Below are 121,155 nucleotides of genomic sequence, written 5' to 3'. Positions count from 1 at the left end.
TTATACTCTGATGTTTTTTTAAACACTGTTTATAGACTGTCCAACTGATTAATATAAGCCTGTTCAACAATAGGCAAAGGATATTTTTAGTGTAAAACTTTGAATTTCGAAGGTCTATACTTGATTTTTACTATTAAAACTCCAATACTTTATTTACTTAACTGCTTTTATACTTATTGGCGCCTAACCACTATCTCACTTAGCTAAGAAAAAATTAAGAGCAATAAATAAAACAGGTATTTATTTACAATCAATAACGAACTTTGTTCAAAATCGATCCAGCAAAATTTTTTTCTGCTAAAAATCTATCGACAGTTTTAATAACTAATAATTGAGGAGTTGAAAGAGAGTGTCAAAAACAAAATTGATGGGGATACGGAAAAATCGATCGTTGAACAGGTGAGCAGCTACCAGCGCCACCTATGGTGAAACTCCAAAACTAATTGATTTGAGCTTGACAATATTATTCGGCTTCTAATTGTTTTAATGATCTTTCTTTCTTTTTAGAATCCATTTTTAATGGTGACTCCTCAGAGGTTTCTTGAAAAAACATCTTTCTAAAAGCCATGCGGAGGCTGCAAGAATTGAAATGATACCCAAAATATAAAATATGTAAGCATACGATCCTATGCTGTCTCGGAAATAACCTGAAATGAAAAAAAGACTGTTATTTTTCGAATTTATTTAAAAATAGGCACATATCTCATAATAATTTCTCCACTTTGTAATAAAGGAAAAAAATTTATTGAAAAGTGCAACAGCTGTCTTTTGCGTATTTTTTTAAACACAGACTTTTCAGAATAGCGTCGAATTGCGTTCACCAAGTTCTGAAATATCAGACTTGTAAACTGTGAATAAGCAGAATATAAAATAAGACGAGTCAATTTTGGGAGTTATTGATAGATGCGTATTCAGTTAATTCAATGAACATAATCAATGGATATCAAAAAGTAATTAGATGAAATCTGCAGCAACGAGATAGTGTATTCATAAAACTGATACATAACTATCAAAAAAGTCTATATGCGAGGAAATTGTGTCGAATGGTTCGTGTTACGTATTGATTTTCTACAATTTTAGAGATTTGCAGTTATGCGAAATAATATTTTCGCAATAGAGAGAAAGAAACACTTCCTATCGAATGATTTTATGAAAATTTTCACAGACTCTAAAAGATATTTTCTTTATCACATTGGCTCTATATATCATAAAAAGCACAATTATCTAAAACCATTTTCCTGCCCCTGTGCATATTCCTATTGTAAAGAAAAATTACATTATGTGTAAACAAAGAAGACACCGGGGAAAAAGGTATTTACCTTATTTATGATAATCTTTAATATGGATTCATAATTTTTTTCTTAAGTTCTTTCTTAATTTTTCATGTCATACAGTAAAACATTCTGAGCTACAATCCTTTGCGGGCCTATAGGACTAATGTATGCGAATATATTGGGACTAATATTCGGTTACTTTTAGTGCTAATAATCAAATATAGATCAATGAAATATGAGTTATTTTGAAGCCCCAAACGGTATGACGCTAAACACGGTGATTGAAACTTTAAGAAAACTCCCAGAGCACTCATTGTTTCTTCAGAATCAAATGTAGTGTGGGAAAGTTTTTACGGGGAATCGAATTAAAAATTGTATTGAGTAGAATTAAATGGAATGCGAAAATGAACACTACTTTTGAATGGGTGCATTTTATTTCATTCCTTTCTCTTCCTAAAAATGGAGTTAGCAAATTAATTTACATTTGATGCATCGAAACAAATAAAATTAAACAACAAAAAATTTGATAGGAACAGCACTTAAGAAATTATAAAAAATATCTCGAAGACAATTTTTTTGCCGGTAGAATACGCTTTAATAATTTGGCATCATGAAATATTTTTCACAATTGAATATTAGATTTCCTGCTTCAAGATTTTCAGCAGTTTCCAGACTTTTTAATAAATTGAGCATTACTCTTATTTTTTGGATATAAACTTATATAAAGTTTCATTGATAACTAATTTAAGCTCCTGCTGAAGAATAACTCATCAAGGTGAGGTAGGTAATTACAACCAATTTGAAACAGCTGAATATTTTTGTTTCTAACAACAATAGGGCAATGAAAAGCCGCGATTGAAAACTTTGATTCATTTATTTTACACAAGATTTGTAAAAATAATGCTTAAAATATGTTAGTAGTTTAAAGGACCCATTGTATCGAATCTTAGACCTAAATCTTATAAACTGTCAGCCGAACATTCAACAAAAATCAATCTTAGAAATTTAAGGTGTCTCATTGCATTTGTTCATGCTGGTCTACATAATTACTTATTAGTATAAGAAAAAGTTTGAAAACGGTGTAAATATGGACATCTTTTCCCAAAGGGGAATATGCTACAGGACGAAATGTGGCTATTTGTTAAAAGCGGAGAGCAGTTGGTCAGTCAGTTATTGTGGAAATATGTGTTATTTCTGAGCTACACATATATGTAAAACTGTTCATATCCTTAGTTTAAAATAAGGTGATTTTCCGAAGAAGGAGATCGTATTTTAATTTTAGAAGTACGTACTCATGACTTTAGGTCACATGAGGCCACCTTTCTTAGGTGAGGTTAGTTTGGAGCCTTTCTAATCAGGGAATTATAACAGAGATCAGCCCTGAATCACCACTCAAAGCTCAGTAAAACCATGTAGCTTGACAAAATTTGCCAGAAGTGATCTACTGAGTACGACAAAAGTAAGGCGGGATGGGGGGCAAGAGTGCGAAGAATAAAACTAAAAAAATAATACATTGTACTACTGACAAGGTTTCTTTAAACATCCTCTTTGGGGGTCGGGATGGCCTGGTTGGTAGGGCACTGGGCCCATGTCCAAGAAGTCGTGGGTTCGATCCCAGCCGGCCGAACACGCTCCGTGTAGTAAATGGTGACTGATGCCCGTTAAATCTGTCTGGGTCACAAAGTTCTCCAATTTTCCATTACAAATCAATACCTCTGGGAGTATTGATCCCGGAGATCCCTTGTCTTCCGGATTTGGATCAAAATTACAAGGATTCGGAGTTGAACATTGGTAGTCGTAAGCCCAGAAAAAATTGTTCAACGACGGTTTATAAAATATAAAAAAAACCTCTTTTGGACATCGATGACAATATTAACTTATACATCACTATTTGTAATAAACCAGATGCATCCTTTGTGATGAAGAGTTCACTGAACTCATGAAGAAGATGCATCAAGTATCAAATATGGACACTTTTAAGAGATAGTTATGCCTTTTTTTTCTTCAAATAAATAGCTTTCCAATCATTATTGAAAACATGTTCGAAAATATTCTTAATTATTTTTTGTGACTTTTTGGGAGAGAACCCATTTTTTTTCTGGTACTTTTTTAAAAAACTTTTAATAATCTCAATTTTCGTATCGAAATCATTGATATTAATCATTGTTTTGCCTTCTCTCATTCATTAAACTTGCTATAGTTAAAGTTCGAAAAGTTGGAATTTTTACAAAAAAAATAATAACTTTAAGTCATATAAAAGAGAAGTAGGGCTTTTATTTACAGAGCCCTCTCCCTCAATACTAACTGACCCTGGCATAATTTGATACACTTTAAGACAAAAGCTTACCTATGAGCAATGGTCTGGCTATAGACGCAAAACCGTTGAGAAAACACAAACAACCGTAAGCAACAGCATGCACTTCTTGGCCTAAGTAGTCGACTAAAAGAATAGGAAACACTATCATTGTGCATCCCAGTAGCAACCCATATCCAGCACTAGCGAATATCAGAGACCAGTATCCTGTAGCGAAAGGAAAAATAAAAAACACCATTCCAATGGCAGCCATGCAAATCATCACAAATTGAGAACGACTAATGTACTGGCGATCAGTAATCCACCCAAAGCATAATCTTCCGATCAAATCGGCACCGGAAAAAGCAAATATGACATATTTAGTAGAATCCAGAGGGAGGCCACAGTCTAGAGCGAAGTCTACGATAATTACAACATACATATGAAACAAGAAATAAAAGCTGACATTTGTTAGAGCAGTCACATAGAACATTGGGGATGACAAAACCGCTTGGAATGACCGGAAAACGTTTTTTTCTTCAACAGATTCTTCTTGAATGTCTTCCATAGTTGGCACAGAGTTAAGTTTGTCAAAAATTTCTGGTTGCAAGTCCCCAGACGTGTTTTCGAATTTGAGATTCGACTTTTCTAAAGGCCTCAAAACAGATGATTTATTAATTTTCGGGCGCTTACCAGATGAAATACTAAAGCTATGTCTTGCTGGACAGGAGTCAGTCAGCTCAGAAGTCGTGACGTCATCATTATTGTCCAGCTTATTCAACACTTCCTCACTCTGAGATGTTTCTAGAATACTCATCACTGCGCTTTGGAAATCGTTCAACGATTCTTGAAACTCTTTTTGTGCTCTAAGTAGTTCGTTCTGGTATTGTTCATTCTTTTTAATATCTAGTGATGAAGCTGTGCTAAACACACACGGGGGATCTTCAGCATGGTTGTTTCGATTTCGCAATCTTTCAACGAGCTCCACATGAAAGCTGTCCTGAGAATTTGAATGAAGTTGTTCTGAATTATTGTTATCTCTTGGAGCATTGCATTCCTTAATAAGAGGTTTATTAGTACTTGATAACACGTTTAGGGAAGTCTCATTTTCAGTTGTCTGCCAGGATGGTGGGGGTCGTAAGAGAGCCCCTGCAACAGCTACGTTAAGTATAATGCCACCTGTCAAGAGAAAGCACCCTGTTAATCCAAAGTGATCGATGAGAAACTCAAACAACACTGGCAAGATGACAGAACCAAAACACGAGCCAGAATTGGCTATTCCATTTGCAAGGCCTCTTAGATTCAGGAAATAAGCATTCACTATAACTGGCATCAGAGTATTTACCAGACCATATCCAAAGCCTGAAAAAAAAAATTCATTAACCTTTTTTTCCAATTTGTTTTTATTTGTTGTGTGAGAAATTTTTTTTAGCTATCCACAAAAAAAACTGTCTAGAAAATAGATTTGATTGACATGATAGATACAATCGGCTAAGCTGAACCAAACGTATACAGCATTATATTATCTAGGTAAGCTGATCAAAACTTGGAATAATTTAAGTCTGAAATTAAAGAAATGAAGATCATTGGTGCACTTTTAAAAAATGGAATATTTTTAATTCAAATACTTATGTTTAAGCATTACCTTTATAGCAGTCTCGGCATTTAAATCTCAAATCCTCTCAAATTTACGAACGGTTCTGAAACAAAATAATTGCATGCACGCAGTTTTGAAGAATAAATCGAGAAAAATGTTAAGAACATGGGAATTGCTAAAAGTTTCTAACGTTGTAAGTACGTTTAGTTTAGTATGCTTTAAGCGCAAGTACAAATATGTATTCTGTGTTGAAGAAACGGTACTCCTTTAATAACAGTCACGCAGGAACTGCACAAATGGTCAGGAAAAAACATCCCTGAGGATGATCCGACAAAATGACATCACAATTTTGATTATTTGCAAAGAGGAGGAACGACCTGCGCGTGAAGTCGTGCAGGTTACGGTAGAACAGTTTAACGAGGACCAAAATCGCACACCATCGGTTCCCTGATCAAAGTTGTCACCCACCCACTCACTGACCACAAGCAGTGATACTTTATTAGAGGTCAGGAAAACTACAATTTCTTCGTAGTTAACAACAACTACTACTTTATTACAATTTTAGTTAACTACAACTACTTTTTTTAAAATGGAGCGATAACAAACTATTTTCGAAATGTAGTCACTTCTTCGCTACAATTGGAAAACTAATTGAAAATGATTTTGAATAAAAATGAGGAGTTATATATGCTTCTGGGTTAAATATGAGGAGATATTAAAAAGTTTTAATTCATGCACGGTTTAATTCATGCACGGTTAATTCATGCACGGTTGGATATTAAAAAGTTTAATTCATGCACGGTTCTGAAGGGGGAAAAAATACGCAGTTTTACATGAAATAGTTTTTTTATTCTAAAGCACTTTTTACGAATTTGCTCTTTCAAACTATTGCTTTACTCGACAGTGATTTAAGAAATGCTTGGAAATTATCAAATATTTGTGATCTAATTGATCAATGCTTTTTTATATCCTGTAAGAAATAAGTTATTGGCGGTCGAGAGATCATGTTGTATTTGTAGTGCTCTTAATATACGCATGTTAACTAATTCGAAGGAGTATCTTTTCTTGAGTTTATGATCATTATTTTGATTTATTTAGATACGAACCGCCCGGGTTGAAGAACAGGTACCATTGATACCTGTTTCAGTTGAAGATATAAAAGAAATAAGTTATCTTTTTTAACACGCAGATCTTATTAACGCTCGGAGACAGAGCCATTGATATGACGTACGTTGACGGGCCCGCAAAGGATTTGCAACCATCAGATTCGAAAATGTTTTTGCCTTTAAACCTCGTTTCTACATTAAACTAACGATAAAAGTAGTTGCCAGGAATCGCTACAACATCAATTTTTTTTTTTTAAAGAAGCTCACTACACTACAAACTACGGAAAAAAGTAGCGATTGCAGTATTTTCGCTAATTTGCAGCTCTCTACATCCGACCACTGTGCTTGACTTGGGTGATCTACTGGCAATATATGATCATTTCATTGTGTTTTAAGTGTCAAGAATCAAGTAATTTCACGAAAAAAGAAATGCTAGAAATCTGAGAATAAAATTGAGAGACTTCAGACAACCTTCTGTTTTGCTGTTCTAAATTTACTCAAATATGTGACTTCATTAAAAAAATTTGTAAAGGATAAACCAAAGTGTGCGTGAAGGGCTTACAAAACTCACCTGAAAATATGTTAATCAAAAATAAGGCGCAATAAATTAAGTTAAAATATTCAATGGGGGACATTTGTGTAATTAGTTCTGGCAAAATATCATTAATCGATCTTTTATTTATTTGGTATTTTAGAGGAGAGAATAACCTACCAAAGACTCCTCCGAATAGTATGGTGATGACATCGAGAGAGGTGGTCAAAAAACAGGCCGAAACTCCTACACATCCGATTACAGCACCCACAATGACAACAGGTCGGACACCATATTTCTGACCAAGAATTCCTGAAAAGGGACCTGAAAAAACAGATTATTTTCTCTTTTGTTTAATCTATTTATGATTCTGAACTTAATAGGCGTCTTAAACTGTAACACCCTAATCAGGTTAGAAACAATGGATTATTTAAATTAAAAAAGAAAAAAGAAAAAAAAAAAACTTTTTTCGATAATTTTTTAAAAAAAGTTGGAAGAATTTTATTTATAAAATACCTTTACAAATGTAAATGAAGGGGGAAAAAAATACAAAACCATAGTTTTTTTAATCTTTAAATAATCTGTTAATATCATTTATTTTTTTTATGAAATCTGTCGTTTCAAAAACAATAAGACAAATAATAAGATACATTCATGGTAGAACTGGTGGTTATGTCTGGCGATAAATAACTTCCACCATCACCAAGGCGAGATACTTCCCTGATAGCCACCGAGGTAAAGTTGAGATAAAGCTAATGGATAAAAGAGTTAGGATTGGTTACACTGCTTCAAATGTAAACTAAGTTATTTTTACACACTTCTAAAAGATCAAACTGTGTGATAAAAAAAAGTTGGGAGATTCATAAAAAAGTATTTAAAGAAATAAAATCCCCTAAATGATAAAAATTGAAGTAAAAATTTTTGATGTATACTTTTAAAGTGCTGCTATCTAGTAGGATTTTTAGTAACTTATTTAGTTCATTATTCGATATTGACAAAATAAGGTTATTTCATTCCACGAAGAAATATTTTTCTTCATCCTGCATCTGATTAAAAATTCCAATTTTTTTTAAAAAAACCATGTAAGGATGAGCATTTTTTCCTAAAATAATCTCTACTGGAGTTTTTATTTCAGAAGTTACAATCAATAGGGTAAATTCTCCAGCGAACAAAAGGTTTTAGTTTCAAAATTTTTTAAGGAATTTATTCAGTGTATGTACTTTTAATTTAAATGTATTTTTTTATTTGATAAATATCCGAATAAAATATATCTGTTGATACCTGAAATGCCATAATTTCGAAATAGTAATTAAAATGAACTTTTACTTTTTCATATATTTTCAATTCTAGTGCTGCCATCTATGTGTTATTTGAATAATCTATGCTTTCAGTCGCTCAAAATTTTTTCAGGACTATCGTAGACTTCTTAACTTTTAAGCCAAAATTCACAATTTAGGCTCATTAATAGGCACGTAGCCAGAGGGTGGGAGGTACAACCCAAATATTTGCTTTTTTCAGAATAAAACGACACATTTTTTTAATTCATGAAGACGAAAAAGCTTTTATCAAAAATTATATAAATGTTAACGTGAGTTTTGTTTAAACTTGGAACATTTTGAAGTAGAATAATTGCTCCCTCGTATCTAATCAGTAACAAAAACTAGGATTTCCCGATTATCATAAGATAATTATGGCCACATTAAAATAAGGCACTTTTTTCATCATTTAAAATGTTTCTGAAGGTAACTTTCTGTAAGTTTCAGTAATTACTAAAGACTGAGAATTCAAATTATTAGAAGATATAACAGTTAAGGGCCTGAAACTTTTCTAGTAAATGTAAAATTTCATTCACAGGTATTTTAATAAAACGTAAGCCATTTTAAAATGACAGTTTAAGGACAAGAAGAAGTTTTAAGAGAATAATCCTATTATTCATTTTAATTATAAATCTTTAGTATTTAACATACTAATAATAAATATTATTTTAAATAACATTAAAATAATTTAACATTATTTATATGCTTTGAATTCTCTGAAAGTAAAATCCTGACAACTCTAAATTAAATTATCAATTTTAAGTGCTTTTTATCGATTTTGTATTTACCTGACAGACTGAGTGTTAAGCACTTTGTTTCCTCAATAGCGATATCTTTTGTAACAGTCATGGTTGGGTTTAATAACGAGATTCTCCTGAGCGTCTTTTTTAACTGTAATAATTATTCGCAAATCACTCTGTAGCTGAGATTACATTCACGTGAAAATCACAGTTAAAACAAAGTCTACAATGCATTTTTTTCTAATTTTCATATATAGATAAAAGTACTGCGATACTAAAAAAGATTTTTTAAAAAAGTAAAAAGGTGTTTCTTTTTTTTTTTTTTTAAGAAAAGAAAGAAAGAAGCAACTTTAAACTTTGGAAAGCACTTATTCATTTAACTTTCATCTATAACTGAAAATTTAATAAAAGGTTTAATAAAGTTAAAAGGTAAACATTGATAATTGTATCCTTTAAAAGATTTTAAGATGAGGGATAATGAACGAAAATAATTCAACAACATGAAATAAAAGAAGTCTTTCATTTGATAGATAGGATTTAAAAAGATATTTCAAATTATTTGAACAAAAATATAAAATCACTTGAATAAATTTTTGGTCAAATGACAGTATTTAAAAAAATAAAGTCTGAAATTAAATTTAGCGCAGGAAAATGTTTCAGTATTTGAACTATTTTATAGATATTTTTGCGAGTCATCATGATAGGGCATGATAAATAATAAAAAAACATATTTTCTTCTTTGTCATTATCGAAAAAAAAGAAAGAAAGAAAATGACGATGCAATAATGTCGTTTGTAACTTTTAGGTTAAATTAAATTAAATTTTTAAAGCGCCATTTTAATGGATCTTGTTTGCAGAGGGATGGCAAATTAAAAATTCAACAATTGCCAAGATATTTGCGAGAAAAAACAAAAATCAACTGAATGAACTCTTTTCTTTCTTTATTTTAAAAGCAAAGATTATTTTTCCAAATATTATTTTTCAAACCTAATATACTTTAAGAACAATGCGAATAAATAAATTTAACAAAAACCTAAGCAGCATATTGAAAAACTTTAATTTAATTTTGGTAGATATGAATAACTATCCTTTGTATATTTAACGCAGGAATGAAAGATATTTATGACCTGTTAGATTAAGAACAGTGATGCAAATGACCATCGGCCAAGACGCCTCCTCTCGAGTCACTCCAAAAGCATCGATAAAGGCTACGAAAAGAACACCTCCAGTTCGAAAGATTCCGGCTAATACAAGACTGTTGAAACAGGCTGCCAAAGCGATCACCCAACTCCATCCTCTGTCACGACTTACCATAGTTTCACTTATCATCAGTCAGCAATGATCATCCTTGTTCCGTCCTTCTACCAATCAAACAATTCTAGGAATGCAAATGACAGCAATTTTAATATTATAGAATCTATTTCTTCTCATTTATCCATTCTAATTTATTTGGCATAAAAAATAATAATAAATGCTTTAGATGGGACCCAAGCTATAGTCTATATAGCTTGTCATGGGACCCTATTTTTCCCATGGTCAAAAATCCTCAAAAAAATAAATAAAAGATAGGTTTATTAGAGAAAGTGCATTTTTGTGACGAAACTTAAAATAGAGTCTTCAGCTTTTGAAGGTGAAGGCTCTCGATTGAGTACGTGAAAATTCGATCATTAGATCGAAAGATATTCAGTGTGTTCACTTTATTTATTTATATATATTATACATACCGTACATCGAGAAATTGAAATCGTTAGTTACTTGATTTGCCTTAAGATTTAAAAATTTGATTTATAAATACGTCACGTTTTATTTATTTTTAATTTTTTTTTTTTAAAACTGTGTTACAGAACGACACTAAGAAATAGGGATACAAAACACAACACTCTTTTGGTCGAATTTATTTGTACTTAAGTGAGAAATTGGGATATTTAGCGTCATTCTATATACGAGTGCAGTGCTTCATATATAGAGATTTACGCACTTAAAATCTTTAATATATAATTTTAGTAGTCAAAAATAAAATAATTCACTTATTTTATTTTTGACTACTAAAAGTATATATTAAAGTCTAAACTATATATTAAAGTCTAAATTATATATTAATTACTAAATTATATATTAATTACTAAATTATATATTAATTGCTAAATAATAACTAAAATTATGTATTAAAGTTTATATGGAGTCGAAAGGGAATAATAAGAAAGCTTAAAATATTATCAAATTATGACGAATTATCAACAGGGCTGTATTAAAATATTGAAAGCTAGATTGAAATCTAATTAGCCATCAGAAGCTTCAAAGGTCATAAAAGAGGTTGTGGGGAGAGTTAAATTCGACAATGTCATCCGTCATCTATGAAAAGGTACCCCGACATAGAGTCGAGTTAACATGTCTTATATACTAGTGAATTGCAGTTGTAATTTTGTAGTGGTAGATACGCTACAGAGCTCCCCCACTAGAATTATATCTGTGATAGAATTCGATGAACGAATACCACTAGTTGATTCATTGCTGTTTTGTGAGAAGCCGGGAGAGCTGTATTAAAATCACCGTATTTTTTGAGTGCTGAATGTGAGAGGTGTATTAACTTCACGATCGTAGTCGCTCCTCTGTTGCCGTTAGCAGTCGAGTAATCTCAAGTATGCAAGCCGACGTTGTGCGTGATCGAGACGAGACTGAGTAGCAACAGTGCGAGAAGGTGGATAATGTCGCAGTCACAAGTCAATTGTTCAATGTGGATCATCCATCGAAGTAGGCGTTACTGTCTAGGTAGGCGTGTTCATATTGAAGTGGGCGTTACTGCCAAGGTAGGCGTGTTCACATCACGTCCTAAGGTCACCAATGTGGGGAATGAGTTGTTATCGACTATGTCAACCTTCATCTATGAAAAGGTACCCCATCATAGAATCGAGTTAACATGTCTTATATACTAGTGAATTGTAGTTGTAATTTTGTTGTGGTAGATACGCTACAAGGTGATATAGATTACCAGAAACATACTTAAGTATCACCTAACAATCAAACTGATTTCAAATGATTTTAATCTCACTTTCATTGCAATTGATATCGGTAATGATTCGTCGATTTTGATAACGTTTTATAATTATGATCTTACATTAATTTGAGAAAGCTGGAGAGTAGATTTTTTACATCATTTTTGTCGAGGGTTGTAAAACGGAGCACTCAGCTAATGCTAAAAAAAAGTGGTGGTTAAAAGAATGTTCTCGATCGAAGTTAGTAAAAATAACAAAGTTAATAATTTTTATATTTTTACAGTGGCCTTTTCTTTAAAAAAAAAAATTTCGCCAATTTATTTGGAAAATAACTTTGAATAATGTATTCTATCTTAAGAGACGTAAAACAAAGGAACCTGGATTAGTTACGTCATAAATATAAAAATTCATTTCTCGGAAGGAATTTTTTTTTTCTCCAAAGATTATAAGAGTCAAACTAAATTTGTTCTTGGAAAAACCATTCTTGTTTTGCGAGATTATTTTACCATTTTCAACTCTACTCTTAAATAGTCGAATTTAAAAAAGCATAATTTTGAAGCCCAGTATATAAAGACAATTCGACTTAAAAAAAAACTTTTAAAAAGTTAATGTACACTGTAAAAAATTTCGAGCTATGCGGCACCAAATATTGGTATTCATTTGCTGGCTACATAAAGTCGTGCTCAGTTTTACTATATATTGGTGCTTTCACTAGTTCCAAACAACGAGAGAAGGTTGCACCAAAAATCGGAATTTTGAAAGAGCCTAAAAGCGGCGAAAGGTTGCACCAAAAATAAGTGTTTTGAAGGGAACTAAAAAGCGAGGAAGGTTGCACCATTATTAAATATTTTTAAAGCGGCGAAAAGCAGATAAAGTTAGCATCATTAATAAATATTTATTGAAAAAAGAGGATATAATTTAAATCAAATTATAATTAAATTATTTAAATCTATAAAAATTAATAAAACTATTTTTATTTTAGATGTGTTATGTAATATTAATATATATATATATATATATATATATATATATATATATATATATATATATATATATATATATATATATATATATATATATATATATATATATATATATATATATATATATATATATACATCAGTTCATATATATATATATATATATATATATATATATATATATATATATATATATATATATATATATACATCAGTTCATATATATATATATCATCAGTTCATATATATATATATATATATATATATATATATATATATATATATATATATGTATATATATATATATATATATGTATATATATATATATATATACATATATATATATATATGTATATATATATATATATATATATATATATATATGTATATATATATATATATATATATTAAATAATACATCTAAAATAAAAATAGCTTCTTGAATTTTTATATATTTAAATAATTAAATTATAATTTGATTTAAATTATCTTCTCTTTTTTTTATAAATATTTATTAATGATGCTAACTTTATCTGCCTTTTGGCGCTTTAAAAAATATTTTCGTTCATATAAAAACTTTTTCTTTCTTCAAATTGATCTATGTAAAATTTAATCATTTTTTACATTTCATTTAAAGCACGAACCGATGCTATAGAGTTAATACCGCATGTAAATAAAAAGAATTTTAATTTTAGGCTGAATCAAATTCTTATTACTATGTATTTTGAAATTTTATTATTTAAAAATGAAAATATTACTTTCACAAGTAAAAATTTGTATAAAAAAGTAGACGAATGTTGTATTGGTCAAACCCCAATCTCTAATTAAGGAAACATTCCAATATTAATTACATTGGAGTATGGAAATATTAAATTTGAAGTAAATTAAGAAATGTAAAAATAATGAAATAACTTGGAAATATTAGCAAAAAATATACAGATCAATATTTAAACATAATTTATTCTTTTACAATCACTTTGATATTTGTATACATAGACAGAATGTAATAATTTTTAAGCAAAATCTTAAAATTTAAATATATTATACTTTTTATACATATCACAGCATTCATTAAAAAAAAAATACAAAATATTCACTCAGAAATATGATCGATAGTATGTTTTTGTTACTAAGAGAGTGCATTCAATTCAAACTTATTTTAAATTTACAGTAATTTAAAATAAAAATTATGTTATGCCTCAATGTTTAGAGTTTTGAAATTTGGGATCATCTGAAAATAATTTTCTATATTTTAATAAGATACTAAATTTCTTGGCATATTCTGCCTCATCTGAATTAAAATCTACAATATAGCTAAATTACTTTTTTACAAGCATAATTTACTACTTGATAAAAAGAGTAAAATTTCCCACAGCTTGAAAAAAAATACTGTAATTTTTTTTTATAAATTAGTAAATGATGGTGAGTATTTGAGAAAAAACAATATTTTTATTACATATTCATGATTATAGATTTTCTGGTGTTATTACTTTAACTATATCACATTTTTTAGTTGATTGTAAAAAACACAACAAGTTTTAAAAAGATTACACACAAATAAAATTTTGGAGCCTATTTACAAAAGAATAATTGTTTTTCCAAGCACAGGTTCTTCATTCTCAAAACTTGAAACTATACACATTCCTTGTTTGTAAGCTGTTCTTGAAACTAGCACTTTTCAAGTGTGAAAAAACTGTTTATAACCTTCTGGGATTCTGGTGATTTTGGCAGAATCAGTTGGTTCGGCACTGGGTATAACAATATTTTTTCCTGTGTCTCTTTCTCAATTAAAATCATTGATGTTGTTGGTATCTTTATGCTAATGAAAGAAGATTAAAAATAATGTAATTTATGCTAATAAAATGTACAGAAGAAACAAAATTTGAATCCTTACTTTTTTAAAACATAGAAAGATAAATCAAAGAAAGTCATATTTTAATTACTATTTTTAAAATACAATATAAAGAAAATTGAGAAATTGTAGTTCTCGTGTAAAAAAATTTTAAAACATTTCACTACCTTAAAAAACAAAAATTTCGAGACCAACTATTTATACAGGGGGGGGGGGGATTTTTATCTTTAGCCTCCTTTTACCCACAAAGATTCCGGAAAGGAATGAAAGATATTGATATTTTAAAATATTATTATTATTATTTTTGTTAAAATGCGCTAAAACACCAAAATAGAATTTCTCCACTTGAGAAATTGTGAATTGAATTTTATGCAGAGCGGCACAGTAAAAAAATTACTGAAGGAACTGCAAACAGTTAAAATAATAAATGAACAAATTGATCATCACTTGTATAGATAAAAGAGTTCGTGTTGAGTCTAAGAGGGTGGAATCTGGCTGACGATTAACACACAAGCAGTAATCATGTGGATAGTATTAAAACTCCACATGTATACTGTTTGTGAGGGTTGCCTTTTTAACTAAAGGTCTTTTGTTTCATAGAAGCACATATATTTCAGAATAAAAAAATTTCACTTTTGTAATTAAAATGAAACTTTTCAAAAAAAATTTTTTTAAAAAAACAAAAACTGTAAATATTATAAAGAATACGTATGACATTTTTGAGGATCAATGAAAACGTTCAATTTCATGGTTATATTATCCTTCCCCTCACCCGCAAAACACAAATGTGGGCTAAATTAATATATTTAAAGCTACAAAAAATAAAATAAATAAGTAAAAATTAAAAAAACATCGAAAAATAAGTATCTAAAGCAGAGTATCTATGAGTATCAAAGTATTTTTTTATATGTATTTAATAAAAAAGATATATTTATTATCTTTTTAAATACAATACTTTGTTTCATTGAAAAAATTTTTTCTCTTAGTTAAAAAATATTAATAATAAAATATATTTTAAGAAAAAATTCTAATAAGAAATCAGTTAATTTCTAAATGTTCTAAAACAAATCTTATTCTTGTCGGTGTTTTGTTTTAAATTTCAGTAAGGTATTATTGGCGAATTAAAAAAAAATATCGCTTTGTTTTCTTTAGCGCCAATATTACCCACTAAGTTTTTCTCCTACCTCGTGCTCTCAGAGAACGTAAAGAGAAATCTAGTTTCCATGACAACGGTTAGTATTAATTTGAGGTGAATAATTCGCATTGAAAATTTTACAACCGAAGCACTTTAGAATGTATAGACCAAAATTCGTGTAATTATGTGACATTACAAACGAAAAAGAGCAAAATAGAACATGAAAATCAAAACAAAAGCAGAGATATTGATAAAAAGTTTTAATCCTAACAGAAAGCACATACGAATTTTTTTGATCGGTGGAATGAAATAAAAACACGAACCTAGAAAATTTTCACCGGCAGTGAATTTGGCGGAAAACTATGCTCCTTTAGCCAAATAAACTGTAAATGCACTTTCTGTGCACATAAAATCGTTATATCTCCTTATTTACAGAAAAAGAGCTAATATAGATTTTAAAATATTTAATTATTCATACATCGAAACAGTTTCCTATAAGAAATTTGAAGCTAACACTTTCGGAACAGACAACAAAATTTTTAAAGTTGATATTAAAGAAATGAACTGTAATTAATGCAAATAATTAAGAAAAGTTTACTTACCTTCAAAAGAAATGGACAATTTCAAAGACAACTTGCATGAGATGATATCAAGATTCAACAACAAAGTCGTCCATCTTGTCAACAACTACGTAATAAGTCATCGGTCACGTGCCTGTCATAGTACGAAAGTTTGGTGCAATCGATTGCGCCATAAACGCATTTCTTGATCATATTTTCCAATTTATGGTGCAACCTAGATAAAATAATTTTTGATTTATCCTATTTATGGTGCAATTAGCAAACTTTGCACCAAGTATTGGATAAACATTAACCGAGATTTTTTACAGTGTATGCGTTGTTTTATGTCGAAATCAAAAGTTTGAGAATTGGATTGTAAAACTTGAAAATATTCGATCGAAACGTTGCTCGATCTCACCAATCTAAAATTTACTTCGAAATTTTAGATTTGGGCATAAAAACTACGCTGACTTTTGCATCTTAATCCACTCATTTAATCACATCAGTTATAATAAATTTAACATTTTTAATTTAGTTCCTCGTATGAATCAGCTAATTTTACATTTCTCTTATTATCTCAAACAGCAAAAATGATCCAACCAAGCTCAAACTCAAAAGTGTTCCAGATTTTCGATCTACCTCAATTAAACTAGCTGATTTATCTGAATTGAAGGAAAAGTATTGCTTCTCATTCTTCTATAAAAAATCTGAAACACGGCAGTAGTTTTTATTCTTCAAAAAAATTTAGAGTGACCAAGATCTTTTTTTTTTTTACATTTTTGTATTGAAGCATTAAAATTAGTTTCACACATTTTTCAAAGTGAATTTCTCCAAATGATATGAGTTTTTATTAAAACCTATTTAAAAATTAGGAAGGGAGGAATTTTTGACATTTTAACAAGATGTTAACAAAATGACTCTTTAAAACACTAATCATGCTAAAAAGTTCCTCCGTCAGAAAATTTTATCAAAATAAAGTGTGAAATATCGAAACTTTTTTTAGTTTTTCTATAATTTTTTATTTACGCATCATTTTTTTTAAATCCAATTTCGCAAAATTTGAAAGCTAAGTTTTAAATCTAGAAGAAAAGGAAATGAATTCGTGATAGAAATTTGCGCTTTCTTTAACATAGGGACTAAAAATCTTATTAGCATTGTATCTATTTCATAGAAAATTACAGAAAAAAACCAACGTATTCCACCACTGATAAGCAGCATCGTTCATCAATTAATCTTTTGCGATGGCGACTGTTCTACGTTTGCAATCAAACATAATTCCAGAAGGGAAATATTTTAGATACTTTATCACACGACTTGGAACTGATAAACACGTAGATAAAGTATGATACGTCACATTTTGAGACTGTTGTTTCCAAATTTACGCTAAATTGAATTTTTCTCAATTACTACTCCTTCAAGTGGTTTTCAATGTTTATTATGAAAAAGGAAATTATTTTTACGTAGGAAAACGATCAAGGAATGCCAAGAACCTACACAGCATACTATTGGAATAGCTTTTGATTTCAAAAATAATATGGCATGTTTCAGGTAAAAAAATATTCTCTAGCAATGGATTGCAAGAAATTGAATGGCTAATTTGAACACAGTTTAATGTTAGATAAAAATTTGGAGGGGGGGGGGTTAAAGTAGTCTTTATTGAATGAACTGATTTTCAGCACATCATTTAGAGCAAAAAGTATCATTAAATTTTTTAATTTTTCTCAAGGTAAATAGAAAATATTAAAATGAGCATCTTAAAATTTCAAACACGCTCTAAGCTTGCTTAGAAAATTTATTATTTAAAGTTTGTTTTCGAAATGCAATAAACTGATATAAATAAAATCTAAAAATAATTTATATATTTTTTAGAAATAAGTAAACAAATTTTTTTGAACTACTTGAACAAAATTGATTACGTGTTTTCTGTATTTAATTGCCATATTAAGTTGAAATTCACATTTTTCTTAAATTCATCATTCAGTATATTCACATTTTTCAGATATTATGCCCGGAAGCATAAAAAAAAGAAGCAATTTTTAGAAAAATCAATTAAAATATATGTTTCAAAAAATTACATATTGAAAATTTTAAAATCTTCTTTTTCACGTAAAACTAAGTCTTTTTAATCTGTGAAAAGTTATAACGGACTGATATCATGAATCTGAAAACAGATTTTTAGTTTAAACGCTTACAACCCTAAAGAAAAACTGACTGGTCACTTGGCTGAGTTTTTTGCAATCATGCTAGCTTCTATTTTAAAATTCGGAATTTTCGGTGAGTTCTCAATTCAATAATAATGGAGTAAATGCTTTGAGTCACAAAAATAATACTAAGAAATTTATTGTTTTCTATAAAACTTTGAGTTTATAATGTATATGCATATTTGCCTTTGTCAAAATTTTCAATCTATAAATAAACCAAAAATGTGTCTTAAGTGTAATAATAATGCAAAAACTATTAAATAAAAGCCTGTCAATAAAAATACTGCATGCATAAGAATATCTGACACAAAAAATTTTGTTAAACTATTTTAAACTTAAAAAAGATGAAGAAAAAAAAGTTTTTTCTTCTTCCTTTTTCATAAATCTTAGAGAGATTCTCTCAGACGATTAACCGTCTTTAAATAAACCTATAATTTCGCTGTATATTTCTTTTTTCTTCATCGAATAACAATTTCTTCATTTTGAAAGCATTATTACCAATTTTTAAAAGCCAGAATGAATGAAGCACTTCTTCATGTCCTTATACCAGTCAAATTTCAACACATCTATCCATTATTGACTTAGTAGGCTGTTCAAGAATCTGTCACTCACCAGATGTTATGCTCTATTAAACCATCCATTGAATGACCGAGGAAACTTTTTATTTTCCAAATGAAGTCCAATCAGGAGTTCTCTGATGTTAAACAACAAAAATGATGATGGTCACCCTAAATAAAACTATTCACACATTGATCCTCATTTAAAGTAGAATGAAAGCTTCAGTGAGTGCAACATGATGAGCCATGACTGGTAGAGGAGATTTTAAAATGAAACATGTAGCAGAGAATTCGACATGAATAAGGTGTTCAACCGATGAAATAAAATGTCATAAAATCACAGACAATGCTTTTTTTTCGTTTAAATAATATAAGTAGAATATTTTAAGCATTTTTCTTAAATTTCTTATAGATTGTTAAAAAATGTTAACAAAAATGAGTACAAAAAATATTGATTGGATAAAGAATGATCCGATCCAATCATTTGTTTTAAGAAATATTTAAAACTAGACTAAACACGCAAATAATGGTAAAGGATAAGGGATATTTTCTTTTCGTTTTAGAATACGAACAATGTCAAACATTGAGATCTTTGTTTATTTGTTTTAAAAGTAAAATTTCAAAAAAGACAGTCAATTGTAACTGTATTTCCACTTATTTTCAATGCATTTGGTCTTCAAGATTATTCCTATTCATTTTTATGATTTGAGGTACCCTTATGAGTAACATATCTCAATTTTAAGAAATATCGATCTTCGAAAAGTTGAAAAACTTCTAGCAATAGCTCAAATGAACAGAATGCTTCTCCTTAATTGGGTATTTTATAACGGCTCATTAAAGAGAAGAAGATAAATATTTCTATTAAACATTTTCATAGTTTTTACGACTTATTAAAAGTTTGGAATTAAATAAAAATAAGTCGACGTAATTGTTTTTGAAAACAGTAATAGTGACTACTAAAAATATTCTGTTAAGACGTATTTTAATTATATATTAAAATCTGATAGTGTTTTACGGATGGCAAAAATCAAAACATACAAACGTAACAACATTTTGATTATAATATTAAGAATATCCGGAATATTCGCGTGCTTGTGAAATAAGCGATCGTGCTATAAATTATTTTCGTCTTTGCTTTACTTTACTATTTGTTTTATATGAAGATGTAAACGAGTATAAATTGTTAAGTAATTAATATTCAAAATCTCATATTAGAGTTTTACACTTTGAACTGTAACATTTTAACTATTCACTACATTACACGACAAAAAAAAAAAGGATTTTACTTTCTAACATTTTTATTTTTTAATTTTATTTTAAAATAGTTGTTTACCAACAATCATGTTTTAATAATTGAGAAAATAGCATTTGTAGCCATTATCAAACATACTTTATGATTATTAATCACACCGAACGATGTAAATAATTTCTAAATATAAAGCAGATCAAAATGAAAAAAAAAAAAGTATTAACTTACTGGACATTGCGATGACCATCCGGTGATAAAGAGAATCTTATCTCTAAATGAGCTCGTGGAAAAAAAAAAAAAATTCCGGAAGAGAGGATCGAGACAGATTCCATTTGAACAGGAAGTGACGTCGTTTCAATGTTTACTCTCACAATTGGGGAAAACGGTGCCAATAAAATTGTATATATAAATTTATGCAAAGTTTCAGAAGCTATACTATTATTTTTTTTCTTTCTTTGAAACTGAATGTTTGTTTGCAATTTGATTTGAATATTTTGTCATCAACATTTAGAACATTTTTCCACTTTCTACAGAGAACATTTAGAATTAGAACATTTCCCACTTTCCAGAGTTGCAAGAGGGATGGGAGCTAAGAGCACTGAATCAACGAAATCAAACGCCACTAAAACCTTCATTTCTATTTAATATATTATGACATAAGAAAACAATGTTTTTTTTTCTTTTCTTTTTAATGGTGGGCACTTGAAACTATTGTCCATTGGCCTCAGAAAGTGTCAGAACTGCTACCCTCTTCTCGTTACCCAAACCTATGGCGAAGCCACGCTGGTGGAGTCACACAACCACAAACCAGTTTATAGGGCTGGTCACACTCACACTAACACACAAAGGAAAAAGGACATAGAACACAAAGAGAGAGAAAGAAACATCCATGCCCAGAGCGGGATTCGAACCCGCAGCCATTGGCTAAGCAGTCAGACAAGCTAACCGCTCGGCCACCTGGCCGGCAGACAGGGCAATTTTGTTGACCTTTGTTTCAGGGGCACCATATTAGGTGGGCCAACATCGCTCCCACAGTGAGGACAGATAGTACAGAGAAAGAAGGAATATCCATGTCTTGCCCGGGATTCGAACCCAGAACCTTTCTGATGCAAGGACAGTTCCCTGCCCCCTACACAGGCCGGTCGGCAGAAAATAATGTGATTTCTAAACAAATTTAGTAATAAAATTTTAGGGTGTTGCTGGAAATAATTAATTTTCTACTATTGAAATAATTTTCGTTCATAAATATAATAAAATTTAAAATGTGGTTTTTATTTTTTATAATGTATATCCCCCCCTTTTTTTATAGTTAAATGCGAATTTTTGCCACCTTTAGCATTTGCATTCCTAAGTGCATCTAATAGAGAAGTTTGTCCCAGGCACACATATTTTTTTCATTTTCTCTCTCACAACCATGTCGTCATTTTTAATTATGAAGTTGGCTAATAAAACTATCAATTCGCAATGATTCGGATAAGTCAAGTAATAAGATCATGTCGTCGACAGTTGGCGTCGATAATTGGATTGGATCGATAAATGGCATCGCTTTCGTTCAATTTTTGAGAGGGACTAAATTAAAATAGACAGTCACACTAGTTCTCTAAATTTCACACACACGCACTATATATATATATATATATATATATATATATATATATATATATATATATATATATATATATATATATATATATATATATATATATATATATATATATATATATATATATATATTACTTAGTTTGCTAAACATCTGCAAAAAGATTAATCTCTTTCTTGATGTTAAAACAGATGATAATTCGTGAAAGTTTTCTTTATTTGTCTGAAATAGTGAGGACTTTTAAGAGATTTCCAATTAATAAAGGGAACATGAACCTACCACCACCGTCGACGCCCATGGATAAGACTTATACTTTATTATTACCATGCATATAACTATTAATAGTTTCAATAAAATGGAGTCTTCTTAGTGTGATCAGTAGAGCACGGCTATTTTTTTAAACCTTGAACCATACTGTATAATTATGCATTAAAAGGCAGAACTTTTTCAAGCAATTATAGTTTACTTAAACGTAATTCTTGACCTAAACAAATGCGTTAACTATATTTTTTAGTAACAGTGTATTTTCATTTACCTTTTTTCATAAATCACATGATCCTTTCTAAGCCGTTTTAAACTAATTCGCCAAACTGCCATTTTTTTTTCATGCTCTTCCACCCATTTAATGCAAATGCAATTTTTGTTTGCAAAGTTGAGTGAATATTTTTTTGTTAAATAATAGCACAAAAAAGATGATTTTAATGTCATTTTGTGGTTCCATTAAAGCACTACTAACTCGATCGCATGATTTATGATTACGAACATATTTTATATTATATGGTAATTACGTAATGTATGCCTTTTATTGATTCGCTATGTTCGCACACTTTCTGCCAGACAAGAGTCAACTGTGTCGGAGAGTATCGAATGGAAAGGAATTGAGGCCAAACAGAGAGTGGCAAGAATTAGATTTCGTCTGCATGAGGTCAAAGACACATCATTCCTTAAGAGATTTACTAATGCTATGTCATTTTGATGAAGTCCATAACTTTTATGCTTGATATAAAAATGGTCGTAGGCCGGGACAACCTGGTGGGTAGGACGTTGGGATCCTGTTCGTGAGAGTCGGCCGAAGACTCCCAGCGTAGTGACTGGTGCACGTTAAATCTGTTGGGTCCACAAAGTACTCCATATTCCCATTACAAATCATATCTCTGGAGGTACTGAATTTGAGACGGATCGTTTTTTGGTTCAGGTAAAAATTACGATTTGTGGATGAATGAATGGGTCCGACCTATAAACGGGCTGTGACTTGTGTGTGGCTGAAGTAGTATTCTTATCCATAGATGGCACTACTGTATAACAAGAAACACATCCTCTGCCTTAAATACGCTTGGTTTCACCAAACAGCTTTCAGGATTGGCAAGTAGCAGTAGAAGCAACAACAAGAAAATTGTCGATATTGTCTTAGTAGTAAGGAAATTTACTGCATGTTCCAAACACACGAGAAGTCAAAATCTACTTCAGTATCAAATACTACCTGTTTTACTGATTAAGAAATAGTAAAGTTTACTTGAAAACCACTTGGACATCTGCTTCTTCGAATTGAAAAACTTGGCTAATGGTCATTCTTTCCTTTATTAAGGAGATTTGCTTAATTATTATTTTTTGTAAGTCAATTTTAAGATAATTTGAGAAAAATCAGCTTTAGAGAATACCTGAAAATAGGAGGAAACTGCTTACAAAGCATCTTTAAACATCACCTTATTTAAAAACTTGTCAGGATGTATCCATAATTCAAACTTGCAACTAATTTATTAAATCTGGAAAATTAAACCGTTTTAAATATATCTGGGCACGTTGTCACATTTACACTTAATGTAATGTGACAATTTAATTTCTAATTTTACCTAAGCCTTTAATTTTTCTTTAAACGTTATTCCTTTTCTTCAATTTAGCAATTTTAACTTTCTTGTTGACCTTTCTCATGGTCATCGCACTTCCTGTGGGGAAAGTCAACCAACCCCTCTATTCACGCCTTTCTTTTTCTTCTTTTAATTTTAGGGGGGCTAACTAACCAATCTCTTTCCTTTAAGTTTCAAACTCTCCGCCTCTTTAAACTTAATTGGCCGTAATTTTTCTGGTCTACCCCAGTTAAGGAATTTTTTTAAGTCACTTTCTTAAGACATTCTCTTTTTCTCGAGCCTTCGGGCAGGTTATCCTTTTTTAAATTCTCCGCGATGTGGACTTCGGTGCGTATCGAGGGATTTCTTTTTACATTTTTTCTTAACCTTTATTTTAAATTAAATCCATAGCTGCAATCAATTTCTGTAAATTTAAAATCTACATTTTATACCTTTAATTTTCTTTAACATTAAAAAAAAAACCTTCTCGAATTTAAGCTTTCTTTCCATATTTATTTTGACCTTTAAATTACTCGTTCCTTTATAATTTACTTTTATCTATGACGCCTTCTGTGTTTTAATTTCTTTTGTCACCCATTTTTATTAAAGGTGTTCCTAATGGTAAAAATTGTTTTAAAGGCGTCTTTCCACTAGTTATGTTGTTAGATATTGTTCTTAAATAAATCTTAAACGCAAGTTAAAAATGTGTGTTTCTTTTGATGGTTGTCTTTTAAAATGTCCTGTGTGTACACGGTGAGTACCTTTCAATTATTGTTATGGGCATGCATAAATGTGAATTTATTAGTTTTTCTTATTGGAAACATCAGCTTACTGTATTAAATCATATATATTGTTTGGATATAGCATGACTTTATCGTTTTTATCTTTCATCTTAAATTTATTTTTAGTTTCGCCCCTTTTCACAAATTTGGTGATACCAAATTATCCAATTTGTTCAAACCTCACACTTTGTGACCCTTTGAACCTATTGGGTTATTATTGTTATCCCACATTAGCATTGTGCAGCCACTTTCCTTGATCGCATCCCAATTAATTTAATTTAATTATCTTTTATATATTTCGGCCTTAATTTGTTTTATCACGGCATTTCAATAATTTAACTTTTTTTTATCATGACTATATCCAAATACAAGTACTTTACCAATGATTTCAACCCATCTATCAATTTTATTACATAAATAACTTTATCTTATACGCACCAAAATATATTTTTTTATTAAACCCTTACACACGTTCTCCTTAATCATGATGATGTCTACTTGTTTGAGGTTTTATTAGCTATTTTGTTTAGAGTTATCATTTTAATTTTCACAAGCAACATTTACGACTAGTTTGCAAGCATTTAAACACAGAGTGGAACAAAGCTATTGGAAAAGTTAGTAAACTTACTCCAACTCCAGGGCTTGAAGGATGAGTTTGGTTACCACTATTCCATAGATATATTTAAAATAGTTCACATTTTTGATCCAATGCAAGCTATTTGATATCTATACTTTTTGAACGTTTGAAAATTCAGTTTGCATTTACTAAAATAGGAAAATTGTTAAAGTGAATTCATTTATTTTAAATTTACAGAACATGAAAAAATAAATATTTATTTTCACTTAAGAAAATGGCGATAAGAAATGTTTATAGATTTTCTTTTTTCACAAATAAGCTCTCGAGTATCCAGAGAAGAGATGCCGCACTTGATATTCCACCAAGGACGTAAAACATGCTGGAATAGGAGCCCACGTGATCTCGAAAATAACCTAAATAGAAAACATTTATGTAACACATATTTAGGCTATAAAAAGCGAAAATTATTTGAAATAAAAAATAATAATCGTAAGCAAATTTCCATTTACATGGTCTCTCTCTCTCTCGACTGCATACAAAACTGATTTCGTTACCTTCTCGCTGGTGCCCTTCCTTCCTCATAAAGATATTTTGAAAATATAACTGGTAAGGAGACTGTCACATTAAAATAGAACTTGACAAATCAAAGGAAAACTTGCTGACAATTTATTTACATGTGTTATGAAATATTACTTACGGTCTTTTTTGTCACCTCATCGTTTCAACCCTTTGTGGAAAGTGTACTTACCACTAAGCTATTTCTCACCCTTTGAGCACATTTGTGCTATAACAGCGATACAAATCGCACATACAAATAGTGCTATATTTAGTACTTTCTGTGCATCCATTTGCTAATAATTTCAGAAAATAAAAAATACCAATAAAACGCTTTGTTTACATAAGTAGGGGTTAAGGGATCAAGAGGAGTGTACTTAGAATTTACAAATTTGGTATTTTATAAGCAAAAAAGTACAAGTTTAAGGTCTATTCTTTACAGTAAATAAAATTTTGAAAATCTCCTCTCCTACCTACGAAAAAAAATTGTTTTAAAGATCGAATTAATTTTAGGTAAAAAAAAAACTGATTTAATTTTTTTTCAAAATTAATCTCAATGCGATTAATCTCTTAGAATAACATCACTAGGAAAAATAAAACACTGGAAAATGACTAGTATAACTCGTTGACAAGTTTAAAAAAGAAAAATTAATTTCTAATCCAAAATTTAAAAAGTTTATTTTTAATTTTTGTAAAGAAAACTGAAATAGATGAGTTTTTAAAAGAACTTACGACGTAAAATAGAAGAAGAAAGGCAAGGATAAGATATTTTTAAAATACAAGTAATCGAGAATCAGAAATGTAAGAGTTCACGTAATTTGCTCCCTCCCCCTCCCAAAGAAAAGTCTTCTAAGAGTTTTATCTTCTAAAAACGAAACACACTATAATTACGCTCTTATATTATCATAATCAAAACGAATACATAACATTCATTTAAATCAAATAATTATGGTTTACTTAACGATTCTTTAAAAAACAGTGCGAGAGTCAATAATAGTGCAAAGTGAGAGAAAATGAGTTATTCATTGCACACAATCTTCCCATCATCTATACTTCACCATAAAGATCTGATGTGGGAGGTGTGATTTTTGAGCCGGGTCCATTTTCGTGAGCACGCATTACGAGCTGTGTCCATTTCGCATTTCGAGTTGTTTTCATTCTCTTAAACGCATATTTTGAAGTGTGTCCAATTTTGTAAACATGTATTTTGAGCTGTGTCCTTAAAAACGAATTTTGAGCTGTTCCCATTTTGCGCACTTGGAGTTGTATCCAGAATGAAATCTCATCAATTTATTATTTTACAAATGCCAGTCTATAGGGTATCTGAGTAAGAGCTCTCCAATACAGTACATATCAAGTCCCTCAAAGCAGTCATGTTTTTTTTAAATTTTATTTTATGACCGTCGTTGAACAGCTGACCCAATTTGTTTACGACTGCCAATGTTTAACTTAGTAGCCTTGTCATTTGAACTCAATCCAGAAGACAAGGGAACTCCTGGATCATGTATTGGGAGAAATTTGCCTTCTTTGAGAACTTTTCGATGGAACTAACCCGGATTTGCGTTGCATGGAGAGGAAGACTACGAGAACCTCTCGCTATTAGCCTGACGGCAAGGGTACTCTAACCCATGATCCGTCTACCATAGAGGATATTTCACGTCAGCACTGTGAAAGCAGTATAACATAAAATGCCAGTCGACCCTGTTAAAACGATGCAAACAGATGAGAAGACAGTCGGTCAAAAGTCTGAAATTCACCACCCCACAGAAGATCTTTTCACAGAGAAGGCTCTCCCCCTCATTCTCTTTGTCTTTAATTTGGCGGTCTTATTTTCTTACCCCTTTTAGCAAGAAAATATTCGTTTCCTTGTAGCCCACTGGAAAACAACCCTCCTTAAAAGATCTCAGCAAAGCTCTTATTGGTTTGTAGAAAGGGCCTGTAAGGCAGAGGTGGAGAACGAGTCGATGATCATAGCAATATATTTGTTTTTCTCTCATTTCTTACAAAGAAGATTTTATTGGGAATCAAGTGGTTACTATTTCAAGTCACCTAACAGAGAATACTTCGCATTTTGTTATTTAGTGTAAACCAAGTGGTAAAAAAAAACTGGCCTACTTATGGACTACTAACGATCGGCTCGATCGGGAAGAAATTTCAGATATAGTTTATTAAGATTCTGGAAACGGCAGAAAAGTGGTTAGAGGAACAGAAACTAGAAATTTTCGAATGATAACATCCATTTTTTTTTTCGTCACAAATTATTCAGCGCATGCAAAAATCCTAAACAGCGTAAACGCCGTGTATAGTTTTATGTGTATCTTATCTTACTGTAATCAGAAATTTTAGTGTTACAAAAAATGGGCGGTGGCTACTTTACACCAAGTAATGTGAAAGAGCATTCTGGGTGGAACACTACACCACTTTGGTGTAAAGTATTTGAAAATATTTATTAGTTTACCTATGAGGTAGGGTCTTCCAAAAGAGGCGAATCCGTTCATGAAGCACATACAACCATAAGAAACAGCGTGCAGTTCGATGCCTAAAAAATCAACAAGCAATATGGGAAAGATGACCATGGTGCATCCTAAGAGAAGGCCATAAGCGCAACTGGAGGCTATCAAAGTCCAGTAGCTTTCGGAAAATGGGAAGAGGAAGAAAACTATACCAATGAGTACCATGCATATCATAACAAATTTTGGACGAGAGACGAATTTTTTGTCTGTGATCCAACCAAAGCAAAGTCTTCCAAATAAATCGGCTATCGAAAAAGCAAAAAGCATGTCTTTGGCATTTTGTGCCGGCACACTCCTATCGAGGGCAAAATCAACAATAATCACCACATACATGTGGTACAAGAAATAAAAGCTCACATTTGTTATTGCAGTAATGTAGAATAATGGGCACATCAGGACAATAACGAAATTATGCATTATGTCTTTAACAGATTGGCTTTCACTTTTGGCTGCCTCGTTCAGAAATGTGTTTGACGAAGTTTTTACATCTTTCTCAGTAAAATATCTCTCCTTGACACCATGAGCTTTTTTCGATACATTCTCAAAAGAACTGGTTGGCAAAATGGTGCTCTGATAAGTTTTAGAACTGGGATCTTGTGGGTCATCTTCAGAAGATATCGTTGATTGTAACATGCTATCTTTTTCGGTTTCACACAGCACTCGTTCATGTTTTTGAATTTCAATCATGTTTTGATCAGGAAATTGGATTGATTTCCCTTTGGAAACCAGTCTTTCAGTTTCCTGATATTTCAGGCTATGACTTGCTGTAGATTTAAGCCAAGGGGGTGGTCTCATGAGCGCACCAAGTATTGCGATATGCAGGACTATTCCACCAGTCAGCAGGAAGCAACCAGCAAGGCCATAAAATTCAATGAAATATTCAAAGGTTATTGGAAGGATGAGAGATCCAAAGCATGAACCAGAGTTAGCTATGCCATTCGCTGTAGCTCGAAGATTCAGGAAATATGCATTCAAAACTCCTGGCATTAACGTGTTCATAAAACCCCAGCCTACACCTGTAAGTACAATAATTAATTAGTTTTTTTTTTTTGGGAGAATGAATTGCCTCTTTGTCAAAAAGAGAAGAAAACTAACCGAATACTCCGCCAAATAGAAGAGTAATTGCATACAACGAAGTTGTGAAGAAACAGGAAGAAATTCCAACAGTGGCCACTATTGCACCTGTGATAATGATGGGTCTAGCTCCAAACTTTTGTCCCAATATACCAGAAAACGGTCCTGAAACAAATCATTTTATAGATGTCTGATTACATTCTACTAACCTATATTTCATTAATTCAATGGTGCTAGTGTTATTTATTTCTCGGTATGAAAAAAAGCATTATTCAGTATTACCCCTACTTACTTTCTCTGGCACGATCGACTTTTATCAAATAACATCATAATATTATCATAACCATACATCATAATATTATGATAATGTCATATATAATATTATCATAAACAGTAACAAAGGATTCAAAAATTTATTTGAAAAAGCTAGCTTTGAAACTTGGTGACAGTAATAAACCTGGGTTTCCAAGTAGAATGCAGGAAGCTGCCCACGTAGTTTTTATAAGCACATGAAATTTTTTTCTCATCGAATCCTTCACGACACCCCCTTAAACGAAGTCATTTGATATGAAACTAATATTTGGAAAGTTTCAGCTCAACAAAATATTAGACACCACCTCCGATCGTCAAAGTTGTTTTTTATTTTTATTTTTTTAAAGACACGATTTTTAAAAATTTTTTTTTTTTACATTTCTTGCCATAAAATCCGAACAGTGAGTGGTAGAAACATAAATCTATATTCAGCTTATGGATGATGCTTTTAGCCTCATATTTTATAAATGAAATCTGTTCATAAAACGGTCAGACAAAAGAGATGTGGTTTGCTAATCCTCGCAAGAAAATGGGTACTTTAAAGAGGGTTGAAAAAAATTTGCATATTTTGTTAATCACCTTGAAATAATGTACGTTGTAATAGCTAATGAAAAATAGATTTCAAAGATTTTGTTACTCTATCGGTAAAAAAAGTTTCATAGATTGAGAAAAATAAATGAATAAAATCAGATTAAATTGACTTTTCTAATCTGTATCTCTTTTGTAAATGAATCTCTTAGAAACCCAAGACATAGACTTAATATGATGAAGAATGATAAACAAATAATATCAAAAATAGTAAAAGTTTGAATTTATCATTAAATGATCAGCCAAAAGCATAAAAATAGAACTTTAAAAATTTTTCTTGATTGTTTATTAGTGTTAGAGGTATTGTTTAATAGTGCATTCTTTATTAGTAAGGTATTAGAGTTCGATTTTTTTTCTAAATCGAAAATAGAGAAGTTTAGAATGGTACAATATTTCTTTTAGTCATCATTTCTATTTACATTCAATTAGTTTTATTGAGTAAAAGAAGAGTTTAAAAATATGTGGGAAAATACCGCAAGATAAACTCAAATAGTATATTGCTATAAAATCTTTAAATTCAATTACTTTTCTATTTTATTCTATTTTATTAAACACAATGACAACAATGTTTAAACAGTTTTTGTATAAAAAAATTGCTAACTTTTTCAAGATCGATAAATTTTTTTGCTTTATACAAAAAAAAATCTCTTTTTATATAAAAAAAATAAATAAAGTATACGTACTTTAAAGAAATGCAATTTTTAGCAAAAAATTAGTAAAGTGTAATTCAAAAACAGAACAGTAACCTAAATATATATATACATATATATATACACTCTATAACAAAAAAATCGACGCACCAAGAAGGAGTTGTCCGATTGAAACGAAAATTGATGGATAGGAAGACAATGTACAGAATAGTAAATGATTAAAATTTCAGAACAATTGAATAATTTATTGCAGAGTTACAGTAACAAGTTCAATAAGGTGTTGACCCGCCTCTAGCCTAGATACAAGCTGCCACACGGCGTGGCATAGACCGATAAAGCTCCCGGATGGTCTCTTGCTGTATTTTCTGCCAAATTCGATCCAATCGTAGAACGAGGTCATCAACATTCCGTGCCAGATGCAATCGTCTTCCCATCATGTCCCAGACATGCTCGATGGGAGAGAGATCTGGTGATCTGGCAGGCCAAGGAAGAGTTTGGCAAGCTTGCAGACAGTTCATAGCAACACGTGTCGTATGTGGTCTGGCATTGTCCTGATGAAAAACCAGCCCAGGGCGCTGCAAAAGGAACGGTAGCAAAATAGGTTTTAGGATGTCGTCGACGTACCGCTGTGCAGTAAGTGTACCTCTAATGATGACTAAAGGGGTCCGGCTGTCAAAGGAAATGGCATCCCAGACCATAATGCCTTGCTGAGGGCCGGTGTGGCGTGCAATAGTGAAGGCAGGATCACCCCTCTGCCCTGTGCGTCTCCAAACACGGCTTCGATGATCGTCAGGACACAGTTGGAAGCGGGATTCGTCGCTAAAGACTATACGCCCCCAGTCGGCATTATTCTAGCCTGATCGAGCCATGCACCACTGTAACCGAACTAAGAAGCAATCGGAGGATTGCTTCTTGGTGCGTCGATTTTTTTGTTATAGAGTATATATATATATATATATATATATATATATATATATATATATATATATATATATATATATATATATATATATATATATATATATATATATATATATATATATATATATATATAAATAATTTTTGATTTCTTTTGTGAAAAACAAAGATAGCAGGTGCAAATCTCTATGAAAAATTGCCTCCAATCTTTACTAGTGGAGGAATATTCAAAGCATTTAAGGAAGATTCATACATGGGAGTTAATATTCAGTTGGGAAGTACGAAATTGGAGACAGAAAACTAATAAGTAATGCAAATACTGCTTCTTCAGTGCTGACTTGATTTTTGTTAGAGCAATTGTTTAAAAAAAAGATTTATACCCAACGACACATTGAAGATAAATTGTTGATTTAAAAATAGTATCAAGCTTTAAATTTATTTTCTAAGATTTAAGGTAACGTCGCATAAAAAAAAATTAAAAAAAGGAATCAATAAAATCAAACAAACTGAGATTATTGATCTTTAGTGGACAGCATGCAACTATTTCCAGGCAATTGCAAAACTCAAAATATGTGATCCTGGAGGAGATTATAAAGAATTCTCTGTAATTGTTATTATTTGTTACACTAAACAAAGTATGCTTCAGAGACAAAACATCTTTCCATACATTAAGCTAAGTGGATGGTCCCCTTTTTACTTTCAGGAATTAGCTTTCCTCATCAAGAAATAAAATTAGTTAACAAAGACGTTTTAGTTATAAAAGTTTCAGATGAAAGCATTATCTACAAAATATTTGCCGATAATGCTTTATTTGTGTTTCTATCCTTTTCGATTTTACATCGGAAAATGCCTCATTTTTTCAGAAAAATGACGATTTTTCTCACACTCGGAGGCAGTGTCGAAATAGGCTCTTGGAGGCCGTAGTCTTCTGAGTTGAAAATACAGTGAAACCTCTCTGGAGCTCTCTGCTCCACAGTAAAATGATCTTAGGGGTGACTTCAAAATATTATTGAAGGTAACGATCTTAATTTTAGTCATTTTCTGAGGGTAGAAATGTGTTGGAATCATGAAAACCGGAACTATAAAAATGACCCCTCATTATGAGTAAAATCAAATTTACCCATTATGAATGATAGAACAAACAAATAAACAATTATGTTTTTACTTAAGTTTTCATTGCAGTTTTCGTCAGAAAAACAGCTTTCATAAAGTTTGGTCAAAATGCTTCGTTTTTGTCTAATTTAACTTTAAAAATGGACAACATAGTTTTTAGTGCCCTCTGACATGTCTCAAAATAGCATTCTCATATAAGAATCTTGAATACATTTAAATCTTCTTATTTGTTTTATAAATTCCATCCAAGAAATTCGTTTCTTATCTATCATTGATTTTGACGCTTTTGGACTTTTCAATTGAATTCAATTCATCTTCGGGATAATGGGTTCAAGAGTACACTAGACATTTCTATTAGACTGTTCAATCCGCTCATCAACGCATTGACAGTCCATTCTTCTTTACGATTGAACCGTTGCGTGTTGAGGACAAATTTGGAACCTCCCGTGAGTGAGTGAAGGTAATCTCTGTCAGAATCAGCTTTCGTGGACTGTTTACCCCCTTCTCAAAAAGTTATTTTTTTCTAAAACGATAAAAAAAAACACTATTCTATTTAAGAATGTATATTTTTTTTTACTACGAACTAATAGTCGAACTGATTTTTCGATAATAACTAATTTTTCGGACTAACCGAATTTCGAACTAATTACTGTAATTTATTTGTTCCATTGATTTCCTTGTATACACACTTTTCAAATCTCAGCAATGTAACAGCGGCTCTTATATAAGAGATAAATAAATAGTATATATTTACCCGTAAGATTGAGCACTGATATACAGAGCACCATAGGCCACGATGCCTCCTCTCTTGTCACACCAAAAGAATGGATGAATGCAACGAACAGCACACCGGATGTTCTAGAATTAGAAAAACACAAATAAAGTTTCGTTTTTCAAAATTGGATTCCACGAAATGATTTGATTTTTGAAAATTTTAAGCACAACATCAACAAATTTTAACTTTATTAATTTGCATTTTCGCTTCAAAGAAGAAAAAAAGAGCAAGTACCTATAATACGGCGGTAGCGACACCTGCAATGAGTATAAAAGAAGAGATTTGACAGTTAAGTTTCTCATACAGAAATTGAATTTGAGCGTTATTCTTGGGTAAAAACGTTTTTGTTATGCCTCATGTAAGAAGGAGAAATGCCTACCAATATGTGTCTGAGTTTGATCGAGGGCTAATTGTGGCCTACCGGGATTGCTGTATTATCATTCCGAAGTATTGCTGCTCGCGTTGGTCGAGATCCCATGACTGCTACCAGAATATGGAATCGATGGGTTCATGACGGTCATATGGAAAGCCGTGCAGGATCTCTGCTGCCCCCCTCACGAACAGCCGAGAAGACAGACATGTAATCCATATGGCTTTAAGGGATCGTATAGCTACGTCACGAACCTTGAGTCAACAAATGGGGTTATTTGCACGAGGTCAAGTATCTGCACGAACAGTTCGACGATGTTTGCAGCAGCATGGACTGTCAACACGGCGACCATGGCTTAGGCTACACTTGACGCTGTATCACAGACAGGAGCGCTTCCAATGATGTGATCAACGATGAACTTGGACGCAGGAATGGCATGATGTAGTCTTTTCAGACGAATCCAGGTTCTGTATACAGCATCATGATGGCCGCATCAGTGTGACATCGTGGAGAACGCCCATTGGCAGCTTGCATCGTCATACTGGCCCATCACCTGGAATAATGGTATGGGGTGCCATTGGATACACGTCTCGATCACCTCTTGTTCGCATTGCCGGCACTTTGAACCGCAGCCGTCACATTTCTGATGTGTTAGGGCCAGTTGCTCTGCCTTATCTTAGAGGCCTCCATAAAGCTATGTTTCAGAAGGACAATGCACGTCCGCATGTTGCCCGCACTGTTTTGACCTTCTTTGACACAGAACATGTCGCTTGTTGCCCTGGCATGAACATGTCGAAAGTTCTCCTGATCTCTCACCAATTGGAAACGTCTGGTCAATGGTTGCAGAGTGACTGGCACGCCACCACTCGTCAGTCACTACGGCCTATGAATTGTGGCATAATGTTGAAGCTGCATGGAATGCTGTACCCGTCCATGCTATCCAATCTCTGTTCGACTCAATGCCCAGGAGGATCACTGCAGTTATTGTTGCCAGGGGAGGCTGCTCTGAGTACTGATACCTCAGGGTCTATTCATCCAAATATCCTGAAAATTTAATCACTTGTTCTTCCAACTATAGCGTATGTGCCCAATAAATATCACTCTGTTATTTACCTTCCTTCCTGGTGTAGCAATTTTAATGGCCATTAATATATATATATATATATATATATATATATATATATATATATATATATATATATATATATATATATATATATATATATATCAGGTATTTATGCCGAGTTACTTCAAACTACACCATAATGCGATGATGTTGGTTATCATCAACTAATTCAATCAACCATATGATCAATAACAATAACAATAATATTTATTCTTCAATAATAACATGAGTCACATAAATTCTAACCACTTAGGTTCGAACCACACAGGTTTCCAGTTTCACATAGAAACATACTTTTATTAACAAAAACAGATTCACTCAGAATCTTAACCACTAAGGTTACCAGTTTCACTTAGAAAAAATATCAACTAACTCTCTTCATTTACATCGAGAAAGCTCTATGCATTACGTTCAGACGAGCGACATCTGGCGGGATAACATAGAGGCTATTGTCTCGCTTATTATATATATATATATATATATATATATATATATATATATATATATATATATATATATATATATATATATATATATATATATATATATATATATACAGGGTGTCCCGAAACGACCGCATAAACTCTGCACAGCTAGATTCCTCGTTGGGAGTACATAAAAACTGCCCAAAGAAGCGTTCCTGTACGATCCATAGTTTACGAGAAAAATACGAAAAACAAAGTATGACGTTACTGTCGGTGCAAGAAAAAAACACTTTATTGGACATATCCACGGCGTGCTCAAGCCTGCCTCGACATGCACGGCGGACACTTTGTGCATAGTATACTGCTGTTGATATGTTCACAGGCTTTCAATTAAATCCTGTGTCTGTTTTCCTGCTCGGTCCGACTGCATCATTTTACAAGCCGAGCAGGATTATAAGAACTGATGAAACGGGAGCAGGATATTTTTGCAGTTGGTTTAGCACTTTTTTCCCCCATTGGTTCCATTTTGAAAATGCTCTTTTCAAATATATAAAAATAAATAAATAAAAAGAAAAGAAAAAGTAACCGGAGAGCACTGATCACTTAGCTGGGGAATGGAGCTGTTATAGAAAGAATAAAAAAAGAAAAAGATGTTTCGTTTGCTCTGCTGTTCCAGACTGATTATTGAAACAATATTAATCGACAGCCGAAACTTTCAATGTTCCGGTTCCAGGGAGTGCTTTGAATAGATTTTCGGGACTTTTCTCTTTCAAGTGTCCATTGATGGAGTTGTGTAACTGAATTTTAACAGTGCCTGACGTCTTCGCGTCCGTCATCGTGTCTCTACCATTGCCTCTATCGTTGCCTCTACCGTTGTTGCTGTGGGAATTACCGCTGGAGATTGGATTTCGTCGTTCAGTTTCGCCCACCTTGCCGGAATCAACTCAGTGATAAGTCTCTTTGCGGGTTTACAACTAGTGCCAGTGCGGAGTCAATGGAAATCCTTCCTAATTGTAATCAACTTGTTTTGATTACCAATAGTTTTCAGAGATACATCAAAAAAGTGAATTATTTAAAATAATTAATTCATGGTGAACAATTTTTCCCCATGTCTCTATGGCAATTGAAAGCTAAAAAGTTAATGATTTGAATATAATTCACGGTGAACAATTTCACATAAAATAGTAATTGGTGTTTAAATGATTATAACTTTAGAATTTTTTTTTTTTCATTCTTGATATTTCATTTAAAATGATTAATTTTTATTCATTGATCTTATTTTCATTTTTTATTTTTGCATTTTCAAAAACTTATTTACTGTTATTGAAATGTACTTTTTCTGTGAGAAATTTTACTTTAACAAATTGATTTCATTTGACTAGCATATAGATGTTATAGGATTTATAGTTTCGTTTTAATTATATTATGTGTTATAATATATGATCAATTGAATATTTTTGTAAAATTTAAATTTCGTTTTAGTATTTATCGTAAGGTAATGACAAGTGAGCAACTATGAGATTTAAATTACTTATAAATGTAATATTTAATTATTAAAATTTATTTTAGTCATTTGAATGCCCTGACGGAGCGGCAAAAATTACGAATTTAATATGGATTTAATATGGCGTTTGATTTGAATAAACTGGGACAGGCATCAGCCGGTGTGCCTTGCTTGCGGGGTGTCCAGTTTTTTGTTTGAGCACATGTGAAATAGTGTGGTACTTCTGAGTAGAGTAATGTCCGTGCAAAGGCACCAAAAGCATCCGTACGATTACACAATTCAAAAAAATTCGGTGAGAGTAGTTTTTGGTGGATTTATAGCTCGGTCAATCGCTGTCTCGTTCTTCAAATATACGTTCTGACCGTTTTCAAGATGGAAGGCTAAATGACTAACGGTTGGATCCCGTTCATGAATTGGGAATCCAAAGATACGCCAAACGGCTTCATTGGTGCTGATGTACCGGTCAATTTGGTACAGCGTTATTTCGTCGTTGTTATTCACTGGAAGAGCAGTCACATTGGTGTTTTCAACTCGAAATACTGCCATACCACTGCCTTTATTCACATACTTGCAAATATATTTGATGCTCTTCTTTTAAGGGTGTTTAGAGTTTAATATGACTTGTCGCAACGGGAGTGAATATTGTTTTCGATTTATTATGTTTCTATGTCTAGTTTGGATCCGAATACGATTAAATAAAGATATATTTAAAATATACGTTAAATCTGTCCAAAAAAATGAAAAAAAATTAGTTATAAACTTATTCTCAGACCTACTGAATATACATATTAAATTCCATCAAAATCGGTCAAGCCGTTTCGGAGGAGTTTAAACACTAAAACTGTGACAAGAGATTTATATATATATATATATATATATATATATATATATATATATATATATATATATATATATATATATATATATATATATATATATATATATATATATATATATATATATATATATATATATATATATATATATATATATATATATATATATATATATATATATATATATATATATATGGGTTTAATAATTTATTAAATATTTTTATGAAAAATGGTTTATTAATTATTTATTTCTTTAATCATTAGTTGAAAACTTATCTTTCCTCTTTTTATTCGGCAGTGCGTAATAGCAGACGAATGAAAATTGTTCCAAGGAATTTACTTTTTAGCATTCATCGGAACACAAAACCAACTTAGCACGCTTACTGTAGAAAAACAGAATTGAATTCCTTTAATTTAGTGGGTGGCTCCAGATTGGGGTTTTGCAACAGGCACTAACTTTCCAGAATTGAAAGAAAACAGCGAAAATTACTTGCTCACTTTTCACATTTGCTTCACAAAGTTTTAACAAAAAGTACGTTTTGCTGGTTTTTTTACGAAAATTCATTTTCCTCCTTTTTATTTAGAAAACACAAATGAAATCATTACACCTTTTTATTATAAGTTTTCTTTAAAGTATTACACCTTTTTGTTATAAAACTTTTTTTCATGAAAAAAAAAGTATTAATATGTATCGTTTCAGGTATTCATTTCTCAATTCTTATCTTTCTCAACGAATCTAATTCCTTCACTGCCCATTGAAAAGCCATGTGTCTCAATTACGCGTCATGGAATTCAGAAAACAATGTTGAACATCAGAATTGATCTAATACGCCAATAAGCTCGGTTTCAAAACCTGCTGGCCCACTTTAATTAAAAAGAAAAAATCGAAAAATCTAACAATGAATGGGTAAATACAGTTTGTAGAAATTTAGCTTCGCCTATACTTCGAAATAAATACTGTTTCGCCTAAATAAATACAGTTTGAATACAGTCCTCGAAATAAATACAGTTTGGGTAAATACAGTTTCGCCTATGCTTCGATCAAATTCGGAGTTTTATTCGGCAAAATGTGAATTTTTCCCCTTCCAAAAATATGAGGCTGTGTAGAAAGATGATTCTATTTCGTGCACAACAATAACGTAACTCACCTCCAATTCTCAACTGTTTTTCTTATTTTGACGAAGTTTTCTATTTCGCGACTCAGACAATAGAAGCTTTGAAAATGAGTTAAACATCATTTCAAGTTCAAAAGATTAAAATAAAATTATTAATTTCAAATTAATATTATTTAAATTAATAAAAAAAGCAATTTTTTTGCTTTTCCGAACATTGCCAGATATATCAAGTTGTATTTTAACATATATAAATTGAATAGCAACCTTTAACTCAATACCTGACATTTATAACTTTTGCAGAAAATAATCTTTTAAAACTGTTTCTCTTAAAATTCCGTACTTTGAGTTGAAGAGCACTCTTATGAAATGAAACATTTGAATAACAGGTACATTCTTTGATTTAAAACAACAAGTTATCCGCGCACTTTATTCTTTGTAAACTTAGGGTTATAACTGTATGGAATGATTTTTTAAATCTTTCTTTTTTCTCAGCTTTAGATGTACTGGAAAACACTGACGGATTGCAGATTGACCTAACAACATTCATAAATTATATCACCTTTTTTTTCCTCACGTATCTGTATGTACTATGCGGATCTATTTATAGACCGATATCGTTCAATATTTGAAATATTATGTTTTAATGGATTATTAAATTTAAATTGCAAGGAAGATGATTCATTTGGTATGGGATACCCTAAAAATTGTTTCACGCATGAATTCGTTGGTCATTTTCATTAAATGAACACCATAAATAAAAGAAGGGCAGTAAAAAAGTTTTTTCTTGCAAGCAAAGTATACAGTGATAGAAATAAGTTTTAGACAGATTTATTTATGAATGCGTTTTAAGAGGTCACACGAAAATAATTATATTTCGTATCGAATGAAAGGTCAAAACTTCTTCTGCACTCACCTGAATATTCCAGCTAACACAAGGCTAGAAAAAAAACAAGCTGCAGCGATGACCCAGCTCCACCCTTTATCAGGACCTTCCATTTTCTCTTTTATTTATCAGGTCTTTCTACATCTCGTCCTTGTTTAATAATAGACGATTTCCTAGAAGGAAAAACTTTATTGACTGATAAAACAACTCAAGACATTTTAAACGTTATATTATTTCATGAAGGGGAAGAAATTTCTTGACTTTTTTTATTGCATATTTCGATACTTTATTTTATGGAATACGTATATGTGGGTGGAATCGTTGTGCCCCATAATTTTTTGATGCAGTTGAAAAACGTGATCATCGAACCTGCCGCGTCATCGAGAAAGTTACAGGAAGCAATCCATACGAAGACTTGTCAAACGACAGTCAAAACCAGAACACATCACTAAATTCGCTCATTCTTTTATATTTTGTATCCGTCGTTGAACAGCCGACCCAATTTTAGGTTTACGACTATTCATGTTCAACTCCGTAGCCTTGTTATTTTGAACCTACTCCAGAAGACAAGGAAACTCCTGGATCAGAACCCCCAAAGGTATTGATTTGTTAGGGGAACCTGGAGGACTGTGTGACTCGACAGATTTCACGTGCGTCAGTCACCATTTACTACACGGGGAGTCTTCTGGCTGTCTGGGATCGAACTCACGAACTCTTGGGCATGGATCCAATGCCTAACAAACAGGCTCTCCCGGCCCAAATTCGCTCATTTGAGCATTTTCTCTGAAACACATGTGGTTCAATGACTTGACTTCCAAGGAAAGTATCGTGGGGAAGGATGGATGTCATGGTTATTCGAATTGTGCAAAAGACGCAAAGAGCACCACGCATTTACTTCGCGCACACCAACAAAATATATGAGTTGGAGGTAGGCGATTTGTAGGGTCTAAGCATAAGTCTCAGAAAACCGAACGTTATTCAAAACACAATTTAAATTTTTTTTATGAGCGTTTGGATTGCTTTATTGAAATAACATACATTTGCTGGCTTGTGTGCTTAATTTAGGCTAATAAACCTTTGTCAAGTAGAAAAAGAGATGGAACAATTCAGAGAAGGATACATCCAGGATGACGACGGGATTCTAACCCGGGCGATACCTCTCACCCCAAGTAGAGGCTACTTTGGATCGTAACTGGATCGATTTTGACGTTACTTTGGAAATTTATAGGGAATTGATGTGGTTATGGTTAAAGCCGACAGAAATCGAAAATTTTTCAAAACGTTGTTTTTTCTTCTTTTTTTTGTACATTTAAATGCCAAAAAAAAAAGAGGATCCATATTTGTTAACTTTTTTTTTCCAAATGGACACTCTTTTGTGAAAAAATGACATTTTCTCCTTATTTTTTGGTTTTAACTATCGCTACACTCATATATAATCCTTCATTTTCGGTCTTCTTACTATACCATATGGAGATTGAGCAACCATCAGTGCACTTCACCATCATTTTTATATAGTTAAATTATAATTATTCCTGGTTCGAAAAAATTTAAAATGTAGTTGAAATGTGACGAAATAAAAACCATAAAATCATTTTGTAACACATTTCAGGGGAAAAAATGTTAAAATTGAGACTTAAATCGGATCAGAAAAACAACCTTTAGAGTGCGTTTTGAAATTCGCTGAAATGTTGGAGTTTAGTCCTCCTAACTCTCACAGCTTGTGTTGCGTGAATATACATGCACTGAAAATTTCCTAATAATAATGTTTAAAACTTTAATATTTAACAAACAGTTATCCATGGGAGCTTTTTTCAGAACTTTTGCGCATCTGTATTGATAAGAATGAGAATAAAACTTTTACACCTATTATACAAAAAAACTGCAAATAAATTTTTTATTTGAATGGTGCACAGTGCGGAAAAAAAACACTGAATAATTGATCTAATAACTGGAACTCTACGAACTAAGACTCAATCTTTATGGGTATGAGGGCATCAATTTAAATATGTCAATCAATTAGTACAGATGATGTTTTAAGTTATGAAAGCAGACATAAAAGCGTTCGTTTTCTGAATAAACATAATTTTTTGTTGCTGTTGATGGATCCAGATTTCTGAATCTCAAAGCATAGAAAGAGATCTATTTAAGAATTATATCGTATAGATAGTTTGGGCTGGAGTTTGGAACTCTCAAGTTTAATTTGACTATTTGCGTATCTTAAAATCTTTAGAACTTTTTAAGCGAATTGAAAAATTTCTGAACACAATTGTAAAATTCATTTTACACATTAAGGTAAAATATAAGCGATATCTTAACTGCACAAATTCAGTTAAATCATAAATTTAATTTGAATGGAAAACAAAATATTATCTACAAAATGGAAAACAAAATATTATCTACAAAATGAAAGAAAAGTCAGTTTTTATATATGTTTTGATGCAATTTTGAGCATTTTATTTTCTAATAATTATCTTTTTTTAATTAACTTTAAGCAGTGTCTTAAGCATCAACACAATAAATAGGCAAAAAAGAAAGGCAATTAAGAAAAAAAAACAAGTTTTAAAGTAAGAATCATTAACTGCGCATAAGCTGCAAGTACATGGAACCCATAAAATACAAAGAAAACAAGGAAAAATATATTTTAAAAAAGAAAAATTAAATTTTTTTTTTCAAATTAAATTTTTTTAATACTTAAAAAAATATTTTTAATTATTTTTCTTCTTCTCTTTCAAAAACTATTTTTCCTTGTTTTCTTTGTGTTATTATGAAGGCTGATTTGCTAAAAAACGACACCAATTTCTCAGCAGCAATTGGAAAGATTTACTTCTAGTTTTATTGTTATAAATTGTTATTTAATACCTAACTTTGCGTTTGCCTAAATCAGTTCTGTTTACCCGTCGAAGTAGAGCCATCTCTATGAAAGCTTTCTCAGTTTCTTGGGATTATTCATTTCATACTACAAATAGCAAACTGGAGACTACAAATTCTTTTTTGAGCGGTGAATTGTTATGAATATCAAGAAACGGAAGAAAATTGTAAAAACTTACAGCAGTCTTTTCTTTTTAAAAAATAACAGAGTCACAAACAAGTAACCATAGTTTTGGAATATAAAACCATTTATAAATACTCTGTAAAAAAATCATATTGTTCAGAATTTATCATAAGGAATTTTTTTTCGTAGTAAAATTGTTATATCTTGCTACCCTATAGTTTATGCACAGTATCTTGAGTTTTGATTTTAAATTTTGACTGCATAGTGTGACACTACTATATAATTTATTGGTAGGACTTACGCTTAAACAAATACAATAAAATGATAATGAAAATGTGTATGTGATTATGATACTATGATCATAAATATTTATGTGATATATGTTACTTTGATAATAACACTGTTTATGTATTGTTGTTTATGTTACGTCATTATGCTATTTTATGCCACTACAGAACATTGCTGGGAGCTGGGAAGGAAACGACTAAGGTTGAACCAGTTGCCGACACGACAACACTGAAAGTCTGCATTCAGAATAGAAAGGTAACGACTGATTACGAGTATCTGTACAAATTGTCGGCAGAACAGTTTTGGGAGCCGATCTGCTAAGCGGGTTTGAGGCTTTTCATGGCGTATTACTACATCCACAGCACATCCGGAGATCCGAAGGACCCAAGCCCTCGGACACGGAAACCTCACAGCCGTCACCCAGAAGACACGGGTGCGGTCCCGCGCACCTAGTGCCCAATCTTTCAACTCAATAGACTCACAAAAGCTCGTCTGTCTGAGCTTGTTGGAAGGGAAAAGTTAGTACAGGAAGAAAAAATTATATTGAAAATAAAATTTGAAACGAATAAAAATAATTAAATTAATCCTAGGTATTTTATAGCATAACTGTCGTTGAACAGCCGACCCAATATTTTTTGGGTTTACGATAACTCATGTTCAACTCAGCAGTCATGTCATTTTGAACCTAACCCAGAAGACAAGGGAACTCTTGGCACAGGTAGTGGGGAAAATATGCCTTCGTGGAGGACTTTTGAGTGAAAATAACTCGTATTTGAGTCACATGGAGAGGAAAACTACGAAAACCTCCCACGGTGAGTCTCATTGTAAGGGGACTCTAACCCATCATCCGTCTAACACCGAGGATATTTTACGTCAGCACTGTGGTCGATGCAAGCCGGATGCGGAATTCGTATCAATCAGCCATCGCTGGTATTCGAACCAGGTGCACCTCATTGGGGGGCCTCCCTGGCAGAGCGGTATCACCCGCCAAACGCTCTGTTAAGCGTGGAGGTGGCGACCATTTCGCTGTGTTTTGCTTCATTTAAACACGTGATGTGCTTATTATAATCCTATTGCCTAATATAAAACATAGGACGATATAAAAGTCATGGAGTTTCAGCAACAAATAATAATATAAATAATTCAATCATTTTAATTTCTTTTCAAGTGTGTCCTATTGTTTCGTGCATGATTGAGTGGAGTTAATGAATGCTGATAAATTAGTTTTTAAACTTTTGCGCGAAGAACGGGTCTAGTTTTTGTTATCTTGTTCGTTTTGCCATAATGTCAATAAATTATGAATGCTTTTCAATAAAAGAAAACTTGCTAATGCGTTTTTAAAAATCTAATCTTTACAATGTTAAAATTGAGCATGCACATTCGTCTTATTTAGAACATATTCTTTGAAGCATAGAAGAAAAGCATGTCGATTTTCACTTTGAATGGATTTCAAGAATATGCCTCTTATTAAATTACTGTTGTGAAAGAGTTAAAACAATTGAAATCAGAATAAAATAATTTGATAAAAGATGAAAACTTAAAAGTATTTCGGCTATAATTTGAAGCAATTCAAGACAATCAAAATAGTGAATATTTTTTGCTCTTTATATTTATACTCTAAATAAGTCACTGAACTGAGCTGGGATCGTTCCATTGTAAAACATAATTTCCTTAAACTTTTTTTTATTATAAACAAATAAAATGAGAGTGAAAATAAATAAAATGATATACCCTGAATAACTTTTGATCTAATGATCAGATTTTCAAGTACAATGACTCTCACTGTTCACAGGTGTGACTTCAAATAGGTTAATGAATTAGTGCAAACTATAATTTAATTTACGAAATCAGACACTAAAACGCATATTCCCTGAATAAATATATTTTTTTCGGACGGATTTCCTACCTTCAAAATATAAGGGGAAGCTGCATCACACTAATTGATTAAAAAAAAAAAAAAAAAGCGGCCCGATCCCTTAACATTAATTTTACTTTTTGCATATTTCACTATAGCTCGAGAATTTTTTAAGCGAATAAAAAAATTATTTTAAAATTCCTTTATCAGAAAGTAATTCTATGAAAAAGAATTTTATTAATTTTAAATATTTTGAATGATATAAGGTGTAAAAGTTTTTACATCAGCCTAAAAAAACAATTTTTTTTTACGGAAAAATACGAAGTGTGAGCGTAATCTGTCCAGTTGAATTCTGAGAAATCGAATTTTAAATATACGACTTTTTTAAAATTCGACCTCTCAGGAATTGCATTATTTTAAATGATGTCAACAATTGTACACTTTACAATGCGAAATTCTTTTCGTCTATCATATAATAAAAAAATTATTAGAAATTATTTTTGCATTGAATCATTTTTAGATAAACGAATTTTATAATTGCGTGCAAATATTTTTCAATTCGATAAAAAAGTTTTCGAACTATAACGAAATACGCAAAAAGTAGAGTCCAAACTTTGAACCACACTTTTGATCAGACTATTGGTACTATATTTCCTATGCTAAGACTACCTCTTATATTTTGAGGGTCAGAAATTCCAAATGCGACGAGGAAAAAAAAAAAAAAACAAGTTTATTCAGAGAAAGCAAGTTTCTGAGTCTGATTTTGTAATATCGTCTGCACTAGTTAATATATCCCGTGAAGTGTGAGTCCGTGAACGAAAGTTATTCACACTGTGATTCGTTTTTAGCGCACATTTATTTAAAACTACTCATCGTTGGCATCAAGATTCAAGAGTTTGATAAATAATGTTTTTTTTTTCTTCAGGGAAATTATAAAAGAAACTTTTTCCTATGTTCATAAAAAAAATTTTAATAAGTGTGTGTTACTTAAGATAACTGATAAGTTAATTGAATAAAGTTTTTCATTAAATTGCAATAAGCAAATATTTCAGTAAGAATAATTTTTCTTGAATCTGCCATACATTTAGATGTTGATAGTTCTTTGACACTTTGTACTGCTTTCTAAACGTTAACTAGCTTTCTCTGCCTTTGTCGACTTTTAACAAAACATTTTTCCAATTATTTTTAGTTGATGTCACGATATTTAAATTTATGTGTGAAATATTATTGAAATACTATGAATTAGGCGTTCATAGAAGTTATAAAAATAATAGGGGTGCATAATAATCTCACATCATTGAGCTTTAATTCTAAGAAGGTAAAAGTACAAATTTAGGTGTAGTATGCGCAGGAAAATAGTAATCGAGATGTTCGACGGAAAAGAAACACATATATACATAGGATGACTCTAAAAAGATGGGCAAAATTTTAGGAAGTGATAGTACACACCCAAGCAAACAATTTTTATCAAAGAATGCATGGTTGAAAACGAAAAGCAAAGGTGCTGGCGCATTTGGAAAGTTGTTTGATGCAAACGTGAAAGCTCCATTCCTGTTGCGAGTTACTGCGCTGCGTTACTTGTCGCCAAGCTTTCGGCCGCTGCAGGGAAAGTTCGTGATATGCCTGGTGTAATTTAGAATGTTCGCCTTTCTTTTCTTCTCCGTTGTACTGCGTGCATAGCCGCTGCCGGCCACAGTTTTGAACACTTATTGTAATCACATGCCATTAAATTTGCTTTTATAACTTAACTTCATCGTTCTTTGTGTGTTTTTACCTCATATAAGAACATAAACTTTGACGCCCTCTAGCGGTTTTGCGTTTTGTTTTCGACCATGCATTCTTTGATAAAAATTGTTTGCTTGGGTGTGTACTACCACCAGGGCCGGCTTATGCGTGTCGTGGCCCCTAGGCAATGCTCGTCTCGCCCCCCCCCCCTACCGTGTTCTAACTTCCTAATATATTTTTTCGCTAACACAACACTTTATTTATAATTACACTGTTTTTTACTAATTTAGAGCTAAGCTAGCTCTAAATTCGTAAGTTTTGAAACACAAACTGTAAAACTCGCAAACAAATTGCACGAAGTGAAAATTCAACGATTACATTAAAAGTGTTTCAAAAATGTTGTCTATGACACAATACAACGTATGTATTTAGCGGATCGGGGAATTCCCCAGTCATGCGACGAAAGAACCAGTACTGCCAACCTTATTTTTGCATACTCTTTGGTAGCTTGGCCATAGAATATACATACCTATGGTCAGGGCCGGATTTAAGCTTGGTGGGGCCCTAAGCTACTGAAAATGATGGGGCCCTTATGAGTTCAATTCCATTTCTATACACCTAAAGTAAACGGTCATTATTTTTTATTGTTGAGTATTAACATTATATTACTAAAAAATTTGATAATATCCCTTTATTGTTAAATATATTAATTGTGACGAGACTATTATGTAGAACTTTTCTTTTATTGCACATATTTTTTGAACGAGGGAAAAAAGTTACAAAAGAAACACATTTTAAGCACAGAGTAAAAATTTGGCGTGCTGAGCCACTATATATTTAACAGAGTTTTTCTTTTTAGATTCATTTTGAATATATTTTATTTGCAATTTTTAATGATTTTTTCGCGAATTTTTTTCTCAATTATTTTTTTTTTTACGTTGCAAAATCTATAAGACTTAGAAACATGAAATTTTGAAAGTTCGTAGAAAATATGCAAAGAGTTAAAAAGAAAACAAGAAAATGCATTTTGATTATTAGTTTTATTTTTTTTTTATAACCGCCGTTGAACAACCGATCCAATTTCGAGTTACGACTACTAATATTCAACACCGTGGCCTTGTAATTTTGAACCCAATCCAGAAGACATGGGAACTGCTGGATTAGTACCCAGAGGTATTTATTTGTTGTGAGAACTTGGAGGAATTTGAGACCCCGACAGATTTAACATGCACAAGTCAACATTTTATACATGGGTATTCTTCTGCCGGCTGGATTCAAACTCCCATTCTCACGAACACGAGTCCAACGCCCTATCAACCAGGCTATCCCGGCAAAATTTATTAGTTTATTTTATAACAGTCATTGCGCAGCCGACTAAATTTCGAGTTCACGACTACTAATATTCAACTCCGTTGCCTTGTAATTTTGAACCCAATCCAGAAGACATGGGAACTGCTGGATTAGTACCCAGAGGTATTTATTTGTTGTGAGAACTTGGAGGACTTTGTGACCTCGACAGATTTAAATGCACCAGTCCCCATTTTATACATGGGTATTCCTTTGCCGGCTGGATTCAAACTCCCATTCTCACGAACACGAGTCCAACGCCCTATCAACCAGGCTATCCCGGCCAAATTTATTAGTGTATTTTATAACCGTCGTTGAACAGTCGACCCAATTTCGAGTTCACGACTACTAATATTCAGCTCCGTAGCCTTGTCATTTTGAACCCAAGTCAGCAGTCCCTGGAGCTGGTGAGGGCCGTTATATTAATATTGTTTGTAAAAATAAAAAGACCATTTCGTAAGCTGATATTATTTAATTGATGTTTATATTGAAAATATTTCTTCATTATTTTTGCTTTCTTTTTAATTATTTTAAGTACATTTGTTAAATTTTTGTGCTAGAAAAAAAATTTCATTATTTATGTAAATTTTTGGCTTATATTTTTAAGGATTTATTAAAGGGTCTATTAAATATCAGAGAGAATAAATGTCATACGAGTTGAAAGTATCAGCTCTGCTCTTGATGGTGTATAGTGGCTAGGATGTGAAAGAGCAACAGTCCCGGGCATCCAGCCAAAACGAGCATTCAACATATCAATGGAACACACTAAAGCTTTATATCAATTAGCAATTAGTTTTAGATAATTACAATTGTAAAATAATTATCTTACTATAGAATGAAATGTTTTAAAAGACAAATATCTGTTAATTTTTAACATTTAATCAACGAAAAAACAACCAATATTGAAATCTAACGAATTTATTATTTTTAATTACTGATAAAGTTTGTGACAGAAAAAAAATTAAAGCCTGATAGATTTCAGAATTTTAGAAACACCTTCTAGTTATACTATTACAATAAAATAGGTTTCGATGTCTTTCATCTCGGTCTCATTAGTGATTCAGCATATTTCGATATCATTTTTGTTACGTTCTTACTTAATATTAATTTGTTTGCAACAGTTAATTTGTATACCTCTTTTACTTCATTTTCGAGGAGTTTAAAAATATAATATTGAGGATTTTAACTTTTTTGTATGCCTCTTTTATTACGTCATCTTCACACCCACACGCAACTGTCTACTCTAAATAATGCTATATAGAATGAGATAGCAAAACAAACGTGTGTAGTTATTTAAATTCTTATTCAAAAGTATTAGTTAATTTTTTTCTGAGCTAACAATTTCTGCCCTTTTTTAGATATTTTAAAGTGCTATTTAAAACTGCCGCATATCACATGAAAGCATTAAATATATCATTTGTACAATTTTGAAGTAAAATAAAAGGGAATTCTGATCTTTAGAAACAGATATTAAATAGTCTGATGATCGAATGATGGGGCAAAAAAAAACTTTTTTACTTTTAAACTAAAAAATTGTTTATTTATAATTAATTTATTAATACTCAAATCGCTTGAAGGATGATATGTTCCCTACTAGTGACAACGAAGGTTTTTGTTTTATTCAGTCATTTATTTATATTTATTATATCCGACAATGTAAAAAAGAAGAAAAAAAATACATTTTGGGCTTCTGAGGGCCCTAGCTCCGAATAAAACTTTAAAAAAAGCAGGGGGAAAGTAGGATCTGGGGGCCCTTGTCATCTCGGGGCCCCAAGCTACAGCTTATTTAGCTTATACGTAAATCCGGCCCTGCCTATGGTAGGTACCAGAACAGTAAGTGTGCATTCACAACGTAGAATTTTGCGCGTTTTTCAAGCGTGTTGTGTTAAAAAAGCTGCTCTTGTTGTATAGTCATCTGATTAGTCGGCGTTAAAATTGTTTGCGATTATATTACTGCGTTATATATGAACTAACTACCATAATATTAATATCTAATTTGGAATGCGTTCAGAAATGTACTAAAATAGCGTCGATGTAATGTACAGAGCAAGACAATCGTCATTGAAATTTCGAACTAAATTTTTACTGTTTAAGAAACATTGTCAATTTTTTTTCTCTGTAGCACAGGGCCCCTGAACGTGGCGGGGCCCCTAGGCAGTTGCCTACAGTGCCTAATGGATAAAATGGCCCTGACTACCACTTCCTAAAATTTTGCCCATCTCTTTAGAATCACCCTGTATATATTGCAGTGATAACTTACGGCAAATAAAGTGATTGGATGAAAAGGATTTTCTGTCAGTTCTTTTTTACTTTCATGATTATATTTTAAAACATTTTTCAACTAAGATTAACTTCGTGATTTCTTCCACGAAGTCACAAGTATATAAATGACTTAAATTTTTCTTGGGTTTCTTTTTGCCATATGTTTAAATAATATTTACTAATACTGTTATTTTAATAGTTAATATAAGATTTCAGTTTTTTCGCATAAACTAGCTACGCTACTTAAAATTGCATACATAGTTCAATGAAGCACGCAATTCTTTGAAACAATAGTTTCAATTGTTTAATAAAATTAATTCATGGTTTACATTTTACCATCTATTCAATCCGAACAGAATTATGACTTTAGTGAACAGTTGAACGAAATAAAACTTTTAACACCATGATGGTTTGGAGCTACGAAGCTGCTTCACAAGGCGTTTTTTCTTTTCTTTCTTTAATATCAATGGCAGCTTTTGTGAAGACGAAAAAAACAAATGTCAGATTCAACTGGCTTCCTGTAACGTAGCCAAAAGTAGCAATGCTTTACGTAACGCGAGCGAAAATATTTAAATTCATATTTCCATTAATGATTATAATTACTTAATATTCAAAGACTTACGTTTCAGTTCATGACAACGTTCTTTTTTCAAAGGAGCATCTTCGTCTAATATTTAGAATGAGCAAGCAAGAGTTAAAAAAACAAACAGCCAACCATCTTCGCCCACCTCCTCCTCACGTTGGCATGTTTTCTTGAAGAGATTTTACACGTCTATTATAAGACTGAAATAAATCAGAGCTTTCAGAAGAAAAATAAAAGCAGTCCAGCGGAATGTCTAAAAAAAATTATATGTTTAATTGAGAAGGTAGTTATCAGCTGCTTACGAGTGACTAGAATTACAGATGAATTATCGTTTTTGTTTGTTCAGAGTTTCTTTTTTCTATTACTCATATATGACGGGGCGTTTCTAGAAATAGCGTCATTTCGGCGCCACTGCTTTATAAAAGATAGCTAAAATATGTATTCCTGTAAATAAATATATCACTATAAATTCTTAATATTTGTAATATAATGTTCTAAAACCACTTGAAATCACATAGAAGAGAATGATTTTCTCTTTTCACTTTTTGTTTTCAACTGCTTTATTTCGTTCTAAGTTATAAATAGGTTTCAATTTTTTTTCTTTTACAAAAATGCAGTGATTCGATTTCAGATAAGTCTTCATTTTTTAGAAAATTGTTATTATTTTTAAATAAAAGGCGGATTTTATTATTTTAATATTTGAAGAAATGTTTTAGTTGGGATGCAAACTGTATAATTTTTCTGGCTTTTTTTTAATTAAAAGAAAAGTCAGAACGCATTAAATTTATCTATTTGAGCGAATGAGTAGTAGTATTTATTAATAAATGAAAGCTTTGCAGCACTTTCGTTGCTTGATCTGCTCAGCAGAAAACTACAGCAACAATTAAATGCGTTTTTAGTAACACATGTTTAATATCTAAACATAAAATAAATTATGCTAATTTTCAGTGTTTACACATTTAAAAAAAAAGTAAGCATTGGATCCCAAACCTTATGATTACTTTAAAACTGCCTTTACCAGGATTGATTGTGAGCCAAAGTCAAAATTCCGAAAAATTTCTTAAGTTAAAAAAAAACAAAAACAGTTTAAATTGAAATAAATTTAAACAATGTTTTTTTCTTTTTTCTCAACATTTCTTAGTTTACTTAAAATATATTTAAAATTTTACACATACCTATGATGACCTGGGGAAGTAATTAAAATTTACAAATATGTCTTTCTTTCTTGAGTTAATGACTATAATAACTATTTACTGATAAAAAATGAATATTAATCATGAATATAAGCTTATTAAGTATCTCACTGGATCTTCCTTACAAACAAATAAAATAAACTGTGTTTTTAAGTTCCACCTTTGAAAATTTGATTTCCGGAAACTTCTGTGATCAATAATTTTTTTGAAACGTCTGGACCTTTGATCTCCGGAAACTTCCGGATCACTGTTAGCAAAAAATCCGGATTTTTTAAAGAGCACAATCAGCCCTGCTTTACTTTTCGCTGTGAAATTGAAACTTTATTGAAATATATACCCAGTTTAAAATTATATAGTTATTGAAATTTATGGACAGTTTCTTGCAACACATTGACATTATAGTCCCTTCATCTTTTAATTAATTAATAATTGTTTAATTTTAAATTTAAACAATTTGAGAATTTTTATCAAGTTGATATTTCACCCTTCACTTATATTTTTACTTCATACTCCTTAAAAATTAGTGGCTGAGGGAGATTGGTGGCAACAGGACATAATAAATATTTAAAATATGTTGCAAAAAAAAAAAAAGAACATAGAATACATTCAAAAACTTGGCAAACCTTTTAAGAATATATAATTTACTATATACCCAAGCAGGAAGATTTTTAAAAATTAAATATTACCACAACAACATGTAAAATTTTAATTCAGATTTGATTACTGAATAAAAATAAATGCAACCAAATTTAAAGCTGTATATTCAGTTAGGCGAAATGTATGATAATTATTAAATGAAGATGCAATTAATTTATAAGAAATGCTTTATAAATCCTAAATATAAGAACAAAGTGATAGATGTTAAATAAATAGTACAAGCAAACCAATCAAGAATTTTACATTTGTAAAGTGATGAACGTAATGCGAGCTAAATAATTAATGTTTTCGAAGTGAAAATATCGTTATAAAGCTAAAAGAAATTAGTAACACATTAGTAATAATTTAGTGTCTTAGATAACAGGATTATAAAAAGTGTTAATTTAATTTTATAAACTTAGTAAGCATTATTTCGTAACAATATCTATGTTTTTATTTTTAAGTAGTTCAATTTAGTTTAGTATTCTTTAATATGTAAAGTAATTTTTTAGCTGTGGGCAGCTCCAATTGCTTGTTTATGTTTATACCTGCTTATTAGTCAAAAGAAAATAATTGTAAGAGCACCTAACTTGATTATAATTTATAATGAAAAAAAAAATTGCCAGTTACTTCACTAAAAACCAGATATATTTCATACGAAAAAAAGTGTGAAATATTTCAATTTTCAGATAGAGCAACACAATCAGTAATCAAATTACAAGTTTAATAAAAAACTTTTTCTTTTCAGAAAATTTAACAAATTATTATAACTTTTCATTTATTTATGTACACAAGAATAAAAGATAAAAACTGGTAATAGATATAGTATTAGTTTACTAAAATAAATAAATAACATCAACATATTTTTATATACAATGCTTTTTTCCCCCAATTGGAAAAATGTTACATTCATAAAAAAAAAATGCACAGCATTTAACAAATAAATTATTTTGGTTCGTATCGTAAAACAAATTAAATTGAGCATAAGGAAGTATTTTCTATGTCATCATATAAATCTTCAAAGGTCCATTCTGGGACATTATCTTCTGAATGAAAAGTTTCCTTCGTCTCAGAAAACTGACTTTTCATTTGCTTCACAGAATATGGGTCGTAAAAATCAAATCCCTCTCCAAATATCATGTTTTCCATTAAGTTGAAATCCATTTCATTTTCTAAACACAGAGACTCTTTTTCAGGTAACTGAAAATAACAAAACTTGGTCAAAAATCGTATTACAGTCTTTGGTCATAAAACCAATTGCATTAATAAATGAAAAATTAAATTAAATAATAAAAAAACAAAACAGAATCTTTATGCACAGTTAGGTCAAATAATTACAATAATTTTGTGCAAAAAGATGAAAATTTAATTTGTGAAATGTAGATTACATTACTTTACATTATAAATTTTTAAACATTTTTTAAATTATTTTCTTAATCAATAGAGACATGTGAAGGAACCAACAATGGAAGAGTTCTTTCAGTTAATATTCCTTTGTACTGCACTGACTACATTTTTTCAATTTCTACTTGTTTAATACATATTATATTCATTAGAATTTCGTGAATTTTAAAAAGAACTTGATTTTACAAATAAGTTTGAAGTTTCAATGTCATAGTTTCATTTTACATGGCTTACATCAGTAAAAACATATCTGAATTTAACACTCTAATTCCAAGTAGTGATTTCAATACAAATTCAGTAGATAATATTTTAAAGAGCACTAGCAAATATAAAGTTCAGCTGTACATTTTGAAGGGAAGAAATGTTAAAGAAATATCCATATAAAAATAGAGTTTAAAAAAAAAAAACATTTTAAATTTAAAACAAATCAAATCACTATTTGTTATAATTAAGAGTTTTTTAATCTTTATAACAAAATCTTTAATTTTTAATCTTTATAACAAAATTTTTTTTAAACATTATAACAAAAAAAAAAAATATTAATAGGTTACAGCAAATGTTTGAGGATCTATGATTCAAAATGAATAAAATTTTAGAAATTATTAATGCTAATACATCATAATTTGACAATCTGTGGGGGAATTATTAAGTTAAATACTAAATTATCCTTATATTAAATCCGTATTTATTATTAAATATTTCTAGGTTACAGCAAAAGTTGGATGCTTTATGACTCAGAGAGATAATTTATCAAAAATTATTATGGTATATATACACAGAGTGATTTGACTATCTACAGAAGTAATATTTTAAAATAATTATTTTGTGTTGAATTTAAATCCTTATTCAAAATTAAAAATAAATTCTCCATCATTATTAAAGTAAAGAATGCTAAATGAACAAAAATGCCCATAAGCTTTCTTCATTTTTTAAAGATGTTTTTTCAAAAATGAGCAATTTTCATAATTGCTGAATTTTACTTCGAACATCCTGAACTTCGTACACATAATACTGAAAGAATATATTTTATAAGAAATACCTGAAGATATGTTTTTCCTTTAACACAGAAAGATTACTTTGTAGATACACAGTAAATGTATATCATATGCATTCCAATTAAAATTATATACATAGAAAACGTTGCAGATGAATCCTCCAGAACGTTTTGGCTACTTTAGGACAAAAGTAAGATTTTATAAAATAATTTAAAATCTGTTATTGTTGTAGGAAATCCTGTTTGAATAGCAACTCTCACTTTTGATAAAAGAAAAGAATTGCATGAGTGAAAAGTCCATTCAAAGTTCTCAAATGACTCTTTAATTGCAATGAGATAAAATTGATTCTAAACATATTAGAATAAAATTATTTCTAAATATATACTTTTCTTCCATATTAGATGAGTCAACGGACAGCAAGGAGAAATAGTATGAAAGAACATCAATGCCTTGTTCAGGATTCAAACCCCTAGAACTTCTCTAATGTTAAACTAAATAATAGTAATCGCTTTAAGTTCGCCATAACTTAACAGTCCTTTACCAAAAGCTAAAGTTTCATTGGTGATGGAGAGAAACGGTGCATGATAAATTTTTAAAGCAAGTGTAAAGAAAGTCTTTGGTTATCATACTGTGGTCACTAAAAAGATCCATTTGCCCAATATCTGACTGCAAGGAAGTGACTAAAGTCAAATTCCTGGGAGTCTTGAGCAAAGTTTCTTTTCTTAAAGATGGATGGGTTTTCAATGTGGGTGGTGTAACAGACATCCTATTCAAAATTATAGAAAAAAATGTCTCCCTAGAAACAAAAGAAGGTGAAAAATTCATAAGAGGAAGGAAAATGAACACAGGATCCAGCAACATATTTCATTTCATCTGTAACAAAATTGTTTATTTGTTGGATTTTTTAACCTAAAAACTTTTTTCTAAAAAAAAAAATTGATTTTTTTTTTTACCATTTAAAGGATAAAAATTAAAATCTTTTGGCTATTTTAAGACAAATTTCGGGGCAGAATTGAAATATTTTCAGAGCAATGCATAAATGAATGATAATTATTTTTCCATATAATGAGCAGGGACCTTTGAAAACCGTCATATAAATGTGCATAAAAGAGGTGGTGCATAAGTAAGAGGTCATTGTATTGTAGAAACAGCAGTACAAGTTACAGTAAAAGCATTCTGTACAATCCACAAGTTTAAAAAAAAAAACTACCATACACATATATATAAATATACATACAGGCAAATTTTTTTATTAGCAAGGACTATTTTTATGGACTAGTTATGGAATAGCAAGGACTAGTAATGCAATAGAAAATAATACAACTTTGTTTAATTTTACTGAAATATTGGGCACTAGCATCAATTTTTTTTGGTACTAAAGATGAACAGAATTTGTGCACCTTGTCAAACTCATTAATAGCTAGATTATATAGACCAAGATACATTAAATCCTGGAACTCGTTAAAACTAAGCCAAAATTATGTGTAGAGATGAACTGGAAAGAAAAAAAAAATTCCGCCTGACTGTTCATTTTGTGAAAACTGACAACTTTTGCTTTAAAACAAGCTAATCAATTTTTGAACTCACAATCTTAGAATAGCTACAAAAACCCTGTACAGTATTCTTTGTTTTAAATTTTACAAAGCACCCATCAGTCAATACTGTCTTGTTCTGTTTTTAAAAGCTTTTTATACCTCTTCTTTTCCCCGCTTTTGAAGATTTTTGACAACATAAAAGTTTCTGAAAAATAAAACCAAAACTTTTATAGATTTATATTATAGAAGACTTGCTCTTAGCTCTTAGTCTTGCATAAAAGGAATGTGCATGCATAGAAAAGAACAGGGTGGCCACTCAAAACAGATTTCAAATTTCCCTAATTTTCCCAGGTTTTTCAGGTAAAAATCTTAAAATTTCCAGGTTTGCGTTTTTTTCCTTTTTTCTTATAAAGTGTAGGATGTGTACAAGAAAAGTGTCTGCATTATAAAATATCTTATTCAAAATGTCATTTTTTTAAACATATCTTGAAAAAAAATTTATTTTTTTTAAAATTATTTTTTAATGTTCTGGTACAACATTAATTTTTAAAAAATTAAGACATGGAGAAAATAATATGTTCAGCTTGCAGAATATATTGTTTTTATTGAATAATTTTAATTGTTTTTATTGAATTTAATGTGTCACTTTAAGTACTAGTATTTGCTCAAAGTGTACCTACAAAATGACAAAATCAGAATAAACAATAAAACCTTGGATAAGTATTGTTTAATATATTTTCATTAAGGAAAAGAAAACCGTTTCAGGTGATTATTCATCAATAATTTTTAATAATTACAGTGGCTCCAAAAAGTGCTCACTCACTTATAACTTATATTGAAGTAAGAAATAAAAATTCAATAATTAAAATGAATATTTCACAATGGGTATTTCATAATAAGATGTATAATCTATTCTTAGCAAAGCTGCACGGAATATTTTAAAAACAAAGCAAAAGTTAATTTTTTAATCAAATAGTAACAAAAATGTTACCCACGAAAGTCATCGCACATTTAAATGTTTTGGATCTCAGAATTAAAATTATCGTCAATTGCTTTTTTTATTTAATTATTTTTCATTTAATTTTTTATTTCTTTATTAGCAATTTAGTATCAAACCTATAATAGCAAAATTATATTTTAATTTTTGCTTGCTAACTCCGTAGTCCACAAATCGTTAGTTGCAGCACTTCTCAATTTCTTTAGCAAAACTTCCTTTTTGAGGAAGTTGTTAATTTCTATTTTGGTAAATCGAGGCTAAAAATATTTAATATTTGAATTTGTAGTTCATGATTCAAATGTGGATTAACAGCATGTTTTCTGGCATTGATTACCAATAAGTGAAATATCAAGGTCTTTGATTTACGTACACAGTTAGGTAACCTCGTCAATTTTTATACACAGTTAGCGTACTTTTAGCAAGCAAAGGTAGTAGTTAATTGTGGCAACAGTTTTACAAACATTGTAAACAAGGAGAAATCACTTTAATTTGAAACGGAAAATAATGCACAGAATTTGGTAGCCAAGAGAAATAAAATTTATAGAACTGAAAGACATGTGGGGTCATTACATGACACAAGTAACTGATAAAATGTCTATTGGGGGAGGAAAAATGCAAGAAATCCCTTTAATTATTAACAAAAGAGAGATAAGGATGGAAAATTAATAAAAAGGGATGAACAGGTGTCTAGTTTTTTAAAAATCAGAACTTGGGATCGTAAAACGACCCACTCACGTCTTCCCAGTAGGACAGGGCTATAAATCGATGTATAGTGACATATCGATTTAACACATATATCAGCAAGCCAATACAGCAACTTTCGTTTCAGGCGATGCATCAGAAATCTGATGCATCGGATTTTTGATGGATCAGAAATCTGATTTAAGCCGTAGACTAAAGACAACTAGCGCAAAACGGTATCGATATAAGATGCGAAAGGATCTTCTTGCAACTGATACCGACTCGCGTTGTGGAAGACAATGTTCGTTTCGTTATGTTGAAATGGCCCTGATTGATGATTGGTAGAATCTCGACCATAATTTTGAGAATATATATCACGATCTTGCATGTTTGTTTTCACGCCTCATCGTTTATTTCTTTTTCTTTGTCGTGACTTGATATCGTTTCTTGTAAATTATTTTCAGTGGGACTGACTTTGTGATCGCCGTCATTACCTAGTTATGAATGTAATCTATTATTGAAAAGAATATATAGAGAAGTGTTTCTTAATTAGGTAAATTTTTTTTTAAAACAAAACTTTTTTTTATATTTTTAAATGTGAAAATTAATTTTGATATTATATGTTTAAGTAATTTTTTTACATTATTGAATTTATTACAATCGGAAATCTAGTTTAAGGTGCCCATAAAGAATTAAATTACAAAGTAATTAAATTTGTTAGGCTATTTTTTACTTTATTTTAAATTATGAAAAACTTTTTGGATAAAACTTCTAATAATTTAATGCGTTTTTATTACTGATTTTAAATTTATAAATCTTTAGTTGTTTTTATTTTTATAAATAAAATTATAACAAAACATATTTTTCCTCTTTTGGATTTGGACATAAGTCAATCAACTTTGTTTATTCCAAAAAATTAGTAAGGTTTGAGACTTCTTTCTTTTAATAATTTAGCACTTCATTTTATTAAAGAGTATAATCGTGTTTTTTAATTTTCTTTCAATATTGTCAGTTTAATATACTATTGAATATCATAATTCTTTTGTTTTTATTTTTATTATTACTTTGTTTTTTCATTCAGAATTCGATAATTATTCAATTTAACTTAATTATTTATGTGAAATAATAATGATAAAAAATAGTGTTGTTTTAAAAGCGTTTTTTTTTTTTTTTTTAAATTTATCTAGCACTTTGATTTAAGCATACAAATAATTTTTAACAAACTTATTTTTTAAATTTTCTTTCTATATTGTTAGGTAAATATATTGATAAATTTCTATTTTATTTATTTTCTTATCATTTATTTTTAAACTAAGAAATCTTTCATTATTTGTGTGATCATTTTTAGAAAATATAACATTAATATCTTTCTTAAGCAAAACATATATATCTTCAAATTCATAAATTGATTTGAATCAATCTGAGTATGAAGTTTTGATAGAAATCCAACTTTCTGTGCCTTACCAGTAAATGAAATTTAAAAAAAACTATCGCGATACATCGCCATATCGCGATGCAAAACTGACGATGCATCACAATATAAAATTTCTTATATCGCCCAGTCCTACTTCCCAGCATAATTAGATGGCGAAGATATTAATATTCTATAGACTCATGAAAAATACTATAATTCTTACTTTTACAGCTACCTCAGGGAAGCAATAGGAGTAGTGATTTGTCTGCTGCTTTTCATTACAATGTGTTGAATTTTCAACATCAATAAGCTGAGGAAATTTGGAATCCGCAAACTAAAAGAAAAATGCAACTTTTAAATTCTGAAAATTTGTATTAAACACAAATTTTTAAACATTGTTGAAAACTGAAATCAAACATGTTTCAAAAATTAAAGATTCAGTGTCACAATATATGAAAACATTATTTAACACATTATACTATGTAGCTTAAACTAACAAATTTAGTATTATTAAAGAACTAGAAAAACTCTTAGCAAAATACAATGCTTTTGTTATTTTTACTTATTTTTTTCAATAATTTTAAATTAATTTATGTAATTGCATTTATGTAACTTCTAAAACAATTCACTTTTTTTTTTCTTCTATAGATCCTGATATTATGTATTAATACTGACTTACTCTTTTGCTCTACAGTCCATGAAGGATCTTGGTCTCCTTTATCACAAAGTTTTACTTTTTCTTATCCTTTATCTTTGAATTTTTGATTTGCATCTTTTCCTCTTCATCTCTAGATTTTCTTTGCAGTTCTTTCATCACTCCAAATGTTTAAGATATTCCATTCTTTTTATCATATTCACCATATCTTTTCTTTATAGAGTTTACTGAACTCTCCAAAAGTTTTCCTCTTTGATTGGTTAGTATATTTTCTTAGGAATGTCTCTCTCAAAAGTAATAAGTATTGATTTCTCATTTTGAACGGTAGTACAACTTTCTTGCTGCATGACAATGGGTCTAATTATTGTTATAAATAATTTTAGTTTTAACTTTCTTGAGAGTAAAAAAGGATTCAAACAATTTAAGCATTAAAAACCTATTACCAGCAGTCAGTCTAGTCTTTATCTCTGGGTTTAAATCATTTTTTTAGCGATAATTGAATCCTTCTACCACCTTTTCAAAACTAAGTTCAGTATTTATTGAACTTCGGCTTTCTCTGATCATGACAATATATTTAGTTTTTTCCCTTTGCCTTCTTTTCTAAATTCTTATAGCTTTCAACTAGATATTTTTCCGTTCTACACATCAAGTCTACATCATTTGCAAATTTTGCAAGGATCGGTTTATTGCACCCTCTCTTTTAGAAATAAATTTTTCTTATTATGTGTTCAAAATAAAAGTTAAAAAGTGTTGTAGACAATACGTCAACCAGTATTGTACTTTAGCTTAGGTGGTTAACAAAGTTATTTTAACAAGTCTTATTATTTTTTTCGTATTTCAAAATCATTCAAGATACGGCACAGTTTCTCTCTATACAATTATACGTTTGCTTAAAATCTATAAAAAGTTGGAATAGTTTGATGTTTTGTTCAAAAAGTTTTTCTAGAGCATTCCTAATACAAAAAATCAGATCAGCGGTACGTCCCCCAGTTCAAAAACCACAGTTGCCTTTGTTTTTTCATCACTACAGATTCGGTATAATTTGAGATTGCACAAAGATTTTTTTTTTCTTTTCTTAAAAAAAAGGGAAAAAAATAAAGAAGCACATTAAGTGGTTTGAAGTACCACTTTAGAGTGAATATTTTTCTGTCCCCCATTTTTTCATTTTTTTAATAAGTTTCATTAAGAAAAAAAACATGAAAATATGTACATATAAACAAGCATAAAATCATTTTTAAAAAAAAATGAAAAACAATGCATATGATAAATTTAATAAACATAAGTAATTCATTTAATAGTTAAATAATTCATTAAAATGCTTATCTTATGCATTAGAAAAGATTTTTTACAAGCGGGTTTATTTTACCTCATCAAATATAAGAAAAATATTCGGCTATAATGTTGATTCTATATAGACATAACCTATTTTACATTTTTGACACATCAGCAGAAACAGGTTTATCCTTTTTTTATTTCTTGAAATTTCAAACTACATCATTTCCCAAGTGAAAAGTTTGACATATTTGTCAGCAAATGATTGAACAATTTACTCTAATCCCTAACAAATTAATAGAAGTCATTTTTTATAAGAAAGCATATAATCTCTAGAAAGTTACCAACTGTGACTATAAAGATTCTTATAAAGTATAAAATGAACAGGTTAAATAAAATTTCATGAAGAATTGAATAGAAATATCATATTTTTACACCAGTAAGTGTAGCAGTTAATTAAAAGAAATATGCTTAAAAAATTGAAATTTCAGATTTAAAATACCTGTTCATAAACTCTCCCAAAAGAGCGATGAGGACGGACAGAACCCACTTCTTCTTCAGAGAAGTGTTAACAAACAAAGCATGATTGAGGGCCTCTTCCATTCCTCCTATCAACATTCTTTCTTTGAGAATGGCATTCTCCTCTTCTAGTTTCGATTGTCGCACCTCCAATTCGTTATTAAGCAAACGAATTTTCATTTGCTAACAGAAATAAAATCATCTTCATGTAAGCCAATTATTTTCATAATTAAAGAGAAAAACAAACCTAATTTACTAAAAGGCAGAGGATTAAACAAAATAGGAAAATCTCAGTAACTCTGAGTTATTTAAAATTCAATCCTAATTGAAAATTCAATAAAATATGTTATTCTAAATGAAAATAGGTACAAATAATTATTGTACATTTCTTTCTTCCAAAATTTTTGTGAGAATGCTTAGATAAGTAATAAATTCAGCAGTGATAGCTTTCTTCGTCCTTTTACCGAAAATAGATATTTTAACTTCAAAAACCTCTGTTTTATAAAAGGTCCTAACAAAAGACAAGCAAACAGCTATGAAGTTTGAGTAAAAACAAGAAACCTTTAAGAATATAAAACTAAGAAGATACAATTGTACACATTCAAAAAAATTTTTCATAGCAATTAGCTTTGCTGAGGATCAAAAATTATCAAAGTTAATCTTGTTATAGAAGTTTGAATAAAGGATGTTTGACTACATTTGAAAACAACACATTTAAACTGACTGTCTTTATTCTTAAATCATTATTAATTTATCAATCATTAAAAAATTTAAAACCTGAAAGGAGAAATAATTTATTTAATATAAATTAAAATATTTTATCAAATGAAAATTTATTAAAAATTAAAAGTGCAGAAACAATACTTCACAAAAATTGAAGAATATGAGTTAGACATCATATTACAAGAGATGGCAATTCAACCTTCACTTAAGTAGCCAGAGTGAAAATATCACTTTCATAAAACATAACCTTTGGTAAAAAGGAGTTTGTCAAGAAATACCAATCCGAATGATATACAGTATATAGATCTTTGACAGAAGCAATGACTGCACCTGTGACATTTCTTAGTTAACAAAAATAATAATTTCAATAATGGAGAATATGATGACCTACATTACAACTTATGCAACACGCATTCTTAATAAAAACTGCTCTTGTCTAAATGCATATATCCTTCGATTATATCCAAATGCATCATACAATGATAATATTCAAATTTATAATACAATTACATTGACTTTTTTAAAATTCAATTGCTCGAGAACTATTCGGCCGATTACGTTTCAATTTTGTATTTTGATATCGACAATTACATTCTTTAGAATGTTTAAATTTGTATCGTGTTACATAAATATTTGTAGTGTATTAAATAAATGTAAAGTAAAAAATTGCTAAAATCTTTTTTTTCAATGGAATTACCTATGAATTTCATAATAGTGCCCTGTTTTTTTTTTTTTTTATTTGCATGAAAAGTTCTCAAGGTATGGCGAAATATGTAAAAAGTTTGGCTAACATTAAGGGGTTTCTGTGTCTGGGTTTGTTACTTAAAATATCGTCTGCACTAAGGAATCAGGTTGGGCCATCCATTAAGATTGAGTCTTAGTAGCTAAAGAAGAGCAAAAATTATTCAGGGTGCTTCCTTTTTTTGTGTGTAGAATATATAACATTATAATGCAATGAGGCTAAATTTAAAGCTAGTTACATTATCTAAGGAAAATAAATAGCATTAAGGAATGTTATAAAAATGCAGTGAATATTTCAAAAGCTAGACATTTTTACCTCGATTTGCAATTCTAGTAGTTGCTTCTCTAATAAATCCTTTTTAATTTTAGCTTTCTCTCTAGAGACTTGTGATGATATTCTATTTTTCAGAACTCTGTTGCGTTTTTTCCTGTAATTAAATTTATAAATAATTGTAAATATTTTGACAGAAAAGATATGCTTAAAATAGAAAGCATCAACCTACCAACTATTATCCATGTCATTCTTCCCATTTTGTTTTGAATTCACAACTATTCGTTTTAAGTTCGAGTGGTTCGTATCAGAATCTTTGAAACTTGTAGTCGTATTATTACTAGAGTATGGATTGAAACTAGATTGTAGACGAGCTAAACTAAACGGCACTGCCGTCACTACAAGCAGTCTTGGTACAGACATGATTTATGAATAACTTTCTTCATCAAATAAATAATACACTGGAATTATTTATTCATAAGTAGAATAAAAGAGTTGTAACAACTCTTCACAAACTGAGACTTTCTAAAAGTTGACCTTTAATGTAAACAACAATGTTTAACATGCAGTTCGTAAAACGTTTCATTTATTGCAAGAAAGCCGTTTATCCAAACCGATTCGTTCGTATAGTAACCAACATCTCATACTGAATCTTTTGTTTTAGAGGAAAGAACTCACAAGTTTTTTTCAACTCTGGCTGCCTCTGCTCCTTCTGGGATGATGAAATCAGGTGTATTGTTTGGCGTCATTTTCTTGTGACGTCAGAGTGTGTTCACGCAATTTACAACTGATGCAACATATTTTGGAATTACATATTCAGACAGCTGTTTTTTCCTTTGAACTACTCTTTGTAAATATTTCTCTTTCCACTTTTTTTCTGTAATCAGTTTTCATTGCTAATTTACTTATACAATCAATATTTTAAGGAATCAAAAAATCTCAGAAAAGAATCGGGTAGAAGAAATGAAAACATGCGTTAAGAAAGGATAAGACTGTATAAATTTCATCATTCAGATCCGTAAAGAGGAGGGAGCATTTTAACATGTTGCTTGTAGACTTATTTTTTTAAAAGTACAAATGAAATTAAACTTATTCTATCAAAAATTAGCTGTTAAAAATTTTGAAATCCAAATACTCCATAAAAGAGGCACAAGATCCTTCCAGTACGTACTGGAAGGATCTTGTTACGACGACGATATACATTTCAGTGAGCACACCGTTAATTTTGATAGTGTTTTTAATTTACATAGTGGAAAACATAAGCCGATAGATTTTAACAGGCTTTATTTACTGGAGCATGGTGAAAACAGAAGTCTCACCCTCTCTCCCAGCTAGAGGGGGGTGGCAGAGAGATACGCGAAAACAATCGCTCCCGCATTATATACAAAAAGGTGAAAAGGCTCAAATCGTACATACTTTGTAACTCTTCGCATCATCGATAATCATTTAATGCTTCCTAATATGGAAGTGAAAGAGGGACCCTTACAAAAATTTAAGGTATATTTAAGGTTGATTTGAGGTATTTTTGAGGTATCAAGGTTGATTTGAGGTACATTTAAGGTTGCTGAGAAAACAGCAATAAAAATTATACCTCGTAAAAGTTGTAATTAAGATGTACGAGGTTGTTTTATATATACTTTAGCTTATTTTGAGGTTGTTTAAAAACAAATTCAAATCATCCAGGCAGATTTGTGATTTTCAAAATGTACCAGGTTGATTTTCTGACACTTGTAACAAAAGAGGTATTTTTGAGGTATAAAATTTTTTACGTTATTTCAACTAAAGAGAGTCAGATATTTATGGAGGTATATGAAGTTATTTTATTTATACCTAAGCTTATTTTGAGGTTGTTTTAAATTCACTTCAAATCAACCAGACTGATAAGGTGATTTTTAAGGTATACGAGGTTGCTTTTCTTACACTTGTAACGAAAGAGATATTTATGAGGTATAAAAAATCAACCTTATTTCAACAAACGAGAATGAGGTATTTACGAGGTATAAAAAACTATTCCTTATTTCAACTAAAGAGAGTGAAGTATTTATTGAGGTGTATGAAGTCATTTTATTTGTACCTAAGCTTGAGTTAAGATTGTTTAAAGTACACTTCATATTAACTAGCTCACTTCCCAGAGTTCCATGCGAGCTGGCAAATGGCGTGTGTCAAGCACGTAGGTATAGTTTTTTCATGGGGGGTGTTTGGTGATTGAGGAATTTATTAACTGGATATAATTTAATTAAACCAGTTACATACATACCAGTAAACTCATTTTGGTTTTGATAAAATAATCTAATACAGAAATTTTCACTATAAGCTTCATTTAAAACTAAGAATCACAACTAGTGATCTAAATGAGATCAAAATAAAGGCAAGACATAAACGTCGTTGATCGCTTCCCTTCGATTGGGTGATAAGCGAAATTCAAATAAAAAGAACATTAAAGCAGAATCACCGTTATTGTCAAAAATTCACGTATAAAATATCAATAAAAATTCATCTGTTCACCGCAATTTATAATGCGTTTAAGCAGCAAAAATAATATATAAAATATGAATTCTTTACGAAGTAGAATATGTGGGTAATTTTCAGAAAATACGACACATAGGAATTATTTTAAAAATTTCTTAACCTTTTGGATTGGAATACTATATTTTTTTTTTTTTAAAAAAATACTAGTTTATTAAGGTGACTCTAATTAATACCTTATAGGGAGCAATGTACAATAGTTAACAAGCATTTAGCAGTTTGCAATTATTCCTTGGCATTCAAGTGCCAGAAAAATTACAATTTGTAATTTTATAGCTTTTACTTCCATGTTCCATTTCTTTTTAGTTAGTCTTTGTGCTATTCAGTGCCGTTCCTGGCGGGTATGCAGCGAATGCCCCGCACGCAGGAACCCAATTTAAGGGGCGCCAAATTCAACTATTCGAAAAAAATCAAATTATAGCAAATTATTAAAAATCAAATTTTAGCAAAGCTGTAAACCTTGATTACAGGAAGAAACAGTAAACTAATATAAGAAGTCGATCGCAATGAAATGAGCCATGAGCTTGCATCTGCAAAAGCAAGACGTGTTATGTTCTAAAACTACCTTGTCATTTGATAATTAGGTACTTAGGTATTAGACAGATCTTGCACATTTTCAAGTTAACGGATTTGTTTGCGTTGAGCACCGTTTGAGAGTTTTAACTCAATTCACTCAGTTGAGTGATTTGAGTTATATTAGATTTTTTGTTAATTTCCGAATGGACGTGTTTTATTTATGATCTATATTGTACGTTAATAGTCTATTTTATTTGATGCCGAAAATAAATTTTTTGTCATATTTTTTCGTTCTTTTATTTTATTACGCCCATTTTCATAATCAAACACTTGCACTAAAGTGACTTTAGTCTATAAGGAAACTATTCAGTTTAAACCTCAAACTAAAAATGATTATGAAAATTGGCCTTATCATCAAAATTTAAGCATAGTATATAGGGGCGCACAAAATTATTCTTGCATGCAGGCGTTCGCCACCCCAGGAACGGCACTGGTGCTTGGCGAACAAAGAACACGGGGCGCGCTCAAAAGAGCAGAAAATCAGGGTCATGAATCGTGGTTGCCGGGAGAAAAGTGTTGCACCAAGCAGACTCCTCAATTCTGCTTTTAACATGTAAAGTCTATGGCGGGCTTGTCATACTTTGAATCGATTTTTCTTGTTCAAGAATCGGAGTGATCAATTAAAAAAAAATACTAATAATTTTTTCAATCTTTCCTATCCACGAAAATGTAGGTTAATTTTTTTTATCTTTATTACTTTTTGTAATATTGCCTTTGAAACACAAGTCACTTTCTACCTTTGAGTAAGGGAGGAAGGCAACTTCCACCCCCAAGTTCACTAATCTTCTCGGTGGGAGGTCTTGCCCCCTTTTGAAAATCTTTTTCTCTCTCTCTGTCCTTCTGAAGAACTGATATGGGGAACGCTTTAAAAACCGATAGCTTTCTCTTTAGTTATAAGCTTGTAATTTATTATGAAAATTATATTTGCTGATAATTCGTTCATTCTATATACATTTTATTTATTTAGTAGTAATAATTTTCTTGTTTTTATTCATTTTGAGAATGGAATTTATTTTTTAAATACATTATTCCCCTTTTTTTAAACTTTGTTTCTTGTTTTTTAAAGATGTTTCAGAATTAAAAAAATTAGCTGCTGAATAAAGTGAGATTAATTAAAATCGAATAAATGACATAAAGATCTTCCAATATGCTATAAAGCATCACAAAACCGCCGTTTTCCTTTTCTTTAAAAAAATATATCGTACACTCATTTGTAGGTTTAAAAAAACATTTACATTAAAAAAATTTAAAAGGTTCCAATTTTTTTATTCCGTAAATAGTTTTAATTACTCCAATAGCTGGGATAGTATGTTTTTTCACGGTAAGGAAAAAAAAAAAGCTAGTACACAAGACCACGCATCATCCATACATGAACAAGCACTTAACCCTGTTTTTAGGGCTTTAATGTAAATACACAAGAACACTAAAGTATTATGAAATTTTCATTTTAATCAGCAAATGAAGAAAAATATGAAAATACACGCATGTATTTTAAAATTCTTTAAAAAAAAAAAAGGGAAGTAAAAGAACATTAGTGGTCATAATTAATATTCACGAGAGAAAAATACAAACGGTATCAAAATATAATGAATCGATGCTTAGGAACGCAACATTGAAAATATTGAAACCAGTTTGATTGCCAGATGAAATAAAAAGAATGAGAAATGTGATTATTATAAACACCACGAAATTTCATTACGATAAATTAAAAAATAAAAATAAGCTGTAATACTTAGAGTTAAGTTACTCTTTGTTACTTCAGACAGTCAAACTGGTTTTGATGTTTTCAGACCTGATTCCTTAGTTGATTCCCTAATCGGTAATTCCTAATTAATACACTTTTTAAAACTTTTTTTCGCAATATTCTAAAAATATATATTAAGAGTAGTAATTATGCAATATCTTATGTATTTAATAATGAGAAATTTTTCGAATTCATATTAAAAGTGTATAATGTAACTTTTAGTCATAATTTTTTGCTAGAACAAAGTATGTAATCAATGTGTTATTTTAATTTCTCTTCCCTGACCCTCTTTTGCCATTCATGGAGAAGAGTTTTAGTAGAAATTTCTATACTGCAAACTTTAATTAGTGTAATTATAGTTAATTAAAATATAAGAAAACTAACCGTCATTAGCATTACATAAAGAGGAAAAACACGAAAACTTCCCAGGGTTAGCCAGCATGCCATCTATATGAATATATCTCCCAGATAACCATAATTTTCTGTATTTTTGTATTTAATAAAATTTTGTAAAGTAAACTTGTCTCAATCTGTCTTTATGTTGCAAGTTTTAATGAAAACCAATAAATGCCTTTTCTTTCAAAAATTTCGTTATCGTACTTTTTTATAAATTAATTTCGATTATTTTGATAAATCTTTATATTAATTACAGTGAGCAGTCTCACAAATCTATGTACTAAAATGTAAAATAACATAGAATTGTTTTATTTTGTTGTTTTTAATGATCCATCGAAATGATCTATTAGAAAAATAAATTTAAACTGTCACTTCAGCTTATTAGCCGAAAATGTTATAATTTATTTTTACGACAGAAATGATGGTATTTTTTATGAATCCTCAAAACTGAAATGAAAGAGTTACATCAATTTTCTTATAATATTACTTCTACGTTTAGAAAATTATAAAGCTTATCAAAGATAGTTTTTAAGGAATTTCTTAGAAATAAGTTATACTTTTGTAAGTTATTTATTTGTCCTTTTATTTACGACATTTACAAATAAAATGCGTTCATTACCCCCTTTTACCATCATTCTTTGTTATTAGGGTTATAATAATTTTAAGTTAAAGGCCTAAAATTAAAAATGAAGTTCCTTTATTAAAGTAATCACAAGATATTACTTGATAAAATATAAATACCTTTTAACAAGCAAAAGCTGATCAATAAAATATTTTCGCTTTTTAATAAGTTATGTTTTCCTTTATTCCTTTAAAATAAACTTCATATAAAACTGCGCTTTCAAAATGTGCAGTTTAATAAATTTATACTAAATAACTGCTTTAGATCAATAAGGAATTTCTTTTGTATTATTGTTAAATAATATCTTTGGCGATAAGTTTTTAAAGTAACTATAACTGAGTAGAAATAATGTAAGTAAAAATGATGAATATGAGTTTGTGGGTGAAGTTTTAAATGTATCCGAGCTAAATTATTTGAATAAGTTAAGTGATATAATCGGAATTTAGATCTATCTTAATATGATTTAAAATTTTGTGATAATTAAATCGAATAATTTTCAATTTTGATGTTTCAATTTGTTTGTGACAAATAACAAATAACCCCGGTGTTTATTTGTTAAGAATCAAATCAAAATAATAAACAATTCAAGATATAATTAGAAAAAGTGCATGTTAAATAAAATGATAAAACTATTTTGAAAATAAATAAAGTCGTTTTAGAGTTAAAAAAAATATTTTTTAAGTTTATCTTAGAAAGAGAAAAAGCATAATATAAGATGAAGAGTGAGTTTCTTCTGATATCTTTTGAAAGCTAGTTGACCCCCGCAGGTTGCAATTCCCCTTCTGTGACAGTGATTTGTTTCGGGTTACTTAACACAAGCACCCCCACAAAAAATGTAGGGGAGACAGTGAAACGGGTTTTGGAGGTGCAATATATTTCGTCCCTTTTCGAACCTATCCTTACTGAAGGTAGGAATTGAAATGAAAAGGCCTCCTCAGGTATTCTTTGGCCAAGCACTGGTGATATTAATCACAAGACTTTATTAAACAGCTCAGATTGAATAATATAGTTTATATTAATAATTTTGAGAACGCAGGAAAATGACAATGTGTAAAATCATTCCAAAAATCTAATAATAATGGTGTTAAATGAACTTTAAAAAAAATTGTCATTTTTTTCTATGATATCAGATTTCAATGGCAGTTACATTAAATTGTCGCATTTAACTCGTAGATATATGGTATATTCGCAGAAGTCGGTAAATGAATATATCTTCGCACAAATTTTTCTTTTTGTTTATTTCAATAATATCCTGTTAAACTACGTTATTAAATAGAAGGTGTAAAACTTTAACAATGTAGCAAAAAATTATTAATAAATACAAAAGATATACAGCACAGGAAAAAAAAAATTAGATACAAAGCCTCAAAATATTTCGTAAATAAATTGAATGAAAAAATCCGTGTTACGTAAGGTCGCGGACTATAAAATTTGGATTTTGATGGAGTGGCCGCGGGCATTTCAACATTTAAAGAATTACTTATCAAACTAAATTAAATTTAAATGTCAGAGAAACAATTAATTCTTTTAAGTTTGTTACTTAATCAGTATAATGCATTATGTGTTTAAATGTTTTATACGTGCACACACACATAATATATATATATTATAGTTAAGCAGGGTTGAAATATATATATATTTCAACTCCTGTCTAAGCTTCACCATAGAATGGAATATAATTAATATTCTTACCATTCTGATCTTAAATTTTTGTATCATGTACGACAATAATGACTTGATGATATTTTTTAAAGCAATTTCTACTTAAATTTTATTTTTAAAGAGAAATAGATGTTACCCCTTACATTTTTATTAATCTTAAAACATTTTGCTAAACAAAGATTTTTTTTCATTAGTTTGTGTTGACGATAAATCATAATTAAGGCGTTGGATACTTCAAGTCAAAGCATAAAATATCTTCAAACTCTTAGAATTAAAGTATTATTTTTAAGGTAGTTTACTCTTTTATTTAACTTGATTTCCTTTTTTATTCAGTGTCAGACTTAGTTTAGTGCAGCGTAATTATTGTTAATTTTATTTGCTTACACTGTTTACACAAGATTATGGTTAACAAATAAAAATTTTGAGATCATTTATGAAAAATTGAATGCAGTTGCAATATAAAATTTTTCATATCTGTTTTGTGATTCGTTTTTAAGTGATCTGAATTCCAATAAAATTTTCCTAAGTTAAACATAAAATTATTCATTTAAAATTAAAAAAAACCAGCATTCATTATAAAGAATTACTAAACAATAACATACTCATGAAATATATATATATATATATATATATATATATATATATATATATATATATATATATATATATATATATATATATATATATATATATATATATATATATATATATATATATATATATATATATATATATATATATATATATATATACATATAAAAAAAATTAGTTAAGAAATTTGATTCGCAAGGGTTTTATTTCAAATATTTTATTGAATTAGATTTGTAGGTTTTTTCTTGTTATAAATAAATTTTTTTAATAAAATTTATTCATTTATAAATTTTTTTTTATTTTCTATATTTTTTAAAAATAAAATATCATTTTGATATATCTGCAACCTCCTTTCGTGTTTGAGGGATTTGCGGTTGACACATTTTTGCTTAAGCTTGTAAGTAATTTGTTTTTATTTGTAGTTTATTCGTGTTAACGTATGTTTTTCGCCGCTCCTTACGGAAGTTTAAAAACATCAAGATTTTAATTGGATAAAAGAAATTTTTACTGCTGCCATCTATCAGGAAAATTAAATCCCAAGGCATGGAATAAAAGATATAACATGTTTTTAATTTTTTTAAATGGTTTTTCTATTTTACTTTTTTTCCCAACCGTTTTGAGCAACAAGTATTTCGCTTGAAGTTGTTTTTTCCACTTTTTGTTTATACTTCAGAGGTGTGATTTTAATTGTTCAAATCAGTTATCGTTTTGACTTTTTATAAATAGTGACAGCGGAATCTGACACGGGGTTTGTTACTTCTTCACGCATAGAAAACTTGAATTTACAATGCAATTGTTAGCAAATAATAACAATTACAAAATATATTAATTTTTAAATACCATTCAATATTGTTTTAATAAGTTAATGCTTACTTTTGAAATTATGAATTAATTTTTGAGTCATATAAATATATTATTAATTATATATTAATTTATTGACTAAAGTAATAAGCCTGCAATTAATAGCAGTTTTTAGAAGTTAAGAATAATTATCTCGCGCTTAATTTTACTATATTTTAAATTTTATTTTGTCAAAATTGTAAATATTTATGCATTTTTTTTTAAAAACTAAAACTAAATGTTTAATGGAAATGAACTGTATGAGCAAGCATTAGATCTATTTTTCAAAACTAAAACTCCAAATTAGACCGCATAAAAAAAAACAAAGCACCGAATTATCGGTATTAATATTTCCCTTATGATAGTGCTGCCATCTATAAAATTGCTTAAGAAAGAAAGGAAAGAAAAATTGGACAGTAGTTTGAATTTTAACGACTTATTTGTGACAATATGTATGCGAAAATTCATATTTTCAGATAATTTAAAAGAATAACAAAGTTTGATCAAAAACATAATCGTCGATTTTTTTTAAAACACTCCAATTTTTTTTCCCGCACAAAATGTTTCTTAGGACCAAATCCAATTTGACATTTAATCATGTTTTTTTTTTATTTTTTATTTTATTTTTTTTTTTTTCTAGAACATGACAGTTATCAAAATATTCAACTTAGTGACTTATATTTGAACACCCTTGTGATGAAGGTCTAAATTGTGTTCTGCTCTCAACCGCTGATTGTTATGAATTTTTTGAGTTTGAATCCCCCTCCCATTGGACTAATCCATCTATAGGAAACTTTCATCATTTTATTTCTCTAACACCAGAGTGAATACTTTTTTTCTTTCATGTATAATGTCTTCTACGAATACCATTTTTATCTCTATCAAGGGCGCCGGCAGAATAATATAAAAGGGTGCAACCCTCTAACAAACTACCCCCCCCCCCCGAAAAAAAATATTCTGCTATTACATTTTGTTTTGTCTTCTACTTTCTACTTTCATTGTCTTTCTACTTTCATCTGTTAATTTTTTCAAGATACATTTCTTCATTGTTAGCAAGATATTTAAAAAAAAGTACGAATTTCTTGTACTTGCAAATTTTGCCCAGAGAAACTGTATGGATGGCGCTGGCATAGCTACTGACTTTGAAACACAAATACTAACAACAAACAGTAGTTTCGTATACTAACGTGTTTGTGCAGGCTTAATATTGGTATTTATTGTGTTGATGAAGTTAAAGGTGTAATACACCTTTGCTAAACTAAAATAACTAATAGAAAATGCAATATTATTTATATTTTATTAAATGAAATTTAAAAATATAGCTTAGATTTCTGCCAAGTTTGTGCATACTCAGTGTGCATAAGAAAAGAATCAAAGATGACTCAGAATTCAGTGAAAAAGTTATAAGCAGATTTGGACAGCAAACAAGACGATTACAATTCTTGTTTGATTAAACAATTTTTTAATTGTTATGTATCAATAATTAATTATTTGTTTTTCAATAAAAATATGCTTAATAAAAAAATTTTATAACAAAATTTTTCTGTATCTCTTTAATTGTTTTAAAAAAAAGCCAGGGGGGGGGGTGGAAAATAATATTTCTGACGATGCCTTGCCTTCGCCTTCCACTGTATGTTAAAAATGTAATGAAAGTCAACTTGCAATCATAAAAAGTTTGGTAAAAGGATGGTGTTAAAAACAGAAAACATCAATTAATAAAAATATTAATCTAATTCAGAATTTGATGCAAATAAAGTTTCTTTTTATGTTTATTAATATTTTTAGTTTATGAATGCAAAATGGAAGTAAAAGGTGGAGCTAAAAAAATAAGTAAGTAAAGAAAAAATTGTAATAAATATTATAGCTGTAAATATCTGTGTTTACAGGCAATCCTTTTTTGTTATTATTACTCACATCACTTATTGTGTTTTGAATAGTTCAAATATAACCGATAAGTAAATATATAAAGTAAGCATTCTTTTTCATATTATATCTTTTCTTAAATTAATAAATCCATTTTAAAGAATACATTACAGGCGGCAAATTAAATTGTACTTGTTAGGAAATTTTCTAATTATAAAGGTGAGATTTTTACACAAATGGTACACAATTCCTTTCATCTAAATAATGGAGAATTATAGAAGAATATAATGCATAAATAAAAAAAAAGGTGCAGAACTTAGGTTTCATTAACGGTAAATATACTGCATGGCTTTATAAATAAGATTACGGATAAATGAATAACTATACTTATGATATTTCTATTCAAACTTCAGTACTTGCTTATTGTGGCTTTTGAAATTGCTATTTTCCCCCAAATTTATTTTGGAATTAATATTTGAAAATGATTTGTGTTTTGGTGTCTATCCTATAGTTTTGAATGATATTTTGATATAATTATTTTCATCGTCGAAAAATTTGTCCATAAATGTATATTGATTCTAACCTACAATAATATCTGACAGCCAAGTTGCGTAAATAAATTTAGAAAGTTGCTCGTGGATACAAACTCAATGTTATGTTTGAATCACTTGCCGTTGACATAAGCTCTTTATATTTGCTTTTCAGAAAAATGTGTCGATCATTTTGATTTGAACTTCAGACAGGAAAAAAAAATTGCTTGGCTGAGAAATTAAAAGAAATTTGTGAATTGACCATTCTTTTCTTTCCTTCTTTTTTTTTCTCCAATTATTTAATAAATTATCAATTATAGTAATGAATGAATCCTGCAAAATGGATATTTAAATTTTAAACCTTTCGTACTTTGGAGCATTATTGGTTCTGAGAAAATGCAAATTATGTTAATCTCCTCTATTCTAAAATTCGAGATAAAGAAGGAGCAAAATTTGTTCACTAAAGAAGATATATGACTCATTGGGCTAAAAAAAAAAAGGGGGTACAACTTTCCGATTAGGAAAACTAAATCCCACTATTCACTTTCATTCTTCATTTATTCAAATTTTTTCGTTTGCCATTGCTAAAACATTGTTGGACACTGGTTGACTATCCATGAGCTAACTGAAATCATTACAGGCTTTTTAAACTTTTTTTTTCTTCTTAATTTGTGATGATACTTTATTCCATCAATTGTATAAACGTCTCTATAAACTATTTTTTCTTAATATAGGTTTATATCATAAATTTGAGAAAGCTGTTCATTCATTTTTTGCAGGCAGAAGATTTCACAAAAACCTGAAAAATTTTTGTAAGCATTTTCACAAATGAATTACTATTTCTCGCCTTTGAAATATAATTTATTGAGTTTAATAAATGCACGAATATTTAAAACAGTTTTATTAGTTTTATTCTGGAGATTTTGTTTGGGTCATATTCATTTATTAGTTTATGAAATGATTGTAAAACTTTGGGTATGAATCATGCAAGCCACTATAAAAATATTTTACTCATCGAATCGCTTAAAAATTTTAATAATGATTATAAATAAAAAAAAAAATTAAAAAATAGGAGAAAAAATAAAGTTATGGTTTACTAACTGCGATGCATGTTAAAGATATTTATCCGCATTTAAACTTCATTTCATTTTCATTTTATTAATTCTTGATGAAATCATCTAAAATTCTGAAGGACTTACTAAAAATAATTTTGACGTATTTCAACTCGATGACTCGTTTATTTAAAGAAAGGAAGAAAAAAAAAAGAAAGAAAAAACAGCATCCAAAATAAAAATGGAATTCCTTAATAACTTTTGATCTAATTATTATCTGATTGTAGCATATTAGAACTGAATCATAATGATTGGAAGGGTTAACTGAAATATGCCTTTTTTTTCCTTCGATGGATTTAGATTATTGATCCTCAATTTAAGTAACGTATCTCACCAATGTAAGGCACGCTTTCTTTTACAAAGGCTGCGTAGAAGAGATTTATAGATGCGTCATCCAAAATATAGTATGCGAAAATGTATTAAAAATATTTTAGGAGCTACCAAGATCCCCTCTTCCTAGATTTTTAGATTCGGGTCAGTATTCAGATCGATTTATGGTTTTAATGGCTGAAGATAGTCATTGTTCCGAATACACTTAATTTATTTACATTAGATGTTAAAATATCACACGATTAAAATTTTTAATGCAAACAAGAAAAGAAAAGTTTTGCTTTGCTAAACTGTAAAATGTTAAAAGATTCTATTTATATCATGAAAACTTTTCTTTTCTCACATGTTTTTAAAAAATATAAATTAAAGGAAGTGTCATTTCATATAAACTATACACAAACTCTATTTTCTATTTTTCAGTTCATTTAGTTCCATTAGATGTGTAGTTTGAAATTTCGGATGAGCTTTAAAATTATGGTCCTTTTTAAACCAGACACAAGCACGGAAACATGGTTCATTTTAACAATCAATTGCGGCTTATTTTTTTTTTTTTTATTTTTTAAAATTATTTTTTCCTTATTTTAGATTAAGGAAGCGGTTTTAGAGGAACCGCTTTTTCTCAGAGTGCCCCCTTTAATCCTGTAAAAAATCCCGAAAAAGTAATGGCACTTAAGATATCGATTCTTTTAACCGTAAAATCTATTTTTACCGTTAAATTTTTGCGGACCAAAAAATATGATATACAGTATTTTTTGAAGCAATATTTACTGTAAAAACTTTGAATCACTGTCATTAAGTAAATAGTAACGTAAAAACTACGGTGTAAAAGTTTATGGTAAAAATGATTTTACGGTAAAATGGATGTGGCGTAATTTGATCCGGAAGATTTTACAGTGTACTAATTAGTTCGAAATAGTTTTTTTTTATTGTTGAGGGTATCCCTTATCATTCCATCGCCTGCTTATATTAATTAAGTTTCAGCTATAATCAGAAATCACCTGATATAAAGAATAACAATTGCGATTTATTAAATGTAACACGTGTCCATCCACAAATTCTTTTTCCTCACCGTTTAATCGATCTTCTGAAATGATGTTTCTTCTGTGACAGATAACTATTATATCACCATTTCCATTACTCATAACTCTGTAATAAATTAATGAAATGACGTTCCCATGACCTCCATATTTACGGACCATGACCATTCTATTGATAAATAAAGAAAATCTGAGGGGATTTACAAGGAATACATTGTATTATGTCATTACAGCATAATGAAAAAAAAGAAGAAATTATTAAAATAAAATAACATAATTTAAATAAATATATAAATAAATAAAAATTTTTTCAATGAAAATCTGGGGAAAAAAGTTAAATACGATATAATGTCTTCATCAGCTCGCACGATATTATATCCACAATGAAGAGTGCTTTCTAATATTGTATCAATATAGCCAGAGAAAAATATATCAATACAATAGCGTGAAAAGCACTCAAATTTTTATATATATATATATATATATATATATATATATATATATATATATATATATATATATATATATATATATATATATATATATATATATATATATATATATATATATTATTTTTGTTGGCAATTTCATGATTGCACTGGATATACACAATCATATTAAATTGTAAGATTTTTTTTTAAATCGAAATTTAAGCTTTTTGAAATTTTTATTTAAAAATAAAAATGTTTTATTGATAAATTCTGCTTCTGCTCTTGCAGATTTTGGAAAGAGACTGCATTTTTAGCTCGAGATTAAATTACTGTAACTCTTTATTTGCAGTATAGTAGGCAATATAAAAAGTATAGCTTTTGAATAACTTTTTAACTAGCAATCGAATTTTTGTGTTCTGAGACCAAAACTAAATGCTTCGTGAGCCTAAGCATAAATGTGCTAATTGATTAGTTCGGATATTTTATTTATTATTATTATTTTGTTTTTGTTTCTGTGATTTAAGTTAGTACCTTCGAAACACGGTGGGTGTAGTCAGAAAATAGGGTCCCAAATGTGTAGACCCTAAAGCGTTTGGGACCATCGTTAACTTCTCTTTTTTCATATTTCGCTCAATAACTAAAACTTTACTCACAGATATAAAATTCGTGTATGTAAATTTATAATTTGTAAGAATATTTATTATTTTTAATTCTTCAATTTAATTGTGGTTGTAATATTTTTGACTTGCAAAATCTACAAATTTGTACAGAATCTTAAACTATGTAACTCTACTTGACAAAGCTTAAACTTTTAACGGAAATGTTTCAATCTTTCTAAGAAACGAAACTTGAAAAAGAGTGGTATTTTTAAGTTGGTTTCATTTTTAAATAGAAAAAATGTAAAAGTTTTTTGTGAGATCTTTTTTGTCTTTGGCCGTTTGATTTCGCTTTTCATTTTGCGTATTGTGCTTTATATATGGACCAATAATTTCAAGAAAAATTCCTGATTTGATAGACCTTCAATTCTTTCAAGGCAATGATTTGCTTTGGAACAACGGAATTGAAAAAAAAGCAAAAAAAGTTTGTTGGCACAGAGACTTCTTTTTGTCAACCCCATTGAACATGTTTATTGGATTATTTTAATAATTTTTAAGGGATGTAAATTTAATCAAGTGTCATTTATAGGTATGGATACAGGGTAAGCAAGGTGGAAACTACTGTGTTTCGTTGTAAAGTTCCCTTAATTTAAAATTCACAAAATTTATAAAGACATGAATTAAAAATGAATCGATTCATCAACATTTTTATCATTTGAATTCTATCTCATTTTCTCTTTTTTTTTGTTGATTGAATTACTGATTCGTTCATTTACCTTTTGGAATTTCTACGTTAAAAATTTGGTAAGAAATAAAAGTTAGACAAGTCAAGAGATACAACGTCCATTTCCTGTACAGTTTCATGTCAGGTCGTCTCAAACTTAAAATCGTTTTCTAGAATTTTTCCTGAGTTTTTCAATTTTAATTGAAATAAAGTAAGAGTTTTTAAAATCAATCAATTGCTCTTTATTTCATCGTGCAATTGTTTATTTATTTTAAAGAAAAATTGGTTATTTGATTTAAATGAATGGTGAGGAAACAGTCTATAACAGTTAAACTCTAAATCTGGATTTGCAAAGATGGGTCCAACCCAGAAAAACTCAGTGGTTTTTTTTTAGATTGGGCCCACTTGAAAAAACCCATATTTAAACCCATCAAGTGTGTGGGGGGAAGGATTTCACGTTTACCTGGAATGAACGAATGAATTTTCAAAATTTTTTTTTTGCTGTTATCAAACTGAATTGTTTTTTGAAATTATCTGCTTAATGTTTTATAAATTTAACTTTGTAACTTTTTATACAAAATTATATGAAAGACGAAATAATATGAAGTAAAACATAATTCATTTATCTGATTTAATATAACTGAACTGAATACGTAAAAAAATGTACATAATGAAAAATTTTGCTGAATACATAACTTATCTGTGAAACAAATTATGTATAATCTGCTATTGTATATAATTTATTTGGATTCAAGGATGCTAAGTATGTCTAAATTGCCCGAAGGAAATTTTTGTTCTAGTTAAATAAAAAAATTTAAAAAAATATTTTAATTTTAAAAAATTGCGTCGTTTTATGAATTTTAATTATAAAATATTACTATTTCAATGTACTATTATTTTAACACATAGGCAAATTAATTCAAGACTTTTTCAAAGCTAATTAAATACATATATATAGTTTTTTGAAGAGAAACGTTCATAAAATACTGACTTCTCTTTCTGAAAATATTTTGAAAAGGTCACTGCAAAAAAAAGAAAAAAAGAAAAAAAAAAAAAAATCAGGATTTGTTAAAATACATCAACGATAATATATTACATTATTACATATATCCGACACATAAAAATGAATATATTTTTTGACAAAGAATGCAGAAATAAATTTTTCAGCGAACGAAAATTGTCTTTAATGATTATTTCGAAACAATAGATTAAAATATCTTCATTTTATTTAGAGACTGTACCTTTTGAAAGAAAAAGAAAAAATCCATATTTAAAAATTAAAGTTTAGGATATTGAATTCATAATTTAGAATACCAGTTGAAAGTCAAAATATCTCCTTGCACACTGCTTCTCTTATGACTAAAAGGAATATTTTCTCCTTCTAAAGTTCAGTTTAAACTGTGTGTTAATGACTGAAAAGCTTCTCTTATATTTCAGTGAAAAGAAATAAAGACAGACTTCCCTGAAATTTTAAATTTAATTAAATTGTCACTTGATATTAAGTTTCTACTTTACATTTTAATGAGACCCAAAAATGTGTTTTAATTAGTTCTTGCTTGTTATTTTGTAAGGAATTTCTTGTTGCCGTAAGGCCATTGAAGCACTAAGGGTACGATTGTTCTTCTTTTCCAGTGGCGCCATCTATGTCAAGAATTCGACTTCTTCCACATCCATACGTCACACCCGTTAATAGGGCCGACCCTTTCATACATTCATTCATCCACAGATCGTTATTTTGACCTGAACCAGAGAATGATCAATTTCTGATCCAGTACCCCCAGATATTGGTATAATTTGTTATGCGAACATGGATGACTTTGTGACCCGACATATTTAACGTGCACCAGTCACCATTTACTATCATCAGTTTACATTCGGCCGGCAGGATTCGAACTCCGATTCTGAAGAACGCGAGTCCAGTGAGCTATCGATCAGGCCTTTTTAATACAAAATATAGTTTGACGGAATGAATAACGGAATGTGAGTGCATATTTTAGATATCGGTTGTTCATGTTTTCGTATATAATTATTAATTAAAGTATTTCTACACGTTTTATTAAAATCTCAAATTATATTCTTGGAATAAACAGCCAATGCTTAAAAACAAAGTAAACAAGCGTTTAAAATTTATAATATTTTTTCCTTTATTTCAAAGGTAAAAAGATTATAAAGTTGATAATTTTGTGTACATGCTAAGACATATAAAGAACTCATACACTGAAATATAGAAGTATACTTACCACATTTTATAAAAGATTTGTGTATTTCATTTCGCTAATGTATACAATGTTTCTAGAAATTACATTCATTAACTTAAAAATAAATTATGCGCTTATTTTAAATTAAATCAAATCACACAATTTATTTTATTTTTCAAAGAATCATCTTAGTAACTAGATCGTTATACAATTAGAAGGCATAAAAATAACTGAAATAGTTTACCATTTCTCTTATTAATCTTTTTGGTAATAATCAAGCGATATTTTTTCATCATGTAATATGTTTATATTTAGTATATATATAAGTATACATGTAGTATATAATTTAAAAAACCATCTTATCTATGAGTGATCAAATGAAAAGGTACGAAACGACGTAAAAACGTAACAGTTAAATATTTGCATATTCCGCCATGGGAGAACGTAGCGAGACTTCTCGGGATGCGATTGGAGTCTCTGACTGGGATCGGAGCATGCTCAGGCGCCCGCATGCGCAGGAGAGAGCAGAGGCTCTTATCAAAAGCGGCTTCCTAATCATGCAGCAGTCCGTATGAGGACAGGATGGCGTTCGCGTTCAACGATTGAGGAACAGCGAGGTGTTATCCGATATCTGACAGCGGAACACTCCGACGCCTACGCTGGTCCATGAAAAACAAAAGACCGAGGCTGCTCACGGAGGGTGTGGTTCTGCTCCATGATAACGCACGTCCACACGTCTCCAGAGTCACACACATGGAACTGGCCAAGTTCAAGTGGGAGACATTGGACCATCCGCCCTACAGTCCGGACATGTCACCCTGCGTTTTCCATGTGTTTAGTTCTCTGAAGAAGCACATGAAAGGGAAGCGCTTCAACTCGGACGACGTACTCAACGAACGCTGTGAAGGACTGGGTCACGTCACGGCCACAGGAATCCAGCGGCTTGTTCATCAGTGGGATCGTTGTGCTCAGGCCTATGGTGTATATTTTGAATAAAGCCTATATTTGTACCCACCATGTCGTTTCGTACCTTTTCATTTGATCACCCCTTGCATATATATATATATATATATATATATATATATATATATATATATATATATATATATATATATATATATATATATATATATATATATATATATATATATATATATATATATACGAGACGTGTTCTTTAAGTAACAACCGTTTTGAAATTGAAAAAAGACGTGCATAAAAGATATCACAATAATTTTATTTCTACATGAAAGCCTGTACCTTAATCTACTTTTCTACATAGTTTCCTTCAACATTGAGGCACTTGCCATGACGTTGTATCAGTTTTTGAATACCCTCCTCATAGAAGTCTGCCGCCTGACTTCTTAACCACTGCATCACAACTGTTTTGACTTTGTCATCGTCTTGAAGACGCTGACCGCCCAGGTGTTTCTTCAAGTGCATGAACAGATGGTAGTCACTGGAAGACAGATCAGGGCTGTACGGAGGATGATCTAGAGTTTCCCATTGAAAAGATGTGATGATATCTTTGGTCTGGTTAGCCACATGCGGACGGGCTATTGTAATGTAGCAAAACGATGCCCTTTCTCAACTTGCCACGTCTTTTGCGGCCTTCTTTAAATGCTCTCACCCACTTTCTTACCATCCTATCACTCATAATGTTTTGTCCATAAACTGCTCAGATCTCACGATGAATATTGATCGGTTTTAGGCCCTTAGCACTAAGAAATCTTATAACAGCCCGTACTTCACAGTCGGCGGGACTCACGATTATCGGAGGTATCTTAAACACTCAGTAAACAAGGAAGAATCAGACTGCAATGGCGTCAATGAGCAGGCAAGAGATGTAGGTACTCAGTGTGCATGCGCAGAACGCCGACCGCAGCTCTGCGGCAGCGGTGTGACAAAACGGTACTTATTTAAAAAACACGCCTAGTATATATATATATATATATATATATATATATATATATATATATATATATATATATATATATATATATATATATATATATATATATATATATATATATATATATATATATATATATATATATATATATATATATATAAACTGCTGTTTGTAGAAAATGCAACACCATGAAAGAATCATCAGAATCAAATGAAATTTAATGCAGTAACGACTTGTACTGATACAAATAAATGATGAAATTTTCAAAACAAAAGAAACAAATTAAGCGTCCGAAATCAGTATTTGGTGCAGCCACCACGCGCTGCAATAAGTGCTGCTATACGACGTGGCATGGAGTCAAACAGATGTTGAATATCTGCTTGAGGAAGAGAATTCCATATCGCTTGTATGCGCAACCAAAGTTCGTCTTTGGAAACTGCAGGACGCGGATCACGAGTGAGACGCCGACCAACCATATCCCACACGTGCTCAATAGGCGACATATCCGGCGAATAAGCAGGCCAAGGAAGAAGTTGCATGCGTTGTGCTGAACAGAAGTCTCTAACAGTCCGCGCAACATGTGGGCGTGCATTATCCTGCTGAAAGATAGCTCCAGGGATGCCTTGAAGGAAAGGAACGACTTCGGGCTGTAGCACTTCACGGACGTATCTGTTGCTATTGAGATTACCCTCAATTCGTATCAAATTGGATCGTCCATGATACGAAATCGCACCCCAGACCATAACTCCGGGTGTTCGACCACTATGTCGTTCAATAATACACTCAGGAAGGCAGCGTTGACCGGCATAACGTCTAACACGAACACGGCCATCATGGGTCCACAAATTGAAGCGTGATTCATCTGAAAAGACAACTTGGTGCCAATCAGCTCGCCAGTCTCTGTGCTCAAGAGCCCACTGCCGACGCAGCCGTCGATGATCCGCCGTGAGGGGAATCCTGTATAATGGCACCCTTGCACGCAATCCACGGCGCAGTAGACGACGACGAATTGACGAAGCCGACAATTGTACACCTGTAGCAGTAGACCAATGTGCTGCCAGCTGCCTGGAGGAAGCTGTGCGATCATTCACCGCCATGCGGAGCAGGTGTCGATCATCGCGCTCTGACGTCACCTTCTGTCGTCCAGTGCCTGTTTTTCGAGTTGTTCGGTGCTCGTCGGTCCACTGCTTCCAAACTCGCATCACTGTGGAACTGTTCCGCTGCATACGAGCTGCTATTGCGCGATAGGAAAATCCTCCTTCTCGAAGGCCGATTATCCTCCCTCGTTCAAACTCCGTAAGTTGCTTGAATTTCTTATTCTTCCGTCGTGGAGGCATACTCAGGTCTCACTAAACGTTTGCCACTAACAAATAATCATAGACTATTTTCAACGTCCCGCTACAGCACTTTATTTATACGCTTTCAGCATCAATTCAGAGGGCGCTGCGCGCGCCACGCACGCGCGATGGCTCTGAAACTTTATTAATTTGCATAATATCCTATAATTGACATTTGCTGCGAATTTCATTTGATTCTGATGATTCCTTCATGGTGTTGCATTTTCTACAAACAGCAGTTTATATATATATATATATATATATATATATATATATATATATATATATATATATATATATATATATATATACACACACGCAACACACACATTGGTCATTTCTTGCAACGTGTCTAATGCTTCTAATGATGTTTTCTTTAACGAAGAATCAGATACTATCGCTAGTTTTTAATGTTTAGATAAATTACCTAAATGCATGTTTGATATCAATGGTTACGATTTAAATAACGCTAGTGAAAGAGTTTTCTGTATTTTAGATGCTGATATAAATGTTGGGAAAAAACTACTTCCATAAAAATTAAAAATGAATGATTATAAGAATGGCTTTTTTGCAGGATCAATCTTCATATTAAACATCACAAATTTTAGAACCAAAATAGTATGTATTAACGATATTAATAGCATTACAGCACTTGAAATCTCGATGTACAATCTACACCTTTTTTTTTTATTTTTAGAGCAAGTAGGGAAAAAATCTTTACGTTGCGTTTAGGGTCGCATCTTTCCACTTTGTTCAATTTTATTTTCTTCAGTGATGGGAAAATTAGAACAAGGAAACAAATTTTTTTAATTTAGCTAAAAAGAAAAACAAAATATTGGTTATCACATTGTTTCTGCTTCACTAATTTTCTCATAATTCATTCAAGTTAAACTAAAATTGTTAATTTTTTTTAATGGATTGTGTTGAATTGTTTTATTTTAACAGAAATTTATATCTTATATCCGCAAAATCTTGCATAAAAATTCCTATTGATGTCCATCGGAAATAAATGAAGTTATCATAAATATATTTAAAGAAAAGTGAAAATGATGAAGAAGTAATTTCTTACCATTACTCATCACAATGTCAGATAACTGAAAAAATTAAACACTTTTATCTTCATATCTTTTATTTCTCTTTTTTTTTTTCTTTTTTCAACAGTCCATAGACTAACAGGACATCTAAGGAAAATTTTAATACTTAGCTGCTTGCATATTTCTAAGATAAAACGACATTCGTATTCACTACCATAGATTGCCAATTTAATCACACATTTCCATTTAAATTCACAGTGCTATGTCAAAAATGCTATTTCTTTCCTTTTTCTTAATTAAGATTGTTGCTTATGGAATTTATAATTAGTTTAAACGTAGAAATCGATAGTAATTTTCGTTTTTAAACGCACATCAATAAAATTTATTTTGTGCATAAAATAAATAATTCTTACGTAAAATTGCAGCTTTTATATTTGTTGCCAGAATACTTAAAGCAAATGTCTACAGACGAAATAATTTAGAAACCTATTTAGTTTCCTTTAAAGCTCAAATTTTTTTGTGTATTTATAATTTAAATAGAACTTAACGAAAAAATTTCAAATTTTTATATAAAAACGTGCTAATTTAAAATGAGTTTTATTTAAAACCAAAAGAATCAGCTATCAAAAAGTTTTATTTAAAAAAAATATCTGAAGTATCGTAGAGTTTTGATTTGTGGAAAGATATCCATTTTAATATTTTAATCTAAAATAAGTTGCATTTAAAAAATATCAAACTCATTTGAAAAATATAAAACTATTTCAGAAACAGAAAGGGAAAATAGTTGTTTTTTAAATTTTTTTTTTTAAATCTGAGAATGGCATAAAATAAAACAAATTAACACCATATGAATACCATAATAATACCGTAAAGAAAAGCTTTCACTTTTGAAAATTTTCCCTTTCATCCTGGTTAACTTAAATGTATACAAAAAATTAAAAAAAAATGGGTTTCGGATATTTTAATATATAAAATGAATTCATAGTAATGTTTCAATTTCAGATTACTTATTATTTATTTCGATAAATAAAACATTGTCTTATGACTCAGAGATAAACTGAGTTCATTCAGCAGTATGTAAATGTACGTCTCCAGTATTTCCTTCAAATCATTTTATTGCTTTGGAATGCACAGTTTCTAAACAGAAGAAGTTGTTCACTGAATCAATAGCCAAGCAACATATCAAAGGGTTTCTTTAGCATACTCAGTAATTGAAAAATTGTGCGCTGATTTCCAAATTTCGAAAAGCGTTAAGGCATAAGCATAGATAATTAGATAGTTAATATTTTTTATCCTTAATTTAAATACCAAAATATGCTAAGGAATGCATTATTAAATGTTTATTTTCGATTTAAATTATTCTCTCAAATTTTTAAAATGGTTTTCAAAGTTAATTTTTAATTATAAAAAATAGATAATTAAGAATTCTCAGGGAAAATTTTCAAAATTAATTAAAAAAAAATTTAGAAACACTTCACATCCTTATTTGTCAGGTGTATTAGGGCAATAACTCAAAACTATTGTTACATTTCAGACAAAAGCCTCTCATTTGATAAGGAGATAACTTAGGATATAATAATAATAGTAGTCCTTTGAAATATTCTAAAACTTTTATGCGCAACACTGAAATGGTTGACAAAACATCATGTTTAACACAACTTGTAAAATATTAACTTAAATACTAAGCAAACACCTTTATTGCATTTTATATAATCTATTCATATTACTTAAAATGCCATAAAATAATATAGCTAATTCATTTATAACAGTTACAAGTGCAAACGTAACACTAGCAAGAGGTTTTTTTTTCTCTTTAGTTTAGATAGTTTTCAGGTGTCAATTTTAACCCTGTAATTACTCTAACAACATTTGGGCTCAAAATCGACACATTATGGATCCTATAAGAACATGGGACTAATATTGGGGTGTCTGGATTTTTTAATATTGGTCCTATAATAGCTTTCAATATTGGAAGAAGATTCATTTCTATCTAGGACCGATATTACAAAATATAAGCATCCCACTATTTGCCCAACATTATAAGCCTATAAAGAGATCTAGATCGAAATGAATCGTGCTCCATCATTGAAAGCCATTCTAGGAACAATATCGATAAATATAGACATTCCAATGTTTACTTAATATTATAAGTCTATAAGGGTCCTACATAGAAAATAATATCGGTCCATTATTGAAGGCTTATATTCATTCATGTCTTATATTCATTATGTCATTCTTGGACCAATATTACAAAATATATACACCCCAATAGTGGCCCTATATTATAAACCTATAAGAGGCCTATATAGAAATAAATATTTTAACAGAATGTAAAGCCGTTCTAGGACCAATATTACAAAACGTCTACACCTCAATCTCGGTCTAGTAACGAAAGTCAATAAACGTTCAATAAAATGACCACTATATAGAAATATCACTATATGAAAGTCACTATACCACTTTCCAATGACCAATCACCAATGACCACTATATAGAAAGTCAATAAAATGACCTCTATATAGAAATATGTAGGATCATTACAGGCTTACAATAAAGGATCAGTGCTGTAATCGATTAAACCTAGAAAGACTTAAATTATTTTAAAAATATCCATTTCCCTATAAGTGATTTACAATGCAAGCAAACCTACATATATCAGATTTTTTCTTTTCTGCTCATATGACATTTCCGTACATTTCACGTTAGTCCAAGTACGATATAAACATTTCTCCTTTGAAAAGAAATGTTGTTTTCCTATTAAATTTCAAATAGTTCATATGAAACTTTGGTAAAATTACACAAGATTATTTATTTTGAAGTCATTCACAAAAACAATTTTACATGCAAGATTAGTACATTTATTGAAAATAGATGCATTTGCATTCGCTCTAATTAAAACTAATTTACACATTTAAGTAGGATTAATAGAATTAATGAAAATATCTCCTAATATCTTCATAATGAAGCATCGAATTATTATTTTATATCAAGTTTTTAATACAAATTTAATTGAGAAAGATTTATTACCTGACCAGGATTTATTAACTTTTCTTAATTTTGAGAAAAACTTCCTATCCTTATTCAGAGTATGTTTTATTTGTTTGTTCTACTTTGAAGTCTTAAGGCAACATTAGTTTGTCAAGGCTAAAAAATTCACATTTCAAACAAGGGTTGAACTGTTTAGTGAAACAATAAAAATTCTCAAACATTATTTACATTATTAAATCGCATGGAAAATTTCAAGAGAAAAAAATTCTATTTATTTTAAGCAAATTCTAAATGTTTGACCAGCAAATAACGACCCTTTGCACAACACAAGCAAGTTGTAAACACACCCATTATTTTTGTTCATAACATAATTGCTGCTCCTGTTATTTATAAATCAAATATCCAGTTTATACACTGGTTATCATAAATTAAGGAAAAATTACAAAAATAACTCAAAAATAAGCTAATTCAGATGAAATTTGAATAAAATGTCAAACAAAAGTTTCTTGGTAGAATTGCAATATGTAAATGAGTGGCGTTGCAATGAATATAAAATTATATGTTTGGTTACAATCCTGCGTGCTTCTGATGATCTGCAGCCAGGAAGAATTGCTGTGGATAAAACTAGACAAAGTCAGATAAAAATGGCTAAATGTGAGTTTTTCTGCGGTTCTTTGGCAACCATTTTTAAACACAGCATCCTGAAATTTCAGTCAAAAACGGTCAAGTGCTACGAGGAGCGATCATTTTGTGCACGAAGAGATAGAACTCCTCTCTCAGTGCAGCAGGAAGATTGCTGTGTTTGACCGTTTGTCATTCAGCCATTTGCTCGCCACTCTCATCACACCCTAAGAGAAAATGTTTGAGGGAGAGCAACATCAGTTTTAGCCTTCACAGCGATAGTGTTTGATTTGGAGAGATATCATCCCTCCAACCAAGGAGGCAGTGTCTGGGGTGGCATGTTCTCTTTAGTTGGACGCACAGACCTTCACGTGGACCTACTGATAACATCCTTGATGTTAATGTGCGCCCTTATGCTGGTGCAATAGCTGCAGGACGATGACTCAACCCCGCACGTGGATGCCTATCTTTAGTTGCAAACATTTCAGCGCATGAAGTAGCCCGCGTGAATCCTATCAAATATGTTCGTTAAGAAGACATGCAGGGGCTCTTCTACAGACCCCTTCAAGAAACTCGCACTTCCAATGGAACTGGTAGACCACATAATTGAAAGCATCATCGCTGTATGATCCACACTGAAGGGTACTATCTCTGTTCCAAACTGATTTATTTATTTCATATATAATGTTCTGTAGCATCATAATAAATACTTTTTATGTTATTTTATTCATTGTTATGTTCGTTAAATTCTATGCGTAGCTTTTTGAGTAATGATTATTTTTTTTTTAATTTTTCTTAATTTCTGACAACCATCAGTCTATTACAATAAGAAAGGTATAGTCTTGCATCATTTTATTATAATTGCAACTCTATCATTCTTAGAAAAAATAATACCTTGTCATAACACATCTTATTATTTACGCAATTGTTGGCAATAAAAATTAAAATTTATTGCAGTTTTCTTATTAATATTCATTTAAATTCTTGTTTCTATTTTGTATTTTCTTAAATAATAATAAATACTGATATTGAGCTTTATTAAAATAATGAGTCTTATTTTGACTGATTTTGTCTAGTGGATCAATCCTGATTATTATTTAGTGACCTACGATTATTCTCTTCTACGTTCATTTCTCTTATTGAGGCAAAATTAATCTTTTTTATTTAAGAGGAAAAATTATAATATGCAGCGCATGTTTTGATCATTTTTATTATAAAAAGTAATATAGTGAAAATATATATTCTAGAACCATATATATACTCATGAACCAAAAAATTAGCTCACCAAGAAGGAGTCGTCAAAATGAAACGAAATTTTACATACGTACTACTTTGATATAAGTAAATTATTAGAAAATAAAAAAAAAAAAACGATAATCTTTGATTTTCTAATCATTTACTTATATCAAAGTATTCATTACGTATGTAAAATTTTGTTTCCTTTTGACGACTCCTTCTTGGCGCGCTAATTTTTTGGTCCATGAGTGTGTATATATAAGTATAACATAACAAAGACAAAAAGGATATACAAAAAAAAAGAGCGGAAAAAATTAGGAAAAATAATATTTATTTACTGCGCATAAGCTGCAAAATCATAAAATAAGTTAAAATAGAGAGAAAACAAGGAAGAAGATTTGCAAAGGAGGAGAAAAAAAATTATTATAGTTTTTAAAAAATATTCGTAAATTAAATTTTTTAAAAAATTTTCTTAGAAAAAGTGGAAAAAATTAGGATTGATTCCCTTCATCTTCTATTCACGGTTTGATTTTCATGTTTTGTAATCAGGTAAACTTATTACGAAAGCATTTTAAATCATTTTTGAAAAATCCTAGTAAGTATACTTGAATTCGCTACTCGCTTTATATATTACAATTTGAGTTTATTTTCCATTTTTGTTTGATTTTTTGTCTTGTATTTTTTATTTTACATTTTTTGTTGAACGGGTTCTGTTTTCGTTTCAATTTTTTGGGTGCTTTTTTCATATATAATCGTTTGAGCTGATGACGAGATTATGTCCAAATTTTATTTTATTTCCCGATTTCTTTCAATTTCAAAAGCAATTTTTAATAATTTTTTTATCTTATCCTTCCGAAAATCTTATATATTTTCCTTGTTTTCTCTGATCTGATGAAAAATTGATTATAGCAGTTACTCATAATTTAAATGCTCGAAATATTTACTTATATTAGATTATGATAGCTCAGTTAGACACATGTGCAAAACCATTTTCAGTTAATTTTGCTTATTAGAATAAAGCAATATTTTGGAAATTCATTGATTAAATTGCTATTAACATAAAGAGTGAAGGACACAAGAAAAATCGCGTATATGTAAATCTTCTGTGACTTAATAGTTCTATGTTGAAAAAAAGTCTGATCGCAATATGTAAATATTAGTTAAGAATCAAATTAGGATAACTAAACCCTTATAAAAATATCCAAAAAAAGGTTGAAAAATATGTGTTATTTCGAAATTTATCGAAGAATTAAAATATCATTAAGAAATAATTTAAACTTTTTAAAAAAAAAAACTTTTAAAGCAGTTAATTATATGCAAAAAAACTACTAAAAAAACAAATCATAACTTGTTACCATTTTGGTATACCCCTCGATTTTTTCTTACATATTTGGTGTTAATGGATCATTTGGAAGAAAGGATGGTTTTTACCTTGACCAAATGATTGGGGAAGCAGAGCTGCTCATCCGTGCTATGGGAGACAGATTGGATGTCAGAAAAGTATTAGGAGGGGTGAGGCGGCCCCATGTTTTTTTTTGGTATCACGTGATTTACGTCACAGCCTCTGTCTAGTAGGGATTGTCTCCGTTTCTAGTTCAATCAGAAGGGCCTTTCAAACATCCGCCCCGGCACAATTCCTTCCCTCATTTCTGAAGATGGACACATTTCAAGCAAGTAAGCTCCAAAAAATATATATATATTTTTTTGCTTTTAAACTAGCCTACAAGTAGTTAAGTCTACATTAACATTTAATATAAAAGATTTTTTCGCAAATGAACTGTTAGTTTTAAAATTTTTAAGTATACCGAGAAAAAAAATATTTATTAGCATCTTGTTATAAGATTTTTATTTTGTTTAAGAATTTTAAAATGTATATTATATTTACTTTTTATAATCCTTCTCGAATTGTAATATATATTAAAATAACTGAAAAGAAAGACTATTAATTTTGAATAAAGATACTTTTTGTGATGAATAGAAAAGGATTAACAAAATACATAAAAAAAAACAATAAAAAATTCCTTAAATTCTGAAGAGATATATCTTAGCTTATGAAGTTTAAATTCACGAAACAATTTTTTTGCTTACGTTTTTAATGTCTTCCATACAGTAAATTTTATTTATAAATAACGTCAAAGAGAATTTTTTTTAACGTTTTCGATTATATTGTTAAATTCAAATTTTAAATATTTTTTTTTCATTTATTGTCAAAAAAGTAATAACGATAAACATACTTTTATAGTGTGTTACGTCTTAAATTTAATCTTATTTATAATAATTTAACGCTACTACTGATTTGATATTATTTATCTGCATTCATTGAAAAATTGTGCAACTAAACTATACTATTAAAATATGATGTATTTCTAAAAATTTTGTTAAAAGAGAATGCATATTTGATCTGCTTCCACTAGGATGAAGGTTAATTACTACTAATGTGTTAATCAAGGTTTAGGTCTTAAGCACTCTCTACTATTCTTTCGTAATTACAACTTTAGTCCTGTTTTTATTAGTCAGCATATCACTCACTATTACATGAATTTTTCAGTTGAAAAAATAAATGAAAATTCATTCTGTTTTTGAAAGCCTTATTTGACTATAGTGGTATAACATTAGTTTATTTTTTAAAAAAATAGATCTAGCCCCATTTTTTTATATTCATGCAAATTATTTCTTAAAACACCTCCAGTTAATTTCTGCGGTTAATCTGAGATAAATACAAAGATTGTGTTTTCAATGGAATTCATTAACATTTAAGGTCTTCATTTAATTTCGTTTAAAAATAATTTTTACTTTTGGATGATTCAGCAATGGAGAAAAACATTTAAGTTTCAGATTTCGATCGAACAGCTACTGAAACACATAATTATTTATTGAACAATGAAAATTAATATTCAGAAATATCCGGAGGAAATATGCTTCAAATGACTTTTATGAACATGAATGTGAAGCCATTTTTTAATTCAGTGGAGTTGGACCACTTTTCAAATAAGGCTTTATAGTTAACAACACATGGTTGATTTACAAACTGTTACGTATGACTAAGATTTGTGATAAAAACGAGCGTTTCGTGTTAACTTTTGATCCTATCTAAGTTTATGATATTTCTTACCTTTAAATATAACTATCTAGACAAGTGAAGCATCCTATTCATTTATTTTTTCGTTTAAATTCTATAAATCAAATTTAAATGGATAGGCATAATAATTTCAAAGTTATAAAGGTTTAAAGCGTAAAAAAGTTTATGTAAAAAATTATAATTTTCATACATGAAATCCTTAAAGCTATTCATTGTAAAGACTTGGTTTTGGCTTCATTCAGTTCAGTATGAAATATTAAGCAAATAATATGTTACATGCAGAGATAGCATTTGCTAAACAGTTTTTGGATTTCTCCCTAATGACTGACATTTTCTAGTACCGCGAATGATGCTCAAATGATGATACATAAAAATTAAAAATCAACTTTTTAGTGGATGACATTCATATAAATAAAATGAATGCAACGAAAATACCTCCTTGAACGAATCTCCACTTTGATATCGAAATGCAAGATTTGTTTTTAGTCTTTATTTTATGCCAATCGATTGATTTTCGAGAATCGCGTGACAATACAGTGGATTTTTCTCTTTGTCAACCAAAAGGATTTTTGCAAAAATGCTTTCTTATATAAGATCCTTCCATCTGCATGGAAGCTTCCGACCATCTCTTACTTTATTATTCTGTAATCGTTTTTTACACGAATTGGATGATGAATCTTCTCTGAGGGAACAGTTTCATATAAATGGCTGTCGTAACTTAAAATTTTTTTTTTTAAAGGAAAAAAAATTTTTTTTTTTGATAACTGAAATTCACACAAATTAAATAAAAATCTCAAATTTTAAATATTTGAGTGATTTAGAAAAAACAACTACATAAATTTTGAAACCTGCGGAAACAACTGTCCAAAGCAAATAGGATGCAATTCATTATGTATTTTATAATCGTAGAACACCCGACCCAGAGTAGGGTTTACGACTACTAATGTTCAAATCCGTAGCCTTGCAATTTTGAGTCCAATCCAGAAGACAGGAGAACTCCTGGATGAAGTTTGGGAGAAATGTTGCTTTCGTGGAGGACTTTTTGATGGAACTAACCCACATTTGCATTACATGGAGAGGAAAACCAGAAAGACCTCTCACGGTTAGTCCGACGACAAAGGGACTCTAACCCATGATTCGTCTACCACTAAGGGTATTTTGTGTCAACACTGTGGTCATTGTGAGCATTGTGCGGAATTCGTATCGACCAGCTATCTCTGGGATTCGAACCCGGTTTACCTCATTGGAAGGCGAACGTTCTATCCCATGAGCCACCACGGCTCAATATGGATACATTAATGTTTGTAATACAGTAATGTTAATAACAAAGAAAACAATATGTTTTCTTTGTAATAAATTAGAAATATTCCTCATTTAACTAATGTTATTACTGATAAAAATCTTTCAGAATTACGGTAAAAAAGCAGCTTTTTTAATTTTCACGACTGAAAAATATCAATACTGTTGTATTGGTTAGTTTGAAAAGTTAGGGCTGATATTGAGAAACAAATAAGAAATTTACAAGAAAAAAGATAAAGATTCTGATAAAACTACTGTACTGAGATAACATTTCTATGAAGAAAAAAAATTTAATTTTGGTTAATATAACCTAAATACTCGGTATTTAAACCATTCATTCGGAATTTTGGTAACGGTTTTAAGGAAATTTTGGTTTTGAAAACTAAAGTACTTAACTATCACAAATTTAACAAAAAAATACGAAACTGAAAAAGGATTTTATGTCATGCTTTAAAGTATCTTGATAAAATTACCTGATTTTACCAAATTTTCCAAACTTTATTAATTATTACAAAACCATAGTTTATAGATAATTTTAGTAAAAGATATATGTAATCAAAGCTTTTCGGTAAAAATTATCGAACGTTTTTGTGTTACTATAGAGTTAGAAACATGATACATTTTACCAGAAATTCTGGTAGTTTTGACTTTACTTATTTTTCTCAGTCTACCAGTAAAACTTTAAGCACTGTTTCCATGAAATTTGGTGAAGTCATCATACGCTCTTAAACAACACTCAGAATAAAGCGCTCATTTCAGAGAAATAAGATTTTTATTTCAGATAGTGCATGACGTTACAATGCATTCTTGTAAAACCATTTGAAAGATAAATTACTAATCAAAGATGACGTCACCGCATTCATTTTTAACTAAATATTGTTATTATAAAATCTATTTAATAAATGATTGAGAACATATCAAAAATCAGGGAAAAGGATGAATGTTGTTATAAAGTGACTCTAAGCAAGCATTTAGATCGAATTTACTATGGAAAGAATTATAAAGAAAATAAGTGTATATTCACAAGTAAGGAAAGCAAACTTTTTAAATTGAAACAAAAGAACATTATTTAACTGTTTATTTCTTCGTGTTATTCGTTATTTCGTGATAAATGAATAGTGATGCATATACTATACTGTAAAATTAATTGTATATATTTAGTTAAAGAAACTGAACTGCAAAATGTTTCGTTTCAAAAATGCTTAAGAGGTTCTTTTCAAGCATTGTGTATAGAAATATGTTGAATAGTAAACGTTAGCTTTATTTTCTTTACGTAGATTGAAAAAAAAAATGCAAGGAATTTTAAGTCCTAGACTTACAAATTCACTTTTTTTTTAAAAGAAAAAAATACTAAGTGATTAAATATTTTCAAATAATGACGTCTTTTTTAATGCATTCAAATACCAATAGAGTTCTTTTTCTTCCTAACCTTCATAAAAAAAAAAAAAAAAAAAAAAAAAAAAAAAAAAAACTAAAAATGCAGGTATTCAGTGAGTCGGGGTTAAAAACCGCGTCTGCGAGGTAGGATTAAAAGACCCGTCTGGTGGCAAGAAAACAGCGGGATTCACTCAATGACGTTTGAACTTTGGACAAGATATTTGCAGACCAAACAAAGTCTACCTCTCAAACTATCATCTTTTTTTTAAAAAAAGGAAGAAGAAAAAATGAGGCATTCAAATGAAGTATTAGATTTTCTAGATACCTTGACAACATTCAATACAAGAAATGAAAACGTTTTACCTTTTTTATAAAAGCAATGAATACTTTCCTTGCTTATAATAATGATAAGGGCAAGAACGATTAAAAGCTAAATACTTTTAAGCAAACTAAATGGATGTAATAAGCTGTTCGAAGTTTATAAATAAAATAAAAAAACAAATTGAAAATATATTTCATTCATTTAATCTATAAATTATGACAGAAATTCACGGCTATAGAGTTACTAAAATGAATTAACGAAAATTGCTAATATTATTTTAAGAGTTTTTTTAAAATACATTAAAAATCAGTAAAAATTTTTTTTAAGAAGTTTAAATTTTACTAAGTGTCTCTTGAAATATTTTTGGTACACTTATCATCAAAATAAATAAATAAATAAATAAATATATATATATATATATATATATATATATATATATATATATATATATATATATATATATATATATATATATAGCTCAAAATGAAGATAAAACAAAGGAAAATTACAGACATAAGAAAAAAAGGGGGAAAAGAAAAATAATAATAGGAATAAAAATAACAAAAAACTGCAGAAAAAAAATTTATTATAATGAAAATCCGAAAAAAAAGAATAATTTTTTTAAAATTATTTTTCCCTTTAAAAATCCGGAAAATAAAAGATATAATCTTCTCATCAGCCCACACGATTATATCCGCAGAAAAGAGTGCTTTCTAATATTGTATCAATATAGCCAAAGCAAAATATATCAATACAATAGTGTGAGGAGCACTCAAAATATTTTTACAAAAATTACAACAAATAAATAAAATAGAACACAATAAGTAAAAATAACACGTAAAAACAGAAAACATGAAACTTATATTGTATTTCTTAATTTTCTTCTTGTTTTTTGTATTTATTTATTTTGCTTTATATATATATATATATATATATATATATATATATATATATATATATATATATATATATATATATATATATATATATATATATATATACAATCGAACCTCTATTTAACGAAGTTGCTAAATCCCGATAATGAATTCGTTATATGGAAAATTCGTTAAACAGAAAATCATCTTTTGATATACTTAAACAACACAAAACAGGCTTTAAAATCAAAAAAACTAAGTTAAAATGAATATAGCAATTGATATACCTTTATCTTGTAAACTAGTATCTACTATACATTTTATAAATCTTTGCCATAAAAGAAATCTGCATAAGAATAGAACAAAATGCATTATCCAGAGCATTATCCAGAGTTACACTATCATGCTACATACTTTTTCAACTAAAAAAAGCTTATTTTATGTATACAATTATAACTGTATTTATTTGCTGTATAGAATTATAACTGCAAAGTAATTTTAAACTTACATTACAACATGCGTTCTTAAGTTTAATTGCTACTGATAAAATCCGTTAATTTTGTCGGAGCTTCTCATTTGAAATGCAAACAAAAAGGGAAAGGGACTTTACTGCTTTCTCTAAAAGTTAAGTGGCTTCGAAAATCAATTCAAGGTCATTTCCACCATAAAATGCGTTTTGGTGGAAGTTTGAAATGTTCTGAAATATTTTGGGAAGTAGGGAAAGTGGATCTCAAAGAAAATATCGTTGAATAGAAAATTCACTTCGCTATTTGGAAGTACGAAGAAATTTCCAAAATGTTATATATATATATATATATATATATATATATATATATATATATATATATATATATATATATATATATATATATATATATATATATATATATATATATATATATATATATATATATATATATATATATATATATATATATATATATATATATATATATATATATATATATATACCTGCGCTGAGAGACCTGCGCTGAGGATTCAAATTATTTGCCTTTAAATTAGCCAGATATCAAAAGTATTTTTCCCATAGAAAACTATTTTACGGTTGTTTGCTTCCGGCTTTTGGACCTAATTCTAATTGGTTATGTGGAGCATCTACCGAAAAGTACTGCAATCAAATAAAAAAAATACTGATTTGTTTAGAAAAATTCATTTTGACGTAATTTTGAGGAATCATTTTTTGGAATTATTCACAAAAACGCAATCATTATTCGCCAAATTTACGATTTTATTGCATTTGCCGTGATGGCTCACATTCAAGGCTGCCGATAATTCTACTAGGCGGACGAAATTCATCCACACGCGTTTTCTGTGTCATAGTTATTCTATTATGGCAGTGATTTGATTTGATTTGCTCATGTACTTCGCACTAGAGCTGCACAGTGGGCTATTGGCGACGGTCTTGGAAACATCCCTGAGGATGATCCGAAGACATGCTGTCACAATTTTGATCCTCCGCAGAGGGGATGGCACCTCCGCTTCGGTAGCCCGACGACCTGCACGCGAAGTCGAGCACTTTACGGTAGAACAGTTTAACGAGGACCCATACCGCACACCCTCGGTCCCTACGCAGACTGATCGAAGTGGTCACTCACCCGCACACTGACCGCAGCCAGAGATGTTTGACTTCGGTGATCTGCTGTGAACCGTGTCTTAACGATCAGTCCACTGCGAGACTTATTATGGCAGTGAGTGACTTACAGAACACTTGTGAATAATTTTACTTCTATAGCTGTACACTATAGACTTCTCGGCTTGCTCGCACCAAGCACCATTTACCGATTCTTGGATTTCAGTTAAACCTATAATAAAAAATCATAAAAATAATGGCATGTACTATTGAGAAAAGTTGGAGAGAGAAAATAACTGGTTAAAGTTCTTTTGGCTTTTGTGTTACTTAAAGTGCTTGGACAGTAAGTATTCAAAGGTAAAAAAAAAGGCTGTAATCGGGCTGTATTTAGTGTTGTCCACCAGATATTCTATATAGAATAACTGGTTAAAGTTCGATACTGTGCAGGTTTTAGCATCACTGTAGAAACTAGTACTATTCAGTTATGTAACAAGTTGCGTCTTCTATATTGAAGTCTTTATGTGAAATTTGCTACGAATTGTTCTAGGAGACTTCAATCATCTTTCTGCTGGCTTTCAGTCCATTGATAGTGTATTTTTTATGTTTTCACTGAGAATAAGTGCTGCGCCTGATAATTAGATGATTCTCTTACTAGCCAGGTCAAGTCGAATTTAGAATAGCTTTTAAGGCAAAAAAATGCTCCTTTAGCTTTTTATGTCATCCCGCTAATGTGCTTGCTCCAACAAAGATTTTTTTAAATGATTACGCCACGGTATTTGACATCGTTGGCAGGTTTAACGCCTACATCAAAAAATTTGATATTTGGAATATTTGAGCTAAATTTTTATTAATGTGTACGATTAATTGGCTCTTGTACGGGTGGAGTTTCGTTTTCCAATTTCTACACCAAATTTCGATTTCTATTATTTTGCTCACAGTTTGTTTCGAGATCTTAGATTTGGTCAGCACGTAGTGCGACTAATACGTTCAAACTTTCATTGCTTACTGGGAAGCTGCCTGCATGTAATGTGTATAATAGTGTGGCCAAGAATGAGCCTGGCGCTACACCTACATTAATTGACCTAAATTCTGAAAAGGTTATAGTTATTTTCACTCTAAATATCCTTCTCATTGGGCATGAGCTTTGAATTTTTAAAACATCATTTGGTGTATTCATGTAGTGCAATTTTACTATAAGACCGTTTTGTCATACTCGTTCGAACGCTTTCAGGACGTCGAGTAGGATACGGACCATATTTTCCGTTCTGTACTTATCAATGACTGATAAATTCGAGCAAATTTATGAGTTATTTGGCAGCAATTTAGGTTGAAAACCGTATTTTTTACTTAGGAATATTGTTATTAGGAATATATTATTATAATTAAATAATTTATTGTTTATAATTTTTTCAAAAGTTTCAGACCTGGTGGATGGCAAGATTTTTTTTTTGCCTGTAGTTATTGGTATCCGTGGCAATTTTATCTGGTTTTAGAAAAAGAACAATATCTGACTTTTTCCAAGTGTCTTGAGGAAGTAGGAGTGTTTAAGGCATGCGTTGAAGATGTACCTAAGAACAGGAATAGTATTAAAAGGCTTGTCTTTGATAATTTCGTTGGCGATGCTATGGGTCCTTTTTCTTTTTAAGATTTTTTTTTACATATAATTCTTATGATTTTATCATTATTGGTCTTATCCATGATGCTATCTTCATCAAAAATGTCCTTGAGATATTTTTTACTGACTGGACGGTTAATGTTCAGTGTTCAAAGAGAATTGCTTTTCTATGGTGTTTTCGAATAGGGTCGTTTTGCGTATTTCTGTATATGCTGTATGGTAAGAGTCAGATAATGGCAGATTATTTTGCTGTGCCATTTTAAGGTTATTTTCTTCAGTTAATCTCTATTTAAACTAGAAATGTTTTCATTCCACTGTTCTATAGCTAGGATGGTAACAGATGTGTTAATCTTCATAATTTATTTTGTTTGTTTCGTCATTTACCATCACAGAGAAGATGTATATCTGGCTTTGCTCAAATTCAGTTTTCTGAGTAGCGATGGCTCAGGGGATAGAGCGTTCGAATTCCAATGAGGTGAACCGGGTTCGAATCCCTGTCGAAACGAATTCCGCATCCAGTTTGCACTGACCACAGTGCTGACGTGAAATATCCTCAGTGGTAGACGAATCATGGGTTAGTGTCCCCTTGCCGCTAGGCCAACCGTGGGAGGTTCTCGTGGTCTTCATCGGCATGTAACGCAAATGCAGGTTAGTTCCATCAAATAGTACTCCACGAAGGCAAATGTCTCCAAATACTTGATACAGGAGTTCCCTTGTCTTCTGGATTGTGTTCAAAATTACAAGGTTACGGAGTTGAACCTTAGTAGTCGTGAACCCAAAAATTGGGTCGGCTGTTTAAAGACGGTTATGTAAAAAGAAAAAAAAATCTAGTTTTCAGGTAAAGAAAAAGAGAGAGACAGCTAAATTCGTTATTTAACAGGTCTCACTGCGGAAGGGAACACTTTTTCCTACAACGCATACGCAAGGCCGGTAGCTAGTGCATTTTTTTTAAAATCGAGACTTACAAAGTGGCAACAGACCAATTGATTCATAAATTACACGTTACAATTAATAAGTTACAATTGTTAAAAATCACAAGGTCGAAGAAAATTTAAAACAATTAAAAATGAACAATAAAGGGCAGTTAAACCATTAATATTTAACATTCAGTTAATCAGTCTCAATAGAATGGATTTATAATGGGTAGTTTTTACCAGTCATCCGTTTTACAGCGGGCAAATAAACTGTATTCTCTTCCTCGATGCCTTTTTCTCCTGAGTGTGTTTTAATCTAATTTATATTTTTGTAGTGTTGTTGAAATGTGATTTAATCTTTTCAACCTGTTGATTCAGGGTTTTATAATGATTGGAAAGACAAATCAGTAAATATAGTGGATAATCCACCCATTTGTGGTTTTAATTGCCAGCCGGAAAGATGCTCACTCAAAACAACAATTGCAAACATCTTCACAACTTTGATGATAATTCTTTCTTCTGCAGCCCACCCGTATATAATTCAAGTCCAATTAAGTCTCTAGTTTATACTTTTATAATCAGGTATATTCATAACTATAGCAAAATCTAGATATTTATTTATTAATTCTTTATCCAACAGATTTTCAGTTTTTTGTCCCCTTGACAAAAACTTCCAATATTTATTTTAAGATCAATTGGTTTTATACTTGCAATACGAGTCGTTCAGTAATATTTAGTTTATAAAGTAGATTCTCTGAATAGACTGAAGCTTAATATTCATTTTAACTCTGTTATTATACTACCGTAAATAATAATTCTTTCCATCGAATATGGAAAAATTCTTTTCAGAATACTTGGTGCCAAGTTCTTGGTTGCTCCTGACTATTTTCTAATGCATTCATTGAACCTAGTAATTCTGTTTTTAACTTGTTCTATGTGTAGAATCCAGGTAAGCTGAGGATCTAGAAATACATTTTAATACTTTAGTGTTCTTAAAATTTTTTAGTTCCGTTATCTTAATGCTTGGGAATCTCTTCAACATTTTATTATCTTTAGGGAAAGAAATAATCTGCGATTTATCCTCACTGAAATTTAAGTGCTGAAAATCTGTCCAATCAATTAATATTTGTCAAAAGACAGTCTAGGATAATGGAATACAAACGTCATCGACAAACTCTCAGAAAATCAAGGCAAATCAAAAATATAAAAAATTGAATTAATCAGGGGAATCCAAAGCAACGTATATTGAAATGCTGTTGATATCTACCATTCTCGAAGTCTTTATTTTCAAGGAAGATAACTTTCTTCAGCTTTTCTGTGTCGTTCTTTCGAAGTACGTATCGAATGCAATACCCATCGCGTGTTTACCAACATCAGCAAAATCCTCTTTTCTTTTAATCTGGATCTAGATTGATTTTCGTTCAGTATCTTTCTGTCTTAATCTTCAACTGAGGATCCTATCTGAAACCTCACCCCAAGCAGAGAAATTGATCTTCCCCCTTTTGGAAGAAGATGGAAAATTTTAGCTAGTTTCCAAATTTTCGGGAAATATTAATGCGATATACATTTATTGAGAATGTCTTTAAACTAGCACTTATTTTCATTCCCTATTAGGTTCCGGCGTTATGTATAGTGTTTAATATGTCTGAAAACGGTTTCAATTTCTTGTATGGGGATTTCCGGTTCGTTGGTCCGGTTCAGTTTGTTTCCTTCTCAGAAATTGGTCTTATGTCTTCATTTTTGATAATTGGGAAAAAAATGAAGTATATTTGCAATTAATTCGTAATTGCTTGTCGTTTTAGTCACATCTTTTTTAACAGTATCAGATTGTCTTCTTACCTTTACAAATTTTGTAAATATTACCAAAAGGTGAGATGTGTGTTGAGTATTTTGGTCTTTGATGGTGGAGCTTCTTATATTCATTTTCAGTTTCTCCTCTTTTTGCAATCTCCCTGTAAGGATCCTGGTCTTAATCCTCATGTTTAGCTCACCTTAAGAAAATTTTGTCTTTAGGCATTTCTCTGTGTTTATCTCTTTCACTATTTTTAATTACATTGCTCTTAATATCATCAAGTTCATCAATATCTTCAATCGATTGAGTTACTTCACGTCAGCTCACCACCCCCTTCTTCACCATTGGATAATTTCATTGGTATTCATCTAAATAGTTTTAGTACTAACGCGTCTTAAATATAAATCCTTTTACCCTCTATTTCCGCATTAATTTTTTATTTTGTAGTCTGGCAACTTAGGCACTATAATATTTCTAAATCATCTTTGCAAGTTATTTGTAAGTATATGACATCTTTCTCCCTTTTATGTTCCTATTTGTGTTTTCTTTTCGTTTCTTTTGTGATATTTGTGAACCTGATTAAATTATGTTTACGAATCAGTAATTTCTTGGTACTCCGAATATTATATTTTGACATATTTTGCTTTGATATGTGATTTATAGTAATACAACATTATAAAGTAATTTTTTTTACGGATATAATGAGCTGATGACGAGAGCTAAATTTTCTAATTTTTTTTTTTTTTAATTTTTCATGATTTTTAAATTTAATAATCTTTTCTTCTTTTATTTTAAATCTTTTATTTCTATTTCTTGTTGCTTTTCTATATATATATATATATATATATATATATATATATATATATATATATATATATATATATATATATATATATATATATATATATATATATATATATATATATATATATATAAATTATATATATTATTAAATAAATAAAAAAGGTGCTAATATTAAGTTATTATTTTCTCAGCTATATTAAAAACTACTAAGATTAATTTTTAAGGTTTCCAAATTTTAAGTTTTCTTAAATATCTTTTGCAGCAGTTGCAAACATTTCTAGTATGAAATAGTGTAGTAGCACAGAAAGTTTAAAAAAAATATTTCAAGTTTAAATAGCTAGTTTTAAGAAAGTTTCACAAAATAGGTTTAAAAACATATCTTGGCTTCATATTAATCCCTAAACTGGAAAAAAATTTTGTGTACCTTAACAATAAAAATGGTGGATACTACTTTAGACCAAAATTCTTATGTATTAAAAAAGCAAAGTTCATAGAGAAAAAGTATTTAATCGTTAGGAGGATTGGTCGAAAATCATCATACGCAGACGACGCCTGAATAATTTTGGTAATACAGGTATTAAGATAATAAATACAGTGTTAATAAATATTCTACTACAAATGTTCCGTAATTTCAAAAAATATTTTTCAAGTGTTAGCAAAGTTAGTGTATTAATACGTACCTTAATGAATTATAATTAAAAGAACGTTTTTCCTATACTGGTTATTCTCTTAAATCTTTATTAATGTCTTATCAGAAATGTATTTGTTTTAAAAATCTGACGTCTGTTTGCTACCATTGATACAAGTATTACATCGATGTATTTGGTAATTATTAAAACTGCACCCAAAGTCAGCAGATTTAATACCGATAATGTGGAAATAAAGTGTCTTATGAAAGCGATAGGTACCAGAGAAAATTACATGATCGTGATAAATTTTCACTATCATGACTTGGCCACGAGCAACAGTGATGTTGCGAATAGTCTATCTTTATTCTGATGAGACGAACTACAAAAAATGTGTTTTGCTTCTTCTAATAACGTAAAGCAACCGGAAGGGCAATGAACGATCATAAAAAACAAAATGATTTGAACTTATTTTAGCTTCACTAATTGTTCAGGCCTTTCAGTTTTGTGCATTATTTCAAAGTGTTGTTCAGTAGTTGTAGATTAACTTTTTTCTTTCTTTTTTTTCATACACTCCGTTCGAAGAACGGATATTCAGCTTGTGTGTTCTAAAATTATTTAAGTTAGTTCACAGAGACTTAAAAATAAAAAAATATCCCTATTGCGCAACTAAAAGTATTTTATAAGGGCAAACGTTTGTTTCCGTATACTTATAGCAGCGTAAAAAAGGGATCAACAATATAACTCCTAGTCGTGATCAATTGTAAACATTCTAGTGTTCCTCGGCCAATATTGGTGTTTTCGGAAGTAAACACACCTAAGGTATGATGTGAAGGAGCGTGGGACTTGTTGTAAATATTTTCCACTATAACTGTTTTAAATTCAGCTATAAACTCTTTAAATTGTATATGAAGGCTCGATTTGGTATTAATTTGAAGAAAAAAAAGTGTACTTCAATACAGCTTATTGGGTTGTTCAACATCAATTCTTAGAAATAGTGCATCACAGATTATAGTTGCTACAGCTATCCTAAACCTAAGTTCTAAGTGTTAAGAATTTTACAAATAAAAGTAAAAAATATTTTCGTTATATGTATCAAATAATAAAACAGCGCAAAATTTTTTTTAAATTTAAAATTCTAATTGTAATAAACAGGTATAGAAATGTGTCCCAGTCGGCTATAAATAGTTCGAACTGTTGTTATCTACCTTAATACTGATAATAAAGAGGAAAACAAATTTCCATATAGCAGTTCAATTGATGAGATAAAAACTTTTCTCTCACAAAACTATAATACTAGGGAAGAAGAATTTTCTAACCTAAAGTTAAAAGTTATGTGCAAAAATGCTAATGTAATTATAGAAAATGTGTTAAAAAAAACAGAGATATTTAAAGGTAACGGTTCGAAATTTTCGAATATTTCATTTCAACAAACAATCGAACAATTTTTATTGGTTTTGCATTTTAAATTTCATTAGTATCCTGTTTCATTTTAGTGCAAACAATGGCTCATAATCTGTTTTCAAGTTTAGGAAATGATATTATAAAATTTATAAAAGCTCTCCAATGTCAGGGTTTCCAAAAATGTATGACCTTCTCATCTACTTTCGTGGGAAAATTTAATATAGAAGTCTGTGACCTTTGAGTGAATCCGATTTAAAACAAAATGTATTATTTAATGTTTGAATTACGAAGATACCGACAAACAAAATCAATTATTGAAAATAAAAGAGCCACATTTAGTTTTCATTTATTTAATCAAATGTTGGACTATTTTAATCAATTTATACCTTTTCGGGTACTTCAAGGAAAGATTATATGCGGAACTGTCTTTCTCTCAGTAGGAACTCTCTTCTAGGTTCATTAACAGGAAGTTATTTTTGTGTTCGTTTACTCACTTCTGGACTAACGGAAAGGTCATGCTTCTCGGAGTATTTGATCCTTTTGAAATTTTATGTTAGTAATTAAATAATTCTACAAAAAAATTCGATCATGTGTATGGGTTTAAAAGGACAATGAAGGAAGTCGAATGTTTTTGTATCATTTGAGTTTGAGATAGGACATTGCACCCACTTCTTATTTCAGGACTCTAAAAATGATTAATTTGTGGGGGAAAAGTCATTTTATACAGTAAGGTTGTGTGATAGCTCAAAATAGGCACGGACAATACATGGTCTTTATTTTTGTATGATGATCTTGGTTTTCAGTAATATAAATTGATGGTAAGCCGATCATGGCTTAGAATACAACAGCCATCTTAATAACCAGATCACGAAAATTCACCCAGAATTTCATTGTTATAATCTAAACATTAGTTGAATCAATGAGTTCGAAAATTTACACATTTTTTTTTCTTTCAAAATTGAGATTCTTGCATTTTTAAGTTTATTGACGAATATAAATATTTAGGATATAAAAAATACATGTCCTCCTATAGAATATTTTGTGCTGTTAAATCTCAATTTAGTTTGAAAACGTGGCATCCTGGAGATGATCTGTTCTCGGAATAAACTGGAAATATACCGCTGGGTTGCTGCCATTGTTGCTTGTGAAATTTTTCTCATAACCTTACAAATAAGTATTTAGTCAGGGCTTGTTATTTAGTTTATGCTTTTCATCACACAATGAGTGATTCTTTAAATGAGTGAGTATAGTTCTTTAGTATATGCACGAAAATAAAAATTAATAAAAGTAACTGCAAAGGAAGTGACTACAAATAATTTGATACTTGATTTCAAAAGCTACACTGTAAAAAATTTCCAGCTATATTGCTCCAAACATTGGTATTTGTTTGCTGGCTGCATAAATTGGTGTTCAGTTTTGCTATATATTGCTGCTTTCACTAGCTCTAAACAACGAGAGCACCAAAAATGGGATTTTGAAAGAACCTAAAAGCAGCGAAATGTTGCACCAAAAATCAGTGTTTTGAAAGAAACTGAAAGCGGAGGAAGGTTGCATCATGATTTGGTATTTTTGAAGTGCTAAAAAGCAGGTTAAGGTTGCACCATTATTTAAGTATTTTTAAAGGGGCAAAAAGCGGAGAAAGTTAGCAGCATCAATATTAAATATTTATTTTAAAAAAAAAAAAAAGATAATTTAAATCAAATTATAATTTAACTATTTAAATCTATAAAAATTAACAAAAACTATTTTTATTTTAGATGTGTTATGTAATATATATATATATATATATATATATATATATATATATATATATATATATATATATATATATATATATATATATATATATATATATATATATATATATATATATATATACAGGGTGATTCTAAAAAGATGGGCAATATTTTAGGAAGTGATAGTACCCACCCAAGCAAACAATTTTTATCAAAGAATGCATGGTCGAAAACAAAACGCAAAACCGCTAGAGTGCGTCAAAGTTTATGTTCTTATATGAGGCAAAAACACACAAAGAACGATGAAGTTAAGTTATAAATGCAAATTTAATGGCATGTGATTACAATAAGTGTTCAAAACAGTCGCCGGCAGCGGCTATGCTGCTCTGCACGCAGTACAACGGCGAAGAAAAGATAAGGCATATCACGAACTTTCCCTGCAGCAGCCGAAAGCTGACGCAGCGCAGTAACTCGCAACAGGAATGGAGCTTTCACGTTTGCATCAAACAACTTTCCAAATGCGCCAGCACCTTAGCACTTTGTTTTCGACCATGCATTCTTTGATAAAAATTGGTTGCTTGGGCTTGGGTGTGTACCATCACTTCCTAATATTTTGCCCACATTTATATATATATATATATATATATATATATATATATATATATATATATATATATATATATATACATAGCAAAATCTAAAATAAAAATAGTTTAATTTTTATAGATTTAAATACTTAAGTTAAAATTTGATTTATATGAATTTGACTTAAATTATCTTCTCTTTTTATAAATAAATATTTAATAATGATGCTAACTTTCTCTGCTTTTTGGCGCTTTAAAAATATTTTCATTCATATAAACAAAAATGTCTTTCTTCAAGTTTTTTTTCTTTTTCCAATTCCCACATCTGTTAACATCCGTCGATTCAGGGACGATACAGGGCGATTTTGTTGGCCTCTCTTCCAGGGTCAACATATCAGGTGGGCCAACGTCGCTCCCACAGTGAGGACAGATAGTACAGAGAAGGAAATACCTTGCACGGGATTCGAGCCCAGAACCTTTCTGAGGCAAGGACAGTTCCCTGCCCCCTACACATGCCGGTCGGCTCTTTCTTCAAGTTGATATATGTAAAATTAGATTTTTTTTCCCATTTCATTCGTTAAGGAACCAACCGATGCTATAGAGTTAGTACCACTAATGTTTTAAAGAGAAAATAAAGGAGAATTTTAATTTTAGGCTGAAGCAAATTCTTATTACTATGTATTTTGAAATTATTTTATTATTTAAAAATGTAAATATTACTTTCACAAATAAAAATTTATATAAAAGAGTAGGCAAATATTGGATTGGTCAACCCCTAATCCCCAATTAAGGAAATATTCCAATATTAATTACATTGGCGTATGGAAATATTAAATTTGAAGTAAATTAAGAAATGTAAAAATAAGGACATAACGTGGAAATATGAACAATAAATATACAAATGCAGATCGATATTCAAACAAAATTTATTCATTTACAATCACTTTGACGTTTGTATACATCGACAGAATATAATAATTTTTATGAAAAATGTTAAAATTTTAATATATTATACTTTTTATACTTATCACAGCATTCATTAAAAAAATACAAAATATTCTCTCAAAAATATGACAGATAGTATGTTTTTGTTACTAAGAGAGTGCATTCAATTCAAACTTATTTTTAATTTACAGTAATTTAAAACAAAAATTATGTTAGCATGTGCCTCAATGTTTACAGTTTTGAAATTTGGGATCATCCAAAAATAATTTTTAATATCTTAATAAGATACTAAATTTCTTGATATACTCTGCCTCATCGGAATTAAAATTTACAATATAACTAAATTACTTTTTTGCAAACATAATGTATTACTTGATAAAAAGATTAAAATTTAACTCAGTTTGGAAAAAATTACTGCTATTTTTTTACAAATTAGTATTTGAGAAAAAACAATATATTTTATTACATATTCATTATTATATTCATTATTATATTCATTATTATATATTCATTATTATATATTCATTATTATATATTCATTATTATATATTCATTATTATATATTCATTATTATATATTCATTACTATATATTTTTCTGGTGCTTTTACTTTAAGTACATCACATCTTTCACTTGATTGTGAAAAATACTACGAAATTTAAAAAGATTACACACAAATAAAACTTTGGAGCCTTTTCACAAAATAATAATTGTTTTTCCAAACACAGATTCTTCATTCTCAAAACTTGAAACTATACACATTCCTTGTTTGTAAGCTGTTCTTAAAACTAGTACTTTCGAAATTTGAAAAAAACTGTTTATAACCTTCTAGAATTCTGGTATTTTCGACAGATTAAATATTTTTATGTATAGGCTTTGCACTGGTTATAACAATATTCTTTCCTAAGCTTCTTTCTTGATTAAAAGCATTGAAGTTGTTGGTGCCTTTGTGCTAATAAAAGAAGATTAAAAATATTGTAATTTATGGTAATAAAATGTATAGGAATTGATATAATCTTACAGAAGAAACAAAATTTGAACCCTTACATTTTTAAAGCATAAAAAAATCAATCAAAGTAAGTCATATTTTAACTACTATTTTTAAAATACAATATGAAAAAAAAATGAGAAATTGGCGCTCTTATGTGGAAAAATGTTTCAACATTTAACTATCTGAAGCATTTTTTCGAGACCAACTATTTATAGGGGACTATTATATTTTTTTTCTTAAGACTCCCTTCACCCACAAAGATCCTGGAAAGGAAAGTTTTGATATTTTAAAATATTAATTTTTTTTTGTTGTTGTTAAAATGCGCCAAAGCACCCAAGTGGAATTTCTCCTCGTGATAAATTTTGAATTGAATTTCATACAGGACGACCCCTCAAAAAATTTGCAGAAGGTACTGTCAACTGTTAAAATAATAAATGAACAATATGATCATCACTTGGATAGATCAAAGAGTTCGTGTTGAGTCTATGAGGGCGGGATATGGCTGCGGATAAACACACAAGCAGCATTCACGTGGATGGTATTAAAACTCCACATGTATACTGTTTGTGAGGATTGTCTTTTTAACTAAAGTTTTTTTGTTTCATAGAAGAAGATATATTTCAGAATATAAAAAAATTACTTTTATAATTAAAATAAACTTCTTCAAAAAATTATTTAAAAAGAAAATTACTGTAAATATTATAAAGAACACATACGACCTTTTTTATGATCAATTATAACGTTCGATTTTATTCTTATGTTGTCTTTTCCCTCCCTCACAAAACGCAAATGTGGGTAAATTACAAAAAAAAAAAAAAAAAAAAAAAAAAAAATGAAATAATAATAATAATTCATGGAAAACTAATAATCTAAAGCAAAGTATCTATGAGCATCTAAGTATTTTTTTTATTTATATTTGATGAAAAATATATGTATTAACTTTTTAAATACGATATTATGTTCAATTTAAAATTTGTTTCGCTTAGTGAAGAAATGTTAATAAGAAAATCTATTTTTTAAAAAAAATCATAATATGAAATCAGCTTATTTCGAAGTGCTCTAAAACAAATCTTATTCTGGTCGGTATTTTGCTCAAATTTAAGTAAGATTCTTGGTTAATAAAAAAATATTTAGCGCTTTGTTTTCTTTAACGCCAATATGTTTCTTTGTTTTTTTTCCTACCTCGTGAGCCAAGAGAAACCCAGTTTCCATGACAACGGTTGATTTTCTCTCTAGTGCGAATTTGAGTATAATTCGCTTTGAGAATTTTGGAACAAAGACATTTAAGAATGCATAGACAAAAATTCGTGTAATTATGTGACATTACAAACGAAAATGAGCAATATAGAACATAAAAGTCAAAACAGAAGCATAGATATTGATAAGAAGTTTTCAGTGGCGTACGCAGAATTTTTTCAAGGGGGGTGTTCATAATTTTCTGAAGCTACTAAAAGAAATTCGAGTATGTAATAAAGCACTATTATTTCCCTAATTTAGACAGCTAGAGAGTTTTGACTTTTTATTTAGACAGCATTGTTTAGTTAAATTTTGATTTGATTTTTTAAGTTTAAGAACATAGTTTAATATCTTCTCGCATGTAATATCTTCTGAAAAAAGTCCAATGTCATATGGGTGGGAAGTAACATTTTGAGGGCCACTTTCACATTCATCAGATTTTGTTATGCTAGAAACGTTTTCTTCAACGGAAACGTTTTCTTCAACTTACATTGTACTCCGTTCCCCTTTTTGTATAATTTTTCAACGCATCTCCAAAATTCTCAAATTGTCTCAAAGACGACAGAGCGTCTAAGATTCCAGAATCATCGCATAAAGACCTCGCGAATGACAGCCAGTCTCGAAAACTATCGAGACTGGCAGAACAGAAAGGAATCAGTCCATAACAGTATCACGTGAATTTGGTTTCAAAAGTACAACCCTATTATAGTAAATGTTTTTTTCAGTATTCTGAGAAATACCGTGAGATAAAAAGGTAGGCATAAGGCAAATAAAAATATTTCGTCTTAAAAAATAATACCCGTATAATTTCTACTAAAATGTTTATTTTTGCCATTTTGTCTGAGCTCAAGGGGGGGTGTTCAAACCCCTAAACCCCTCCCTTGCGTACGCCACTGGAAGTTTTAATCCTTACAGAAAGTACATACGATTTTTTTGTTCGATAGAATGCAATTAAAACACGGAACTAGAGCATTCTCACCAGCCGTATGCTGGTAGAAAGCTATGCTGCTTAGGATTGCCGTATTTACCGTTTATTTGTCACTGGTATTGCACTTTCTGTGCGCATAAAATGGATGTATCTCCTTATTTATTGAAGAAGAGCTAATATAGATTTTACAATATCTAATTATTCATACAACGAATATAGTTTCCTTGAAGAAATTTGAATCTAACTCTTTCAGAACACACAACAAAATTTTTAAAGATGACATGGAAGAAATGAACTGTAATTATTGCAAATAAATAAGAAAAGTTTACTCACTTGCAGAAGAAATAGACTATTTCAAAGACAACTTCCATGAGATGATAGCAAGGTTCGACAACAAAATCGTTCATTAGTCAACAGTTACAAAATTAGTTATCGGTCACAGTTAAAGCTTGTGTCTCTCATAGTACGAAAGTTTGCTGCAATCGATTGCGCCATGAATGTATTTCTCAATCATATTTAACTATTTATGGTGCAACCTAAATAAAACAATTTTTCATTTAACCAATTTATGGTGCAAGTAGAAACTTTGCACCAAGTATTGGTTAAACATTTACCCAGATTTTTTACACTGTAGTGGCCATAACAAAAATTTGTTGTCAAATTATTCATCCTATGGAAAAGCAAGAATGGAGAAACAACAGGTATCACATTATAGCAATTTAACGTATAAAAGAACTAAACCTGGTGAAATTGAACTATTTAACTTCATTGGTGGTTTATGCACATTAATATTTACTCTGTACAAAAAAGGACCCTAAAAGCGGCACCATAACCAGTCAAGGAAACATTTTTTGGAAATGTTGTCATGAAGCACAAAGAAAATTTCAGACATCAGAAAAGTTTTTACGATATAAACTAAATGAGTTTTTGTCTTTCTATGAAGAAATTAGTAAGTGGCGCAGCAGAGATAGTCATTATCCCAATGACTTCTGAATCTACACAGATATCCATGAATATGTAGTCTAAGACTTAAAGTCTTTATTTCATTTCCAAATGACAATTTATTAATACTTTCGCTTGATAAAAATGATGTATAATATTTGTTTAAAGGTTTTGTTCTAATTATTTTTATATTAAAAATTTAAGTGATGTTATCGCTCAATTGCAATAGAATATTTTGTAACCAGCCATATTATAAAATTGAAAAAAAAAAGCTCTTTATATGAAGCTGATACCTAACTATTCAGTTTTTCGTCTTTCCTATAAAATTACACTGGAGATATACTATAAAATTACTTCCTATGAAATTACTTCCTATAAAATTACATTATAAAATTACCTATAATACTTCCTATAAAATTACACATTATTTGGAGAAAACCAGTTCTCGAACTCATTGATTCAATTTAAGTAATGGATGCTTAGTAATTTTCTCTTTTTCTTAAAAAAAAAAAAAAGAAGCTATATACTAAAATGCAAAATTTATGAAATAAAAGTGCTTTAGGAAAACTGTAAAGACTATCAAACTATTACTTACACAAATGATGTTTAATGAATGTTGGTAATATGTTTTAATTAATTAACCTAATTCAAAGCAAACAGACCCAATTCTGAGTTTACGACTATCAGTCAGCTGCGTTACCTTGTAATCTTAAACCCAGCCCAGAAGACAAAGGAACTCTTTTATCAAACATTGCAATAAAATAGCCCTCGTGGAGAAATTTTTGATGGAACTACCCAACAATTATGTTGCATGGAGAGGAAAATAAACGAAAATATTCCTCGTTTAGACTCTGAATGATTAGTTTGTAGTTTTAGTAATTGAATATCGTGTCTGAGAACGAACGGACTGAGTAAGGCAGCATAAAGCTTGTGCCATGATTACGCCACCCCCTCTTACCACAGCATTGTATTATTGTAGCCTAGTTTTTTTTATTATTTACGAGTTCTGTAAAAGCTCCTGAAGACTACATATCGCATATCCCAGAGCCGCAATGGCCCGGGGGATAGAGCATTTACCTCCCAATGAGGGGTCCTAGGTTCGAATCTCAGTGATGGCTGGCTGATGGGAATTCAGCTCCCGGCTCGCTCCGCAGTGTTGAATTAAAATATCCTCAGTGGTGGATGGACCAGAAATTAGAATCTCTTTGACTTGAGACTAATTGTGGGAGGTTTCGTGGTTTTCCTCTCCATGTAACGCAAATGCGAGTTTTTCCTTAAAAAGTCTTCCGCAAAGGCTAGTTTGCCCCCCCCCATGCTTGATTCAGAAGTTTCCTTGTTTTCCGGGTTAGGTTCAAAATTACAAGGCTACGGAGTTGAACATTGACAGTCGTAAACTCAGAATTGGATCAGGTGTTCAACACAGCTTACGTTTAAAAAAACTCGTATATACCGGTATATAAGTTGACTTTGTAAACTTCTAAAATTTCATGAAAAGCAGAGGTGGACTTGGTAATAAAGTCGGACATTTGTTGATTCTCAAAATATCGATACATTCTGAACAATGAGAGGGATAAGAATAACTCTGGCATCAATTTACCACTTAAAAAAAATATTAATATGTTATAAAATTAATTTTCCATTTTCTCTCTTTATATTTTCTTTAGGTATAAGGTTTTTTTAATAAATAAAAAACAAGAAACACTTTAATTTACATTCTGAAAATGTTAAGAATAAAAAAGGTAAAGATAATTTATTCAAAACTATACAATGGAGACATTTTTAAACGTACCATAAAATTTCAAATTTTAAGATTCCTGACACATCGGGAAATGAGGTTTTTTTCTTGATATTTAATATTTCTTCTAGTGACTACGTGCCAAAAAGTACCACACCTGTTGCGGATTAATCATCCATACTTTATTGGAGTGTATCACTAAATATTGTTCTTCAAAACATTGGGTCGTAAAATTTCAATGACACTATGAACCTTTATTTACCAAAAGCCTTTTAGTCACTTATAAAAAAGCTTAGTATCCCGGAATGAGCCGAAGGTTACGTCATTTTATTTTTCTGTTTAAAACGTAAATTTAATCTTTTTAAAGCATAAATATTAAGCAAATATTAGTTTTTAAGTTTAAAAATACAAAGTTTAGGAGAGTAAGTAAAAAGAAAAATTCTTAAAATTAAAAGTAATAGTTAGATGTGCCAGAATATACAGGAAATGATTAATTTTCAATAATAAATACGCATATTTTCAATTTTCAACTCCATCTTTAAAAAAGGATATTCAAGCAGATAAGGTTTTCATTAGACTACATTTCATGCATACTTTTTCTAATATCACTTCAGATTTTAAACTTGACATTTTGGAACTTTGAACCTAACATTTGTTTTATATGTATGATTTTAAAAAAACTTTACAATTTACTTTATTAAAGAAAGTAGTAAATAAAATTTTTACTATTCCGACAGGTTAGATAATTTTCAATTTGACTAAAACTTTGGTCTTGGTAAATATTTTATCACAGTGATAAATTTTGACTGACTTTATATTTTACATTTCGTACAAAAAGAAAAAAAATCTTAATGAACATATTACTTTTCATGATATCATTATTTCACTTGATTGAAAAGAATTCTAAATGAATCAGCCAAGTTACCTTAGGTATTAAATAATAGCCCATTGTTGTGAATAATTTACCTTCATTCTAGAAGGTTAACCACAACTGAAGATCCCCATAAAAGGTTGCAGAGAGGTTATTTGTGTTTCAAAGTAACTAGTTTTTTGCTTCTGTCCGAAGCAGTGTTGCGTGGTGGAGGGCATTGGGCTCTTCGATTGGATATTCAATCTTTTATAACACTTTTTTTTTTTTAATGCATGCAAACACACCCATTCGTCACGGTGAATCCGTTTATTGCTGAAACAACGTCGCTGAGATTTTTCGTCCATTTTCGATTGAACACGTTTAATAGAATTCAATCGAATTCATTTAAACTAATAAGTATATTCGCAATTTTTATTGCAAGAGTATCGATAATAACGAACATAGGTACACACATAAAGTTGCTTTAATGTTGCAATAGAAATTTCAAAGGAAATCGGGCATAACCTTATCAAATTTATAACTTTAAGTAAATGACATAAATGCAATAAATTCAACATAATGGCAAATCGTAGAATACTCTCCTCATATAAGTGTTAAAAAATATAGGTCGTAGCGCAATGAGTCTAGATCAGGGATGGGGAAACTACGGCCCGCGGGCCAACTGTGGCCCGCCGGAAGATTTTATCCGGCCCGCGGACAGAATTTTAACTAGTCGATCAGTGGCGAATATATCTACTTTGTTTAAAACTATTTTTGTTGATTTCTTTTTTAACAAAGTACTGATGACCTTTTCACTTTCTCTATTTTTGTTCTACAAAACATAAATTAATTAAAATAGTTAGCACAAACAGCTTTAACTGGTAAAATGTTGAAAGCAAAAGTTCTTTATAGAATAGCTGTAGATTAGCTCCAACTAGTATTTGTCTTTCTCGAGGAGCAGACATATGGAATCTAATATAGGTGAATTGTACTTCACATGAGGCTGACTACGCGTTTCAAGTTCCAACGAACGGATTTCTCTGCCGGCTCGAGTTCTAACATAATTTACTGCGTATGGAAAGGTTGCACACATACAACGTCATTGTAAATAATGGTGAAATTATTAAATGTATAAAATGGCTACTGCCTTTTTGAGTTATTTGTAAAAAATTTTTATCCCAAAATGGCAACTGAAAAACGCGAAGTTGATGTAGAGTGACATGCACTTAATGTTAAATTGACTTTATTTTATTTCAGAAGTTTTTACTCGGCCCACCAAACTTTTTTCTCTAGATTTTTGGCCCACGATGAAAAAAGTTTGCCCATCCCTGGTCTAGATACTATAATGAGTTTATGTACAAAAGGTACAATATTTGACCAGTACCTATTGACGCATCTGTCATCTAGACAAATGGAGTGTTTTTTTCCTACCTAAAATTTCACGCTACCTAAATTCCTACAAAAAATAAACATCAACCGTATTCATTCTCTTACCATAAAATATTAAAATCCTCATGAGTCAAGTAAAACCCACACGTAGATTAGTAAAGACTTATAGTTTAGAAGTTGAAAGGGATTTTTATGTATGAAAAACACTATTTTTAACTTGTTCAAAACTATTAACTCGAATTAAGTGTTATCCCATTCAGCGAAAAAATACATAAGAAAAAGTACCTCACAGTTCAAGATAACCGTTAGTTTGAAATGAAAAAAGTGTGAAAATAAATTTTTTTTAAAAATAAAATCACTTTTTGAATTATATGGTTCGTAATAATGACTTATGTTTGTTTTTAATTGATTCACCGTAACGAAATTGCTTAGAGAACACTATTTGAGTTTTTCCCTTCCTAACGCTCGAGGTCTTGCAATTTTTTATCACTCACAGAGATCACTTCGTAGTAATTTTTCGCTGGAAAAAAACTTTTCTTTTCCGATATCAGGTTTTTATAATACTCGATAGCATACATTGTTGCTTGTTTGTCTCTTCAGTTAAAGTTATGAGTCAGCAATGAATTAAGAATTGGGTGAATTTAATGCAGCTTAAGAATTATTTGCAAAAAATGAGAGTTCTATAACTGAATAAGTTTTAAAGAAATAAACACCTGCAAACACATCATGACAAACTTATCTGACCACATATAAGCTTTGAATATCCCTTTTTTTTATTCTTAAAATAGGAAAAAAATTAATAGCTTAATAGAAATGGACACTTAGTATCGTGAATTTCGCGATCTGCATAAATATTATATACTGAGGTAGTTAGCTCACGAAAAACGCAATTGAAATAAGAAAATTTCAATGTTTTGAATGTTATAATTCAATGTAATTGAAGTAAAGTTGACTAAACAAAAATATTTTTTCAAGCGATTGAAGCGATTATAAGATTAAAAATTTGAGTTTTAAACAGAAAAGGGCACAGTGTTTTTGTTTGAATTATTTATGTACTTTTGAATTCAATGCGTCATTAAAAAACTATTTATTAGGTTGTTAAAAAAGTTCTGTAACGCCTGCGACAATTTCAACTTTCATGAATATGTATTCATTTTGTTTTGTTGTTTTTTGATGTTCAGAGTAAACTTTAATCAATAATGACCTAAATGACTTTAAATAAAACTGAACTTCGGATTTTGATTCGCTTATTGCTATAAACGAGATCTTTCTGCAAGGAATACTGCAAGAGTGTTGCAGAAATTTCTAAACAAACTAATAATGCTTGAAAGAATGTAACATGATTGATATCGTAATATGAAAAATTCGGAAAATTTTGAAAAAAAACTTTCTATTTTTGCAAACAAGTTAAACTTTTTGAAATAACAGGCTTATGAATAAAAGGGGTATGAATTATTGCCTGTTACGCAATGTATATATATATATATATATATATATATATATATATATATATATATATATATATATATATATATATATATATATATATATATATGAAATGAATATGATATATATATATATATGAATATGATATATATATATATATATGAGTTCAAAATGAAGATAAAACAAAGGAAAATTACTGACATATGAAAAAAGGGGGAGGGGAGGAAAAGTAATAATAAAAAAAAAATAACAAAAAATCCGGAAAATAAAAGATATAATCTTTTCATCAGCCCACACGATTATACCCGTAAAAACGTAAAAATTTACTTGCAGCTTATGCGCAATAAATGAAACTTATTGTTTTTCTTAATTTTCTTCGTGTTTTTTTGTATTTATTTGTTTTGTTATGTCTATCTATCTATCTATCTATATATATATATATATATATATATATATATATATATATATATATATATATATATATATATATATATATATATATATATATATATATATATGCAATTCTTTATACTTAGCCATAAGGTTCAAAATTTTATGGGTTTCAGGGATCGACAACAAATTGCGAAATAAAACAAGTATTTTTGAACTCCCTTTGCCAAGTAATCAAGCAAAAAAATAATAACTTATACCGATTACTTTGGTTGTTATTTTTAATAACTGCAAAAAATTTTATAAAACTATAGACATTTTTATAAAAGAAATTATTTTTTTTGTCTTACGTTTTTTTGCTGTAACTTTAAAAATATTCAATAAAACTAAACAAAATTTTTTGAAGAAGTAAAAATATATATATATATATATATATATATATATATATATATATATATATATATATATATATATATATATATATATATATATATATATATATATATATATATATATATATATATATATATATATATGGTTTACATCATTCTCTGTTAGTATTTAATGCGGGACCGATGGTTTTCGCATGTCTCTTGCTGATTAACGTGCTCCAAAAAGAACTGCCGGAACCATCCGGAGTTTCGTCCACGTCCCCTCCCTAGTGGAGTGTGGATGTGAACTGTTATAACCACCAACCTACCTTTAAATAAACCTTTTGAGAACTTATTATGGCTGACGACTGAATTATTAAAGGTGAATACTACAATCATAACTGGGACGTAGCCCTGTTATTATATATATATATATATATATATATATATATATATATATATATATATCATTCTTCAACATTAATAAGAGTAGATTACCATATTTGAATCATACCAGTTTTTAGATCCATATTTTTGTTCCAGATCACCAAATTATCATGTAATTAAATTTGAAATGGATAATTTTGCACTATTAGCAGGATTTAAAAAGGCAGTTGATTACGCTTTTTATGTGTGCAGATTATTATCATGATAATTTGGTGTAACATTGCTGCTGTAGTGTATAAATCAAATGACTGGTTCGTGCAATCTCTTCTAACAGAGGAAGTTTTTTAATTTCCTTTAATTTTTAATCAGCATAAAGTTAATAACAGTTGTTATACTGTTTATCAATAAAATCAATAAATATCATAATATTGCTTATCACTAAAATATTTTTATCCATAATTTAAAGGTACTTTTAGTATTTATTAATCATCCATTCTAACTTTTATTAATATGATTATTATTCCAAATGAAAGGCTTAAAACTGGAAGCTGTGTTTCTTTGTAATAAAGTAATCCTATGATATTACTT

General features: G+C 30.0%; 4 protein-coding genes across 9 annotated transcripts in view; 1 reads left to right on the top strand and 3 right to left on the bottom strand.

The window, feature by feature from the left end:
* Nucleotides 1–224: 224 nt before the first annotated feature.
* LOC107454313 (monocarboxylate transporter 9) lies at nucleotides 225–25,377 on the bottom strand. 3 transcript variants are annotated; one of them, XM_016071467.4, is made up of 5 exons: nucleotides 25,241–25,377; nucleotides 9,986–10,236; nucleotides 6,983–7,126; nucleotides 3,622–4,929; nucleotides 225–647 (listed from the first exon to the last, which is right to left on the bottom strand). In XM_016071467.4, exons 2-5 carry the CDS (start codon nucleotides 10,185–10,187, stop codon nucleotides 517–519), a joined length of 1,785 nt encoding a protein of 594 aa, XP_015926953.2. In that variant the 5' UTR covers nucleotides 10,188–10,236; nucleotides 25,241–25,377; the 3' UTR covers nucleotides 225–516. The 3 variants fall into 3 exon arrangements, with proteins under 3 accessions (XP_015926953.2, XP_087012885.1, XP_015926952.2); XM_087156759.1 differs by lacking the exon at nucleotides 25,241–25,377 and adding an exon at nucleotides 23,645–23,749; XM_016071466.4 differs by lacking the exon at nucleotides 25,241–25,377 and adding an exon at nucleotides 20,615–20,755.
* A 17-nt stretch (nucleotides 25,378–25,394) lies between these two features.
* LOC107454314 (monocarboxylate transporter 13) lies at nucleotides 25,395–51,313 on the bottom strand. Of its 4 annotated transcripts, XM_087156761.1 has the most exons (7): nucleotides 51,038–51,187; nucleotides 47,336–47,424; nucleotides 39,977–40,119; nucleotides 33,667–33,770; nucleotides 29,353–29,496; nucleotides 28,203–29,273; nucleotides 25,395–25,602 (listed from the first exon to the last, which is right to left on the bottom strand). In XM_087156761.1, the coding sequence occupies exons 3-7, from the start codon at nucleotides 40,057–40,059 to the stop codon at nucleotides 25,481–25,483; spliced, it is 1,524 nt and encodes a 507-aa protein (XP_087012887.1). In that variant the 5' UTR covers nucleotides 40,060–40,119; nucleotides 47,336–47,424; nucleotides 51,038–51,187; the 3' UTR covers nucleotides 25,395–25,480. The 4 variants fall into 4 exon arrangements, with proteins under 4 accessions (XP_087012887.1, XP_015926954.3, XP_087012888.1 ...); XM_016071468.4 differs by lacking the exon at nucleotides 47,336–47,424 and having other exon boundaries at nucleotides 51,038–51,313; XM_087156762.1 differs by lacking the exon at nucleotides 47,336–47,424 and having other exon boundaries at nucleotides 39,977–40,141; nucleotides 51,019–51,281.
* Nucleotides 51,314–53,643: 2,330 nt separating this feature from the next.
* LOC107454317 (uncharacterized) lies at nucleotides 53,644–65,323 on the bottom strand. The gene is made up of 5 exons (XM_016071474.4): nucleotides 64,267–65,323; nucleotides 64,080–64,191; nucleotides 62,283–62,482; nucleotides 60,077–60,187; nucleotides 53,644–54,027 (listed from the first exon to the last, which is right to left on the bottom strand). Exons 1-4 carry the CDS (start codon nucleotides 64,455–64,457, stop codon nucleotides 60,085–60,087), a joined length of 606 nt encoding a protein of 201 aa, XP_015926960.2. The 5' UTR covers nucleotides 64,458–65,323; the 3' UTR covers nucleotides 53,644–54,027; nucleotides 60,077–60,084.
* A 27,189-nt stretch (nucleotides 65,324–92,512) lies between these two features.
* The window catches only part of LOC107454320 (uncharacterized), a 69,182-nt gene continuing 40,539 nt past the window's right edge, over nucleotides 92,513–121,155 (top strand). The window contains exon 1 of the mRNA XM_016071477.4: nucleotides 92,513–92,614. Coding sequence (XP_015926963.3) covers nucleotides 92,596–92,614 — 19 coding nt within the window. The 5' untranslated portion in view covers nucleotides 92,513–92,595. The remainder of the gene's footprint in view (nucleotides 92,615–121,155) is intronic.

This window comes from Parasteatoda tepidariorum, chromosome 2 (assembly GCF_982258835.1).
Source record: "Parasteatoda tepidariorum strain Cologne lab strain chromosome 2, Ptep-v5.0, whole genome shotgun sequence".
Classification (NCBI taxonomy): Eukaryota; Metazoa; Arthropoda; class Arachnida; order Araneae; family Theridiidae; genus Parasteatoda; species Parasteatoda tepidariorum.
The sequence above is the reverse complement of the archived record's forward strand: the minus strand, read 5'-3'. Positions and strand labels throughout refer to the sequence as shown.

Bases quoted from the DNA above. Each gene is read 5' to 3' on its own strand.
- LOC107454313 (XM_016071467.4), bottom strand. From the start codon at position 10,187: ATGATAAGTGAAACTATGGTAAGTCGTGACAGAGGATGGAGTTGGGTG. The intron at 7,127-9,985 runs GTCATAAATATC...CTGTTTTTTCAG, and splicing joins CACTGTTCTTAATCTAACAG to GTCCCTTTTCAGGAATTCTT. The intron at 648-3,621 runs GTAAGCTTTTGT...TTTTCATTTCAG, and splicing joins AGCCAGACCATTGCTCATAG to GTTATTTCCGAGACAGCATA.
- LOC107454314 (XM_016071468.4), bottom strand. From the start codon at position 40,059: ATGGAAGGTCCTGATAAAGGGTGGAGCTGGGTCATCGCTGCAGCTTGT. The intron at 29,497-33,666 runs GTAAATATATAC...GATTTGTTTCAG, and splicing joins ATCAGTGCTCAATCTTACGG to GACCGTTTTCTGGTATATTG. The intron at 29,274-29,352 runs GTTAGTTTTCTT...TTGTACTTACAG, and splicing joins TCTATTTGGCGGAGTATTCG to GTGTAGGCTGGGGTTTTATG.
- LOC107454317 (XM_016071474.4), bottom strand. From the start codon at position 64,457: ATGTCTGTACCAAGACTGCTTGTAGTGACGGCAGTGCCGTTTAGTTTA. The intron at 64,192-64,266 runs GTAGGTTGATGC...ATTTAATTACAG, and splicing joins AATGACATGGATAATAGTTG to GAAAAAACGCAACAGAGTTC. The intron at 60,188-62,282 runs GTATTTTAAATC...TTTTTCTTTTAG, and splicing joins TTGGGAGAGTTTATGAACAG to TTTGCGGATTCCAAATTTCC.